Source organism: Bombyx mandarina, chromosome 13 (assembly GCF_030267445.1).
Source record: "Bombyx mandarina strain Sakado chromosome 13, ASM3026744v2".
In the NCBI taxonomy this organism is placed as follows: Eukaryota; Metazoa; Arthropoda; class Insecta; order Lepidoptera; family Bombycidae; genus Bombyx; species Bombyx mandarina.
This window is the reverse complement of record NC_143220.1, coordinates 16,631,619-16,775,797: the sequence shown is the minus strand read 5'-3', so window position 1 is coordinate 16,775,797 and position 144,179 is coordinate 16,631,619. Positions and strand designations below refer to the sequence as shown.

The window sequence follows — 144,179 nt, the reverse complement described above, 5'->3', positions numbered from 1 at the left end:
TACATTGTTTTAAAGCAAACAATATAAATCATGAAAGGGATTTAACCTGATACTTTTGGGTGTAGGTCGTTTGATGTGGCCTGTTGGAGTTGCCACGCGCCCTTTATCAATTACGACTAAACAAGAAAAATGACCGGCGGTAAGCTTACACGAGACTAATTAAAGCAAGTAGGTAAATTTTAGCCAAAGCCGCCGTCACTGTCCCCTCTGCTTCCCCTCTCGCCCCGCATTCCTCGTTCCTCCCCCTAGGATCAGGTGCTTAATTTTAGGTAATTTCACTAAGAACAGAATATTTTCTGAAAATTAATACGAATATTGCTTCAATATAGTTGACAGAAGTGCTCGTTTTACCTAGAGAATTCAAGCCATAGTTTGTCGCGTTTCTTTGCTAATTTAAATTACATTATGTAATAATTTTACTCTAAATTTCATCATTATAGCGGCATTATTTATAAAAACTATATCATTTATCGAAACGCATAGCACATCACGTATTGTTCATTGGTAGCAATGTGCCAGAAACCTTTCTTAAAGTGGTAATAACGACATACAGCACATACTTTCAATTCAATCCGATAAACGATGAGCGCATATTATAACCAACAAATTAAGATACAAAGTATGTTCTTAGTATTAAAAATAAGAATTGAAATTAACGCTTTTCATAGGAATTATTTAAATAAAAACAAATGTGCTGATATTGTTTTTACAAGTGCAAGTTTCGATGGCAATGGATTAAGGATATTTCAAAGCATCTATAAATCATTCACGCTAGATTAAATACTAGTTGACCTCTCCCTCGAGAAGTAAACACCATTTACGACTAGCTTAGGGGCGTTCGTATGAAAAATTCACGCTTGCCAAAAGCATGGTTCACGAATTTGTTATTTAACTAACCTAGTAAGGAAACTAAACTTTTGAATAAGTTAGAATTTATTCTTGATGAAGCTATCTAAATTTATCTCAAATTTCTTAGGAATTTTTTTTTAAGAATTTTGATAAACACGTGATTTTAAGCACTGTTCAAATATAGCACCGAATTTTACACTCAAAAGAAGATTTAGTAAATGATTTTGTTATTGTAACTAAATTAGCAAAATATGGCGTCTCTGTCCGTGCGTATCTGAATGGTTTTAATTTTTGCGATAAAGTTAATTTTTTCTTCAGAAATTTCCATTTAATTGTAAATTAATGTTGATGGTAGTGCACGATTTTTATGGTGCGATGCGGGAAAGGATCTTTCTATACATGTCTCACAATAAAATTACCTACTTTGCATCATAATCGAGTTTCCACAAAGTAAAACAAAATCACGTCGTCCTATTAATATTCAGCGATAGGGCTCGACGCATCGCCATCAAATTGACGTTTAACATGCAAATTGCGATCTGGAAATCTAGCAAATTGTGTGCAGCTAAATATTTTCAACATCATTAATGTAAAATAGCCTGATTTAATATATCGTTCGATTTGAACTCTAAAATACATTTAAATTTTAAGTGGATTTGTGCCACTAACGCCAAATTAGATCGCACCGCCGACTACCGGGAATTTAATCAGACAAGTGAAACTATGACGTATGCGATAGAATATACTTGTACTTTGATTGTCACACACAGTATACACTCTGTTTTACAGGCTACTCAAATATAAGTTTGGTAATAATTATTAGTTCGCAGTTAAGTATTAATTAGAAATACATTTAACATTTCGTTTGAACCCTTAAGTACTGACCTGAATATTATATATAAATATTGTATAATTATATAGTATTGGTCAATTTAAGACTAGAATTCGCGTTTAAAGTGAGACAAAACGTCTCGGCTGAGAGAGGCCGAGTGATGGATTCGCAAAATAAATCAGATCTCTGGCACTACTCTACAGTGGCCAGATGCGCTCCCTAACTAATATATTACCGAGGTCAATGTTCTTTTCTCTCCAAATAATATTATTTGCATTAATATCAACTCAAAACTGACACATCCAAGAAAGGAATTAGATTTTTTCGTAAATTAGTTTTTAAACACTAAATTCGGACTATAAAGTTTCGTTTTCGCCAATATTTCCCTTCAGGATGCAGCAGAAACATAATTAAATAAACTAAAATATTCTCACTAGTAGAATAATATGGCCCAGCGATGAAATAGCCAAGCGGATAAGTCTGCCAACTACGTATTATATCGATATTATTAGTATTAGAAACAAGACAAAATCGTGTGATCTCAACAATGAAAACTGTATAATTGATATTGTAATAAGATCTTGATAGCAAAATTAAATTCGATAAATATTGAAAACATTTATTGGTATATTTTTATTATATTTATCGATAATATTGGTTACAAAAATAATGAAATAAAATAAAAACACAAACACACTAACACACTAACACACATACACTCACTCACTCACACACACACACACACACACACACACACACACACACACACACACACACACACACACACACACACACACACACACACACACACACACACACACACACACACACACACACACGCGTACTATATTCTTACAGATCGTTCTTCCTGGTTAACTTTCTTTACCTGGTGACCTAGCACTTAACCACTGACTTTTGTAACACAGGTTTTCCTAGCATAAAAGTCAGGGAATATTGTTATTGTATACCTCATACAAAAGCCATGTATATTATTATACTAGTGTTAAGAATTTTTGTACGTGTTTGTATTTTAAGAGGCTTGAATAAATATTATTATTACAAAAAAAAAAAAAATTATGGTGATATAATCCAATAATTTAAAATAGCAGAGGAACGTGTAAGTTTAAAGCAATAATGCTACCCGCAGTTCCAGTATTGCATACGTACAAATATAAAAGGGAAATGATTCATTCGTTCCGAATTTCGACATATGCTCGAATTGAAAGGTCGGCTGCGAGTGACGTATTTTTAATTACCTTCCACCGCGTTGTCGTTTCACTTCTATATTGAATTTCTACATTGGACAATAAATAAGTGGAGAGTCACCTCGGTCTCGCGTCTCCTGATAAATATCCGACTCATGTGTGAAACGAGCTGGTAATTAAAAAGTCATCTCTCTGTGTAAGCGCCATTACGGCGCGAGTGATTAAAATCGCTCGACAAGAACTCTACGTTATTATTAATAGCAATATCATTCCAAGAACAAATACAACGAATTTCTAACTGAAATTACTTCGGGGATTTGAACTCGAATTTCAGGCTCATTCGTAGATCCAGGGTATATTGGGGTCGGTCGACAACGTGTTTAGGAAAAAAAGCTAGGCATTTTAATTACCCTAATCTTGATCGAATCTCCGTGCGAGCTTGATTGAATTTCCGGACGAGGCTATCTCTCGTATTTGCGGAGCGCTATGGGTGCCTGACGCGTTCGCTCCAGCTCAGTGGCCTGTGACGTCACACTGTCGATTACATTTTTTTATTATTTGCAACTGAAAACAGCCCCTCATAAAGCTTATTTGGCTCGCTTTTTAGAAAGACCCTTGATAAATTTATAGAATAAAATAGTTTTCTTTGACAACAGTTAGCGAGCACACGCGGATACACAATTAAATGCCTTTCAATGTAATCATAGAATCTGAGTGGCATTCAACTTAAATTTTATATTGAATATTTAGTACTTATGATATCTCTCTCTAGAGCATATAGTATGTAAGAAAAATCTTACGAAAAAATACGAAAATTCTTAAAGAGACAACGGTAAAAATAAATCTAATGGTGTAAAATGCAATACCGTTGAAGAGACTCCAATCGCTAGGTAATCTTACACTAAGGGGTACCATGATGGATGTGACGTGTAATAAGAGCCACAAGTATTGCAATTTGTTTACCCTTATCGCTCCAATATACGTAAGGTGCGCACAAAGCGAACTTTTCGTTTCGTTCGTATATTTTATACCGATCAACAATACAGACCCGAGCGGTCACCGATAATTGGAGGAAAAGTCCCCGAGGAACCAATTTTGCTGAGTCCCGAAACTAGGGGGCAGCTATAACTAGAAATTTAGCAATCCATCACCTTCAGCCGTTGACAAATATAATGTAGGAAATGTTTTTTTAAACTTTGACGATGACGACGTATTTCAAGGTATCGGAACTCACGCTTAAAGCTCGACTCAGATGTATTGAAAAAACGACGCTTCCTCCCTTCGAATCAGAGTGCCTCATTGCTTAATGGCTAAAGTAGACCGGATGACGGTAGCAACCCAAGGTGACCCATGATATGTCCTAGCAGTATTGGAGAATGAAACGCAGGAAGTGAGTAAGGAAATAAAGGTGAAAATTATTATAGATACATGTAACTAACTAACTAACTAACTGTATTTTTAGCGTGAGATTTTAATTTGATGCATATACATAATATGTATTGAGGGGTAAAAGGCTATTTGGTTTAAGCGATTTTTCCAACTTTACCGGAGAGAGAGACTTAAAGTTTAAAATTTGGAAAAAGTATCATGATAAAAATCTTCTTCAGCTATTTGAATGGGGTAAACATTATTGAAGTTCAATTAAAACATGGAATTGTTGATAGTAATGCCAAATAAAACGCACTCTTAATTACAAAGATATATGACGAAATGTCGCTTAAAGTCTTTCGCCCCTCAATATGTTGAATCTATCAGATTAGTCTCTATTAAGTTAAACAATGTCCAATAGTATCACAGTAGACAGCTTTAATGAGTATAGGTATAAAAATCATCCTATTTCTGGCTGGCTAACTGCGATCGCTCTAGCGATTTTTTTAAATTGTTTATTGAGGGGCACGTCTGTTTTCTTTAGAAAGCTAATTTTGTCATCCACATTAATGTTAATACTCATTTGAAATAATATCTTTTAATGTAAATGCTTTTTCAATCAATCAATGATTAAGTTACAGGTGTGTATGCATTATTTTAGTTAACAGTAATACTGGAAAACATAATAAAACTACAATGTTTTTCAGTAAATGCGTATTCAAACCAATATTCTGTGATCAATACATAGGCTGTCTGCCGGCTTCTCCGGGTCGGCACGTGTTCGTCATAAACCTGCTTTCACTCACCCCATCCCCTTTTGGGTAGGGACATAAGGAACACTATCCTGCAGTAAAAAGTGTCTCGCTGTTAAGAACTTTTTACATTACCAGTTTCAGCAATTGTCGAGGTTCACAGCCATAAAATAGATTGGAGTAGTGGAAATAGAATCCAGACCACTCTATAAAATTATCTTTATCTAAGAAAGTATTTCTAAAATTAATTACATCAGTGCTTTTAGTATATTTACTTCATTCTTATTACTTTGGAAAACTCTTGTACTTATTGGTTAACAAGTTTAGGTAGTATTACGTCGTAGATTTATTAGCATTTACATGATAACGCAATATTAAACGCGAACCTGAGTCACGAGATAACATTGAGGTACCAAGAATTTTCATCGGCGTCGTCTTGCAGCCGCCTCGGCAATATAAACGACACACGACAGAGATAGAAATGTTTTCCCTCACACATCCGACCTTAGCAAGAGGGAAACGACAAAATTATCAAGGGTACGTCTTTAATTTCTAAAGGTTTTATTGCATTCTCCGCAAGCTCAGACGCTTAAACTTTATTGCTGTAGGATTAAAGTAATATTTGCTGCGACAAAATGATGTCGGGGCAATTCCGCTATATTAAAAGCTGTCTATGTTCAGGATGAGGTCAATAGTTTGTTGTTCAGAGGTAGTTTGCGTGGTAAAATGTACGGGGAAGTTTCTGTCGTTCGCATTCTCGTGCGTCGACGTGCGATAACAATAAGTACGTTCCTTTTCAACTATTCACCTCAACTACGTAGTCTGTAGCTTCAGTCAGCATTTAGATGGTTTCCAACCGGAGTTCCTTAGCGTACAGCACGCTTATAAGAATGCGAATTATTTACCATTATTTGCTAAAATTCCGAACACTATCGGAACTTTATAACTATTTGTTGTCATCTTTAATACTGTTGATCGGTTGACATGGTTATTCATTCCGTAAATTCTAGTATCCTCATTTAAGAATTACAGCGCAGGGAACTCGTGATCTGCTCGTTTAAGAGTTTTAACACAGTGTGAGTGCTGACTAAGAAGCTTGTCTTTGAACGGGACAACTCTGAGGCAGAATTTTATATGAATGAGTTTAAATTATTTCAGTTCAACCGATTCCGTAATTTCTTCCCAACCAAATCTGGCGATCTGGTTAGCAATGGAAACTAAATCTCTAATGCATCTAAAACGCATCTGCCTTTTGGCAGGCCAAAGTTTTTTTTTTTTTTTATTTTTTTTTATTGCTTAAATGGGTGGACGAGCTCACAGTTCACCTGGCGTTAAGTGGTTACTGGAGCCCATACACATCTACAACGTAAATGCGCCACCCACCTTGAAATATAAGTTCAGCTGCCCCACTCTTCAAGCCGAAACACATTACTGCTTCACGGCAGAAATAGGCGGGGTGGTAGAAAGCTAATAATTATTATCTCATATTTCTTGCAATAGATGAAGATTTTAAAAGAACATTTTCTCATAGAATTACATTAACCCTGCTGCATACACAATGCTTCAGAGTGCAATATGTCATAAAGTGAGAAGGTGTTCAATAGGACTTTTCAGTTGAATGATTTGGTAAAATTTTCCTACGAAGCGTCGACAGATAGCACTGAAAGTCGACCTCCAAGCGAGACGCAGAAAAGAAATCGTAGTTTGCGCCGAATGCACTTTCTTTTGGTGTCGTATACGAATGTGATCACTCAGGGAATATTCAACTTTCAATGCAACGGGTATATATTCAGGTAGAATACATTGCCATTTTAGTATTTTCATTTTACTGGAAAGTAGTTGATAGCGAATACTAATAGACGAAGATAATGTGAAAGTATAATGTGTAAAAATAATTAGTAAAATTCATATTATTACCTATTGAGGTTCGTACACAACAATCTCCGGATTAGCTCGCATAATAATGGTTAGTACCTCCCTTATAAGCTAAAAGTCCTAAATAATCACATTAAAATACGCGATGTTGTATCAAGCGCTATATTCCCTTTCCATAATTAATCAAATCTTTTCATCTTCTTTTGATTTCGGATTCAAGAATCAGAAAAAAGACATGTATATAAATGTTTTATGTTAACACAAACTCTTTAAATTAACCCTTCAAAGTGCCACATTAAATACATACAGCTCTGTAAGTAGCTCTCGCTAACAGACATAGTTAAATTGACCAAAGCAGATGTCACTAAGGCCTTGGTCACATGTGCCTTGAATTTCTTAACCACAATGTTTCCAACCGCAAACGCTTTACTACTGCGAGCTCTGGACATGAATTTTGAAACAGCCATTGTATTGTGATGTGGTACTTATTTGCATTTATTTGTGGATGATCAATAATTAAATAAAACCCTCAATACTGCAAGTAACAAAATCTCGTTGCAAATACAATGGCTAAAATCCGCTAAGGTAAGTAAGGGCTGGCACTCAATCGATCTCCTCACACCCTTCAGATATGATTAGCAGCAAATTGAATCCCGGGGTGAGATCCACAGTTTAGTTTTCTAATTTACGGGCCTCCTTTGCTGGCCAAAGCAAAGGGTAGGGTTTAATTTTATGTACCTCGACAACCCTTTGCGAATAAATATCCAAAAAGTTGCTAAATGCGTTTTATGTTTAGTGGGAGGTCTTTGACCTTCACATCGGTGATACCACGGCAATCTATGAAATTAAATAGGAGAATCCGGTGTGTATATACATTAAGAAAAAGTAATAAAACTAGAAAGTGGATAATTAAAAAACAACTAAAAATAATTTGGAACAGAATATAGAATGTATTTTATTAAATTCGACTATTTTCGAGTATCGTAGTTAAAAAACATTGGAATTTAATTTTTTACTGTTAGATGTAACTAATTATTTAATATTGATACGAAAGTAATTATATTTGTTTATTAAATTTTCACGCCTAACCTTCCGAAATATTGTGACGATATTGGGTGTGGAAATAGTGTGAACACTATGAAATATTATAGGGTACTTTTCATTCCACTGTTTTGCAGAGGTCTCTACAAGCGCAATAAAAAGTGTAATCCACGCCTAAATTTGTGTTCCGTAGCAACGGAACACAAATTTTATATGTATCTTAAACGCCATATCAGATAATCTGTAGGCAAATTAAATTATACCTTCGTAATAAGGCGACACTCTCGCTATAAAACTTGCATGCGTACGGTCATGACTTTTGCAAGTGCGGCATTCGCAGCTGTACGCAGCAAGTAATACAAGCCGTTTTCTCAGAACCGCCGTTGAGTCCCCATGGTATATAAGGAATATAGATTTTCACAGTGACAGACTTAGAACTAATTCGTAAGTATCTGAAGAAAGCGTCAGGACGCTTCTTCAGGAAATCAGCACGGCACGATAACCCTCTTATTCCACTGTAAACTCTATGGCTGACGCAAATGACGTGACAGCGAACAATCTCCGCTGCCGCAGACATGTTTTTCGGATTCTATCGATTCAATCTCGGTGATCTTTTCAATTACAAACACTGGACCTCGTTCTCGTCGAACCCGACGAATAGTCCGACGTATAATTTATCCCACTGAGACATAGACACAATGGTTTCTCGTCGGATCTCCTCAGTGGGTCGAATCCAATAGTACAACCAGCGAAGCACTACACTTGCTACGGCAGATGCTAGCAAATTCTTTTAGATATAGCGCCGTAAGCTCGCCTGCCAGTATCGGTGAAGCCAGAACAGCCCCAGGCTACTGGGAGTTGAGGCAGTAGGCAAAAAAAAAGCTCAATGCACTTTTTGGATTTTTTAAATTAATAACCAAAAAGACTAGATCGCCTGAAAATATTGTAAATTAAAATATTTGTTGTCACACTAAAAAACAAGCTTATGTAGCTAGCCGAACTAAAAAATCATTTAATATAGAGAGTTCGTTCTATAGCGAAATAAGGCGAAGTAAGTTGACTGGTTCATTTTAATTGAAAGGTGTCAAATATGTAATTTCTAAATAAAAATTAACATTTCAACAGCACAATTATAAAAATATATTATATCTAAAATGACATAAAAGCAATGAAATTAGATTACACGATATCACTAAAAAAAATTCAAATCCACTTTAGAGAAAAATCGAATTACCATGATATTGTACTTTATTTATTCATATTTAAAAATGAAAACAATCATCCTAAGTTGTGTTGCCCTGTATTTATGAATACGCAAATATAAAAAATGATTTTTCAACGTATATTTTAGAATAATGAATCAAGATACGTACGTAAGTACGTTTTCCAGAAAAATTTTTTTTTGAAAATAAACGTTAGCAAAAATTGTGTGCAATCCAAAAGTTTTTTTTTTAGCTAAAGCCCCTTTTTATTGCTTTGCTAATCGGAGGATTTTTGCATGCAATTTGGCGATAATCACTTTCGACTTCGACTTTGTATTCAGACGGTGTGTTCTGCTCCTCCCCTGTATTACGAATTTGATAATAAAGGGTCCCACTTGTGTGCAGCAGAGATAATGTAAATAAGTATGCAAATTACATGCCAAGTTCCATCCAAATGAACCTTTGCGGCTCTTTAAAGTTTTGCTCAAAGCTAACTCTAACAGTGCGATATATCTGGCAGCCGGAGTTTCACCCTACATTTGAATATTTTGAAATAAGGAAATGATGTACAAACACCCGTGGATTCATGTCGACGAACTTTTCCGTCGAATTCTATTTATGAGTTTGCAGAAAGTCTGCCATCCCGAACATTAAGCAGTATACTGGGAGTAAATATGTGATACATGATATATACAAAGATTCACAACTTTGTATAAATATGATGGTCTACGTCGATATTTGTTATTGTTTCAATCCGACTTCTTGGCTACATCATTGATGCTATTCAATGTGTACTTATACATATGTGTACTTAGGGCTAATTGGATTCCCGAAAATTAAAATAGTTTTGGTGACTACTAAAAAAGGTATACTTAACAAGCTGTGTCCAAAAAAGATTTATCCAATTTGTTTTTCATCAAATCAAATTTATTTATTACTAGCTGAGTCCCGCGATGCTACCCGCGATTATAGGCGTACCGCGGGTGACGCAGCGGGGCGAAGCTATTCTAAAAAAATAGCCTAAGTTACTCCTTATATCATACCTATGAGTAAAAGTCTCGTCAAAATCGGTAAATCCGTTCCAGAAATTAGATTAGCCGGAACAAACAGACAGACAGATAGACAAAAAATGTTATTTTGGTATATGTACTGTGTATATGACGGCGTTAACGATATTTATGTTATATAGCACGTGCAATAGGAGTGACTCACACAAGCCAGGTGCGCCGGCCGTGTCGTTCCACTCGTAAACAACAGCTGCAACAGAAGTGACTCATAAGCCAGCTGCGCCGGCTAGTATAAAAAGGCGGAACGTGCCTTGAAATGAACACGTCACAGCCGGAGTCCCGCAAGGCTCCGCCCTCTCCCCGTTACTATTCAGTTTGTATATCAACGATATACCCCGGTCTCCGGAGACCCATCTGGCGCTCTTCGCCGATGACACCGCCATCTACTACTCGTGTAGGAAGAAGGCGTTGCTTCATCGACGACTTCAGACCGCAGCTACCACCATGGGACAGTGGTTCCGGAAGTGGCGCATCGACATCAACCCCACGAAAAGCACAGCGGTGCTCTTCAAAAGGGGTCGCCCTCCGAACACCACGCTGAGCATCCCTCTCCCGACTAGGCGCGTCAACACCCCCGCCCCCACCGTTCGCCCAATCACGATGTTCGACCAGCCCATACCGTGGGCCCCGAAGGTCAAGTACTTAGGCGTCACCCTCGACAGTAGGATGACATTCCGCCCCCACATTAAGACGGTACGCGACCGTGCCGCCTTCATTCTAGGACGTCTCTACCCGATGATATGTAGGCGAAGTAAAATGTCCCTTAGAAATAAGGTGACACTCTACAAAACTTGCATACGCCCCGTCATGACCTATGCAAGTGTAGTGTTCGCTCACGCGGCCCGCATACACTTAAAATCATTCCAAGTCATTCAATCCCGTTTTTGCAGGATAGCCGTCGGAGCCCCGTGGTTCGTCAGGAACGTCGACCTCCATGACGACCTGGACTTAGAGTCCATCAGTAAGTATCTGCAGTCGGCGTCCATGCGCCACTTCGATAAAGCGGCACGACACGAGAACCCTCTCATCGTGGCCGCCGGTAACTACATTCCCGATCCTGCGGACAGAATGGAAAGCAGTCGACGTCGCCCAAAACACGTCATCTCGGATCCGCCCGATCCACTAACGGTGCTTTTAGGTAATTCAAGCACCGGTCACCGTTCTCGTCGAACCCGTCGCTTGCGACGAAGGGCTCGACGAGTAAATTAACTCTCAGACACAGCCCACTGAGTTTCTCGCCGGATCTTCTCAGTGGGTCGCGTTTCCGATCCGGTGGTAGATTCTGCGAAGCACGGCTCTTGCTAGGGTTCGTGTTAGCAACGTCATCAGGTTTGAGCCCCGTGAGCTCACCTACTAAAGTTAGGGTTACGCTGACATAGCCTCTCAAGGCTCTCAGCTTAGGTAGGAAAAAAAAAAAAAAAAAAAAATGAAATGAACATTCGTTCGACTGCGTTTGCCCGGTGCACTTACTATATCGTTGTTACGTTGTGTGATTCAGTGACTGTTGTACGTACTGGTTAAAGTTGGACAAGTGTTAAAGTGAATTGTCAAGTTAACATATTGTTGATTAAATCAGAAACCAAAGGTGACTTCGTTTTACTTGGTGTTCAACAAGATAATATCTACCCTCAAGCTTACATCAGAAGTGAGATCAGGACTCTACTCTCACTGGCGTGACGTGTTTGAACATGTTCGAAGTACAGCAAAAAAACATGATGCAGATCAGAATACTAGTAGTGGTACGCCACAAGAGCGTGAATGCAGCATACGTAAGTCGTGTAATAACGTCTCTGTTACCTCGATGGAAGATCTGAGCCACGAAGAAATCGTCACATCTTACGTTCTGGCTCATGTTGCCCAGTTTGACTGTCAACTTCATCACATGGCATTTACTAACGGAAATACAACACGTAACAAGCTATTGCAAGAAATTAAGGCAAGTGCAAATCTCAAGTGAAACTTCGATCGCAATAATGGATCTGTCATGACGAGTGGGTAGTTCCGACACGAATCGTTTTTAAGCCAATGACTACTGCTAGAGTTACATGGCACTAGTACAGTAAACCAGGACATGAGACTGTGAATTGTCGCTGAAATTTTAGAATCTACTCGATTCAATACCAATAACACTACACGTTCGATGACTTCGGGCTCCAGCAAGCAAGCAAGCAAACAAGAAAGCAAGCAAGTTTCCGTGGGGAAGAAAAATTGACACATCTGAAGTCGTCGTGACCTGTAAGATAAGACGTCCGGTGCGTTCGTGTCTGGCGATGCGGCGGTGTTCGGGTTCCGCTGGCGGATTCAGGTTTTTCCGGTGAAGTGCGTGCTTGTGCGTGCTTGACATGTGTTCGCGGTTGGCTTCCTCAGTGTGGGAGTAACATCGTGTAAGAGAGGTGGAACCCGTAAAATTGTAGTTTGCGTGGTGGCTGGTAAGATTTGTTGCGGTAAGAAGTTTGCATGGCGTAAAATGTCTTGTGAGTCTGCACAGGTAGCCGGAGGTGAGACTTCCGCGGTCGCGGCCCACCCAGTCCGCGAGAACCGGGCAGATCGCCTCGACGGTACGGAGGCCGGCCGACGGGTCCGCCAAACGACGAGACCACGCCTCCAGCACGGACTGCCGATATTGGAGCCCCCGCGCTCCCGCTGCACTTGCGCTAGGGCGCGCCGCCTCGTAGGAGACTGTGAGGTATCATTGAATAACTCTGACTGCGATCGCGCGCTGCCGGCGTCGCAGCGCGGCGACGTTCTCGTGGGTAAGGACGTGGCACCAGACGGGTGCTCCGTATAGTGCCATCGACCGCACGGGTACCATCACCCTGCCTATTTCTGCCGTGAAGCAGTGGTGTATTTCGGTTTGAAGGGTGGGGCAGCGGTTGTAACTATACTGAGACCTTAGAACTTCTATCTCAAGGTGTGTGGTGCGTTTACGCTGTGGATGTCTATGGGTTCCAGTAACCACTTAACACAAGGTGGGCTGTGAGCTCGTCCACACATTAATACGAAGAGCATAATCAAACGAAATTAGATACGAAGTTTAAAGGGCCGTTTAAAGTAGTTGAAGTATTGGATGGTGTCGATTTAATTTTGACTCTCACACATTCGCTTAAGGCTCGAGCTGCTACTTGCCTCGCAAAAATACAGCCTGGTAAGATATCCTGGCCTACTATTAAAGAGATGCTGACAAAATTATCTAATTATGCAAGACCACTTCGACCTGGTTATTAAATTTGAAATGGAAAGCAAAAAGGGACCAGCTGAAGCCGGTATCCGGCTATGGCAACTTATAAAGAAGATTCCCGACGCTAATGTGCCAGAACAAATAGCCACCGGATTTGTTATATCAATACTGTCGCAGTGTGATGAAAGAATCCGTCGGGAATTGAACTCTGTCGTTATTACCACAAAAAATCGTCTATTTCACACATTACGTGGCTTTACCCTCAAAAGAAAAAACGAAGATCCTGATAAAGAACCAAAACGCTCTCGAAGTTTTTTTCCGTGGAAGCTGCCATTTCTGCGGAAAACCTGGGCATCGTGCCGAAGGGTGTTGCGACAGATACTGCTCTCAAACTTTTTTCGATATTCCAGCAAAACCTGAACAACCTCCTCATCCGTGGGCGCCCGACTCTCGCCTGCAAGTCAGCTGTTACGTGTGCGGTGATGCGAGTCATGTAGCTTCTGGGTGTTCCATGCGCTACAAGAAGAAAAACGACACTGCTCCAGGTGCTGTGGCAGGTGCAACCAGAGACGTCAACGTGTGTTCCAGAGCTTCAGTGTGTTACAGATAAGTGGTTTTGGCTTCCCCTTTATGTTCCATTCAGGGTCAGAATGTAGTCTTATAAAACAAAGTCATAGTAATTTATTCAATGGTAAGCGGTTTCATGAACAAGTCACTCTTTGATCTGAAAGTAACTTAGACCAATCATGATGGTAAGAGCACTTAGGGGATATTCAACTCGCCCTTAATAGTGCACGTTGTCGAGTAACAGGGTTTACTCCAATAGAATAGACGTTTGCCGTTCAGGGTAGTTCACTTGAAATATCTTAAAGTTTCAACAGAGTGATAATCCCTCTAGATTAGATCTTGATTTAGCACGGTCGAAGACCGGCGAAAACATAAAAAAAGGGCACAAACAGAAGCTTGGTTTAGTCGAGGCAAAGCTAAAGTCAACCTCTTTTCCGCTGGGGATTTTGTTTTCGTAAGTTGACCGAAAATGTAAAGGTCCCTTCAACATTACTGTAGTTTTGGAAAACGATAGGTATAAATTGAGAAATGTAAATAGTTCTAATAGAGTGTACAAATTTCCCCATGAAAACTTACGTGAAATACCTGGAGGCCCGTCAGGCCTACTAGAAATTTCTGAAAATTATAGTGACGATGACGTGACGGCGTACACAGATGGGTTAATTAATCTTGTTCATGAAACTGATCTTAATGATGACGACTCTATCACTGACAATAGAAGCGACATTTTTGTCCGCAAATAGCGATACAGCAAACATAGTCTGTGGGTAGTGATACAATGTCTGTAAGCTCAGGCACCTCAGGTGCAGGTGTTGGAAATGTAGAAAACGATGGTCGGTCTCGCACTATTTCTGAAGAAATTCCGTATAAATGTTCTGGTTTAAGAAATGTTTTAACAAACGCTACCGTACACGCAGATTAAAAAAAAAAAAAAAGAGAATTGTATGTGGCTAGAGAGATGTTAATCCGGACTAGCAAAAAAAAAAGAGAAAAAAAAAAAAAAAAAAGAAAGTGTGAAGTCATTGAGGGGTCTGTCCGGTCCAATGGCTTGGCTATAGGGATTTTCATCCAGATTAGCCACAACAATTAGCTACAGGGATTGCGATTCGGTCTAGCATTATCCGGTCCAGTTCGAAAAACTGAAGGGATAACAATTCCGGTTTAAGTTAAAAGGGACATACTTACATACCTGAAGAGTTTTAAATGAACTGGCCCAGGTATGTAAGCAGTCTGAAGGTTATTTATAGCCAGTGTAGGATTTTCTGAAGAATTATGCGAACCGAACCGTACTAGATTGTTAATATCATAGACCACGTTTTAAGTTGCATCCGTTAATGTCAGGATGAACGAACACGTTTGTTGTTCACAGACATACCATAAGAATGCGCGCACGAGGACGAGCGCACGTCAGTATGGCCGTGACGGCGTTAACGATATTTATGTTATATAGCACGTGCAATAGGAGTGACTCACACAAGCCAGGTGCGCCGGCCGTGTCGTTCCACTCGTAAACAACAGCTGCAACAGAAGTGACTCATAAGCCAGCTGCGCCGGCTAGTATAAAAAGGCGGAACGTGCCTTGAAATGAACATTCGTTCGACTGCGTTTGCCCGGTGCACTTACTATATCGTTGTTACGTTGTGTGATTCAGTGACTGTTGTACGTACTGGTTAAAGTTGGACAAGTGTTAAAGTGAATTGTCAAGTTAACATATTGTTGATTAAATCAGAAACCAAAGGTGACTTCGTTTTACTTGGTGTTCAACAAGATAATATCTACCCTCAAGCTTACATATACATTTACGCATTTAGTAAAAAGTGGTTAGTTATTTTATTATTACAAACAGACACTCCAATTTGATTTATTTGTATGTATAGATTTACCCGTAATCTATTTGCCTAAAACTACTTACATTAAACACAATGAAATTGTATTTAGAAATGAACTGACGCACAGAATCCACGGACATGACAAAGCTAGGGGAGTCGCCAGCTGTTTTCGCATTATATGCGGACTCACACGGATGCACCTTAGTAAAAAACTATTTGTACCTAGTTTAGTAAATTAATTACATTGGTCTATGTCAATTACTTTAAGATTGTTAATTATTCCCGTTTTAAGTTTTGAGAACGATTTTAATTGACCCTGACCAACTCTTTTTATTGCTTAGATAGTTGGCGAGCTCACGGCCCACCTGATGTTAAATGGTTACCGGAGACCATAGATATCCACAACATAAATACAGCTACCCAACCTGAGACATCAGTTCTAAGTCTCAATTTTATAATACAACGCCTGCCGGTGGTACCAACCCGTGCGAGCTCACTACACGCCCTACCAGCAGTAATTACGCAATTTTTTTGTGGGATTTAATTTATATTACATGATGCTATTACTTCAGCATGGAAGTCGTTTCTGAGAGCGAGAGAGAGAAAGAATATACTTTATTGCACACCAAAACACAATTAACATTACAAAACAGTCAACAAGCAGATACATTTGTACAATAGGCGGTATTATCGCTAAAAGCAGTTTCTCCCAGACAATCGCTTAATTAAGAAAAGTTCTGGAAAAGATAAAGATACAGAAGGTATTTTGCGGTGTTAATAATACATTATTAAAGAAAATACACACATACAACATATAGATATATACCGCTAAATATAACTATTTCTGACGGTATTCATGACCTTTTATTAAGTAAGTATTTCATTAGAAAAATTGATAACTGCCTGCGGGATTCGAACACCGGCACAGTCGCACCCAGTACGGACGCATCAGGCGTTTTAAGCGATCCTTTAAGTCACGATGAGCTTAAAATTGACTGGCTAACAGATGGTATATTTTTCTTTAATTTTCCACTTGAATACAGATATTGAATTATCAAATAAAGATAAAGTTATAAAATAATATTAAGTAACTTCGGACAAATGATGAGCAGATGAGTAGTTGAGAGCCAATAAGTTATTCAGAAATTGGTTATCTGTAGAATCCAAATTGAAAATAGCATATTGTTTAAAGTAAATGCCTATGACAATTTACTTAGTAATTGTTTCATTGATTTTTCTCACTGCTCCAAAATTCTTTGAAACATTTTCGCTGTTCTCGAAGTGAATGTGATGCATGACAGCGCACTGTGAGTGACGTCACGAGCTATCAATCATTTATCCGCAAGTCGCTTCCAACGATACCACAGAAAGCTCTAAAGCAACGCCACTTTTATAACGTATTACGTTTAAAACCGACTTTTAAAGGCTCCCTCCCGTCTTTATTATGAGGTGAAAAAAGCGATGCAAACAAAAGTAGATTGATACGATCTCGATAAAAGAACATTGAATTTATTTTTATTTTCGTCACAGAGAAACGAATTTATGATAAAATCTTTTCCATTGAACAAAAAATTTATTTTATTTTTGCTTGTCTCCTTCTCGCCTCTGGTTGATGATAGTACTATGTATAATTATCGCATATGATTGATGATTGTAATATAATAAATAATTTGTTACTAGCTTTTATTTAACGAACAACGTTTTGTTGGATATATTTACATATATGTATAAGATTTTTTATGTCAATTATTTCTAAAAAATTGCTCAATTGTTACATGACCGTTCCCGTTGAGATTGATATCTGATTGATATACCGTCACATATTACGAGAGGAAGAGGAAGAGGTAGACCTAAGAAGAAATGGATGGATTGTGTGAAATACGATATGGGTAGGAGGAGAGTGAGTGAAGAAATGGTATATGATAGAAGAGTATGGAAGGAGAAAACATGTTGCGCCGACCCCAGGTGACTAGGAGAAGGACAGGATAATGATGATGATACCGTCACATATTAATTACATAAGTTCATAAACCGGTCTACTCAAAAATACTAATGTCAATTTGTATGACAATTAAGATTTAAAAAAAAAGTTTAAATTTTATAAATCGACAAATGCTGTATACCTACTCGGATAACAAGACTCATGGTCGCCATAGAATTTCCCCAAAAAAAGCCCAGAAGAGGAGCATATGATAAGCCGTAATTTGGTAGCGATATTCCGGGACGAGCGCGATCCTTTCAGTTCCGAAACACCGTGAATTGGGTTATCAATCAATATTACTTTCCTATCTTCAATTTATGTGGAAATTCTTTATGTCTCCGAAGCATAAACACGCAACGTTGTTTCCGATCATTGGCGCTCAAAATGGAAGTTGCTGTTTTGTTATGATCCATACATTTATCTTTTATGTTCGGGATCATAAACCACGACGTAGACTAAAGTCCGTGTTTATGTTTTTTGCGAACACGATTACTCAGTAAAAATAATTGAATAACGTTTATTTCAGAAACTAGCTAGTTTATTTCAGAAATCAACGTGGTAACAGAAGATACAATGATAAATAGTGTACTCATTTTTATATGGTGTACTAATGGAAACTGCTAGCATTTCACTATTAATATTAACAAGTGGATTTTCGAAAACAATCGTTTAAAAAACTTTATTGTTACAATAATGAACAAGGTAGGAAAAATAAATCAGCTCAATCAATTCAACCGTTCTTAAGTGATGCTCGACCACACACGATGCATTATTTTTATTGCCCTTGTAGGCAAATGAGCGTACAGCCCACCTGATGGGGAACGGCTACTGAAGCCATGTACTATAGAATTAAAACTTAGAACTTGTGTTTGAAGGTGGGTGGCGGCATTTAAGTTGTTGTCTTTGGACTCCAGTTACCATTTAACACCATGTGGGCTATAAGCTCTTCCCCCCGTATAAGCAATTAAAAAAATGATGAGTTCATTCACTCCGCGTGTTCGGATCAACATTCTACGTATGTTAACCCATTGAGTTTCTCGCCGCATCTTCTCAGTGGGTCACGAATACGATCCGGTAATAGATTCTGCGAAGCACTGCTCTTGTTAGGTCGAGTGTTAGCATATTCTCTCATGTTGAGCCCCGTGAGCTCGTCTAACAGTTACAGCGTAGTTGTAATAGCCCCTCAAGCTACCAGTGTATTGGTAAAAAAAGTACGTGTGCAATTAGCACTACCCCATATTTTTATAGGTAGGTCAACCGTTATTAAAAAATATTTGATACTTCGAACTTTCGTTTCAAGATTGACGGTCATTACTAAATAATGTTAATGCAGCATTAGGGCATAAAGGATGAACCTTTAACTCGTCTACCTCAAATGGCATTTACCACACCTTTCACTAGATTGACATTCAAATCTTATTCAAATTTTTCTTCATTTAATAGTTGCTAGTATTTTTAATTTTTTACAAACAAACTTGTAACAAAATAGTTTTAGCACTTAAAATTATAGTAATAAAATATGCGCTGACAATGTTTTTACATTTAAAAAAAAAATTAACTGGAAAAATTCCTGTACAAAATTCGGTAGGCGACGATTACGAAATTATCCGCGTTAAATATTAATTTGAGAAATACGGCAACAAGGCTCCTTCAATACAAATCGTGTGTATCGATTAACTGTTAGTAAATGTTGCTATGGTAAAATACACTCCTCCCGGGCCTGAGCGTAATCTGTTACGCGGACGACACGTTGGTCGTGGCCCGGGGGGGGAGTTTTGCTGAGTCTGCCCGTCTTGCTACGGCTGGGGTGGCGCATGTCGTCGGCAAAATTAGGAGATTGGGCCTCGACGTGGCGCTCAGTAAATCCGAGGCCATGTGGTTCCACAGGCCCCGGAGAGTGCCACCTGTCGATGCCCATATCGTGGTTGGAGGCGTCCGTATCGGGGTCGGGGTGCAGTTGAAGTACCTCGGCCTCATTCTGGACAGTCGTTGGACCTTCCGTGCTCACTTTCAGAACCTGGTCCCTCGTTTGTTGGGAGTGGCCGGCGCGCTAAGCCGGCTTCTGCCCAACGTCGGGGGGCCTGACCGGGTGACGCGCCGTCTCTATACGGGGGTGGTGCGATCAATGGCCCTATACGGGGCGCCCGTGTGGGGCCAGTCCCTGGCCGTGGGGGTGGCGAAGCTGCTGCAACGGCCGCAACGCACCATCGCGGTCAGGGTCATCCGTGGTTATCGCACCATCTCCTTTGAGGCGGCGTGTGTACTGGCTGGGACGCCGCCTTGGGTTCTGGAAGCGGAGGCGCTCGCCGCTGACTATAAGTGGCGGGCTGAACTTCGTGCCCGGGGCGTGGTGCGTCCCAGCCCCAGTGTGGTCAGAGCGCGGAGGGCCCAATCTCGGCGGTCCGTGCTGGAGTCATGGTCCAGACGGCTGGCTGATCCTTCGGCTGGTCGTAGGACCGTCGAGGCGATTCGCCCGGTCCTTGTGGATTGGGTGAATCGTGACAGAGGACGCCTCACTTTCCGGCTCACGCAGGTGCTCACTGGGCATGGTTGTTTCGGTGAGTTCCTGCACCGGATCACAGCCGAGCCGACGGCAGAGTGCCACCATTGTGGTTGCGACTTGGACACGGCAGAGCATACGCTCGTCGCCTGCCCCGCATGGGAGGGGTGGCGCCGTGTCCTCGTCGCAAAAATAGGAACCGACTTGTCGTTGCCGAGTGTTGTGGCATCGATGCTCGGCGACGACGAGTCGTGGAAGGCGATGCTCGACTTCTGCGAGTGCACCATCTCGCAGAAGGAGGCGGCGGGGCGCGTGAGAGACGCACAATCCCGCCGCCGTCGAGCGGGGGCCAGGGAGGCGGATCTCGCCCAAGCCCTGGCCCTCTAAGTGTTTCGGGTCCCCCTCACATGTCGGTCTGGGGACCGGCGAGGGGGGCCTAAGAAGACGACGTGCAAGCTGCTCTGCACGCGTTTTACGCAAGAGCATCCGGGTGATGGAAGGCCGGCTATCCTCGACCCACGCTGGTTCTGGCCCAGCGGGGTATTCCGTAGGGTAACCCACTCTAACCGGCGCCATCTAGGCGGGCTTCGGACAGTCTGCCGACCGAGAGGGCTGGTGGTCGTGGCGCCGACGACCGCCAGTCCGGCGTCCCGAGGTGGAGGGTGATGGGAGAGATGTGCTCCGCACTAAACGCTTCACTTTCCCCCCTTTGCCTTGTCATGAGTTCTGTCTCATGCGAGGTTTGGACGTTGGTTGTTGAGCGACAGGAGGTTTTAGTCAGTTCGACTCTGACATACCCCGCCCAGTATCCCCAGAAAAGGGCGGAAGTCCGGCGATTTCCTCCTGACCAAAAAAAAAAAAAAAAAATGGTAAAATACAAGAAGTATAATTAACACTTTGTTAAATCTCGAAATATTTACGGCATATTTGTCATTTTTTTATTTCTACAAGCATTTGCCATCATTCAGCTTATAGTTTAAATACTTTACTTTAGTTATAGTAAATAATTACTGATGGTAGGACGTCTTGTGAACCCGCATGGGTAGGTATCACCACACGGCCTATTTCTGCCGTGAGGCAGTAATGCGTTTCGGTTCGAAGGGTAGGGCAGCCGTTGTACTGTAAAAACTGATACTCAGAACTCATGCCTCGGGGTGGATATCTATGGGCTCCGGTAACTACTTAATACCAAGTGGGTTGTGAGATCGTCAACCCAACTAAGCAATAAAAAGTAACTTTCATTTGTAGTATCATAGAAGAAGTACTTATGCTATTTATTAGAACATTATATGGATTATACTGTCTTCGTAAGCAATACGTAATATTCCAAACAGCCAGTGCAGCCTAGTGGTAAGTGATCATCTTCGGTCATGAAAATCAGCAAGAGCATAACAAAGGCATAGTGTATCGTTAAATACACGCTTTAAAATAATTTTGAAAAATAAACTATTATGGCACTCAGGAAATAGTGAAGGAAACTCATCACAAAGCAAGATTACCATCCGGTAGGTGGCAGAGAAGACTTATGAACACGCTTTGTGGATGATTGCATTGCTTCTACATCGTGAGGATGAACCCTGTTCCGGTTGTGTGCGTTACGATACTGTAAAGGAAAACTCGTAGTCACCCTAAGAACCCTCAAACAATTCCTCAGAGCACTCTCCGTGGGACACAACACGCACACATACAGAAAAAACCAGACCCTCTGTGTTAATAATATCTTCAATAATACACAAGATAAAGACGTATTTTATATCAGAGTAGCGACCCGCCCTCGCTTCGCTTCGGAAACTGTACTTTATCATTAGTTTCTCTACTATTTAATGGATGTTCTTATACATATAAACCGTCCTCTTCAATCACTCTATTAAAAAAGACCGCATCAAAATCCGTTCCGTAGTTTTAAAGATTTAAGCATACATAGGGACAGACAAATATAGGGACAGGGAAAGCGACTTTGTTTTATACTATGTAGTGAATACAGTATAATTGACTTTTCCTATGCAATTCGATACTTAAGGTTGAGATTAACAGTTTGTTCACAGAAAAAAATTTTAGTTTATTAATATATCCAATACAAAACCCTGTCACGAGCAAATCATCATCAAACAAACAAACTCATCGCATTCTCAAATTTCATTTCTTTTCAAATCATTTTGAAATAAAGGTGACGTAACTATAATACTCGTATAGACAAGCCGTCTGTAAAGTAGCCTTACTAAATCGCGTTTGAGAGCTCTAGACGACGGTGGGGCTACGAGTGTGGAGTGTGGAGATGGTAAGACGCTAAAATGTTCGAATTTCTTCCACCCGACTGGCGGTAAGCGTACAATCTATCGAAGCAAACGATTTGTACACAACCTTGTTGTACTTGTATGTTTATACAAACAAAAAACTGGGTAAACAAATATTTGTGCAGCTACATCGTTTCCTTTTCTCTATAATGAAATTTTTTGTTGAAAGCTACCGACTAAGCGGCTCTGATTTATACAAGCCGTATTGAGTAAAAATACTCTTGGTGGATTCCTGTAATGCTTTAGCCAGTTATTCAACTATATGTCTCCGAGTTTTGTGTTACCGTAACTATTTTTCCGTAAACGTTTCCGAGCAAACAAATTAACCGTTCCCACAGTGAATTTTTGTAGGATATTTTCCACAGAAAGAATTAGCGGAGACTCAGTTATTCTCCAGATGGTCGTAGAGAGGAAACAGGAAGGATCTTTATGAAATTATAACGAATTAAATGGCTATGCAATACTTATTATTTACGTTGTCCCACACTTAATTAATTAATATTGAAGATTCATCAACCGCCTTCTTTTATGTTTCCAAAAACGAATGCTACTTTTGTTGGTGGAAGAGGTTGACTGGTTACGCGTCTGCACTTGTAATTACTACCATCCTGATTAGATCTTCCTTGAAGGTGTCATGTTTTCTGGCTTAAGGGGCCAGTCGTTAAACAATGCAATTGTAACTTGGACCTCATGTCTCGGTGTTTGTTCTGGCACTCACGCTGTGATGTCTATAACAACCTATAGGTTCACCTACCTGGTAAATGGCTCAGTCATTCATATAGTAATAAGAAAAAACTGATTGAATAATCTAACCCAACCATTTTTCTTTAGATTTAAAATTTGCAACGTAGAATTTCAACGTAGAATTTGTGTATGATGTTGAAAATTTTATTTCTTATTATTTCTATTTTTGACAATCGTGAGTAATTGGAAGGCCAAGTATATTTTAGATTCACTTTGATTGATCAATTTTTTTATAATTTACAATACACTTCTCCGAACAGCATTGTCATTGATATTCAGCTCAAATATGAGTGTGTCGTGAGTCGATTTTTTTTTCCGAGAGAAAGTTTCAAATAATCCTGATCCATCGTTACATAAAAGTTGTAAGTTGTTCGCGTCTCGTCGGATAATCGAGTTTATACTTGGAGGGCCGCCATCAATCATTTATCCGGCCCCGTTCGCGGATCCGTACCGCGCTACGCGGAAATACTTTAAAGTGTTCCTTCCAACTTACTTGTGACGTATCGCGCACTCGCTCACTTACTTGCTTGTACGACAAGCATTACAATTGTATCATTAAAACAAGCTTTCAATAATAATTGAGCAGTATCGGGTAGACACTTTACTGGTGGTAGGACCTGTTATGAGTCCGTACGGGCAGGTACCACCACCCTGCTTATTTCTGCCGTGAAGCAGTAATGCGTTTCGGTTTGAAGGGTGGGGCAGCCGTTGTAACTATACTGAGACCTTAGAACTTATATCTCATGGTGGGTGGCACATTTACGTTGTAGATGTCTATAGGCTGCAGTAACCACTTAATACCGGGTGGGCTGTGAGCTCGTCCACACATCTAAACAATGAAAAATAAAATAAAAAAGACACATTAAAAATTGGAAAATACGTAAGTATCTGTTCATCGAAACGCATACATCCTCATTCCAATCGAAGTATAAATCGCTTTTATGATATCTCTAAAATTTTAATCTTTGCAAATTCCTTATTCTCTCAAAATGATAGTATCTTCTTTATATAAATAGATTAAGACAAAGCAGATCATAGTCCGGATTGAGTACAAAACGGTAATATATGATTTTTGTTAATCTAGGATGTTATAAAAGACATGAAATTTCATTACCTAATGCAATAGGGTTAAACAATATATTCGAACGTCAACGAAGGGAATACAAATAATATAAAGGCGCAGGGGCACGAATCCATATGGATACTTGTGTGAGTGTTTTATGAGCACTTGGATGGTTTCCGGACGAAGGATGTTTAAAACTCTTCTCCCACGAGTATCGCAGTGAATCGAGTAGATTCCACTCGAAACATGACATTGTCTGAGTTGATCGAGAAACGAACACATACGGGCGGATATTTTTCAATGCGCCTCTACTTATTATTTAAAGAATCGTCTATTTGAAAAACTATTATAAAAATATATACTTTACATACATTATTAACAATACTTTCTTATTTGATGTTTGGTTTCTGTGTTTTCTTTGTTACTGTTTGATCAGTTCTGTTCTGTTATATAATGTAGGCGAGAAACAGGTAATGCCTAAATAGCATTTATTCTCTTGAAGCGTGAAACAAAAGACCAGCTCTACGAGAAGATTTGCTTGTTAATATCATAGAAAACTTATCGTGCTATACCAGTGCATCTACAAATCCGCCTGTAACTTTGTGGACGAAAAAGAAATTCAAAGCCCCCTCTATTAGTTTAAATTATAGTTTGAATAATAACGGTATGCTGCACGAAGTACATTGGACGATTCTCTAGTTGAGTTGAACGTCTACCTACGGCTACAGTACCAATTAGTGTATGTAACATATACATACATACAACATAAAAATATACATTCAAACTCGGTTTCAAAGGAGTCCTAGACGATTGGCGGTGGATTGACTGTCCCCGGAACTGTCGACTTCCATGTGCGTTGCTAAAAAAACTTTAGAAGGAGGAAATAAAAAATATATCGCCCCTTTTGCGAGGAATACCCCTCTTTGTTCACGAAACCACGAAAGACCTTACATTCTCCCGGGATAAATAATGATTTGCCTCACACTTTGGTCCAGAAATACAGTCGATTTAAGATAAACTAGTGAACAAGTGACCCCATAGAGCGCCTTGTGGTTCAGTGCAAAGTAGAGGGCACCACGACCAGACCACGTGGAAAGTTGGCCATGCAATGGAACGTTCAACTGAAGTTATTTGAATAAATGTTCACCACAAACCGGGAGAAGTGGCGATTGCTCATGAGACGCATAGCATCTGCCCAGGGCAATGATACTGACTAACGACCACGATCGCTCTGACAAGAGTGATACGACAAAAAAGAAGAAGTGAACAACTTGCAAATTTATTATGACAAAAATATCCGATGTTGCTCGGCTCTTGCTCTGATTCATAAAATGTATTCTATGTTTCAATCCAGATTTGAGGGTAATTTCATCCAAATTAAATATTGAAACCAGTCATTTTTTTGTGACTGAGTAACAAACATTGCAACATATAAACTTTTATTAAAATTCCAAATTTGTACACTTGCAATTGTCTCCGACTATAATGTCATACATATATAAATAACGGACCGAATTAAACAATATGTACAGCCAACAGACAAAAAGTATGACCCTAAAAAGTGGCAGTCATAACTGTACGAAAACATTAAATTTAATGCACACATTCCACCGCTGCCCATAACTCAGTCATAAAAGTGTATTGTGAAACGAAATCATTCCCAGATTGTCTTTAAATGTCCGTCAAATGAAATAGAAGAGTGCCAACAAAGAATACTTATATCAATTTCACCACGATGTTAAACTGAGTAATAACATTTTTATTTCGCCATCAAGACGGCGCAATGAACATAGGAACGTATAAAACGCGATACGGACGTCTGTATATTATAATGAGATTGTTAAAATGCTTTTTATTTTATAGACACAAAAAAAATGCATGCTAGCTTCTGTGATTGAAGCTAGATCGTTCTCGCAAAGCATTGTCATGTAGACAGATGTTTAACTTTGCCCCGGGCACTTCTGATGTCCATGAGCCGCATAGACCACACCCCGTCACTATTACTCATAGATAAGACGGGCCAAATGCTATTCTCTATTATGTTTTCAACTATTAATTCATATTGCTTAAAAAAACTAGATTAATAATTTTGGTTGGTCACATTTATTTCCTAATTACGACATGAGATTAGACATCTGCAATTTCTAAAACAAACATACATACATGCAACGTTTAATTACTAAACAAGTTAAACTCTCAGATTGTCAAGACGGTTGTAAATTCCACGTTAATATTATTATAATAGCTAAAGACGGCTGTGTTTTGAGTTTTAACTGCAAACAACGCTTCACGGAAGCTCCGGCAATACGGCATCGTAAAAATTAAATTACGCTGAATCTCAGGGGGAGACTCATTTCAAGCAAGCGACCGGTGAGACGAGACAGCGAGTCCTGGTGCAATATAATATGGAATATTCGAGTAAACAACCAATTGTTTCTACCGTAAATTCACATTATATGAACTATTTTCATAAGTCAAATATTTTAATGTGCTCAAATAAATTTTAGAAGATTGCGTTTTGTCTAATACATTTTTACAATATGCCTGGCATACCATCCGGCTATGGAATGAGCTCCCCTCCACGGTGTTTCCCGAGCGCTATGACATGTTCTTCTTCAAACGAGGTTAGTGGAGAGTATTAAGCGGTAGGCAGCGGCTTGGCTCTGTCGCTGGCATTGCTGAAGTCCATGGGTGACGGTAACCACTCACCATCAGGTGGGCCGTATGCTCGTCTGCCTACAATGGCAATAAAAAAATAAAAAAATACACGGGTTAATTGATGTAACTGTGTCGGGGATTTCGAATGACTTCGATTGTGAAGACAAAGCTTCGTTTACTTCTAACTACTCGGAGTCACTGGTGATAGGACATGTCGTCAGCTCGCACGGCTCGATACCACACTAAGAACAGAGATACTTGAACCTCGTGCTCTATTCGGGGCGTAATTCAAGACGTGATGCCTACGAACTCCAATAACCATTTTATACCTGGTAGGCCATGAAAACTTCTGCTCATAAAAATTATACCACAAATGTGATTCGTTTAATTTACGACCAAAAATGTCGTAGCCGTGTAGATGGAGCAAATTAGAGGGAGTGGAATATAGTTTACTTTAAGTTAAACTTATTACGGTCCTCGAGAAACAAGCGCGGGGAGGTTCGGTCGACGTGCGGGTCAAGTGCCCAATTTGTCACCCGCGCAAACTTCCGACTACTTTGCCGGGCCCCGTTCGATTCCATTAAACTTTCAAGACCTTTTGAGGCTATTTTCTTGTTTGAATCAAGATTTGCTTAATTCATTTCCATGCCTACCTAACTTCAACTTAGCAGAATACAAAGTTCCCACGGTTGTTTAATATATGGCAAAAAGTGTTAGTTTTTCTCGAATATTTACTAGCGCCTGTAATCCAATTCGTTTCATAGATGAAATCTAAGAGAAAGTCTCTCAGGGGCGCTTACAATGCGCTATCATAAAAATTAAATTACGGTAAGAGTTTCTCTGTAAGTGCGCGCGGTTTCAACGGGCCGAGGGCACGGCGGGGAGGGGGGCGAGGGGCAGCCACATCAAAGCGACTCATCCTCTGTCAGAGTCTAGTTCAAATCAAATTTAGCAGCTTTCTTCTTTCGTTACGGCTGAAAAACGCGACCGACAATCTGACCTGTACACTGTTAAACACCTGTCTTTGTGATTTTTATCTCTTTCAACTCTTCTTTTCGAAATAAAGAATTGATACATTTGATAATAATAAAAAAAAAACTTTTGCTAAGTCATTAAGTACACAATCTCAGACGAAGTAAAAGCAAGTATCTAATTTGTCAATGTAAGGAAAGTTGGGGCCGCGTAAAACTCTTAACGTTTTCGATTAAACTTTACATGAAGTAACTACACAATTAAAGGGCTTGCTTAACTAGTATTTTACGACCGCATGTAATTTCGTTACATTAAACGGGCTAGAACGTGTGCTATTAAATTATTATTTTTATTGCTTAGATGGGTGGACGAGCTGACAGCCCACCTGGTGTTAAGTGGTTACTGGAGCCCATAGACATCTACAATGTAGACGCGCCACCCACCTTGAGATACAAGTTTTAAGATCTCAGTATAGTTACAACGGCTGCCCCACCCTTCAAGCCGAAACGCATTACTGCTTCACGGCAGAAATAGGCAGGGTGGTGGTACCTATCCGCTCGGACTCACAAGTGGTCCTACCACCAGTAACTACGCAAATTATAATTTTGCGAGTTTGATTTTTATTACACGATGTTATTCCTTCACCGTGGAAGTCAATCGTGAACATTTGTTGAGTACGTATTTCATTAGAAAAATTGGTACTCTCCTGCGGGATTCGAACACCGGTGCATCGCTTCAACACGAATGCACCGGACGTCTTATCCTTTAGGCCACGACGACATCAAAATGCGACTTCAATGTGCTATTTAAATAAATCCATAACTTTAATACATATTAGCTATTCAATTTTACAATTTACGTACCTAATACGTACCTAATACGTATTTAATTATTTTCGTATTCTAAGTACAACATTACGGGAATAAACATGTATATTTAGGTAATTATAAATAAATATTTATTTCAAAAGTATTTCGATCTAGTATTTAAAAACGAATATGTACAAGCGCACAAACGCTCGCTATAAAATTTAACCACATTTTACAGAACCCTTATCTGCAAACTTAGATTAAAAGAGAAGTTTGTTCGGGAAGTTTGTTTTCTTCCCAACAAAGGTTAAAAAATCAAGCGGTTTGCATAACAAAATCACCTTTTCTCTCCTTCAAATATTCTTGTCTCAAATAAAATTCAGCTAATAAGAAAAAAGTTATCTTAACCGTAATTAAAACCGCTTTTACGGTTTAGTCTCGCTTCTAATGTTAAATTGGCTAGTTTAATACAAAATAATTTACAGTTATCAGTTGGTGGTTATTGTGGTTGGTGGTAATTTACAGTTATCAGTTATCTATTGTGAGTCCGCACGGGTAGGTACCACCACCCTGCCTATTTCTGCCGTGAAGCAGTAATGCGTTTCGGTTTGAAGTGTGGGGCAGCCGTTGTAACTATACTGAGACCTTAGAACTTATAACTCAAGGTGGGTGGCGCATTTACGTTGTGGATGTCTATGGACTCCAGTAACCACTTAACACCAGGTCGGCTGTGAGTTCGTCCACCCATCTAAGCAAAAAAAAAAAAAAAAAACAGTTTTCGTGATCACGCACGATCTACAAAAACTGTCTACGACTGACCACAAAAACTGTAAAGTATTCAAAACGTCAGAAATAATAAAATGAAAATAATAAACGTGAAACTAAGCCGTTAATATAATTTTAATGATGTCTCCGACTCGCAAAACTTGAAGAAAATAAAGAAGAAAATACTAGAACGTAACTTTGACTGTGATAAGTATATTTTTATTACTCCAGTTATTTAGATACTTACAACGCAGTAATGAAGTGAAACGAAGTCATAAAAATACATAAAACACAACTGTGATGTTAACAATAATAGCCGTCTGCCCTTTGTCACCTTCTAATGTAAAGTCATAAAAGTTATATTCTACCGACGAATGACGAAGAAAACTCCAATATTTTTAATATTATAATGCCTTGACTACATGGCAGATTTAATCTGATTTACTAAATAAGTGTTTAGAAACTCTTGAGAAACGCGTTTATATTTTCTATATTTCTCTTGATAATTAGGTAATCCAAGAACGTGCTAAATTTAGCTTTTATGGTTAATTAACATTGGTATAACGTTCAGAGAAAAAAAAACAACATTGATGCGTGCTCAATAGCTCATGATGCATCTTAGCCTTGCACTTGTTTCTTGACCTTTGTACCGAAGTCTTAATGCCCTTTGATGCAAAGGTTAAGAAACCACCTCTTCTTACCTTCAGATAAATAAAGACGATCAGGTTCCGCATTCTGTTCGCAAGGTCGATGACGCAAAGTGACGTGCAAAGATGGCCCTCTCGGAGGAACTTCGGGAGGAGCCGGCTCAGGAGGTGACTCGCATTCACGCTCACCCTGACCCCCAGAGCTTGAGGTACCTGTATTAAATTGAACACGTAATTTAAATGTTTTACGTCCCTAGAAAATTTACTGGTGGTAGGACCTCTTGTGAGTACTCGCAGGTAGGTACCACCACCCTGCCTATTTCTGCCGTGAAGCAGTAATGCGTTTCGGTTTGAAAGGCGGGGCAGCCGTTGTAACTATACTTGAGACCCACTTATATCTCAAGGTGGGTGGCGCATTTACGTTGTAGATGTCTATGGGCTCCAGTAACCACTTAACACTAGATGGGCTATGAGTTCGTCCACCCATCTAAGCAATAAATAAAAAAAAACATAAATACTATAGTGACTTATTTTACCATTTTTAATCATCAATTCTACTTTGTTGCTTTCAATGAAGTTTGTGGTTTAAAATTATTTAAAATTAATATTTGAATTGAAAATTACTTAAGTTTGTAATAAAATGTTTCAAATTAATTTATATATTTTTAATAGTATTGAAATCTTATGATAATGCGTTCCCATATTTTAAACAAAATATGTGTGTGTATTCTATGTATAATAATTATAAAAAAAACGTCTAAAGTATACCGCTGTCGACCTTAGATTGGCTGATAAACCAAATAATCAAACCATTAGAGCTTTTCTTAGAGTTTCCGAGAAATAGAGAATGTAAAGGATATAGGTATTGAAAAAATCTCTGAAGCGTGCGAGCAATGAGCAGAACGATACAAAGTTCGTTTTATTCGAAAAAATATCTAAATATTGTGTACAAAGATCACAAACAGGGTTCATCACATTTAATATAATTCCTTCATTGTCTATGGTATTTAGGCATGTGGCAAACACGTGCGTCAGTGAAACTATGCGAAGCATCCTTATCAAAGGCATGCACCCACCTCCGTATTAAGCTTCTAACCGATGTACCTACCAACTGAATGCGGTGCTACAATAACTAAACTAGGATCCTTAGAATATGTGTAATGCCTTATTTCATACCTTACATTGCTGAACAGTACTATATTATTGATATTAGGCATTCCATCGTGCCGTGTTTAATAGCTACAATTAATTAACATTCTTCACTGCTTTAAGTGAAACCCATGCAAATTGCAGATTAGCTCTTAATCCAATTTCGTATTTTTTTATTGGAGACTTAAACATAACATTGTTTTAAAACGAACATAAATCACATTAAGCATGTTTCAGTTACGTATATTAATGCTGAGATTATAATCGCTACTATGAACTACGTTTTTTTTTATAATTTCTATCAATGTACATAGTATTTATTCCAACATCATCCGCGGTTATTGTCGTACCGCGGGTGACACCGTGGGGCAAAGCTAGTCTAAAAAAGTAGCCTAAGTTACTCCTTATATGATCAGCTACCAATCAGTGAAAGTCCCGTCAAATTCGGTTCAGCCGTTCCAGAGATTAGCCGAAACAAACAGACAGACAGGAAAAAATTGTAAAAAATGTTATTTTCGTGTAAATACCGTATATATATTCATATGCATGTAGTAAAAAGCGGTTATTTCAACATTACAAACAGACATTCCAATTTTATTTATATGTATAGATTAGTAAACTTACTTGTTCGTTAGTAATAGCTAACATTTTCTCAAATCAAATCCAACATGAAGCTACAACTACAGTGACGTACTCGACGAATACTCACTCAAATGATACATATTATTTATATAAAAATGATTTCTTAGGCTCACCATTATTGAGGCAAAGACGATTGTTCCGAATGTTATTTTCTTGAACGAAGTCATCTCCGCGTCGACGGCGAGACAGGGTGCCACCGCCAACATCCCCACTAAATATTTCCTCACCTACACAAAACAGTTTAACATTATTTGTAACCGTAGTAAAGCATTCGTGGTAGGCTAAATTTCAGAAATTATCACTTAATTAAATTAGAATATCAAATCAGTAATTTTTGGAACGGAGTTCCTTTTCGTAGCGGCTTGAGTAGCTAGACCCGATAAAAGTGTAACAATAGCGATAAAAACGACACAGACACAGTCACAGTCACAGACAGAAAACTGACGTTTTCTTGCAGTGATTTTTTAGGCATCCGAATTTTCCTATTCACCTAGGAAATTGGAACATTTTACTACTAAGTCAGCTTGCCGTCTCTATCGAAAATATTTTTATTTTATTTTATTGCCCTTGTAGGCAGACTATCATACGACCCACCTGATAGTGAGTGGTTATCGTCGCCCATCGACTTGAGCAATGCCACAGGCAGAGCCAAGTCGCTGCTTACCATGAATATTATTTATAATAAATAAATAAAAATGTGATATATTTTTCTTACTAATATTCCAGAAGTTCTCTGTATGTTTTAGTCACACATTACTTAATACAACACACAAAAAATATATACCAAAAAGAACTCGAACTCCATTCGCGTGTCCATGTCTTATGGACACCCGAATGTCTCTCTTTTTTTATTCCAGGACAATTAACGAAACGTATTCTAGCACCGAGCCCACTATTAATGATTGTGTACATCAAACAACCCAATCAAGGTCAATTTGACTTTTTTATTAGCTTGCCAACCAAAGTAGACACCACAACATCGGATGTGACTTTAAACACGAAATTGGGCTTTCAATTTTGTAACAGTGAAGGCTGTCCCAATATTTTCTTGAACTGACTGTACTTATGTAATTAAACAATGTCTAAAAGCAAATATGTTATGAATTTTTAGGCTTTCAAGTCGTAATGTAGGCCTCTACCAAATTGCTCCTAAATCTAGCAATGTACATGCATGCTGCAGATTTTGTAAGAATTGTGTTAATTGAATATGATAACATAATTTTATTCATATAACCTTTAGAGTTCCTGTTTCTTCTATAATAACGTCGATTAGTGCTCTCTAACGGGAATGGTGATGCTTGTCTTTGAGGACTGCTGACGTAGCGAGGAGGATTGTCGCCCGCTTCCGAGCCGTAGATTCGTCTTTGCTCATCTGTTAAAATCACAAAATTTTATTTCAGTAATGAAAACAAAACATGACATAACATCATAAACTAATTTGCAACTGCTATAACAGGGAGAACGGTGTTGAGATTAATTGGTGATAGATTTATTTGATGTGACGTGTTTTTTTCAGAGACGGTAATATAAGTGATATTTGTATAGAAAATAATTGAATTTGGAACGTTAACTTTTTAAATAAAAGCGGAATGGAAATTACGTAGATCTTCGAAACGATATGGAAATTCGTAAACCCTTTCTAAAATTCTTTTTTAAAAACATTCAAAATTTGAAATTCGTGAAAAGTATGAAAGTTATGACAAAGTGAATTATTCATTTTGTCTGTATTTTCATACTATTCGTTGATAAAGGTAAGGTTGGTAAAGGTAAATGCAATGTAACGTAAATTATTTTTATTTCAACGTTCTTAAAATATCTATACTATGACCAAAACCTTTTTTTCAATCCACGTTTTTACTAATATGCAATATCCATCAAGCGATGAATCAATTTATAGATTCTTATATAGATTCTAGCTTATATAGCGCAAAAAAATATATTCGCATACTGTGGTTATAAAGCCATTCACCTGGATCATCCGATAGTTTAAAATATAAAACTAGAAAACAATTAGCTAGTTTCTTATAACTCTGTCCTATTCGTGCAAAGTTTACAAAGGCACCTTGCATACTCCTCAGTGAACGAGGTAAAGAGTAATAATTTCCAAAGCTTAACACAAATAGGTCAATATAAAAGTTAAGGGCGGAAAGTTCTGAATTTATGAGGCGGTTTGTTTAGGTAGGTAATTCTAAACAATAACAAACAAAATGTTTACAGAGGCTGTAGGCCTGTGGATGCGAGGCAAGAAGCCGCGGGCGCCTTCTGCCTCGAACGTGTGTAAACGAAACTGACTCACATAAAATGTATTTATATTGTACGTTACAAACCTCATTAATGATGAAATATTGTGTTTGATTTCAGAATTTCACTCCGATAAAATTATAAACCTCTTTTCGTATAGGAATTCCGTATTGTTCGATGACAACAAAGTATTACCACAGAATAATGAGGTATGTTCAATGACAAATTTTCTAAGAAATGAATTTTACAATAACAAAATCGGAAAATCGTATAATAATCTGTAAAACATTCAACTCTATTGCACTGGCTGTGATATCACAATATAACCGTGTAATATTAATAAAACATTATAGTCTTAATATTTTAAGCACGACTGGTGGTAAGGCGCCTTGTGATCCCACACAGATAGGTACTACTACTCGTATATACTACGCGTATTTCTGTCGTGAAGCAGTACTGCATATCGGTTTGCAAAGTAGGGCAACCGTTGTACTATAACACAGAAACTTGTTTTCAAGCTGAATGGCGGTATTGGCTCCGGTAACCATTTAAAACCTAATAGGCCGTGATCTCAAAAATAATAATAATTACAAAAGCGATTAGCACGTTAAAGTGTAAGAATTATTAAAAAAACAAAACCTGGTAGAGCTTATCATCCAATTAGGTAATCAATTTATAGCAAATTGATTGATATTCTAGTGAAATACAGAGTTCGGCCACATACCTAACGGTACAAGTAAATGTTCATGTGACCACTAAGGGACTCAGTTACCAGTTTTTTTTAATATTGCATAGGTGGATGGACGGGCTCACAGCCCACCTGGTTTTAAGTGGTTACCGGAGCCCATAGACATCTACAACGTAAATGCCGCCACCCACCTTGAGCTATGAGTTCTAAGGTCTCAGTATAGTTACAACGGCTGCCCCACCCTTCAAACCGAAACGCATTACTGCTTCACGGCAGAAATAGGCATGGTGGTGGTACCTACCCGTGTGGTCTCACAAGAATTCCTACCGTCACTTGATAGCTTACCACTAGGTTAAGTTGTCTGCTTAACTATAGTACCCAAAAAAACTAATCATATTTATTATATCAGTATTTCTTTTACTAAATGAGTATAATTTATGTGACATTTTTTACGGCTTCAAGAGTATGGGCATTACCGCGCCGTACACACTCCTTGGACCGAGATATACGTACATATACGAATGTACCATGCAGTCTTGACAAGGGGTGTCATATATGAAGACTAAAATAAAAAGGTAAAAATATTGAATAAGACTAATAATTCTGATTACGATAAAAATGTCGACCGTTCCGACCGAAGGTATGGTTGAATGGCAAATGAATTATTAAAATCAGTATCGTATTGTTTAATGAAATTCAACACAAATTGAATTTCAAAGGTTGCAATTTTAATTGAGTTTGAGAATTTTCTGAACCAAAATCAGATATTTAATTTCTGAGAGCTCTTCACAGTAAATCGAACGATACAGAAATTCTACTTAATACTTTAATTGTGAGTTCGATTAAAATACAGTCCTCCTCTTAGTCGCATTCCCGAAATTACAATAATAAAGTCGATAGTGTTACTTTTAAAACATCACGTTGCTCTCAAATATTAAAATCTTCAATGGCAGTTATAGTGGCAGGTTTACTGGTGGTAGGACCTCTCTGTGAGTCCGCACGGGTAGGTACCACCATCCTGCCTGTTTATGCCGTGAAGTGGTAAAGCGTTTCGGTTTGAAGGGTGGGGCAGCCGTTGTAACTATACTGATAGCTTAGAACTCATATCTCAAGGTGGGTAGCGGCTTTTACGTTGTAGATGTCTACGGGCACCGGAAACCACTCAACATCAGGTGGGCCGTGAGCTCGTCCACCCATATAAGGGATAAAAAAATAATTTCTTTTTGTTATTTTATTAATCAGTAATCGTGATTGCATACTGTAAGCTTGTATTCTAAAAATGTTACACAAGATGGACTACTATAATGTTAAAGTTACAATTATCATGCAAAAGTAATTTAATATGGAAAAGGCGGCATTGTTTGTTCGTGTTGTTATAGGCCTTCGCCCGTCTTTTGTACGATTGAGTTGTAACTTAGTACAGTTGTTGTTGGCACTTCAAAGAAGGTTTCTGGCATTTAACATCAACATAGTCTACGTGGTGGGCGAGAATTTACAACAAATCTGTTTATTTTGCACAATATTTCGCTATATACACCCTTACTTTTGATTTCCATTCTGTCTTTCTGCACAGAATTTTATCAGCCGTAGTTAAGTAGATTATCGATAAGTTTTAATTCAGAGATACAAAATTTAATAGTTTTCAAAGAAAAACTAAACTAGAAATCTGGTAAATCCGCTCGGAACCGTAAACCTTCAGACCTATTTCAAACAAGGAGCAATAAATTCACAAATAGGATAATATTGTCTTGTTATTAGCAATTCTGGTTCGGTTTATGAAATACAATTTGCAAATGGCCACTTATTTATCCAGGTACGGGGTGCGGTTGAAGTTGGCAGACAATAAAATATGGCCGAATGAATAGCAAGCTCGATGCTTTATGAAATACGTTGTTTATTTATTCCATATTTACTTACTATTAGAACCTAGTACAAAATTTGATAATTGAATTAAAACTTGTAATTTTCATATTTAACTTTTGAAAATTACATAAGAAAGTTAATTTAAAGAAAACAAAACGAAAAAAAATGTAGGTACTAAAAATGTCCCAAAATGTAAGTGAATCTAAATCTGGACGTATAAATGATTTTGGTCGAATTTCTATCGTTGAACTAGAACTAAAAAAGTGTGCCTCGAGCTATAAAAAAAAATCTATTAACTTAGATTACATACGTATGGGAATAGATGTCTAAAACACCCTCAGCTGATATTCGACCTTAAGGTCAAAGAAATAAAGTTCAAGTAATTTGTGCAAACGTTTTCGTAGAATCAACACGACGCCTCCCCCAGTAAACAACTGAAGATTGAATATGAAAATTTAATCGACTAATTTAATCGAAGAGAGGTATCATACAGCTGTCTTCGCGTGAGATATGATAATACCTTAATAACGCTGGCGAAGTTATTAACTATGAATTTGAGTTTAGAATATATAATATTTGACCTACAACGTTTTGAAGGAATTATGGCGGGAAGACATTTCTGACTGAAATTGACTTTTTTTCTTCTTTGATTCTCGTTATCCGAAACAACATAATCAAATGTTAAAAGTCTTTACCCTATAATGAATTTAATGTATTATTTCTACCCGAGCCGAAAACATACTTCAGAGGGTGTCCGAAAAAAATCGAAGTAAAACAAAATACAATACAATTTTGTCACGATGTCTAGCACTCATTAGCAAGGCTTTAAACTTTGACAAGTTAAGTTGCATTTATATGCCATGTGGTCGCAGTTTGTCGTCGCCCTCAATGGAATTTGCATTTTTCTGTCTTTTGTCTCCAGCCTTTACAAATGCAGCTGTATTTCTGACCAAGATAAAACGAAGATTTGACTGAAACTAGATGAGCGGGAACTATTTGAAAATTTAAAAAATGATTGAGCTTGAAGATTTCACGTGAAAATAGCCCGTCTGCCTTTTAATTCGAAGATACCGATTTTCGAGCCTTACCTCAGTTTTTGCCTCCTTATCCATTATTATCAATAGTTTCACTTAATTTCCTTTAATCCTTCCTCTAATCTCTATCTTAAATATTGGTGGTGAGATTTATGACACCATACACCTAATAGGTTTAGCGCTGATATTCAAATTAATTTAGGTTTGGCCTCGAATCCGTTTTGAAATTTTGGAATTCTTGGAGTCGATATTTGAATCAGTGTCAGTATCGAATTGGAAAAGTGATAGATAAAACCATATAGGTTTCTAAAATCTTGGAAATTCTCAAACGAGTAAAGAGGTATTCCACGCCTTTTTTTTTTCGGGCCGGGGGCAGAACCTCCTACGAGGTCCCCGCGCCCAGGGGACGCGCAATGTAATAATAATAATAAATACATTTATTTACTCCACAATACATATACAAATAGCTTTTCAATTTATATGACATAAAAATTCTAATTCTAAGCAATATTACAATATACTAGAGGTCCCGCAGTAGTCGAAATTCGACTATAATTAATTGGAATTGTAAGTTTGTACACTATTATGATAGTATTTTATACTTCTATAGTCACAAATTTCGCCAAGACTACACTATAAAAAATATTAACAAAGACAACCAATATTTAATCTATTCTCAATTTGACAACAGACGTCAAGAACAAAAGTTTGACAATAAATAGTATGCATGCGTGTGTGCGTCAAATACATGGTATGTAGTGTGTGTAACGTTTTCTTTATTGATTTGATGTATCTTTTATACATTATTATAAAAAAATATTAACATTGTGCACTTATTCTCTGTATTCTCTATAAGTGTGGAAAATTTCATACTCCTCCGTCCGCGCAATTTTCGTAAAAAGGGATACAAAGTTTTTGCTTCACGTACTAATATAATATTATACTGACACAGTAGAAATACCTACCCAGTGGTCTCGCAAGACGCCATACCATCAATAATAACCTTTGCTTTACGAAGCACAGGACTTGCCTCGCCTGGATTATTGTTCCAATCTCTGGGCTGGATTTCCCAAATACTAGCTACTATGATTTGATTTTCTGGGTCTACGGAAGGAGTTTGGTTCTCTCTGTGCTTTGTGTCGTATATTCCATGAGTTCTGAGGATTTGTTTAAGATGATCCTTTTTACCGTCGCACCGCTCGCCACAGAAACAGAATCCAATCAAACTATCTGAGAGCAATGTGTTCATCCATAGTGCATTTCCAGATATTTCTTTGAATGAACTTCCTTCCATGGTTTTTTTATTTTTTTTTTTTTTTATTGCTTTGATGTGTGGACGAGCTCACAGCCCACCTGGTGTTAAGTGGTTACTGGAGCCCATAGACATCTACAACGTAAATGCGCCACCCACCTTGAGATATAAGTTGTAAGGTCTCAGTATAGTTACAACGGCTGCCCCACCCTTCAAACCGAAACGCATTACTGCTTCACGGCAGAAATAGACAGGGCGGTGGTACCTACCCGCGCGGACTCACAACAGGTCCTACCACCAGTAATTACGCAAATTATAATTTTGCGGGTTTCACTTTTATTACACGATGTTATTCCTTCACCGTGGAAGTCAATCGTGAACATTTGTTGAGTACGTATTTCATTAGAAAAATTGGTACCCGCCTGCGGGATTCGAACACTGGTGCATCGCGCTCAACGCGAATGCACCGGACGTCTTATCCGTTAGACCACGACGACTTCAAAAAGGTGGTGTTTGCCGAGAGCCATGGTAGGTACTTCTTCAAACAAGGTTTCATGAGAGTTCTTATGAGTAGGTAGAGCAGGCTCAGCTGTGTCCTTGGCATTGCTGATGTCCATGAGCAATGGTAACTCTTTATCATCCGGCTGATATCAAATATAATCAATTTTATATAATTACGCGACCGCTAGTAATAACATATACGATTTGTTGTGGTGATGGACATCATAAATTGACATAAATCATCCAATTACCAACTAAAAACAGTATGTAACGAAATTAAAAATGTATTAAAACTCCTTCACGAACGAAACAAAACAGCCTAGAATAATAAACTTTCACCTCCTGCACGTAGCAACAATGCGAATTAACAACCACTAACAGTTGTTTGCAGAAGAGGGAGTTCTGCTTTACTTAAATTATACAACTTAAACATAAAGCTGAAATAACAGAGGAATATATATCGCTCATAGCTCTTTGTAATCACAGCAATATGTATGTGTTCACAAGAAATGAATTAAACAGGAACAGGCTTTCCTTGAAAATTGTAGATTGAAAGATGTACAAAGATAATTCAAGCGGCATCTCAAACCGGTAATCTATTTACGAACACATAAACCATATGCTTAAATAAATAGCTAAAATCTTTTCCTTTTAAGTCGGATTCCCTTCGAATTCGAACGGGTCCTTAAAGCTGGTTAAAATATTTGTTGAATAATAGCCCTCTACAGGGAAAAATAATAGATTCCTTTACTGTTGCGATGAAAATGACCTGAATTAAATTTTCACATTCAATCGTCGGTTGTTTGCCCGAGAGAGCGATCGCAGCCAGTCCCTCCCCACCCGCATCCGTACCTCCTCCCGACTGTCTGCTGTTTCTCATCATACCTATATTTGTTTTCGGTTTAATATCTGTCTGCATTATTTATTATTGATGGAAGCGAATAGTTTTTCTCGTGACCCACAACTGTTTGAGTATTTTTTTTTATATCATGAAGTTTCGTTCAATTTACGTTCACCTTATCTAGAATATTGGTAATTTTGTTGTAGATTAAATATACCTTGACTTATTATGTATCTGTTTTTCTAGTTTATTGTCAATTAAGACTGCTATCAAAGCTCTTAAAAGTAAGAAATATCATCTAAGTCTGTCCACTGTCCAATGCTGAACATAGGCCTCTCCAAGTGATCTCCAGTGCGGCCGGTCCGTTGCCACCTGCATCTAAAGTGACCCAGCGGTTCTTACCAGGTCGCCGAAAATAAAAAGAAATATGCATTGTGTAATATTTTTGGTAAAGCGTACTGCATGCCGGCACAAGCAAGTACTTTCTTTTATGCTGTTTCTGCTGTGTTTGAAGCAAGGCACAGCTACCTCACTATTCAATTGAGACTTCGACCTCATACCTCAAGGCGAGTGGCGGCATTTACGTTGTTGATGTATATGGGCTCCAGTTAACACTTAACATCAAGTGGGCTGTGAGAACCTCCACCCAACTAAGCAAGAAAAAAACCTACACTTATATCGTTTGGGTACCATCAACTGTTTTCCTGTGTACTGATTATAATATTGGACATCACCTTTCCCTCATAAAATTAGCACTATTTTATAGGAACAATCTTTCCATACACGAGTTTATTGAAGAATAAAAGTTTCTTCGTATTTCCCATCCCACCGTGTCTTACAATTCCGATGGTATTTCATTCGGTTATATGGCAAGGACAAGTGCCTAATGGTAAACTAATTAAAATACGTATGGGAGATTTTAATCTGTAAATTACGCAAAGTAAACCTTAATGACCCATGTGCTCGATTTCGAGACAAACAAAAGCATAAATCTTAGAACAGCGTTAATTTACAAACTAAACATCGTCATCAAAGTCAGATAAAACGCTAGATCGCACAAAAACCACTTACAGCTATTTCCCTGGGATTTCGTGATAGCAACACTTAATTTACAAGCTCCATTTAATTTGAACTATTTGGAGGTTCAGGCTGGAATTTAAATATCTGCAGATAAGGAGCTCACGCGAATACTGCCAGCCACAGCGACGGAGCGTCGGTAAACTTACACCCTAAGAATTAATGTGGAACACGGATAATTCTTTGCTTATAACTTATTAGAGATTGGATTTGAAGGCAAGGTTTGATATCGATAATTTTCATAATAAACATTTAAATTTTTTTGTTTAAATAATCTTTATTTTACAAAAAAAATACACGAAAACAAATGCGCAGAAAATGGTTTGTGCGAGTTTAACACATACAAGAGTATTTTAAATTAATGTAAAGAGTGTGTATATACTCACATAATTACGTTGTAAAATATAATACAAATAAACTTGAAACATAAATATGCACAAATTAAATTAAATATTTGAGCAAATTACACAGTCAGAAAGAGATGCTTGATTTGCCTTCTAAATTGGTTGCAATGCAAAAAAATAAATTGGCAACAATTTTAAATAATATAACTTCTTAAAACTAAAATTAACATAAGAGCAAAATGAGGAAACGCGATTTTTGTTTTTGGTAACGATGAGATATTTGGATTTTTCCTGTTTTTAGTTTTTTTTGTGTACAGTGGGTGCTTGTCGTTTCTCATATTTTTATTGGAGCTTTCGAACAGAGCAAAGTGCTGAGATTAGACACCGGCCCCATCAATTACACGTAATCCGAGGCACGTGCGTGGCGCTCATCACAAACCTATGGGGATTATTGAAATTCTCTCTATCTACATATTTACTCTTTATTTTCACATGGGTACCGTATTGTTGTTATTTATCAGTCCTTTATATTCAGAACAACGCTCATTTATTTGTATGTACATACATAATTTAAAAAAATCTTCAGAGCTAAATAGTTAAGAAACGATAACAAACTTACAGAAATGTTTAAGAAATAACAAAATATTTTTGTAGCAGTGGTTTTATTTTTAAATGACATTGGCTCTAAAATCACCGGTTTCTATTTTATTCTAATACTTTATTTTCTTATTTATATTAGTTAGAGTATCAGGAACAGGTCAGAGAACTAATTTCAATTGATTTCAACGTGACGTCATAGCGGCGTAAAGGATACGACGCCTGGTGTTAAGCGAGGCGACTACATCGGTGTTCTTAACAGATGTTCACGAAAGACTTTCAGGATTATGAAATAAAAGCATGTTTAAAAAATTAACCACCCCCTCCTCCTCCTCCCTAATTTCTAATACATACGCATAATAACTAGTGACTGGGCGTGTTGTAAGCACACACTTGTATTTTTTTTATTGCTTAGATGCGTGGACGAGCTCACAGCCCACCTGGTGTTAAGTGGTTACTGGAGCCCATGGACATCTACAACGTAAATGCCCCACCCATCTTGAGATACAAGTTCTAAGGTCTCAGTATAGTTACAACGGCTGCCTCACCCTCAAACCGAAACGCATTACTGCTTCACGGCAAAAATAGGTAGGGTGGTGGTACCCATCCGCGCGGACTCACAAGAGGTCCTACCAGTAATTACGCAAATTATAATTTTGCGGGTTTGATTTTTATTACACAGATATATCATTTAATTAAGTGGACATAAGTCACTTTCAACGAATCATGATGAAGCTATTAGAAATTATGAAGAAACTTTGCTCTTCGTTCCAAATAAAAGAGCGCATGTCTTCTTAGATCGTGAGTGGATTTAGATCCGACATTTTTGACGCTTGTGAACATCAAGGACCCAAGCTGCCTCACGTAAATTACCGAAGATAACAGAGGGAAGTTAATTTTAAAGTTTGTTAGTACACAGAATAAATTTTCTCTGAAAATTCACTCCAAAGACATCCATCCAATAGGTGTAAAAAGGTACAATTTGTCCCATTTCGACATTCCCCTAGAAGCACACGTGGATTAGTATTTTCGGTGAAGTTATAACACTGTGATGTTAATAGTTATGTACATACGAACACCAGTGCATCGCGCAACACGAATGCACCGGACATCTTATCCGTTAGGCCATGACGACTTCAAAAATAAGTACTACTATGCCGTCTTTTTCTAGGGCACAGCAGAGATTTACTCTAGTTCGAAGGATATAGAACCGTTTATAATAAAATTGAGGATTTGACCTCATGTCTCAAAGCGATACTGGCAATCACAATGCGGATGCGGAATCTGCGGACTCTAAGCTGATGATAACTCTTTCACCTATCAAAACAATAAAGAAATGAAACTTATTTATTTATTTATTTATTTATGTACACACAGAAAACAAGACACAGTACAGAGTAATAGGAAAATTATGTACAAAGGCACTGCTTATTTCTTTGAGAAATCTCTTCCAGCAGACCTGCGAGAGGATAATGAGAATAATAATAAAAAGTGATAAGTGTGTGTAGAACAAATAACACATAACTAAAATAACAAATACAACATGAGAATTATAGCACATACACATAGCAAATATTATAAGTAACACAGTAACACTCGTATATGCGAAGAGTATAGAACCATGATCATTCGGTTGATGAGAGATAAAATTGTTTGACCTTGAAACTTCTAGGATTAGACCTTATCCGTTTTAAAAATTTGACTACACAAATATTAACTGAGTGCGACGAGGGATATGAATTTTTTTCCGAACCAAGCACTACCAAAAATTTGTGGTTGTTGTCGTATGCTTAAAATTCAAAACGGCAAAACAAAAATCATTCGTTTAATTACTAAACCTTTCAAGGAATACTTTAAAACACATACAGCGGTTCGTATATAGAAGTCATTAATAAAATGAACATCGGGTCTCTCAAATAAAACATAATTTGAACGTTAATGACCCGATAAAGTTACTTACCTGTTACTGCCACGCTTGCGGTTTCACGAAGTCAAATGCGAGCACTCTGGTAAAGAGGGTAAATGAGGTTGTCTATGGTGCCCTCCCGTGACCTCCCAATGAACAAAACGACAAAGAGAAGTACGGCAACATTTACAGAGAAAATGGCCGTAGGGCACCGGACCGACCCTCTACCCTTTGTTTTCTTATAGAACGATGCCGCACCGCTCGCACCGAACTTTGAGACCTTCTGCAAAATACATTGCGGCTTTGTCTATATTATTAATGCGAATTCCAAAACATGTTTAATAACTTTCCAGCGCTATAGAGTACGTTCAAATAATTTCCGGAAACATAACAATTAACAAGTAAATAATTTGTAGGTATTCCTCACTTTGTTTAAACAGTTTCATGGCATGCTTGCTAAATGAAATTATCTATATATTAATACGTAAAGCAAAAACTTTGTATCCCTTTTTACGAAAATCGCGCGGACGGAGGAGTATGAAATTTTCCACACTTATAGAGAATATAGAGAGGAAGTGCACAATGCTAATATTTTTTTAAAATAATGCATAAAAGACACATTAAATCAATAAAGAAAACATTACACACACTACACACCATGTATTTGACGCACACACGCATGCATACTATTTATTGTCAAACTTTTGTTCTTGACGTCTGTTGTCAAATTGAGAATAGAATATGGTTTGTCTTTGTTAATATTTTTTATAGTATAGTCTTGGCGAAATTTGTGATTATAGAAGTATAAAATACAATCATAATAGTGTACAAACTTACAATTCCAATTAATTATAGTCGAATTTCGACTACTGCGGGACCTCTAGTTAATAAAATGATTTAAACAAGATGCAGTGACGGCGGAATGATTAACAAATAATCGCCGAGCGGACGTGACGCTGTGTGCTCACCGCTGGAATTTCTAAATCTTCATAAGATAATGGATTGCTCTGCAAAAGAAAGAACCTCTCCGCCTCGGAACTTCGTTGAATTCTTGACTCGTAATTAATAAAATTACTTTTTGGAAGCTTTCCTCGACTTCAAAGAATTTTAGCATAAAAGAAAAAGTTAAGTAGATGAATTATTTTTGAATGATAAAGGGAATAATTCTGGATATTTATACACTTAGAATCTTTGTTATGTTAAAGGTATTTTTATTGAATTAATCTGACATTTTTTTAAGAAAACGTCTCCCAAATTTAGAGCATAGTAATATCGTTTCTATTGTAGTTTCCACCCGGTTCATTTCCACTAACAAAATGTACTAAAACACAAAGCTTTTAACAAAGCAAACACCTAACAATTTCTCGTCTGTTCATACGAAAAGCTACATCTAAAGTCAAAATCAATAGATTTGTAAAATTTTCTCGGTGCATTTCTAGTTGATAATGTAAGAACTTGCATTGGAGCCGATCTTAGTGATTACTGCCGATCGTGAACCAAGCTAAGCTGCTACATACCCTTGAGAACTCTTTTCAAATCTCGTTTAAAAGATCATGTCATAGCGCTCTGGATACTAAATTTAAATCCTAACTTAGGACTGTGGAACATTGCTTATACATATACTCGTACATCGCTTGTTTAAGGCATCTTTCACGTCAGCATATTCTTTGATCTCTACAATGTGAAATTAGTTTTAATTTACAATCTAACGTTATATAATCAAACCCGCAAAATTATAACTAGCGTAATTACTGGTGGTAGGACCTCTTGTGAGTCCGTGCGGGTAGGTACCACCGCCCTGCCTATTTCTGCCGTGAAGCAGTAATGCGTTTCGGTCTAAAGGGTAGGGCAGCCGTTGTAGCTAAACTGAGACCTTAGAACTTATATCTCAAGGTGGGTGGCGCATTTACGTTGTAGATGTCTATGGGCTCCAGTAACCACTTAACACCAGGTGGGCTGTGAGCTCGTCCATCCATCTAAGTAATAAAAAAAGAAATATATATATATAATAATATAATATGTGTTTTTAATGTCGTGAATTTCATTAGAGCTCTCTAAATATTGTCTAAATGTAATATTTAAAATAGAACAAATACTCATTTATTTGGATAAGTTATTCGCAGTCGCTTTGATCGAATTATCCAAACTCGTATTGAAAAGATTTATTTCTAAATGAAAAATAAGGCTTATCCTTGAAACATTTTTCGTCTAAGACATTAATAAAACAAATTACAATAGATGAAATGTAATTATCGAATACCTACTAAATTCGATTATAAACTTGGAATTGAATATTAGCTTTGTAAACTTTTGATCTACGATTGGTATGAATAACAGGACAAGTGGTAGGATATAGCTTTTCACGAATATTCTAATAAACTTGATGAGTATCTTTGAGGTAGAAGTTGGATGGTATTCATCCAGCGGCAAAGAGTTCGATAGCTTATATGAATGAGTCAATATTTACAAACTTTAATTATATTATTACTATCAAGGGACAAAAATATTATATTTTACTAGCGACCCGCCCTCGCTTCGCTTCGGAAACTGTAATTTATTATTGATTTCTCCACTATTTAATGGATGTTATTATACATACAAACCTTCCTCTTCAATCACTCTATCTATTAAAAAAAACCGCATCAAAGTCCGTTGCGTAGTTTTAAAGATTTAAGCATACACATAGGGACAGACAGATATAGGGACAGAGAAAGCGACTTTGTTTTATACTATGTAGAGATTTAAAGGGGAGCTTTATGACTTATCTTTTGAATTGCTTCCACTATGGACATCTTCTGTTTAATAAAATGTTTCGAATGTTTCAGTTTAATAATAATCAGTGCACGGAACGTGGCGTACGCGACGTTCAATAAATTTAACTATTTCCTACCTTCAGCCAAAGTCACGAGAAGCACGACCTGGATTCAATACTATCCACTAAATATGTTTTCACTGATTACTAGTCAGTAACAAATTTATTTAATTCAAATTATTATTCTGAACATTGAAATAACAGTGTATAGTAAATACAATTTTCAATAAAAGAAAATCATAATATTAAATTGTTGAGTGGAAAGTTTATTGCATTCATAGTAGTAATCCAGTAGGCACAAGGTTGACTTATCTACATTTACGGCTTCGATATCAACCCGCATGTTCGTTAGTGACAGTTTTATTGCCTATTAAGGCAAATTTACATACAAATATTTTATAAACAATGAAAACTAAAGAATAAATTATTTATAAAGTCAAATTAAATGCTGTTCATTGCATTGGCAAGTGCATCACTCTAGAACGACTGGGAACAGTTTTTGGGAGTTCTTTTAATGTACGTTTTTTGATTATCCAAATGCTTAATAAAAAATCTGAAAATTTACAAAACTATTATATAACAAATAAATTTATTTAAATATAATCAGAGCTACAGTATAACAACATCACAACATAACAACAACAAAATAGTCGTTATGGGCACGATATTTGGAAGTGTTTGAAAAAATACTATGTAGTGAAGAAGTTAGTTAATTAAACTAAGTTGTAAATTTCATATGTGAATATAGCCTAAAGGTTGTCGCTCACACAGCACCACAACTACTGGTGATTTAATTTGTGAAGCCACATGAATGACTGTTTGATGAGGGTTGGCGCTAATTATAATTAGATTTGAACACGCCTCTCGTCGGCTACAAACTATTACTTACTTGAATTTATTGGTAATAAATAATAATAATAATAAAAACATGATGACTGTGGTTTTAGTGAGTAAAAAGCACATCCGGCTTAACATTATTTCACAAAAAGGTATACAACATCTTTTTTTAGAAATGCTAATTTTTTAACTAGAATAAATGGAAAGAAAACTATAATAATATAATAGAAGCTTAAAGGTAACTCAGCTATATGTGATTAGTAAAAGTAATGAAAAAAATCTAATATAAAAACGTGATTCTCGCAAAGAAACTACTGTTATTAATGAATAGAAAAGTAAAAGCATGCAAATTACACAAATTTATCGCTGTGTATTTAACGCAAAAACTAAAAAAGCTTATCATTGTTGACTTCATTTTTTTAATATTAATATAACCTGTCAAGTTGATCCTGTCAACCCTGCCCATATTTATGGTTAACTTCCGTTGCTCAGACACGACTCACTAAAATGTCAATAATGTTAGCAAAGCGTGCCTCTCTCATATACCAACCTTTACAAAACCACCTGTCACGGTGAATACATTTATCATAATTCTATCGAATTTCGTCTCAACCAAAGTTTACAAAACATCTACGAAATTCCGCGGTCCTATTTTTCATGACACGTCGTTTTCTAGGTCTGACGCTCAGTGCTCACTAAAGCTTCACCAATTTATGTATAAGATTTAAGGAAATTAATTCATCTCTCGTCCCGCAATGACCAGACTCTAACTTAGAAAGGTTTTTTTCATGCGCGCTTACAACACAGACGTCGGCGTACTTCGCTTAATTGAATAAACCTGCTTATAATTCAGGGAAGGCAATATCAGGTGCCTCCCTTCGCTTTTGAAAACAATAACCGAGGAACACGGGGCGGAACCTTTATACAAAAGAGTCACTCAATGAAGTTGCACGCCTAAGAATTTCCATGCAATAACGGGCCGTATCCTATGAAGATTCTTATGGAACGCCACCGGAGATATTGCTTACTTACTGGGCTTGCCTCTAATAATACCAGCAATATCGTTTGTGGAAAGAAAAATACAAAATAAATGAAAGTTGCTGGCTTCGCCATAGATTCCCTCGTACTTATCTACTCCTGTTTGTTGGGTTCATTACTTTCAATGCAACGCTCTTGTAGAAGTAAGAGAACTCCATTTACGATTTAATTTGATTTATTTTATTATATAGCTAACACCCCAACCAAATATATTTTACAGTGCCTTTCTTTTGTTCACTGTCTAAGAACTTGTGTGGTTGTTTTAATTTTAAAACTATATTCTTTTTTTTACCATCTCTTAGCGCACGACAAAATATAATAATAACAGGATTTAAGCTGTGACTTTTAAGTCATCTCTTAAAATATGTGAATTGTTTCTAAATACAACGTTTGTTTCACTAGATAAAACATTTCCTTTTAAAAAGATTTCTTTGGATTCTTTCTTTGAAGGAAAGCTTTTTTTTTCCTACGTAAGCTGAGAGCCTTGAGAGGCTATATCAGCGTAGCCTTGACTAGTAGGTGAGCTCACGGGCTCAAACCTGGCGACGTTGCTAACACAAACCCTAGCAAGAGCCGTGCTTCGCAGAATCTACCACCGGATTGGAAACGCGACCCGCTGAGAAGATCCGGCGAAAAACTCAGTGGGCTGTGTCTGAGGGTTAATTTACTCGACGAGCCCTTCGTCGCAAGCGACGGGTTCGACGAGAACAATACTCAGTGCTTGAGGTACCTAAATGCACCGTTAGTGGATCGGGAGGATCCGAAATGACGTGTTTGGGGCGACGTCGACTGCTTTCCATTCTGTCCGCAGGATCGGGAATGTAGCTACCGGCGGCCACGATGAAAGGGTTCTCATGTCGTGCCGCTTTATCGAAGTGGGAAGGAAAGCATGATCGCATTTTACTACGAATACTATATTAAGAGTAAGAAGTTTTTTTCTGTCATTGATTCTGTCTAAAACAGTGTATTTAATGTATGTCTTATATCAATGGCCTGATACAGAAACATACATACGTCTAATAGCAAGCGGAGTTTCATAAATTGCACTTGGCTTCATGCCTACTTTGTGTAATGCTATAATGGTAATTCGGTTCATTTTACCACCCACATCATTTTAGTATCACAATAATATTAACAAAGATCGGTACGAAATTGATAAAACAATAAATTTTCATATGAAAATGACATATTCTAAATTGAAAGGTAATGTAATGTTATTGGTATTTTTTATTGTAACCGTATTTTTTTTTTTTTTTTTTATTGCCCTTGTAGGCAGACGAGCATACGGCCCACCTGATGGTGAGTGGTTACCGTTGCCCATGGACTTCAGCAATGCCAGGGGCAGAACCAAGCCGCTGCCTACCGCTAAATTTATGGATACACTGTGTATACAATGTACCTAAAAAGTAGGTTCCCGTCGGTAATTGAGTGTGCTTTACATATAACAACTTTTCATTGTATTTCGACCCACGAGCTCACTTGTTTGTTGTTAAGTGGTTAGCGATGCTCATAGTCTCCTTGAGAAAGTTAAAATTCCGAATATCGCAACAGTCATTATCCTGCCCTTCAAATAAGAACATACAAACGCTTCGTGCTAGAAATATGGCATCCTTCCATATAAACGTTCATGGACATCTTTTAAATCTGTTTTTACCAAGAAAAACTGACTCGGCGGTGCAGTAGTTAGTAGGGTCGTGTGTTCGAGTTTCATATCGGGTAAACATTGTGTGATGAACAGGTTTGTTTGTTCTTTGACTGTGTGCTTATTATGTCTATAATCTTAGTGCTTATTACGAAGTCGTTGTGGCCTAAAGGATCAGACGTCCGGTGCATTCGTATCCAGCGATGCAACGGTGTTCGAATCCCGCTGCAAGTACCAATTTTTCTAATGAAATACGTACTTAACAAATGTTCACGATTGATTTCCACGGTGAAGGAATAACATCGTGTAGTAAAAATCAAACCCGCAAAATTATAATATGTAATGCGTTTCGATCTGAAGGGCGGGGCAGCCGTTATATTGTAAAAGCTGAGACTTAGAACTCATGTCTCAAGCTGGGCAGTGGAACTTACGTTGTAGATGTCTATGGGCGCATATGTACATAACTATTAACATCACAGTGTTATAACTTCACCGAAAATACTCACCCACGTGTTCTTCTAGGAGAATGTCGAAATGGGACAAATTGTACCTTTTTACACCTATTGGATGTATGTCCTTGGAGTGCATTTTCAGAGAAAATTTATTCTTTGTACTAACAAACTTTAAAATTACCTTCCCTCTGCTATCTTCGGTAATTTACTCTTTTATTTGGAATGAAGAGCATAGTTTCTTCATAATTTCTAATAGCTTCATCATGACCCGTTGAAGTGACTTATGTCCACTTAATTAAATGATATATCTGTCGTACTTACACAACGAAATAATCAATAAAAAACATACCGCAAATCGCCCATTAAAATACCCCAGAATTCACATGATGAAAACATGAAAACATCTGAAATATCCGAATCGCTTCTGTGTATTGAAAATTCCAATGGATTGATGCTAAAAATACTCAACAATGTAGCTGTTATCAATAGCATTCAACATGAAACATAAACATAAAGAGAAGGGCACTTAAGCTGATTTTAATGATAATTATAGGTATATTTTACTTTATCATTCACAGTTGACACATGGCATGTCCCGATTTTTTACGACTTTAACGTTAATAAATAACTAAGATATCGTTAGAGGAAACTAAAAACAAGATAACGATACAAAGTAGTTCATCCAAAGTATACTTTAGAAATAATATCTCAAACAATAACTTGACTATGGAGTTTCGGCTTTAGAATACATTCCATTATTTTGGGAAGTGAAATATATTCAAAATTCTATCTCTTTCATACTCGTCTCTCTCGTAATATTCGTACTAAAAAGATATTACATGAATATAGTGATTAAAGACCCTTGTCCGAGTTAATGTCTTTGTTACAGAAATATTACCTACAGGATTTGAGTGTTCTTCTTTCGTATGTCTACACAAATAAAGGCATTAAGATAAGATGCCACTTCTCCAATCAGACTGTCTATTAACATTTCCAATATCCTTTTAGAAAAATTAATAAACGTTTGAAAGTGAATGAAAAAGATCCCTCAACAAAACAAACAAAAGCCTACGTAAGAGACAGAAATAAAAGGATGAACTGAACAAGGGGCCGTGGTCGGAGGATAAAACGGATGCGTCTAATAGAGCTACTTAGAAACGGTTCACAGGACGAAAGATAACGCTATTGTTGTTATAATATGGAGTGAGGCAAAGAAAACTAAGCGAGCAATATCTGTGGCGCAATAACACGAGCCTTTATGATAATATTGCCTCGTTGAATGCTAGATATACTTTGTGCATGCCGAGAAAATACAAAACTCTACTCGAATGTAAGTGGAATGCATTTAATGAAAATCATTTGTTTGCTTAATCACACATCCTACGACTGTGTATGTATGGATTTGCTGTTTGAACAAATTCGTGTTTACGCAAAAAAAAATGTGACATGTGATTTTTCAGATAAATTTTGGCACATTTTCAATTTATCCTTAACGAGACACATTAACGTATATTTTGGAAAACAAATTTCATTTATTACTACAAATCTTCATGTAAAATTTTCCCAAATTTATAGTGAAAGTAAATGTTTAATAAAATATTTTCCTAATGCATATTTATGGGGTTAACGAAAAGCAATCCTGAATCCCGTGAAATTATGCATTCTCTATGAGTTCATCAAGGCACAGACGGCCAAAGCTACGTAGGGATTGCGTGTAAAGTTTGCCTCACCGCAGGGTGCTCCCCCATCAATTGGTCCCCCCTCCCCTTACATACCCCTCCTCAGAGTGCCACTAATGATGCCACTTGTTAAGACACAATGTGGACCTTCGACCATGTCACTCGGCAAATAACTTTGTCGCCAATACCGCTACGCCGTAGAGCGTAGAGCTACATCTACGACAAATCGTTTTAAAGGCGAAGGTTTATTTCTGTTAATACTTGCATTTTCATATTGAACTTTTCTTTCTATAACTACAGTATGCTAATTGTTTTCAATAATCATGTGCTTATAAAATGAAATACATTTTGTGATCATACGATTTTATAAGCGCTTTTAAAACTAAAGCATTTGAATAATACGACCAAACGGTAATTCAAGATTTATAGTTAATACACGATTGAAATTAGTACTAGATTTGCTTAAACCTAATGCTTTTTTTTATTACTTAGATGGGTGGACGAGCTCACACCCCACCTGGTGTTAAGTGGTTACTGAAGCCCATAGACATCTACAATATACTACATACGCAGAGATAGACGTGTTTTATTTATTTATTTTTTATCGCCCTTGTAGGCAGACGAGCATACGGCCCACCTGATGGTGAGTGGTTACCATCGCCCATGGACTACAGCAATGCCAGGGGCAGAGCCAAGCCGCTGCCTACAAAATGTAAAAAGGCCTAAAGATTTTTTTTTGTAATGTTGTTTCTATATAGACTATTTACCGTCAAACTGTTGCGTGGCCTGTGCTAAAAGCGAAGCGAAGACTCTGTCTGCGAGCGGCGGCGGCTGCGGCGGGCGGTCCTCGTCACTACTGCTGTAGCGGTCACCGCCCCACTCGAGCGACCGCTGGCGCCGCACGCCGCACGAGCTTGGCACTCCGCCCGATAAACCGCTCAGTGAGCCAGTCTTCGTGCGTCGCCCTGGCCGCTCCATTGTTGTGCTCATGCCATTATGTTAGCACATCTGTAACAAACAGATCACAATTTTGTTGTAACATCGGATTTTTGGAAGTCGTCGTGGCCTAAAGGATAGGACGTCCGGCGCATTCGTATATAGCGATGCAACGGTGTTCGAATCCCGCAGGCGGGTACCAATTTTTCTAATTAAATACGTACTTAACAAATGTTCACGATTGACTTCCACGGTGAAGGAATAACATCGTGTAATAAAAATCAAACCCGCAAAATTATAATTTGCGTAATTACTGGTGGTAGGACCTCTTGTGAGTCCGCGCGGATGGGTACCACCACCCTACCTATTTCTGCCGTGAAGCAGTAATGCGTTTCGGTTTGTAGGGTGGGGCAGCCGTTGTAACTATACTTGAGACCTTAGAACTTATATCTCAAAGTGGGTGGCGCATTTACGTTGTGGATGTCTATGGGCTCCAGTAACCACTTAACCAGGTGGGCTGTGAGCTCGTCTACCCATCTAAGCAATAAAAAATAAAAACATATTTTGAAATATTTTCTATGATCACTACACACAATTTTCCGTTATAAAACCTAAATATAATTTTTCTCAAGTACTATTTTCCGAATTGTAAAATTTTCCATAAACTTTATAACCTTTATTCTCATATTTCCTGTTTCGTATTATAAAAACAATTTTCATGCCACGTCTAACAAAATGTATCACAAACAAACGCTATTTGTTGACGGTATTGCCGATAACAAATACAATGAACCGATCGCCGGTAACAAGCTCGTGAGCTGAAAAGAACAACTGTAATAAAGAGCCTACAAGTCGTTTGTTAAGCGAACCGACATAAATAGGAAGTTGGCAGGAGCAAACGGCGTGCGTGTTACGGTACTAATCCATAGGATTGTGCCGCGACGCCGCTCGCTCTGCGTTCCCGCCTCAAACTTTGTACTCAATCTTTATACTATTTACTAGAAGCTTAATATGCTCTATTGCCTTATGCCACTATCTCCCATCTGCGCTACAGTAGCTACTATTTTTAATACACTTTTATTAGCTTCAGACGTATGTATGTTTGTAACGGAATCTTTGAACATGATTTTGACCCCCTTCAAAACGTCGGATTAACTCGAAATCTGGTATACTTATTAAGAACCGATGAAATCCAAAATTTAAAAAAATGTAAAAAAAAATAACGGAAAAATTAAAATTCGACTAAAAAATAAATAATAGATTAAAGAAACTAACAAAATGCGCTTTTATAGAAATCAAAAATTCAAATTTATCAAATTCAATAATTCAACATCAAATTTATTTAAAAAAAAATCTATTTTTTAGTTGGATTTCTATAAAAGCGTATTTTGTTAGTTTTTTTAAACTATTATTTATTTTTGATAATATTAAGGGCATTTTCAGTGCAAAAGTTCTGTTCTATACTTAAATTAACTTATTTATAGACTATTGAATTGTATGAGTTTCGTATTTTGGAGAATATTTGTATCTGCTTTAAATTTACTTAATGAATTATTCAGGAAGCGAAAAACATATTTTATGGAATACATTATATTCTCGTGATTCCTGGACATTCGTTAATTATTTAATCAGAAATTAATTAATAATTTTAATTACATGAAACATGAGACCCCGAGTGCGGTACGAGCAATTGTTAAGGTTTACTGCACTCATTTCTCATTTCGTATCGGCAGAATAAACAGAGGCGGTTTCATTAGAGATTCGCCGACATTCCATAGACATAGAAACAATTTAGACAACAGAAATTTAATAAAAAAATATGTTTGAACAAACTTTTGGACAGGAATACTTTCTGCTGTGTTCACAGCTTATGAATATTACAAATTTTGTTCAAAGTTAGCTTGTTACGTTTCTTTTTCGTACGAATTTATTATTTGTCCGTGTCACTGAGCATATTATTAACGACTTTTCACCTATTTTATTACTGACACCTCGGAATCTTAAGAAGTTTGCACAGATTTTAATTTAATGAAATCAATGAAACTTGGAAATTTAAATAAGTACATTTTCCATTAAAAAGTTCATAAAATCATTACAATGCAGGTTTTATTTAATCACACTTGTTTTTCTTCATCGTGGAAGTCAAAAATCAATACGCGCTAAGTACCTACCTACTTTATTCCTTATAAAAAGTTGGGTTTTTTTCTTTTCTTAGAACACAGATGAGCATACGGCCCATCTAAGTCAAATCAAATCAAATCAAATCAAATCAAAAAAGTTTTATTCAACATAAATGAAAGTACATACTTGTTGAACGTCAAAAGAATTACCGCCAATTCACAAGAATTAGCCTCCGTCCTGAGAAGAATTGGCAAGAAACTCAGCGGGCATGTTTTTTTTTTTTTTTTTTAAATATTAGATTTTTATTTTAAATATTTTTTTTTTTAAATATTCATATTACAATAAGTAATTATAACATAACAATTTTACAATATTGAAATTCCCGGAGCGAGCAACTCATTCCCACTTTGTGCAATCTTCTAGATAATCATTGACTTTATAGTAAGCTTTATTGCACAGATGTTCTTTAATAGTTTTCTTAAACCTATGTATATGTAGGTTCTGAACATCTTGTGGGATTTTGTTGTACAGGCGCACAGACAAACACCCGAATGAATTTCGTATCTTATGTAACCTACTCATCGGCACAACAAGCTTGTGTTTGTTCCTAGTATTTCTATTATGTATGTCCGACATCTTAGGAAACTCCTCAATATGTTTACGAACATACATCAAATTTTCAAAGATGTACTGGGATGGCATAGTGAGAACTTTAATTTCTTTAAATTTTTCCCTCAGGGATTCCCTTGAGTGCATGTTATAAATAGCACGTATAGCTCTTTTCTGCAGAATAAATATCATTTCTACATCGGCCGCATTGCCCCATAGCAAAATGCCATAGTACATGACACTGTGGAAGTAACTAAAGTAAACTAAACGAGCCGTGTCCGCATTTGTTAACATTCTAATTTTTTTTACTGCGTATGCTGCAGAGCTAAGCTTACTCGCCAATTTATGAATATGAGGTCCCCACTGCAGTTTGGAGTCCACTGTTATACCAAGAAATACGGTTGACTCAACAAGCTCCAATGATTCCTCAGAAACAATTACATTACTATCTACTTGTCTCACATTTAAAGATGATCTAATACATTTTAAAGTAAATTTAATACATTTCGTTTTCTTACTATTCAATAATAGGTTATTGATACGGAACCAATGAACCACACACGAAATCGCATCATTCACTTCGTCATAGACTTGTAATTGTCGTTTAATTTTAAATAATAAAGATGTATCATCTGCGAATAATACGACCTCGTGTCGGGACTCAATAAAACTAGGATAAGCAACCATTAGCATAAGCAACCATTAGCAAAGCCAGGGGAATGGCCAAGCCGCTGCTTATAAATAGATAGCTTTCCTTAAAACTCCTTTGAAAAAATGCATTATAGCTCTCAGGAAATGCTATAGAGAGGAGTTCATTACGCACATGGTAAAATAATTTTTGAAAACAAGCTGTCTATAAATTCAATAGTTGCAAGTACTAGGGATGATATCTGCTCTGGTACTACAGAAGTACTCCAATTAAGGTATAAGTTTTGATCGTCATTCTTGAAATATGCTTCGTGCCATTATAACAAATGTCAACGCTTTAAACGAATGCAGTAGGTGTTTTAGCAAAACTTATACATATCCCAATCACTTTTCACATTAATGTAATTTTCAAGTATTACAAAACGCAAAATCAACCTAAAGAATACAAAAATAAAACACAAATCTTCTTTAATTTATTTGATAAACTAAATAGAGTAATCACTGCCCTGTCTACGATATAAGTTTTAACGAGATCTGTATGTCGACGCAGGCTAATAGCGCATCTGATGGACCGCTCGGTTTAATATAAAGTAGATTCCCTGTTTACCCGGCTGTGTCGCAGCGTTAATAAATACGCCGCTTCCTTTACAGACGCCCGTCTGTTTCAGTTTTTACTCGTTATTTACCCTCATTATATGAAGCATTAACAACATTGTTTACTTGAGATCTCTCTTAAGGACGCTTCGTTAATAAAAGTTGAAACTGAAAATGTATAAGAATACTTTTTTAAAGACAATATGTTTCGTCTTTTAAATCTGATCTCTGGTAAAATATCAAGGTACTACTGATGGTAGGACCTCTTGTGAGTCCGCACGGGTAGGTACCACCACCCTGCCTATTTCTGCCGTGAAGCAGTAATTCGTTTCGGTTTGAAGGGTAGGGTAGCCGTTGTAATTATACTGAGACCTTAGAACTTATATCTCAAGGTGGGTGGCGCATTTACGTTGTGGATGTCTATGGGCTCCAGTAACCACTTAACAGCAGGTGGGCTGTGAGCTCGTCCATCCATCTATGCAATAAAAAAAAGGAACTGCAGAAACGGTAAACCAATTTATTAATTCCAGTAACTTATGTGTGTCTTCGTATGTTTTAATCATATGTAAAAGATTTTCTTTATTAACTTAGATAAAGGCTAAAAGCCTAATTGGGTTACAGAATCCATAGATGCAGTGTTGTGAACATTTCTGGGAATATTATCACGTTGTAATAATTACTATATTAGGCAGACAATCAGCAGGCTAGTGTCACCAACTCGTATGGAGAACAGAACTTAGAACACTTTTTACGACTTAGGGGGATGAATTAATATAATCTAGGTAAGTACAAGATATTATAATTACGGATGAATTAAGGAACTATAATAATAAATTAAGCTCACCTTGATTTCATATATTCTTTTCTCATTATCTATATCTTATTTTAATTACCGAACATACCATAATTCTGTAAGATTCCCTGGCCCTTAAGCTGAATGTGTTCTATCTGATGTTCAAACTGTATCGTTTACCGTTAAGGTGAGATATTGTACCCTTTGTTTGATGTGATACACGTTAAAGCCAACGGAAACTCGAAGTTCCGATTACACTATTCAAAAATATTTAAAGGCTTTCTCAGAAGTCGGTAATTTAGTTACACTAAACAACAATACTAATTGCTTGTCGAAATTTCGTTGAGTAAACTTGTAGGAAAGACAGACAGCGTAACATTAACATATTATTATGTTAAATACCTCGATCGATTTTGTAAACGAATAAAAGTTATTGACTATTCGAGTATCTATATCAGAAGATTTCGAAACACAATCCATTCGCAACGTGATCGAATTTTCAACGCTTAACCGCGATTTAGTTCGGCATCAGACAATCTCGTCACGTGTGGCATGGGTTCGTAGCCTGATGCTGCAACCCTGTTTGCAGAATACGCTGCACTTTGTGTAACTTTATACAAATTTGTGTGACCTTTATGTGACCAAGTTTGGACGACCGAACGTCGATCGATTATGGTCTATCCCACCACCATAGTCCCATGATGGGCCCGACATATACTTTATAGCCGCTAATTGAATTAGCCACTAAAATTTTGGTAGTGGTAGGGCGTATTATGTACCTACAATTCTACCTGTATAGATTCTACTTCAAAGTAGTCAAGCGTTCTTGTCTGAATAGAAAAAATAGACGGAGTTATATATATGTAGGAACGTTCATGAGTAAAAGCGGGATGAATATAGCGAAATTCTTTATTTTACTTCACAATCACTTCGTACACGTTTTTCTAAAACTTTTTCCTTTTTTCATACCCTCTCTAACCTTAAACTGCTATCTCTTTCTGAACCTAATAACTAGTCAGGTCATAAGTATTGTCACACAGTAAAAACTTTTCTTTTAGAATGCTGGCCACAAAAAAGTTTATTGAATTCGAATTTCGAATTGTTCATGAAAATAAAAATGTATACTTTAAGAATTTTACTCATTTTTAAATATGGAGTGGACGCTTAAAGAAGACCGTGTTACAGTTATTGCGTTGCATCGTTGCGGTTACGCGCCAATTCAAATTTTTAACATACTGAAAATTTTTAATCTATCCAAAAGATTCGTTTATCGTACCATCAAACGATACAATGAAGACTCTAGTGTAGATGACAGGTCAAGAAGTGGTCGCCCTCGGTCTGTTAGGACTCCAGCAGTGATAAAAGCTGTGAAGGCGCGAATTCAAAGAAATCCCAAACGTAAGCAGAAACTGTTGGCCCTTCTGATGGAGTTAAGCAGAACCACGGTGAAAAGGGTGTTAAATGAAGACTTAGGGCTTCGGGCATATCGAAGAAAAACAGGACATCGTTTGAATGCTCGTCTAATGGACCTGAGACTGAAGAGATGCCGCGCTTTGTTGAAGCGGTACGCGGGAAAAAAATATCGCGAAATTCTTTTTTCGGATGAAAAAATGTTTACCGTAGAAGAGAGCTACAACAAACAAAATGATAAGGTGTACGCACACAGTAGTGAAGAAGCGAGCAACCGTATTCCGCGTGTCCAACGAGGTCATTTTCCATCCTCGCTCATGGTATGGTTGGGAGTTTCTTATTGGGGCTTAACAGAGGTACATTTTTGTGAGAAAGGTGTAAAAACGAATGCAGTTGTGTATCAAAATACAGTCCTGACGAACCTTGTGGAACCTGTTTCTCATACCATGTTCAATAACAGGCACTGGGTATTCCAACAAGATTCGGCGCCAGCTCATAGAGCGAAGAGCACACAAGACTGGCTGGCGGCGCGCGAAATCGACTTCATCCAGCACGAAGACTGGCCCTCCTCCAGTCCAGATTTGAATCCGTTAGATTACAAGATATGGCAACACTTGGAGGAAAAGGCGTGCCCAAAGCCTCCTCCCAATTTGGAGTCACTCAAGACATCCTTGATTAAGGCAGCCGCCGATATTGACATGGACCTCGTTCGTGCTGCGATAGACGACTAGCCGCGCAGGTTGAAGGCCTGTATTCAAAATCGCGGAGGTCATTTTGAATATACTTTAGTGTCATAAGAATCTATGTTTTGTTAAGTTCATTTTGGTATATGAATGGTTACATAATGAATAAACTTGTTTCAATTATTTTACATTAAACATGTGAAAGAATTTATGACCTGACTAGGTAGAATGTTGCCACTGCAACAGGCTCAAACAAAATAAATATTCAAAAACACAAACTGAAAAAAACGTAATAAAAATAACACTCCCCACATATAAACCTATTTTATAATAACTTAACAAAAATTGTTAGTTATTATACGTTTACCTTAAATTGTTTTGATCATTATTATCTCTCGCTTGGCAATTTCATAACCGATATGCTAGAATAATGGTCTTAGCTTTATGCTTTATCTTATCACAATAAAGTTTTCTTTCTAACCATCATTTCACTAAATGGATTTAACATAAAACGCATGCATGCTTTAGCTTTTATTAAAAAATAAGGGAAGTTATTGTTTACCGTGGACGGAAAATTAATTAATTTTAATATAGTTGCACAGATCATGTACTGAGAAGTATAGTCTAGAGAGTCAGACAGATAGATCATTATCATGTAATTTTCTCTTATATTTTAATTTAATATTCTAGCAAGACATTACTAAAAACAGGAACAAAGATAATTACACGTATTGCAGACTGTCTTGTGTTCTACCTTTTTTTATTGCTTACATGGGTGGACGAGCTCACAGCCCACATAGTTGTTAAGTGGTTACTGGAGCCCATATACATTTACAAATACAATCTAAATTCTAAGGTCTCAGTATACCTAGTCAGGTCATAAATTCTGTCACATGTTTAATGTAAAATAATTGAAACAAGTTTATTCATTATGTAACCATTCATACACCAAAATGAACTTAACAAAACATAGATTCTTATGACACTAAAGTTTATTCAAAATAACCTCCGTGATTTTGAATACAGGCCTTCAATCTGCGCGGCCAGTCTTCTATCGCAGCACGAACGAGGTCCATGTCAATATCGGCGGCTGCCTTAATCAAGGATGTCTTGAGTGACTCCAAATTGGGATGAGGCTTTGAGGACGCCTTTTCCTCCAAGTGTTGCCATATCTTGTAATCTAACGGATTCAAATCTGGTCTGGAGGAGGGCCAGTCTTCGTGCCGGATGAAGTCGATTTCACGCGCCGCCAGCCAGTCTTGTGTGCTCTTCGCTCTATGAGCTGGCGCCGAATCTTGTTGGAATACCCAGTGCCTGTTATTGAACATGGTATGAGAAACAGGTTCCACAAGGTTCGTCAGGACTGTATTTTGATACACAACTGCATTCGTTTTTACACCTTTCTCACAAAAATGTACCTCTGTTAAGCCCCAATAAGAAACTCCCAACCATACCATGAGCGAGGATGGAAAATGACCTCGTTGGACACGCGAAATACGGTTGCTCGCTTCTTCACTACTGTGTGCGTACACCTTATCATTTTGTTTGTTGTAGCTCTCTTCTACGGTAAAAATTTTTTCATCCGAAAAAAGAATTTCCCGATATTTTTTTCCCGCGGACCGCTTCAAAAAAGCGCGGCATTTCTTCAGTCTCAGGTCCATTAGACGAGCATTCAAACGATGACCTGTTTTTTTTCGATATGTCCGAAGCCCTAAGTCTTCATTTAACACCCTTTTCACCGTGGTTCTGCTTAACCCCATCTGAAGGGCCAACAGTTTCTGCTTACGTTTGGGATTTCTTTGAATTCGCGCCTTCACAGCTTTTATCACTGCTGGAGTCCTAACAGACCGAGGGCGACCACTTCTTGACCTGTCATCTACACTAGAGTCTTCATTGTATCGTTTGATGGTACGATAAACGAATCTTTTGGTTATATTAAAATTTTTCAGTATGTTAAAAATTTGAATTGGCGCGTAACCGCAACGATGCAACGCAATAACTGCAACACGATCTTCTTTAAGCGTCCACTCCATATTTAAAAATGAGTAAAAATTCTAAAAGTATACATTTTTATTTTCATGAACAATTCGAAATTCGAATTCAATAAACTTTTTTGTGGCCAGCATTCTAAAAGAAAAGTTTTTACTGTGTGACAATACTTATGACCTGACTAGGTAGTTACAACGGCTGCCCCACCCTTCGAAACGAAACGCATTACTGCTTCACGGCAGAAATAGGCAGGGTGGTGGTACCTACCCGGGCGGACTCACAAGAGGCCCTACCACCTCCACCTACCTACCTCCTATCACCAGTACCTATTATTATCTACTGCACATCGAACCTCATTCTTGCTAATTAGGTACTTATTAACTAATAACAGAAACATATTAGAGCGTATCGGAAATTGCCTTGTTATGTATTAAATTCCATCAAAAATAAACGTGCACTCTCATAATATTATAACGTTTTTTTTTTCATAACAAATACCATTGGATCGGCTTATGTATCGATTGCAAAACGCAAACATTTTAATTGATTAAAGCTTTTATTGCGATTAGCTGCGTATAGAGCACAACGTAATCCACAACTAGCGCTATCGATTCTGAAGCCGGTAAACATTTAAACAATTGCTGTGAGTGTCTATATTGTGTTTGTATTCACCTAATAGACGTGCCCCGCAGTTTCGTCTGCGTTAAATTTGTTAATCAGAAAGAATTTGAGTGAATAAAGTGAATGCATGAAATGAACGAATGAAACGCATTTCATTTTCCGTAGATAAAGACATGCTTGTGTCACTTCCAGTCCTATACATATATAGGAACGGTTACCCCATGGTAACCATGCCATCAGCATTTGTTATGTATCATAGATAATACACTTATGTTAACCTGATCCGTTACTATTACGTATGCGAATGTAGATTAAAAATTCACTTTGAATAGTATTCATGTAAAACGCGTTCTTAGTAAGCGCCTAAATGGCAAAGTTTTTGTGCTAAATTTAAATTCTATGAAACGGATAGCTTCGAAGATCTCGTGATGAATGAATGATAATTCGCGTTTCGTAGAGTAGATAACACTTTCTTTTTTCTATAGACAATATATTTTACAGGCGACTGTGGCGTTAGCGTAGCGTAGGAACTACATTTTATACCATTAGTTGCTGATTTGGACGAAGCAGGCAATTTCCTCTAGCTTATTTCAATAAATCATTGAAAATTTATATTCGAATAAGTTCAAAGAGCATTTATTTACTATTGAATTTCATAACTAGCGTTCCACCAGGAACTTCGACTACGCGGACTACACTTTATGTGGCGTGGAGAGCCGTGCTCGGCAGTGAAATGAAAGGTAGTATACATATTATATTTTTCTAGAGTTCGAACCGTTACCATATTGAATTTCGTCAAAATAGTTAAATAGTTTGGGCGAAACGTAACAGAGGGAATTAATTTCGTATTACTAACATTATTTGCAATCTAACTTCGGACTTCTGACGTAACAGTATTTTTTTAATGCTTAGATTCGTGAACGAGTTCACGGCCCACCAGATTAAGTGGCTACCGGAGCCCATCGTGGAAGTCATCCGTGAACATCTGTTAAGTAACATCTTTTTATTATAAAAATTGGCACCTGCCTACGGGATTTAAGCACCAGCGTATTCGGATCGCTTGATACGAAGGCACCGGACGTCTTATCCTTTAGACCATGACGACTTCAAAACCTGGCTATTTGTGAAAACTACATTAAAATCAGTTCAGTAGTTCCAGACATTACCTGTCCTGGTGAAACTAGAAAGGCGTCAGGTCTCCAGTAATCCTACAATCCTAAAAAAAAAGATGTATGCGAATAAACAAACGGTCAGATGCAAAATGATCCTAAAAATAACTTATTCACCTGATCATTTTTTTTAGTTACTCCATTTTTATTTTCATTATTTTCCTCCAATGCATAAATACCCCAGTTTGGGTACCTATAGAAAAACATGTAAGTGTATGATCACATATTCATAGGAATCAATAGGAAAATTGTTAGATTTTCTGTCCAAGAAGGGGATATTAATCGAAATCCGAGTTCGTGATGTGAATTGCAATTCAATTCAATTGTTATTAATATACCTATTTTCTAAGTATGTAAATCAAGACATAATGGAACATTCGAGGGAATGCGCAAATTGACAGACAACAGTGCGTCCGTGACGCTTATTGTATCAACCGAGACAGATGGACGCTATCCAGAATTTGGAATTAATTAATTTATGACAATTCTATATTGCGATATTCGATAGCAGTTTAAATAGTAAGCGACAGCGGTTAATTCGTTTCCGTAAAACGCGGTTTTCAATTATCATTCAGTAATTAATTGACTCGTTACTAATTCGAAGCGCTCCAATGTGAAAACCGCTTTTTTTTTTATTTCTACCTATTCTAGTAACCTCAAGGGGTTATTCTAGATTCGCCGAGCTTGTAGGTGAGCTCACGGGGCTCAAACCTGACGACATTGTTAACACGAACCCTAGCAAGAGCCGTGCTTCGCAGAATCTACCACCTGATCGGAAACGCGACCCACTAAAATAATCCGGTGAGAAACTCAATGGGCTGTATCTGTGGGTTAATTTACTCGTCGAGTCCTTCGTCGCAAGCGACGGGTTCGACGAGAACGATGACCGGATAAAACCGCTCTGATAAGCGAGCGCAAAACAAAATGTTCTACTAAAGACGTCACGGAATGGACTTCATCAAGCGGTACTTTTCACAGAAATTCGGGATGTGCTAGCTCGAACGGATTTCCGTGGCAGCAGTACATACATTACAAATCATTCCACGTAGATTATTCAATTAAGACCTCAAGTTTGTCGCCTGAGTGCAAGTTTTATTGGTATCACCAGTAGAGACGAGAGCTCGTCAATTGGTTAAAAATTTAAAAAAAAAACTGTTCGATTATTCTTTCTCACTAGCAACTCAGCTTTGGTAAGTCATTCGCAATACATTTTCGCAACAATTCCACAAATTTGAAGAGCAGTATAATCTTAATTCTAGTGCCATCAAATGACTTTACATATAAGTAATAGATAGGTTCGAAGTCTTGTCTCAAAAGTATCCTGCCTGGAAATTCCTATGAACGTCCAACACCTTCAACCTTTAAACAAAATCACTTTGTACCCATGCAACCAAGTAAACAAAAAAATCGATAATCTTAAATTGATTTTTATGTAATTTTGTATTAGTATATACCATTACCGGTATTACGTTCATAATATCAGCATGACATTATATATAGTATGTATATGTCATTGCGATAACTAGACAGTCCGTGATGTTAATACGTTGACAGATCTAATCTGCATAGCTATTGAACGGCGCAGTCATATAATTGGATGCATATTAGCTAATATATAACATAGTATGACGTCCACTAATGTAATCCAGTGGCGGGGAGTTAATCTGATATCGAGTCGAGGCAGGCACGGACTCCCGTGCTTCGTTTAATTGGGTTGCGTTTAATCCTCGCAATGCAACTTAAACTCATTTCCCCTGTCTAATAAAGTTTCCCAACGTTAGCTTAGTGACTCTTTGAATTTCTTTTTGCCGTTTAATCTCCTAATGAAATCTTTAAACACAATACGATAAATAATAATTAATGATGTCAGTACAATAAATAGTGATGTTTTTTTTTTTATGAAAAAAGAATTATTCGTGGCCCGGCGGTCCTTATAGCTTAACCAGGACAGGTGGGCGAGTACGGGTTCAGCCAGGAGTGGTAGGATTTACCAACAGCTGACTTAACAGCTCAAGAGCAGCTACTTCGCGAATGCACTATTACCGGATCGGAATGGCGACCCGCTGAAAAGATCCGGCGAGACATTCAGCGTTAGGTTAGACGTCGAACACTTTGCCAAGTTGGATAAGTACGGCTACCAGAGTCCCTAAGCCTGCTTCTAGTACTAGAGCTGCAGGCTATAATAGTGTTTGTGGATGGGATGGAGTTAGGCTATTTTAGAAGACGCGGATATTTTGTACTTTTTTTTTATTTTGATCCCTATCGTTATTATTTGAACATTCAAAATAAATAATTCGATCACATCCGAAACATCCGAAAAACATCCGAATTTAAAATTCAAACAAAATATTAGATTCACGCACACGAGCAAAAGTTTTCGGTTTTTTTTGTATTTATCAATGTAACGCTTAATAAATGCAGTAATGTACACCACAGATTATTCTATTTCTACGTAAATACATGGCCCGTTAGCGAATTTCCTTTGAGAGATGGAGCGTTAGGCAACGCGACGCGAGCCGGCACGTCTCTTAGAACTTTGGAATTCCAATTTTGAAAAGTTTCTCAACAAGGGCCCGATATTGACAGCCAGTGTCAGAGGGCCACTCGGCAGAATGCCATACTTGTCCCCTAAAACAACTTTTGAAGCATAACACCAAATGTATCGCATATAAATTAGAAATTATAATAGTTCATCTTCAAACGAATGGGTCAGGAACCGACTTTTCTTTTTAACAATATAAATAAACATTTGTTAAATTTAATACAAAATGTACCTAAGTAGTGCTTTAAAATAAATGCATTAAAATGCATTTAAAATAACATCTGCATTGAATTTTTGATACATCACGCGATTGTCATTATGCCTTTCAAGTTGTAGTATTATAATACTATCCGTATTTTATCCGTTGATAAAAATATAAATTGACTTACTTATAATCTAAAAAAAACACTTGCATAATATATCTAACTGATTTCTTTGAGATTGTAAAGTAAAAGAAAGAAAATAAAAGGCCAACGTCAAAAATCATGATAATTTACATTTTTGTCATATTTATCAACGTAAATACAAAATATTATGTAGGTACCAAAAAATATTTGAAGACTCGTACAAGGTACGTTTAATTCAAAATAGCGGCATCTGTCGTTATTTTTGATAACTACGTAACACGCTGGCTCGCTTCTAGCGCCATCTCTTCGTTCTAGTGAGAACTAACACGATCCCTCGTTCATTTTTGAACCAAGGGTTTATAATTCGTCGTAACGAACTCTTGATATTTAAACACTTATTAACCTAATAATATCAATCTTACAAACAACAGGTACTCGATGTCGCGTTATGTATGTCTTTTTTTGTTATACTAATCTTTTTATAAACAATTTAATTTATGATAGATTAATACTAAGTGTGAGTGAAGGAACAACATCGTGTAAAAAAATCAAATCCTAAAAATTATAATTCGCGTAATTACTGGTGGTAGGACCTCGTTGGAGTCCGCACGAGTAGGTACCACCACCCTGCCTATTTCTGCCGTGAAGCAGTAATGCCTTTCGGTTTGAAAAGTGGGGCAGCCTTTGTACTGAAAAATTGAGACTTTAGAACTCATATCTCAAGGTGGGCGGCGGAATTTACGTTGTTAACGTTGTTAATGGCTCCGGTAACCACTTAACCCCAGATGGGCCGTGCGCTCATCCACCCATATAAGCAACAAAACAAAAAAATTCTAACATGCTTACTTCAAATTAATTTTACCTAAAGATCTCAAGTTGAGCGACGACTGCCTTTAGACTGCAGCAAGCATTTAACTTAAGATTAGGGATGAGCTCGTTTACCCACCAATTACCACCCACCACATTAAAATAAAACACCTAAAGATCCTTCGATAATATCAATCTATAGTCTACGTTTTTTTTATTGCTTAGATGGGTGGACGAGCTCACAGCCCACCTGGTGTTAAGTGTTTAATGGAGCTCGTAGACATCTACAACGTTATGCCGCCATCCACTTTGAAATATGAGTTCTAAGGTCTCAGTAAGGTTACGGCTGCCCCACCTTTCAAACCGAAACGCATTACTGCTCCACGGCTGCAATAGGCAGGGTGGTGGTACCTACCCGCGCGGACTCCGAAGAGGTCCTACCACTAGTAATACCTAGGTATGTATTGAATAACGGACGCTTAGCATCTTAGCCATTACCGGTGGTAAGGCCGTATGACCATCACGTATCACCATCCTGCCTATCTACGCAACGAAGCAATCATTAGCTCTGATTAATTTTAAGTTGACAAAGCTGTTATATAACTAATCTTAAGCTTTTTAATCTTTTTAAACCAAAATATTGATATTTGTTCACATAAAGATGACACGGTAATATGTGGTAACTTTTGCGAAATCGTCTTAACATTATGAGATATGATACCGCAAATTAATCATTCGCTCTGACTTGAAAGACGGAAAAGCCGTTATAAGAATCCGTAAACATATATCTCTTTCTAAAGAAAAAACATATTTTCAAATCGATAACGTAATAATACGCGAGACTCAAAAATATCATAATACCTATAATAGTTATACACGTATAGTTATTTTTCTTTTCAATAATTAATTAAGGCCCGCCATTCAAAGGGTACAAAAATAAACGGTCACATAGAATCACTCGAGCAGATGTTTCGATTCGAGTGATTTCCAAAAGCTGCTAAACCAAGCGTGAAGGTTGTAATAAAGACTGTGGCCGAGGCTCAAGATTAATTAAGATAGAGGCCCGTAGAGCTTCAAGAACATTTCCACTGACCACGCCTCGTACTTAGTTCCCCAACATATTGCGGGATTCCGTGTCTAATTAAGTGAAAATGAATTGTTAAATGTATTTGCGGGATTATAACTGTTTATATAAGGTTACGAGTTATTGTTATATTTAAAAAAAACATTTTTTTTCTCTCTCTCTCTCTCTACTTCAATCTCATTTCGAGATATGTAAATGATTTTTTATTTATTGCGTTGATGAGTGGACGAGCTCACAGCCCACCCGGTGTTAAGAGGTTACCGGAGCCCATATACATCTACAACGTAAATGCCGCCACTCACCTTGAGATATAAGTTCTAAGGTCTCAGTATAGTAAATCGGTGCACGAGGTCATGATCTACCTGGTATTAAGTGGTTATCGGAGCTCATAGATATCGCAGCATGAATGCCCGTCGTCCACCTTATGGTATAAGAACAGTCTCAATTGTATTGTCTAATGGCTGACCCACAGTTCAAAGCGGAATTCATGACTGTTTCAAGGCAGAATTATAGAGGACAGTGGTATCTATTAGTAACAGTTTACAACACGCCCTAAAACCAGTAAATTTCAGTTTTTGATCGCAGTGTGTGTAGTATATAATAAGTAAAAAATAAAATAAATAACCGGCAACAAGTCACGCACGGTCATCCCGCCCCAAATTAGGATTCCTATGCTATGGGAATCAGAGACTGATTGATATACATAATACTGAGGGAACGCTGTTGTCGATTCTACGTTGAATTCGCTCTCGCGGAAAGAGACGGGGTGGTGTTATTCTGGGCCTAAATCGTATTAGAATGAACCAAAGATAAGTATAGACTTTAGTAGGATTTAGAGAAACCTAAAACTGAGACTGTAAAACTTCCCTAGTAGTATTCGTAACTTAATAAAATGAAGAGCTTTATATGTGTTGTTCACGAAAAAAATTCAACTACTTTCCTTCTTAGATCAGTACTATTGTTGACTTGTATGCTTACTGTTACAGTTGATTACATTATTATTAATACAGGAAAAAACACGCGCATAAATGGACCCTTCATTATGTTCAACTGGGCGTGGATGATGGGGAATAAGCAGTTTAACTTTTTCTGCACTGCGAACTATATCGTATCTAGTATATGACCAAAGATACCAAACCAAAGATATCTTAAAATGTCTGTAGAAAAGTCAATTCATATACGTTTCCCACATTTATACTGGTAGTAGGACCTCTTGTGAGTCCGCCGGGTAGGTACCACCACCCTGCCTATTTCTGCCGTGAAGCAGTAATGCGTTTCGGTTTGAAGGGTGGGGCAGCCGCTGTAACTATATTGAGACTCATATCTCAAGGCGGGTGGCGGCATTTACGTTGTGGATGTCTATGGGCTCCGGTAACTTACTTAACAGTAGGTGGGCTGTGAGCTCGTCCACCGACCTATGCAATAAAAAAAAATCGTTCCATTATTTCATTCGATTCTGAGAAGAAAAAAGTTGTTACCGAGAATGAAAAATGTAGCAGTTAACCCAATTGTTCACCTAATTTTCGTATGTTACATAGCAAATCATGGGTGAAATTTATTCAAACACACATTTCTATAAGGAATAAAATATTATATTTTACGAATTCGTATTTGACTTTGACAAATGTAAATGTCTGGTAGCGTAGTGAATAATACATCATGTTAGCATGTGAGCCTAGGTCTATGACCTTCCATCGGTCTCGACTAGGCATATTTTCATTTCTTCTTTTCACCAAATCCTAAGTTAAGCCTCGTGTTACAATTCTGCTATATTCGGTATATTTTCAGATAAATGAGAATGGTTGGTTTTAATACATTATATGTAGGTAGTATGAAACATAAAAAAGTCTATTATTTAAAAAAAATCTCAATTTGGTTTCCTAAAGAATTTTGATTTCCTTTGAAGTCGTCGTGGCCTAAAGGATAAGACGTCCGGTGCGTTCGTATGTAGCGATGCATCAGTGTTCGAATCCCGCCGGCAGGAACCAATTTTTCCAATGACATACGTACTTAACAAATGTTCACGATTGACTTCCGCGGTGAAGGAATAACATCGTATAGTAAAAATCAAACCCGCAAAATTATAATATGTAATGCGATTCGGTCTGAAGGGCTGTTCAGCCGTTATACTGTAAAAGCTGAGACTTAGAACTCATGTCTCAAAGTGGGTGATGGCATTTACGTTGTAGATGTCTATGGGCTTCGGTAACCACTTAACACCAGGTGGCCCGTGAGCTCGTCCAGCCATAAAAGCAATAAAAAAAAATAAAAAAAAAACGAAGTATAAGATTTCATATTAAACCAAAATTAGATTTTACTCTATCATCACAAAACATAATTTTTCAAAGCTACTAACCACGAACACAATAAGCCTTTCCCAGATTGTGACCGAATGTGAATGTGAATGTGACGAAATCGTTACTTAAAAAAGTTTTATTTTCATAATTTCAGCCTTGATATGGAACGAATAAAGCTCTGCCCGTTAGTTCTTCGTCTGGTATCTCTTAATGCCTTTTAAACATATATGCATGCAAGCCACGGCAAAGAGCCCAGTGAATTATTATCAGATAACAGTGGCCTAATCTCGTTTAACAAAACCCAACTTCGAACTATGTATATTTAACACCGACCCCTTTAAATTCCAATTCCACGGCTTCACTTCGATAGGATTTACAAGTCAACACAAAATATCTCTTGAGAGGTCTGTTATTTTTTTTATTTTATTGCTTAGATGGTTGGACGAGCTCACAGCCCACCTGGTGGTTACTGGAGCCCTTAGACATCTACAACGTAAATGCGCCACCCACCTTGAGATATAAGTTGTAAGGTCTCAGTATAGCTACAACGGCTGCCCCACACTTCAAACCGAAACGCATTACTGCTTCACGGCAGAAATAGGCAGGGCGGTGGTACCTACCCGCGCGGACTCACAACAGGTCCTTTAGGTATTTAGAATGAAACTAGTACATCATTAATTTTTCTACCACCACAGCATATAACCTTGACGGATAGATACGACAATCCTGTTAATATTTGACGCGAAGCAGTACATACGTATCGGTTCAAAAAGGTGAAATATCCATTATACAATTGAGACTTTAACCTATCTATCTATTGGTGGTGGATCTGATGTTCTAATGGATTTGGTGGTGATCACAACTCTGATAACCGGTTAACACCAGGTGCAGTTATTCTTCTTGAGATTGTTAAGACTTGCCTAATATTCCATAATATCTATCCGTTGTGATAATCGTCGTTCGGAAATACACAACTTACTGAATAACGGATCTTTTTTAAATGTCTTGCAAGCAAACAAGTCTTTGAAATAGTTGATGTATATTTTCACAGACATAAACTTTTTTTGACCATTTATGACACATTAGGGCTGCCCACATTACGACAAGAAGGCCAATGTTTTATTCTGAAAACTTATCTTAAATCGATTCATCACAGCTGGCATTTAAAACAGTATTATAGTACTCTATCTCCATGTGTCCCGGAAAAGATTTAGGCAAAAGAAGCTTATTTTTGGTAGGGCTGACAGTGCGATAGTGTAAGGCCCATTAGGGGCAAATTATGGGCGCCATTATTGTCCGTGTGTCCCGCGCGCTCACCGTTCTGAGCTACACCCGCTCTGGGTCAATGAGTTTTATATAAGGAATCTTTCTGACGCTATCCGATGTCCCGGCTTAAGGCAAAACAAACTAAATGTGTATTGTGAAAGCGCTAAGATCTTAGTTACTCCGGAGACCTGCTTTTTTTATCGCCTACTAAGTTTTAGTGGTTAAATATATTTTATTACTCGATGAAACTTCAAGTATTAATGTCACTTTCGTGAACATTCCTATCGGTATGCAGTTTCATGGTTAAGTAATGCCTTCCTTTCTATTTTTACCGTATTAATGATGTCATGATACCTATACAGCAAGCTCGACTCTATTATAACGTTTGCTAATCTTATTTCCATGCGATAGTGTTTGCTTTAACTCCTATTGAAGAAGTTCTTTAATTTGAAATAGAAGAAATCATTTAATTATAACAATTAAATCTCTTGAAAAAGACATAAATTTAATAAAAAGACATAAATTTACTGGGATTAAGACCTCTTGTGAGTCCGTACGGGTAGGTACCACCACCCTGCCTATTTCTGTCGTGCGTTTCGAGTTGAAGGGTGGAGCAGCCGTTGTAACGATACTGAGAACTTAGAACTCATATCTCAAGGTGGGTGCCAGCATTTACATTGTAAATGTCTATGGGCACCGGTAACCACTTAACAGCAGGTGGGACGTGAGCTCTTCCACCCAATATGCAATAAAAAAAATTTAGAAATCAAAAAAATCCTATTAAATACAGAAAAATTCACTCAACAACATCAAACAGGTCGATTGTGTCAGAGAAAATTCAATTTTGCGAATCTAGTTTCGAGATATAATAACACGTATTGTTAATTAACACCTACGTATTCACGAACCCTTTCTATCTGCAATCTTGCGGACATCACGTACATAATCTAGTTAAATAAATTATGAGAAAACACCCGGAGCGTACGCCGTGGCGAGTTAACAGGGGGTCCCTGTGCGCCCCGAGCCTAGTCTGACGAAGTTAAACCATTAACAAGATCACTAAATCATTCGCGTCACTATAACTTTGCTTGCTTGTATCTTCAAATTGTTTTAATTACGAAACTCGGCCTAATTGAGTGTAATCCATCAGTCAGGTATCAAATCTATTAAGATATGTCTGTAAATATTTGGTAGTTTTCGCGTGATGCGCAATGTAAAGCTGGCTTCAAATCGGTGTCCCAAGGCGCGTACAAAGCGGCATGCAGCCGATTACGGCCAAATTATTACGATCATTATAGCCGAGAGTCGGGAGTCCGGAGTTCGGTACGATACGGAGTAATCACGCGCCACGATTGTCGCATTCTGATTTCCATTTTCTATTTTCACCTGAATTTTGTAATACGTACTTTTCCGATAGATTATAATAATATAATGCATAATAGTTTGTTCAATACCATATAAATCTCATAACTTTGCATACATTATACTATCAAAAGTCTTTTAACATACATTATACTATAAATTTTTATTAATTTGTAATGCGCGTATTTAAAACTACTGCTGAAGGTTTGGAATTTGTTTTTATAAGTTTATTATTAAGTAAAGATACATGAGATAACACAATAAATAAGGAGCTCGGGAAGTCTGTCGATGTGAGATATTAGGTTAGTTTGAAACCTCGACCGGTCAGCGAAAGAAAATTACCGCTCGTTTAGGTAACGAGGTGGCCTGATTGACGCTCTCCACACTCGTCTTGATTAGTCTGATCAGTTTTTGCCCCTTATGAAAAGAACTCTATCAACTTGACTATCCCCTGAAAATGAGTTTAGGCATAAAAATTTTGTCGGGATGAAATTACAAGGCGACGTGCACGAGTGAGTTTCAAACGTTTTACGCGATTCTGTTAAGAAAAAAGATGTAAAACTTTCTCTTGCCGCGCCATCAAAGTTTATACGTCGTTAAAAAAATGAGAAGCGAATTCGTTTGTTATTATTCCTAGAAAAAAAAGTTTGTATCTGGTTCGAAATTATTCTAACGCAGACGTATGAGATTAATCCAACTTCACACTTTTGCAGAAGCTTGATGTAGCACATTTATTAGTCGCGCCAAAGTAAATTGTCTCAAATTCGTGAAGCCACTTAGAGTCATGAAAAGACAGAGACAATTTTACGCATAAGCATAGTTTTTTTTTGCTTACAAACGACGAAACTGTCATTTTTTTCATTGGATTTCCTCACTATACCTGTCTAGTGCCTGATGACGTAAAAAAGAATATTTGTGGCTCTGTTGGTGTGCTCAATGCTTTCGCATGTCTTTGACTCGATCCAGTTGAAATTTTGTTCATTTAGTTAAACCTAAATACGCTTTGGTGTACTACGTTTTAAGCTTTCGAGTATGAGGTAAAGCAAACACTTCCATATTGGCCAAAAACTAATTAAAATAATATTAAAAAATTCAATGAGATGGAATTAACAAAGTGTGTAAACATAATACGAGAACAAATACAGAAAGAGGTACTATTACATTTTACGTTTGTTAAATAAGAAATGTAACCTCTGTTACATTTGTACAGACCAAAGATATAAGTATTATGAAATATGATCCGAAATACACCTCATTATTAAACTACTTACTTACTTATCTGTCGGTTGCTTACGGTAATACTGTGTCAAAAGCCTTCCTTGAATTTTCAATTTTCGAAAATGGTAAAAAATAATAGGTACGCTATGATCAAAATTACTAAAGGTGTTTGAATTGAATTAAATTTGTCACACAATCGTGAATTGAAAACAATATGTTGTTAAATCTACAATGTGCCGACTAACAGAATAGGGTTCGATCCTTTTAATGTAATTGGAACTGTCAACAGCAAGCAAGCAACTAGGTAATTACAGGTTTGCGAGGAGGTAGCGAAAATAACAGAGCGCAGGATACACCGTGCCTTTGCTTTCGTCTTTGTATCACATAATTTGAGTGTCAGTTACAGTCGAAGCGTTATATAATACCGTACAATATTGTTTAGAAGATTTGAATTGAATAATAATTTTAGATAACGCATACATTAAGTAAGTAATGTAATTGAAAAAACAAACTTAAATACGACTAAACGGTCTAATTGTAATAAAATAGTCTAAAATTCCGAACGCTTTTTACTATGTAAATATTCAAAAAAATGTACCTTGAGTAATTTTGTGGAAATTGGAATAAAGTACTTTCTTCGGTTTTCGCGAATTGAGACGTAATAAAAACTAACTACCTTTACGGTTTAATCTCACGTTTTTTTAATGTCATCATTTTATTATTTCCGACGTTTCACGATACTTTTATACAGTTTACACACAGCTCAGTTAATTTTACAGTTTTCGTGGTCACACTCTAATTACTGGGTCCCTGAAAATTATCTAATGACAATTTAAAACGCGAGATTAAACCGTAAAAGTAGTTTTAATTATGAATTAGAATAGTTTATCTAATCTCGCCCCTTCAGACCGGAACACACAATTTTTATATTTTGTGGCAATAGCTAAACAGTAAAATTGGAACTTCGTTTAAATAGTGGTCCTACCACTAGTGTGGCGGTGTGGCAAAATCGCATAGCAGTTATGCATTCCAGTTATAAGGATGGAACAGCAGTTATACGATGCAATCGAGACTTCAACTGTATATCACAGTTTCAATAGCGGCATGCACATTATGATGCTCTGATAAGCTGATAACCTTACTGCTACTTTTATTGAGTCCCTATACCAGTAAGAGCGCAATAATAAAATTAGGCTGAGGAAAGGACGCAGTGATATGTACACCGGTTAGAGTTAAGGAATTTATTATGGATAGCAAGAACAATCCGGTGAACAAGTCACAACAAAGTTTGTCGGAATAATCGGGAAAGCGGTGTCAATGGCTGCGTATATGTTCCATAGGGAGTGCTTTGATGAATTTTCGGTATGATCCCATTATCTCGTATTTATGATCGTATCGCCCGTCACCGGAGCATAGTACCTACATCCGTACTACCTAGAACCACTGCGTTTATCCACAATGCGTATCCAGAGATCTTTAATTCTGCCTCGCACCCTCCGGATTTGGAATGAACTTGCCTCCAAGTGTTTTCGGAGTGCTATGACACGCCGACAAGCCATTACTCAAATGAGGTTTTCGGAGAGTACTCAGTGGTATGCAGTGATTTTGCTCTGCTCTTGTTTTACTGACACCATTAGCGACGGTATCCACTCACTATCCTGGGGGCCGTATATCCGTCTGCATATAAGGACAATAAAAATAATTATAAAAATATTATGTATTTCCTGAAGAAATCCAGTTTATTCAATACATGGTTCAATTCAGTTTTTCTTATTGCTCTTCTATAATGAAGAAGTCATATAAACGGTCATTCTTGTGGGAGTCGCTGAGGCGTTTATAATTTCAATTTAACAATCTCTACCGTTTTTAACATTTCAGTTTTCGTGACCATACACGAAGCCCTGAGTGAAATATAGTTCCCCACCTTATGACGTAGGTTCTATCAGTGTGTCAGTCATGTAACTAGAATTACTTATACGGAACCTATTACAGTACTTAAAATTCGACATTACATTTACCACGCATAAACCACTGAATAATGTGACCACGAAAGCTGAAACTTCTGAAAAACATAACGTGAACAAGAAGCGAGATTAAACTTTAAAATCCCAACTTTTAATTATTAACCAAATTTTAATAAACACAGTACAATTTAGAAATATTCTGTGTTTAGAGCATTCATTTGAATTTTGAAGATGAAACTTTTAATGACTTCGCTGTTAATTTCTGTTACGGACATGCTTTATTTATGGTAAATTTTATTCGTAAACTTAGGGAAATTTCCAGAAATAATTAGCCGGTTTAGTACAATAATGAAATCATCATTATTGCATGGAAAGATAAAACTCCAAAACGATATCTAAAATATGGAAAACTCTATGGAATGCTTCAATTACTGTGTTCTAATAACGATTAAGGTGACTTCTGCTTACCCCAATAAATCAAATTCTGCAAGTATCAGTATACTGTACTAGTTTATGTACAACATTAATTCCGAAATTCGCATAGTAGCCAAATTTCGTCACGCTCTGTGAAAATCGGTCAAATTGTTGTACAGGGCGAAATTATTAAATCTTTGAGGCTCATTATATGTGCTATATCTTGAACAGCTGATGGCGACAGGAAAGGTAGACGGCAAACGTCCCAGAGGACGCAGTCCCACGAGATGGTCGGACCAAATACGATCTTCTCTGAGCATCAATTTCCACAATGCCCTTTATGAAGCAAAGGATCGCGGCAGATGGAGGGAAGTCGTACGGGAGAAACTGATGCAGCGGGGGAGTCTCGACCCTCAGTAATGAGGAAAACGACGCGAGGAGGAGGATATGTGCTATCTTACTAAATTTTAGAGTTCATACTGTGAATGATCTATGGTATCTTATTCAGAGTTGATTATTGACAGCATCTAGAGCTATGCCCGAAACGGAATAAATCACGTAACAAACACAAAGAGCCAAGTGTTTACCATAACATCGCACGCGTCCCTAAATCATAACACAATAAAATTTATAGCGAACGGAAGGTCCGGCCTCAAGTGCTGATAAATCAAACACATTTTCTTCGTGCGACTGAAACGGGAAATCTTTCCGGCAAATATAGCGGCACGACGACGTTGTTTATCCTCCTTTACGGGCAAACGTGTACTGGGCCGTGAGCCGTGACACACTTTTTGTTGTGATTCCGGTTAAATTAATACCAAACGAACAATGGAGTTTCGAGATACGAAAAAGTTTTCTCTTGCGAAATTTAATTAATGCCTTCCGTTTTAGTATTCGCCGCCGTCAATCAGGTGACAAGCACGGAAACAAAACTGAAAACATTACTGAGTACTACTTTGTTATTTCAAGAATCGATAAAGCAGTCGATGTTGCCATATTAACACTTAATTGAATCAATAAAAGGCTAAGTTTATTTAGAGAGCATTAGCTCCTACAAACAAAGACTTGTTGGAGATGCAATCACTGGACATATATATATAAACTACAACATTTAAAACTAACATAAATTCATATAAATAACTAGCTTTTGCCCGCGACTTCATTTACGTAGAAAGTGCAAATATTTTTGAATAATAGAACGTTAAGGAGCTATTTAAAGTACCACAATCACGCTTTTTAACCGACTTCAAAAGAGGAGGCTATCGATTCGACCACCATTTTTTATCTATATATGTCCATCGATTTCTCGACAATGCTTGAACCGATTCTGATAATTCTCTTTTCTGTTTTTTGTAGGGTAGACTTCCCGAATTGTCCTGTAATCATCAAGACCTGATGATGGGATCCTGGAGAAATTCACAAAAATCCACAATTTTCAAGGCCTATCTTGAAGTGATTTGTGTGTTTCTTGTTATTGTTCTTATTCTGTGCCGCCGCGCACCGGCCGACCGGTGCCTTGTACATCAATATTACGCGCTTGATAGTAATTTTGCTGCGATGTTATTTTAAAACTGCGATATCTTCTCATACTCATTAAAATACTCATAACGAGATACTCATTAAAATCAAGTGTGGGTAAATATCCTTTAAAATTAAATACTTTTTTTTTATTGCTTAGATGAGTGAACGAGCTCACAGCTAACCTGGTGTTAAATGGTTACTGGAGCCCATAGACATCTACAACGTAAATGGGCCACCCACCTTGAGATATAAGTTCTAAGGTCTCATGTTTTAGTTACAACTTGTAATAAATAACGTATTTATTTGGATAGGGATTAATAGCATCGTCATAAAAACACCTTCATAAATAATGCTTTACATTAGAACAAATTTGGTTAACAAAAAAGTTATAGTTTTTTTTATTCCTTAAAGGGGAACAATTCTGTCATACATTACTTTAGCGAAACTTTAACCGTTTCCGCAGTGCACGCAGCGGAAGCTCTCAAAAAATCCGATTTTGAAACAATATTTATTGGTGCTACGCTTGTATTGGTCTTAGCGCGTAATTTTATATAGCCTTTCTCAATAAATGGGCTATCTAACACTGAAAGAATTTTTCAAATCGTACCAGTAGTTCTTGAGATTAGCGCGTTCTAACAAACAAACAAACTCTTCAGCTTTATGATATTAGTATAGATTAGTAATTTTAGATTAGTAGCAAACGATTCCTTTTACCTGAAATTATCTTAATGTTAAGGCAAACTCCTATCCGTAAAACAACGTAAAAAGGAAACCATAACGATTAAAATATTTTATCGAACCATGAAAACTTTGACCGCGTAATGAATTCCAGCCATTATACAACCCGTCGTTAAAACTTGTTCGGAAATAATAAATGAAATTAAAAAAAAAAAACTGGATAAGAAACACCGTCGCGCGCCGTACGAAATAAATAATTTATTAAGGACAAGTTAACAAGGGTCTCATAAAGAAGGCAAAAGGTCGGCTATTTGTTTTCAGCCATCCGCTCACCCCACTTTGTTATTTAGAGTTTGCAAGAGTTGCAAGACGCCCGACGGCTCGGAACGCAATTCGCAGCCAGCAAAACAACGATAAACACTGCACAATTCTAAAGTGATTATCGCAGATTTAAACCGATTCTAACAAACCAGAAATATGGATTCGTCAATCAAAACAATACGACCGGTTTTAATCTTGTTTTGCTCGTGAAGTACCTGATTGAAGTATCTACATATTAATACGTGAAGCAAAAACTTTGTATCCGTTTTTACGAAAATTGCGCGGACGGAGGACTATGAAATTTTCCACGCTTATAGAGAACTAGCGACCCGCCCTCGCTTCGCTTCGGAAACATTAAAACACACATGAAACCAAAAAATAAAATTAAAAAAAAATTAAAAAAAGTAGCCTATGTTCATCAGGGACAATGTCAGCTTCTAATGGAAAAAGAATTTTTCAAATCGGTCCAGTAGTTTCGGAGCCTATTCGAAACAAACAAACAAACAAATCTTTCCTCTTTATAATATTAGTATAGATATAGAAAAGAAGTGCACAATGCTATTTTTTTTTAAATAATGCATAAAAGATACAACAAATCATTAAAGAAAACATTACACTCACTACCATGTATTTGACGCACACACGCATGCATACTATTTATTTATTGTCAAAGTTTTGTTCTTGACGTCTGTGGTCAAATTGAGAATAGATTAAATATTGTTTGTCTTTATTAATACTTTTCTGTAGTGTAGTCTTAGCGAAATTTGTGATTATAGAAGTGTAATAGTCTTTGAAAATAGAATCATAATAGTGTACAAACTTATAATTTCAATTAATTATAGTCGAATTTCGACTACCGGGCGACCACTATGTAGTAGTTTTTATTTCATAAAAAGACCAAAGTAATATTTATTTTCTAATAGTTAATAGTAATAGTAATAATAATAGTAATAATTAACGAACTCGTTTACGGAAACCAAGGGTATCGTTAACAAAAACCTCTGAAATCCCCTGAATCGTAAGCTATATGACGTCAAAAGCGTGGCTTTCTTATGAAATTAAAATATTTGTTGCGAAAGAAATTCTTTATAGCTAATTTGGGAAATTCCTACGGAGGGGCGCTCGATGTTTATTCAGATGAGATACTAACAGCTGAGTGTGTTTTTGAAAGTTAATACTTTAGTAAGTGCTGTAGTGAAATGCAAAAAGTAATTATATATCTAATAAAAAATTACTCGTGTCTAGTTGAAAACTATTTGGTTGATGAGTTACTTCTACTAGTTTTTTTCAAACAAAGAAAACGTTGCTCACCAACTTTAACATGAATTTAGTTGTATTCGAGCTATTGAGAGAAACTCCTGAACTGATTGATGGTTCCTAACTGACAAAAGGAGTAACTAATCAATAAACTTTCATAGTAAGAAGAAACATGAACAAACTTATACATTGTAATATAAATCAATATTTGATATTATTTACATTGCCTAATCTAAATATCAATTATGTAGGCATGTACCTCAAATACTCAAGCTTCGCTATGGCAACCACGATCGCTGAATTATGATGGAAACGGTACAACTTCCGTTGAAACCCTGATACACGAACCACCTCATGCAGCAGACGCTTACCGTGTTTCGGAACGATTCCATTAAGCTTTCAATCGATTCGGATGCGATTAAATATTGACACTTGCGCAATAATTACGGATTATCTCTTCGTTTATAAAGCATTATCAAATACGAGTAAACATTTCATTTAAGCTTTGCTTGTTATGTTCCCAAATTTATTATTTATTTATTACACTTTATGTAAAATTTACATTGGCGGACTTAATGCCTAAGACATTCTCTACCAGTCAACCAAAGGTAGTGCAGAGTAAATAGTGGTAGGTGCAATGAAATTTATATTAAGTTACGAATACATACACAAAAAAGTATATATATACATATATACATATATACACAGATACATACATACATATAAGAGTTTATATAGTATTAAAAGGAATATATTAATAAATTTCCGTAACAAATTTCTTCATACATTTTACGTGTTTTCATTTAAAAAAAGAGCCCCTTTTGGGTTTGCTTATGAATTATTTGTGTTAAATGAGTTCCTAATAATATTTTAGACATATAATACATAATAAATGTATGTATCATGTCTAGCCTCACATGTCTAGCGTTGACGGGTTAATGAGTTAATGACTAACCCGGTGTTAAGTAGTTACTAGAGCCAACAGGCTTCACTACGTGACCACCTACCAAACTGCCTTAAAATATGAGGTCTAAGCTTCAATTTCGTGATATAATATTTGACCCATTGCTGCATTGCTGCTATCGCGGCAGAAATAGTTAGGTGCGCGTTCATATTGCCTCAAAAATGTAAATAAGCTATACTGAAATACTTCTAAAATGTGAGTAATTTATGCAATAAAATTCAGACTTTTTACATGAAGTTTGTGACATAATGTAATCTATTACGTAGGTATAGGGATCCCATCATTAACGTTGTTTAACGCAGAGTGCTATGAAATAAAAAGCATATTTTGATACGTTCAATTAATTAACATTTAAAATGTTTGGAGTTTCCCGACAGGTAGTATTTTAGCCACTTAAATACTAAATTACAAATGCCGTTGGCACTTCTAAAACCTTGCTCGATATCGCTCCGTAATTAAAAGTAATCAAATGAAACACATTAAGCTCCGGTTATTGAAAAACCAATTCGAGACAAATTAAGAGGCTTGTTTCGTCCGAGCCGTTTCCGTCGCCGGATGCAAATGACTCCAATAGTGATTTCCGAAATTGATGTCGGAATTCATGAAATGCTCGCCGTTTGTCCCGTGTAATCCTAACTAGCGAATAAGCAAGTCTGTTTACGTTTACCGATAGAAATGACTACGATCAAAACTCATCGATTTCGATGTTGCTTTTATCTATTTATCTCAATATACGTATAATTGTTTACATTATTAAATTAATAGGGACATACAGAGGTAAGTGCATAGAAGTGTCGTTTTAATAAAGTTAGATCAAATCATTCAATCATAATGCAGGGTTCGTATTTTTTTAGAAATATTATCACTCTATGAACAGTTTTTAAATTCAGTATTTGAGCATGGAAACCTCAAAAACATATTCCGAAGCGCTGTTAATAAGCGCGCAATAAAGGCTGTCCTTCCCTTCAAACCGAAACATATGACTACTGCAACTAAAATAGGCAGGATAGTGGTGCCTACCCGCGCGTAATAATATATGTCAAACCGTCCATAAAATAGGAGTATATAAAAAACTTTCTATAGATATAATAGATAAGAGTAGATATAATTAAAACTATTTTAACGGTTAAATCTTGAGTTTTTATTGTCATTTTATTATTCTCGACGTTTTTAATTCGTAAAAGTATCTATAAATTTTTGTATAATAGTGTATGCAAATTTATGTTAAAATTGTCGTTAGTGCAAATCAATGTAATTGCCGGATTTCTTGAAATCTATAATAGCTACTGGATCGATATAACTCCCCACCGATACCGAAAGTCGTGACACTCAATTTAGCGCTGTATTATACTAGAATTAGACTACTGGAAATCAATTGTGATCAAGTTCTGTGAAAATATGAAATATGAGCCCGTGCTCGCCCACCCGTTCTGGTGAAACTGGAAAAGTCTCAGGACTACCAGTAATCCTTCATTCATTAAAAAAAAGTTCTGTGCAAAGTCCACGAATATCAGAACTACCACACTACTAGTGGTAGGATTTCTTGTGAGTCCTCACAGGTAGGTACCATCACCCTGCCCATTTCTGCCATGAAGCAGTAATGCGTTTCGCTTTGAAAGGTGGGGCAGCCGTTGTAAGTATACTGAGACGTTAGAACTCATATATCAGGGTTGGTGGCGGCATTTACGTTGTATAAGTCTATGGGCTCCGGTAACCTGGTGGGCCGTGAGATTGTCCACCCATCAACGCAAAAAAAATATATAAAAAAACACTGGAGCTCTACGTATGTGACAATGCAGCAATAAGCTCTAGCGGCGTGATGACGCAGTGAGGTTACGTAGTACAGGACCACAGAGCGCGATGAGTCGACTGTGATAAATCTGTTATGGCTACGATACTGGGTTGTTTAAATCTGCTTATGCTGTGGGAAGACAGCAGCTACTATAGTGGAAGTTGAGGACGCTTTAGTATGAAGATTGCAATCGTATCATCGCTGATAACTAGTTTCTAGTAACAATTTACTAAGAGAAGCACTTTCACTAAGCTAATTTATTACTCGGTAGAACAAAGGTCCAGATATAATTAAATAAAACTTGTATTTATTATGTAAGGTTATCATATAATCGAATCTCTGGATAGATGCATTACTTTTTTTTTATTGCCCTTGCATTACACGGTTAAAATACAACCGCATCTTATTAAGTGTGTGCTTAAATGATGTAAAGCAATTGCTAGTTTGACATGTAGATAGTGGCTTCGTTGTCACATTTAATACCAGGTCGGCTGTAAGAAGACTCAGTTAGGCACAGTTCGATCCAGAATTTTATATGCCATTCTAACTAATAAATAAAACTGTCATTCACATAAAAAAATACTTGTCTGACTTTTAGTACATTTTTATAGTCATATGCGTTACGTTTCATTATTCGTAGTAACATCCGTATTCGCGAAAAAATGATAGTCATAATCTTGACAACCGAAAAAAGTAATGGCACCTTTTACGAAAAATATTGTATGTACCTACAGACGTTCGACTTGTCAAGGACTATTTATCTCGCAAACTTCGCAGCCGGCGGCGTGTTCTGTAAACGTAATTCGTATGTTGAATAGAAGCAAACATCTGAAATTAACCGAAGAACACGCGAGAGACGCGAAGCACGTCCGACTAGTTTGCGTTCCGGGAACACCGCATTCATAGACCTGCAGCTGGAATGATACACACGTCAGACGTCACCCACACTATACATTCAATATTCATGCCTCGAATATTAAATAGAATCAAGTATTTCCCACGAATGCAACTATGAATTCTACGCGCAACTCAATCATCAAGTCGCAACTCAAATCCAAATAAAACCGTCGAAGAAATTTATATGTGCAAAAATGTTTACCCATTTATATTTCTCGGTTACCTACGTTTTTATAAGATTTATTACTTCATAAAGCACCGAACGTAATAAATCGAATAAAATTCGATTACGATTCCTAGTTGACCGTATGTCAATAATTGGTTAAATCGCGAGTAAGGGCAGTGATAAACGTCATACGTACCGACCGACGGCGCGTGGCCACTAAATAATTCAGTCGCTCACCGACAAGCGCGCCCACTTTGAAAAGGGTAAGAACGCAACCCAACCCAACTAATGACTGAGACGTTACGTACCTTCACCTTTCCAGAATTGGACTGTTGTTTAATGTCTAAACTAACTCTCGAGTACTATTAATTTTATTTTCAAATATTTACCTAGATTTGTGGAGTCATCGAGTTTCAGTCGCACCCGAAATAAAGGTGACAGAAGGACGATAGATCCGTTTGCTCTAAGCATTGTAATTGCAGACTTCAGTCATATACATGATCAAGATAAAGATCAGTATATGATTTAAAAATTCACCCAAGCTTAAACAATTTTTGGGTTCTTTACATATTTTTTTTATTGCTTTTATGTGTGGACGAGCTCACAGCCCACTTGGTGTTAAGTGGTTACTGGAGCCCATAGACATCTACAACGTAAATGCGCCACACACCTTGAGATATAGTTCTAAGGTCTCAGTATAATCACAACGGCTGCCCCATCCTTCAAACCGAAACGCATTACTGCTTCACGGCAGAAATAGGCGGGGTGGTGGTACCTACCCGTGCGGACTCACAAGAGGTCCTACCACCAGTAAAAACATGAAAATAAATATACTTTTCCGCATAATAACAAAGGAAACACCAGACAGTACAACCTCGCAAATTACTTACCATTGATCGAATCACGACTCTCGACTAATATAACAAAGATATCTACCAAATTAATTCTAAGAATGTATGATTTAGAAGACATTTCTAACAAGATTTCTCTATACCTGTAACCATTATTCAACGAGCCAACAAAATGAATGGCAACATAAACGTACTAATATTGATACACGACCTTAGTTCATAAGACCCGAATTCGTAATACATTTATAGGTCCATAAATATCACCGCGATGTAAGTATTTCACTCACCATGTGTGTAATATATTACATGGAAACGTTTGCGCCCGTGACGTACACATTACATGATGTATTTATTGCTTACTCAACGTAAGGGCGGAGTCACAATATTCTCGAAGGTGGCCTTAATTCACTTACAATTAAATTAGCGTCACCCGATCCTCTTGACGTTAAATAAATTAGGCCAGAGCCATTAAGCCGCAGGGAATTTATTTCCTAATCTACTATTAGTTCGGTACGTACCTTTCATAAGGTGTGGGTACGCATACACATTAGGTGACGCCGATTCTGAATGTAACTACTAAAAGCATTAAGTCCTCATTTAGAGTCATTAATTCTAATATAGAGATGACAGTTCCCATACGCCACAATTGTATGCTATTTGATTGAAACATGACCTGTTACTGTCCATATTGTATTTATATTGAATGTGCAAAATGTCTCTGAATTTATTGGATTTGTTACCTTAATTCAATGAAACATTGTACACATTGTTTTTCTACCATGCAATTTTGTTAAAAAAATACTTTTGAAACATAATTAGATACGCCAAAAATTGTAATATATTTCAATTAAAAAACAGTGGAAAACAGAAAAGTAATGCCTCTTAACTATAAAGTTTAACTGAACCTTAAAATTATATTAATAAAGATAAAATTGAGTAAAATCATTAATTTTGTCTATACTACACGGATTAATTTAAGGATATTCCCACTTTTTTTTTATACAGAGCATTTACAATACAAACCAACTTATCAGGTGTAAACTAATTAAAATGGTAATTAGAATGTTTGGGATATTACTACAATTCTAGTAGTTAAACAGTTAATCGCAAAAATGACCATTCCAAATCAATTGCATCTTCTTTCTAATCGTTCGCTCATATCAAAGTTGTCATAATAAAGTGGAACCATAAGTGTATGGTACGCACCCTGATATCCATTTATGGCGTACATATATCCTGGGTTTCCATGTTGGAGTTATTGTTCGCAATTGTTAAGTCACATTTAGTACCTACCACATATCTCAAATTCAAGATACATATTATAGTGTTGATCATAATTAAAATTAAAGATTTCTTATTTCAGTTCAAAAAAAATTACATCGACGCGTCGAGAGCCAAGCTGTCGCATATAGTAGTTGATTCTTGAATCCCCAGGAATTTATTGAACAGGAATTTATGATGGGTGTTGGAGCTTCAGGAAACGCCGAAATATATAGACTGTAGTGTTTACTTTTCACTATCTTAATTATACAGACGGATAAAAAACTTATATAATCAGATATTGAAATCATAATTAGAAATTTAGAAGCAATGGGTTTGTGTATGACCATGCAACTGTTGTCAGGAAACGGTTGTCAGGTGTTACCCGCTCTTATCTAAATTACCGCTTAGTCTAATTCAAAACGACGAAAAGTTTTCAAAATAACACAATAATTTACCAACGATTTTAAATAATAACAAAATAAATTATAACTCACAAAATTAACTGATTTTCATCATTATTTAAAAATGTCAAACGCCTTTATGTTAAATATGTGAGCAAAACACATAAATTCCATTTGTCTGTTATTTGAAGTAAGCAATAATTTTGACAATACGGGTGAATCCACGTCGTTAATATAAAACGATTTTACGTTGTACTTTCCCGGATTTCTAATATTTACTTTTCGATCTTCAGTATTCAGCGCACTCGTAATAATGAAAACGAAGGATTGTTCGAAACGTCGAGAAATGTAACATTAACTGCGAGATAGAATCGTACTTTTTAATTGAACTTGAAGTGCCCGTAACCTTTTATTACATTTCAAAAGTAAAGATCAGATTATTTACTTTTTATAATTGACTTTTCATTCGATTACGTCTTAGAAGAAAAGTAAGGAAATCTAAAAACGACATACTACAAAATTTTCAATGTTTTTCCATGAAGATAACTAAAATTTATTCACAGATTCATACATGTTTATATACAAAAGTTAGTCACGAGAGAAACTAACATTTGTAACATTCACAATGATGTACAGTCGTATTAAAGGTAAAAATGTATTCGCAGGAATATTGTGCTGTTGACTGATAATTCAATAACAGATGTTTGCGACTTCTATTTTTTTATTTATTGCCGACGGTGTCAGACACGATTACGGCCTGCCTGCTGAACGTAGACATTGCTATGGGTACAACCATTTTGCTAGCAACCAAGACTATTCACTTTTCATTTACTTGCCTTAACAAGATATATTATTGCTTTATGAGTGAAGCTTTCGGCTTGCTCAAACTAATATTGTTTTAGTCATAAAATGGTTTTCTCATACTCACTCATCTCTCTAAAATGGTTTTGTCTATAATTAATACGTATGTATGTTTGCAACGGAATCGTTGAACATGATTTTGACCCCCTTCAAATCGTCGGATTAACTCGAAATTTGGTATACTTATTAAGGACCGATGACATTCAATATTTAAAAAATATATTGAAAAAAAATATTGAAATTATTGAAATTCTACTAAAAAATGAAAAATAAATAATAGTTTAAAAAAACTAACGAAATACGCTTTTATAGAAAGCAACTAAAAAATAGAAAATAAATCTTAATAAATTTGAATTAAAAATAGTGTAGGAAAAAATGATTTTATTGTAAAAAAAGCGTAAGGTGCATGGTATCAGTAGTTATAATTGGCTACGGTTTACCGGCGCAGGACACAGTCGGGGACGGACACCCGGCCTGTCGGCTGTCGGTCGTTGGAGGCGTGCTGCGCGTCATTTGGCGTACGCTAAATGGAGGGAGCGGTTGCTGGAGGAACTTAATCAAAACTCAGTCACCCGCCGGCGCACCCTCGAGGCCCTGGTGCCCTTGCTGGAAACATGGTCAGATCGGCGACACGGCGTGCTCTCCTTCCGCCTTACACAGGTCCTCTCGGGGCATGGCTGCTTCGGGAGGTACCTGTGGTAGGTCTGCAGGAGAGAGCCATATCCGGGTTGTCACCAGTGAGGGCATCCGGATGATGACGCTCAGCACGCACTCGAAGCGTGCCCGCGTTGGGAGCACCAGCGGCGAGATCTCATCGCGGGGCCTCGGAGGGACCTCTCTTTGCGGGCTGTTATTGCCCGCATGCTAGAGGACGAGAGTTCGTGGGAGGCCATGGCCAGATTTTGCGACCTGGTCATGGCGTTCCGCGAGGCTGAGGAGCGCGAAAGGGAGTGGGATCCCTCTTCGGCTCCTCATCGAAGAAGGCGGGGTGGGTGACGCGGGCACGATGCTTCCGTTAATCTCCCGTAGGGACTGCTGGGTACCGGGTGCGGGGGCGCCCGGTGCTCTGCTGTCGGTTCCGTGGTGAAGCGGCGCAAGGTAGCTCCTATGCGCCACTCACGGTGTGTCTCCCGAGACGACGTCCTACGGGATCTTTCCGGGGATGGGATCCCGTCCTATTGTCAGGACGGGTACCGGTGATGGCGAGCCTTCGGCGCGCACTGTGCGGTACTGTAGGTTTCGTGGAGTCGGAGTGGTGGAGCTCGATGGGGTTTAGTCGGTAGTCGGTTTTGCGGGGCGGGTCCTGCGTGGTAGACGCCGCGCAACGCCTCGCGCGCCTTTCTCAAGGCGTAGTCTCCCGGTAGGAATTGGAAGAAGAGGAAGACTTTGGTCTCCCTCTTCTTCTCTGGAGGCACCGGAGTCCGACATAACCCGGTCTATTACCCCCTCTCGATCGGGTATACGTAAATGGATTCCCCAGCGTTAAAAAAAAAAACGTATCAGTAGTTATAATATAAATATTTTATGAAGAGATATGAATAGCAGGGTTATTTTGATAATGTCCTGAAAAGCACTATTATTTATTAATTATATATTTTACATAGAAGTTAAAAAAATATAATATCATTATGCAATAGGAAAACTTAGTGAATACCTACGTTTTCATGGACTAATGCGACAATGATATGACATTCGTGACGTAATGGTGTTTTCCTTGTCTTTGATGCAAAAAGTCCCAGATGCGATAATAGGTATAGAACAGTAGCAGTGTATTTTCATATATTTGTATATTGTGATAATAACCGTTGTGTAACGTAGAAATTGTATCAAACACGAAAGAATGTCAGATAGGTTTAGCTACACAAATACTTCGTTTATTAACAAGACCGTGCGTAGTTGAACATCCTTATATTCCACTAATTAGTAATAATAAAATTTACATTTATTTTAATATATTTTATACTAGCGACCCGCCCTCGCTTCGCTTCGGAAACATTAAAACACACATGAAACCAAAAAAAAAAATAAAAAAAAAAAAAAAAAAAGTAGCCTATGTTCATCAGGGACAATGTCGGCTTCTAATGGAAAAAGAATTTTTCAAATCGGTCCAGTAGTTTTGGAGCCTATTCGAAACAAACAAACAAACAAATCTTTCCTCTTTATAATATTAGTATAGATATAGATATAGATTTATTTATTTCAATAATCTTTTAAAATGCTATCTCGCATTCATAAAATTCCTCATACAGTTATTCTGTTCCGAATATTCCAGTCATTACATCAAAAAGTGTTTTAATCATGTGTATGACTAGTGAAATGCGTCGAAAATACAACACTTACACGAATCGAACTATAAATAATTGATGGATAGCTACAACTTTATGTAAGGCACGTTTGAATTCGAATAATACAACGTAAGTGTGGCTCTGTCTTGCGAAGTGTGCGTAAGATCGCTAACGTTACTGAAAAACTATCTGATATAAATCACAAACTTATACTCAGTATAGCACCTTGTGCTGTATAAACTAAACTAATTAACTAAATTAGCAGAATTAATTTCAAAACAGAATTCTAAGTTTGAGTACACATTATTATTATTTTTGCCTAAGGTACTGTTCCAGCGGACGAGGCTCATAGTATTTGTCTTCATTAGCAGAACTTTATATTATTTGAGTTAATGAGCATCGAATATCACTTCCCTACACTAATATAAGGTAACGATATAATGGCAAGAAAACTAAAGATCTGTTTAACGTATCTATAAAATATTGCGTAGTATCGAATTACTACACTATGTTGAAGAATAAGGAAAATAAAAGTTTTGGTTTCTTGCGCCGTTTTATATTAATTCCAATACCTGCCGTTAAAAAGTTTTCCTATGTTTACACTCGAACAATCTTGAGAAATCGTTTTCTGATATTAATGAGCAAATATCGAATGTACTCAGCTAAAATGCGATTTATCTTCAATATTTCATGTAATAATATCTCGGTTGACAGATTTGAACATACTAAATTCTTTTTAATCCTTACCCAATTTTGAACGTCGTTGATAATCAGAATCTATGAACAAAATAACGTGGACATGCACGTGGACTGAACGTTGTAAAAATAATGTTTTTCTCTTTTTTATAAAAAAAAATTATCGGAATATAACGCTTTCAATCTTTAATTCGCTTATTGTTTTTTACACGAATGCCCAAAAAAGTAGTGTAATGTTTTCGGGGTTCAAGTATGACTTTATTTTTTATTCCACCATAACTTTTTAATTCCCGAACAGAGTTCGTATGTGACATCGTTAGAATCTTTACATCGTCACAAAGGTCAATGGCTATATGTATGTTTTTTTTCGCAGAGCTGTCATTTAGAAATATATTATTTATATTGATATTTTTCTCAAAAAATATTCATTAACAAGCAAAAATGAAGTCTCAATTGTATTGATTGCTGTCCTACAGAAAACCCAGGATGATGGTACGAGGATCAAGCCGTGGGAACTTGCAATATTCCCTATCATTGCCACTTAGATATGAACGGGGGGATTAAGAATTATAATCAGTTATATTTACTACTACGGATAGATGATACGGACGAAATAGCTCGGGATGTATACCTGTGTCTTCTGACACGCCGATAAGGTAATAACCGGATTGTTTAAAATCACATGGGCACTATGACGTTTACTTCTTCAAACGAGTTTTTTGAGTTGAGTCTTCAGCGGTAGGCAGTGACTTCGGAATGCATCTGGAATTATTAACGTCCAAGGTGGACCATGTCGGACCAGACGCTTCGTCTATCTATCAAAGTAATAAAAATATTTTAAGATCATTCTCGCCTTCAATAAACAAGCAAAATCCCTTTCAATAGTTCTCATTACCTAGAAACTTTTATCTCTTGTTTTAGTATAACGTTATGGTTTGGAAAGCTGGTCACTATGTACTGCCATATTGGTGATTAGTTCGTTTATTTTTAAAAAACTCTTATTTATAATAAAAAAGACTAAGATCACTCGAGAGCCAATGCGATTGTGTGGTATAGAAGTTATTAACTAATTAAAAAATAGACTATTTTTCTATCTAACAGATCCGGCATATTGTGAGTCTACAAGGGTAATCATTATATTCGTTCTCATATCTTAAGACGAGTGATAGCTTTCATGTTTTTGATGTCTCGTCTACCAGCCTAAAGCAAATAAAAAGGCTTAATTTAAATAAATTGTGGTGTTTGACGTATCCAACAACTCCTTTATTTAATCAACTTCATGTGAATGAAACCTTTGAAACGGTCATCGTAAACTTTAGCTGTAAAAAAACACCGCAGCAAATTTGAAGAAAAACATTTTTTTTCAGCTCACGTTTCCGAAAGAAGCCCTGCTTTGAAATTCTTAACTTTACGTTCACAGAAAAATATTATCAGAGAACCTTGCTTGAGATTCTATTGAAATGTTAATACCACACAAGACTACAGCTTTTAAATTAGATTTTAAACTATGTTGTTCATTATTTTTGATGAACTGTGAAAACATTCAATTTCACTTTGCATCAGGTCAGCATTTATCTATCTTTATAGAAGTAGATTATTATATATGAGTCACATTTCATGAGCTAAGACCATGAAAAGCTGAGATTAGCCGGAAAGTTACACTAACCGGTAATAATTCAAGGCACGTACATCGGAGCCGAGTTAACTGGCCACCGCCACGGGAAGGCTGCCAACTCTCATCATATTAAGGCGAGATGATAATGAACTCTGCACTGCTGCCATTTTTCACGGCAACCGCTACTCAGTATTAACTAAACTCGATGTTACGATATATTAGGAGCCATAAACTATTTCTTAGCCAAATGAGTATGCATTGCGTTTTTTTTTTAAATATATGTATTAAGCAGCTGCTCTGAAAAAAAGTAGCTTTGATATGTCTTAAAGAATAATAATATTCAATAAAGGACGAAAAAGAACAGGAACTGTTTAAAAAAAAAACTTATAATTGTAAATTATAGATTAATAGAAATGTTTATTAGTGTTTTTCTATATAATCGCACCGTCTTCAAGAAGAGAAGCCATATGGTATTGTTGACGGATTCATCTTTGAAAGCATGATGGGTGTTGGTGGATAGGGGTGATCACATGAGCATTATACCTTGTGGCTACTTCTGCTCCAAATAACTTCGGTAGCGGTATTTAGCAAAGCACTCGGTGTCATGGGTAACTACGGACTCTTGTCTTACTCATCGATTACGACGAAGAGTTCGACAAGCGAACTAACCGATAAACACAGCCCACTGTGTTTCTTGCCGGATCTTCACAGTAGGTCGCGACTGCGATCTGGTGGTAGATTCCGTGAAGCACTGCTCTTGCTAGGGCTAGTGTTAGAAAATTCTGTCAGGTTGAGCCCGTGAGCTCACGTACCCGTTCGGGCATAGCTATAATAGCCTCTAAGACTACCAGGGGAAATGACGCCTTCAGCTCTAACACTAGGAGCAGGCTTAGGGACCCCGGTAACCGTACTCGTCGAACTCGACAGAGTTCGCCGTGCAACCTAACCCATGAATCAGCTCGCTGAGTTTCTCGCCGGATCTTCTCAGCGGATCGCGATTCCGATCCGGTAGTAGATTCATTCGCGAAGCAGCTGCTCTTGAGCTGTTAGGTCTCCTTCGGAGGCGCTCGGGTAGCTGTTAGCAAATCCCACCCCTCCTGGCTGAGCCTTTGCTCGCCCACTTGTCCTGGTGAAACTCCAAGGAAAGGCCTCCGGGCCACCAGTAATTCTACAATCATAAAAAAAAAAAAAAACAGGGGAAAAAACTTGTATATTTGGCTGTACTTCAGCGATCAGTGCTCGACTAATACGGATTTTATAAAAAAAAAGACTTTTAAATCGGTTCAAGTCCATTGCACACTCTACTTTATTTAAGTTCCATTAGAACGTGTAACTGATCGTTCGACTAAGCGGAAAACAATGACTCTCTGTGTCTCTCGAACTCTGCATTTGAAATTAGGTCGATGAATATTCTGACTCTACTTACCATCTGCTCATTTAGACTTGAACGATAAAATGAACAACACATCCTTCTTGTGTGATTTTAAACGTCTCAAACTTGTTAATTTCAGCTATTAACTGCACTCAATACTGAAATTTTTTAGTGAGTAACAATTCGATTCAATATATGAAAAAATAAATAGACAAAACTATACGGTAACTTTTGATATGCTATTAAAATGCAAAAGAATAATGCTTACATTTTATATTAGGGTTTTCAATAATAATTACAATTTCATTTAAAAAAAAACTAATATCATACAAACATAGTTAATTTCATATTAGCATTAGTGAGAACTTGCAGTAATTTGCACTCTTAACCATAAAAAAACCCAACATGGTTTGATTATAATGTGTAAAATTGTAGCCCGAGATCTAAAAGAGAACTTATTAGTATCATTAAATTATATTAATGAAGTATTTTCTTCAGATTTCACGAATCGTAGATATAATTATTGAAACCTCTTTTAAATAGTATCTTCAAGAATATAAACGTGGCGTCTAGACATATTTTTTATACAAACAGAATCAAAAGCTATTTTTTGGAATCATTATATCGGCGGAGAATGCGGTCGGTTATATGTTTATGTGGTTAAGCTTAGCATAAATCATGTCTGCAATTCTCTCATATAGCTATCAAATAAAAATAAAAACGTTAATCTTCAGTGGCAGTTATTGTAACGTCACCTTATTTTGTTAAGAAAATCTTAGCTTCTGTCAAGACTCCTCGGTCGTGTTGTGAAACCGCGCCGTATTGCAAGCTACCGTATCCATTTCTGTCATGAAGCATGAAATGATTGTTTGATAGAGATTGCCATTATTCCAATGCCACTGAGGCTTCAAACTCATATTTCAAGGGAGGATTGGGAAAAGGCATATAATGCACGCGTGAATGCATTCAGTTTATCGTCAACGCTAAAAATTGTCATAAACACACTTAACTTAAAATAAACTAAAACTAACAAGAAATATAATTTAGTTTTTATCTCTTAATGATCGCGACGCTTTCACAAAACAGAACGGAAAGTAAGCAGTTATTGAAAATGTTCGATAAACGTTATTATCCACGCAAAAACATTGAGACTAAAGACAATTTCGATATCCCGAAATCCCAGCAAACCCCTGGCTGACTGAACGACTCTCTGAAAGCTGTAAAGCTCGCACTATCGCAACCAACTAAATTAAAAAACGGAATAGACATTACCACTCTGTTCGCAGAATTTTAAAATAGGAATTATGTTACGAAAAACAGTACACAGTTTGTTGTAACTGAAAATTATTAATACTTTGTAAATTTCCAACGAAATAACATGGAATTTAATTTATCTAGAAGACAAATAAATGGACAATTAAAATACAAAATGAAAAGCTTAGCGATGAAACCGCTAGACTTTACGAAACAAACAATCACTACACTAATTTTAAAATCGATCAATAAGCTAAACATTTACAACCGTTAAAACACAATGTAGTTACTTTTAATTGCTTTCCAAACTGACAAACTTCATTATTAAAAATGTCCCTGGAATCGAACAATTGTCACTGGTTTTAAAAGTTAAATTAGTTGGGTTAGCCGTTTCTCCGACTGCCGTTTGAATAAAACATAAGACTTCTGGTTGCCCTAATGAGTCTGAAGTTCTTTGTGTGTCCTGGTGACTGCATAAGATGTGAATGAAAGTGGGATCAGCGGAGAACGCGGGTGTTGGATCAAATCGCACTTCATTTGTCCACGTCAGGAGACCGCCCCCGAGTGATGGATGGCAGCAGGCTGCCGCGGCCGTTACGCGCTCTTCTTTTAATTGATATCGTCATTTTTGCATTGACCACTTCCTCCCATATAAATGTTACTGATTTTTCACTTAAGGCATTGAGATTTTAGAATAACAAATTGACATTAAAATAATATATTAATTTCGGATCTCGTATCAAATAGCGTAATTCAAAGATGACAACTACGTCGAGATCTGCTTAATTACGATTGATAAACGTTTCCGGGGAAATTTAGCTGTTGAGGAGTGTAAGAGACATTTGTTGGGATCACGACCCTATCTCGAACCGTGAATTCTCGAGCTCTCATTTGCGTAATGTGATTACAAAAGCACATCTTTCGAGATAAAAGCGTAGGCTTTCTACGTAAGTAATGAATTTCGCAGTCTCATCTGAGAAATCCGAAAGCCTCATAATTGTAAAGGAAACGCACGGCGACCCACGACCATGTAAACGCTTCTGAAAACTTAACATAAACTCTTCAAAGAAAAAAACAAAATACGTTAAACAAAGAACCTTTGGAACAAAACACTAAAAGTAATAACCAAGCGTACACAAAAATAAGGGACGGGATACATATTATTATTATTTACTAAGCATTCATTATCTTTGTGAAGTCGAGCTCCTTATAATATTTGCGTTTGTCAATATTATTTTCGTTTTATTTAAGATATTTTAGAGTAGAATAATACCAATACTTTCATATCAATATCAACAGTGCAGGTCAAAGGTCGGATATACAGTATTTCAATTTATCAAAATGAACATTTTTTTTATTGGTTTTAGCGTATTATATGATTTTTATTATCATAAGATTGTCGAGATTCCGAGTAAAAGACAGAAAATTACAAATTAAATATCCTGAAAGTGATTATTGCAAAAAGGATTTCATCCTTACGCTTTTGTGATCGATTTTATTTAATTTTACTCACTTAATTATTGTCAAATGTTTCAATTAACTTTCTAATCAAATCTTTGGCTGCAAACAAAACAACTGCTTTACTAAATTTAAATTTGAGTACCACCGAGCCGACGGCATCAAGGAAATGTTGAGATAAAATTTCAGGTGTCGAGCTGTAGGTGCGTTGTCTACAAATTTATTCGCACTCCATTAATACACGTCGGCAGACATCCGGCCGTGATAGATTGGTACACGGTACAGCGATGGATCCCTAAAAAGTAGCTGGATATGGAAATCATAGTTAACGTCTACATTTTTCGTTACTCTTTTTGAAACTAATTCCTTTTGGGATTTGTTTCATTCTAATATTGATCTTTTCGCTTGACTATATTTTAACATTATGGTATCTGAGCAGGGAAATCGCCCATATTGTGCACACCTTCATCTTTCTTGGCACCATGATCAGGGGTAGACTAAAGCCTGCGGAGAAGATATTAGTTTATTAAATTAAAATTATTAAAATATTAGTAAGACCTCATGAATTAGAATTGTTTTTTATGTTAAATATTTGGTCCATTTGAGGAGTCGATCTCATATCCGAACTATGTATGAAGGTAACCCAGAGGTAATAAATGATTATCGAGGCCCGTAGACACGGCAAAGTGAAAATAGCCCCCCGCTCTCTGGCAGGCAGTGGTTTGTCTTTGTCCCTAGCTTTTCTGATGTCAATGAGCGACAGTAATCCCCCACTATGAGGTGGGCCATATTCTGATCTACCTACAATGACAATAAAAAAAAAAAGACGTGTGGCACTCGGAGACTGTCGCGAAAAAGCTATTGCATAGCATTTTTTATCAACTTATGCAATTATAAATCGACAATAATAATTTAATATTAAAACAACAAAAAAATAAGATCCGGCGAGTAACTCAGTGGGCTAACTTTCAATCGGTGTTTAGACTTTTTACTTTAAGCACTACACAAGCGCAACGTGTGAATGTGTTGAACGCGAGCTAGATAATAGGCGTAGTGAGGGGTGGAAGGTTTTTTTCGTTACGGAATTTAATGATTCCGCTCTCTAGCCGCATTCAAGGTCCGCGATAAAATCTATGCAATAGCTTAAAAACTTTAAAAAACCTGAGACATAAACTTGAAAATCTTGAAATCTCAAATATACCATAACAAACTGTCTACCCAGTCTACCCCACTCTTTAAACAGAAAATCATGACTATATTTCCCGATGAAAGTAAGCATAACGCTGGTACCTAGAAGTGCGCATCCGATATTTGTATGTATTTGCCGAACTCTTTTTACATAAAAAACAATGACAAAATCAAATATGAAAAACCGCCCTGTCATTCAAACATACTCTCTCATATTTATTTCGACAAAGTCGGATTGCATTTCCTATAAATTTGGGAAGATACGTCCTGTCTTAATGGGGATGATAAAATATTGCAGACAAGTCGATTATTACTATTCGCCATACAAAGGAAATGACCAAGTATACTTTAGACAAGTATACTTTAGTAAACTCTAATATCGAAATGAAGATCATGATAGTTAATGCTATGTCTATATTCATCGCGAAATAGTCATAATTTTCTGTTTAAAAGGTGCAACGGACAACGTTCTACCGTGCAATTGTTACTTCGACCACATATTTCAAAATCGGTGCCATTCGCGTTGTTCTATCATATCTAATAGGCTCTTAATACCAGGTCGACCGTGAGAGCATCGATCCAGTTTAACCATAAAAAATCGGGTTGAAATGATCAAAATGCCAACGTTGTAGCAATCGGCTAGAACTCGTAAAGTTTGCCAGACTTTTTACACCAACTCCTCTATAAATTGTGAAGAGAAACAGCTGTGAGATGTAAAAAGTTCGCACAATAAAATATATTTCGTGAACCTTTCTGTCTGTGAACAATTAAAACAAACAATGTAACAGGTAATTTAGAATTAAGTGTTTCGAGGAAAGAGTATCAAATTATTTTTCATAATAAAGATAAATATTCAATTAAGCGAGCATAATTTGTTTTATGAGTTAAGGAGAGAAAGTAATGAATTATAGCTAGGGTTATTTTATGTTTTTTTAAACAATTTAAATATTTATTATGTTTGTTTGAAAAATTAAATATTCTATTATAATTATATTATATGCGTAGTCGCTTTTGCTAATTTTTACATTAAGTTATTCTTCTGCCACCAATGCTGTTTTTTTCTAAGTAATAATACGGCTACTTCCCCGGAAGACTGACGGGCTTAAACATTTTCTGCTGGCCGATCTAGCATTCAGTAGCTGCCGAAGTTTATACCACTTTTTTGTTGGTTGCAGGCAGACGAACATACAACCCACCGGATGGTCACCGTCACTCATACACATTACCAACGTCAGATACAATCCGTATGTAAGGTAGGTAAGGTATTGAGTTGTATTCATTGCTGTCAAATCGGAAGGCTTTACGTCTCGCGGGTAATATTCGACCTTTTTTTATTATTGAAAGAATACTGGTGGCCCGGAGGCCTTTCCAGTTTCACCAGGACAGGTGGGCGAGCAAAGGCTCCGCCAAGAGGGGTGGGATTTGCTAACCGCTGCCCGAGCGCCTCCGAAAGAGACCTAACAGCTCAAGAGCAGCTTATTAGCCCGTATTAGCACGAATACCTACTGTCATTTATACATTACTAATCCCATCAAAAATTAAATAAATGAGAGCAGTTATCAAAAGTAATTTAACTGCAATATTCGGCGCGAGGCCAGACCAGAGCAGTGTTAGGTTATTCCGCTAAACTATTCAGCTCGAGAAAACCACCGTACTTCAGTCGTTTACAGCACCAAGTTTAACTTTCAGACGATAAAATTACTACTAACAGCTATACTTATTGTTACTATTTCCATACGTGTTGATAGGAATGGTGACTTTTATATTTACGTGTCGGTTTTATTTATTGGTCCAGAGTATTCTGAGTGTGCGCCGATTCGGTTTCTTTATTTTTTATTCAAGTTGAAATCGCCATAATTCCGTCTAGACTATGGTAGTTTGTCGCTTAACATCCCGTGTCCGAGTCTCAGATGAGATAGAACTCAAATTAACCAGACGGGGCAAGGTTTTAGCGCGGATCGATCCCTATTCTCGACCCAACGGTGATGGTACTACGACCCAATCACCGGAATAGCTATCACCAATCTCTTCATAGATATTACAATACAATTCCTAGAGACCTAGGAAATACCCTTTAACAACCTTGAGTCTGGAGCGCGTTTATTTAGTACTGGAAAAAAATAGTAAATGTAATATTTACACACGTACACATACATACATACATACATATGTACACGTTTTGTCAACGATTTCAAAACAAACCATGAAGTACGAACACATGTACAAGGAACAATTCTTTTATTCTCATGTGAAATAACAAAGTGAAATGTACCTATTCCCTACGAGAATTTCTACACACACGACATATCCCCGTCCACTGCTTTATGACCGACCTTACACGAGACATAATTTATTTTTAATCTTATTACTCACGTTTCAGCTCACGTAAAACTGCCGACATAAAAGTTCACCGCGTCCAAATTGGAAACTGTTCATGTCGGTTTTTCTATAATTCGTTTTCTTAGTTTCTATACTCTGTACATTTGACCTTTGTACATTTAGAAATGTCATTACAAATAGCTTCTTTTTTTTTCATTTCGCGTCACGTCACGTCACATTTTTTCCATTTATATTTGTATTCGTATTATTTGTGATTGTGATAGATTGAAGCAAACAATAAAGAAATGAGCAATGGATGCTTGTGATATTTTGAATATTTTGATATGAATTTTGTTTTTTTTTGTGATTTTTTGATATTGTGTAAGCTGGTGATAAATTCCCTAAAATATTGACCGTATGTGCTGGCTATACTGTTTTTAAATTAACGGATGCGTAACACTTTATCTTAATGTATTCCTAATCTGTATAAAAAGTTCCTGAACTTTCCGTCGAAGACCAATCTCCTAAAGCGGCTGACGGTGAGTGCCACTCCTACAATGGTAAAACTTACATGGCCGAGATTCGATGCAAACGAGCCACTTGGCCTCCTAATAAGAACCGATCAGTCGGTGAAGACCAAAGCATGATACTGAAGGTATTGGGGATGTCGAGCGAAGTGGCTTCCTCAGAGCGAGCTGTAATACTAATTGACATAATTCTGAGTACAAACATAATAATATCGAATATGTATTAACAAGCGACTTCCACGTTAAAGGAACGTCCATCCTAACTTCTACTATGAAGCAGTTGTACTACGTCCTGATTTGCAAGGAAAGGCAACCGTTTATACAAGATTACCATTCAAGTTTCGATCTCATGTCTCAAAGTGATGTGGACTATATATATTGGCTGTGTTATGTATAACACGAGATTCGTGAATCCGTCTACATTATCATTCAGATGATTGTAATGAAACCTAAATCCTGAATCCTGTACCATCTAACCGATTGTAATGAAACTTGATACAGCTGTCATTGATAATTCAGGGAAGGAGTCTGTCGTCGTACTATAACAACCACGACTTATGGGGTGCAAATGGTTTCAAGAAATCGTTATTTTTCACACAATTAGTGATTGTCACAATGGAGCATGACAGGATTTCACTAGTTCGAAATAAATAATATAAAATCATTAACTTATTTACTTTTGTTTGTCATTCATTTTTTTTTTGTTTTGTCTATTCTATTCCAGGCCGGTAATTAGCTTTCTTTTTTCGAATCTGAATGTTATGTAAATAATTATGCTGTAAGGCTATTTATTAACTTAATAAAAATAAAGAAACATTTAATTAGAAAATACAGTAGTAATCAAAGTCAAAGTTTATGTCTTTTCTACTACGAGCAGTTACAGCTGTCATGTGTACCAAGTTGTAGAGTAGGATTGTGTAAATACAACAGAGACTTCGAAATCAGGTTATGTCCATGGATTTCGGCAACCATTTCAAAATTACCAGTTAGGCCATTTAAACGAATTACTACAGCCATCGCCTTCTTCCAATCTTGATAGGCGAAAACAATAATTCGTTTAAAATTATTGTTTTAACCTTAATTTATTGGAAAACGGTTTTATTGTTACAAATAAAACGACGCTAAAATTGCACGAACTTTCGTTTCGCATTGTTTTTCACGAATCCTTCTAAAAACGTTTCCGAAACCACGAAAATATTTTTACACAATAAAGTTGTTTTTGTTTATAGGTAACTTTACAAAGCTGAAATGGAGGTTTCGCTGTTTGCCGTGATCAAAGTACTTTTGCCCGACTTGGCTAACTTCGGAAAAGTTGGCATTGAGTTATAGATTCCCAACTGCCTTCCTAATACTTATTTGTTTTGTTCACTGTGACCGTAAACAAAGATATCCTTTTAGCTATGTGCATATTATGTGAAAGATAATAAAGACACTTCATTTGTTTATCTTTTTTCGCGGCAGTCTGTGCGATGTGACTTATGTTTCGACCCACTTTGCCAAGAATATTTCTAAATTTTTCTTTAATGTCGTAATAAAATTAAATAAATTTGTGTAATCTAAATCTCAAAGATATGCTAAACGTTAAACTATCGCTATCAAAGTAACATAAACTATGAAAAATATAATATAAAGCCATGTTTAATATAAACTATTTTAGTGGTGGTTGTATGGTGGGCGTCTTGTGATTCCGCACGGGTAGGTACCAAAACCGTGTCCATTTCTGCCGTGAATCATTAAAACGTCTCGATTTTATGTGTGGGGCAGCCGTTGTACTGTAAACCTTAGACTTAGAACTCATTTCTCGAGGTGCGTAGCGCCATTTACGTTATAGATTTCTGTGGATACGGTAGTCACTTAGCACCAGGTCAGCCGTGTGTCATCCACAACTCGTCCACCCATCTAAGAAAAAAATGTGATACGGCTAACTCAAAAGTTCTAGTATTCCAATTCCTCAACAATCCTGAGTAGCTTAGTCGACTTCGTCTTAAATTTTTTAAATACATCCTCAATTTATTGTTTTACTTTCAATGTTACTGGGAATGAGTTGCTCGCTCCGGGCATTTCAATATTGCAATAATTGTTACGTTATAATACTCATTGTAAAAATGTATATTTAAAAAAAATCTAATATTAAAAAAAAACTAATATTAAAAAAAAAAGACATGACCGCTGAGTTTCTTGCCAGGTCTTCTCAAGACGGAGGCTAGTTTTTGTGAATTGGCGGTATTTCTTTTTGACGTTCAACAAGTATGTAATTTCATTTATGTTGAATCAATTTTTTTTGATTTTATTTTATTTTATTTGACTACTCAATAAATGAAACGCCAAAACTAGTTTTCTACGACATCGCCTCTTGGTAACTAACATATTTAAACAGCACACTTTTCACTTCCAGTTCTTCAGCACTTCAAGTCGATAAACTAGGTCAAGTTGTTATGTTGGAGACCATTCATGCGTGCGTGATCCACTATCTAAGGTCTCGAGTAGATGAGAGGGACGATAGCGTCCTATCATAAAAAAACGCTTGGATGTAGGACGCGGGCAACTCGGCGCCCGAACCAGTTACCTTCCGTCCTAGTTTATAGACGTGTCCCCCAAACCATAATTTATGAGCTCGATGTCTCTGACCTGTCTCTTAAATTAATTGCTATACTCGGTTAAATTTCCCCGTAAACATATTTATAGGTTGAATTCCCAATTGGTTGGTGTGTGGCTACGAAAGAAACAATATGGGATAACGTAATATCTGTTTATGAATTATGGTTAAGTAAGTTATTCCCGGGTTTTTTTTTTTTTGTGAAAAGCCGGTTGCTCTAATTTTGTTTTTAAAGTAGTCATGTCGTTTGATACCGAGGAATATTTTTAATATATACATATTTTGAAATGGGAAAATAAGAATTCAGATGTCGAATAAACGAATTTTTCCTAGTTCTTTTGGATTTGAGGTTTGAAGTGCTGACAGGAAGTGAAATTATACACCGGCCGCTGGCTGTGTTAATTACAAAAACTGTTTAGTAATTACGTCACGTTTACGAAAGTTTAAGTAAGGATTTTAAGGTTTCTAAATTAAATGTAATCATCGTATCCACGGTAAGAAGAAAACTTTAAATATGAGTGCGGCTTTCTGCTGGTAGTGGTATTCCTATTCAGTGGGTGGGACAGACTTCATACAATACAAATTCTACTTCGATCCTGTAGTTTAATTTCTGTATATAAATGATTTTAACGTAAAATCACTGTGAAAGGAGATATCGTAAAAAACAACTTTTAGTCGCCATTTAGCCAATATGGCGACGTCCGAGATACGGGGGACAAAGTGGAAATTCGAAAAAAAAAACACATAAAAAAGTACAATAATTTTCATTCCTCAAAACTCTCGAAAAACTTTCTAGGTAACCCTTTTTTTTTCAAACAAATCACTGTACAAATATATTTCAAGATGGGCATCATGTTGTCTATTGCCTACGTCTCACTACTACCAAGGTAACTCTTGTGTAGCAGGGATCCGCAGCAACGTTCACAGGAAAATACTCTAAATGAGCTACAGACTAATCGATAAAACCCTAATTTATCTTGGATCCCTAAACGAATTTAATCAGAGGACGATATGAGAAGAAGAAATGTATCTATTATTCTATCCCCAAAAGGCGATCTTGGCTGAATATGTTAATAATTAAAATAAAGAAATGTCCTTTGAAAATAAACAATTTCGTAACTATATAAATCAGCCCGGTACAGTGACTTGTAATAGATATGAAAAATGTTTGAAAGCCCGTCAAAGAATCTCCGGCCTTGGGTAGACGTTTTTTCGTCCAGTGGGACCGATCCTTTTTCCCAAGATAAAAGCACGCGACCAAAAAATACATGCAAATTTTACTGCCCAAGACAGAGAGATGTAATCCTACTTTAAGGCTTGTATTTTCTTTGACAATGGAAAAAATATATATGTACAACATTTATGGATCTAATCATAGAAATTTTAAACAAATAAAATTATTGTTTAATGTGTGATTTTGAGAGTAAAAATTGAATATGTTTTAAAGATATGAATGATATGAATGAACAAATAGGTAATTCTTCTTTACTGAGCGGACGTTGTCAGAATACTTTAAATTAAAGTTTAACAAGCTGTATGTCATAAATAAATGTAGACAATACAGTCAAAATCGGCCGAAAACGGATAACTAATTTTTACACAAAGGATACAAGTGTATTCTTATGCCTTTTTCTTGTTATCTCAATCTTTGAGGAATAATTATTTGCATCAAAAAGTGGACAGAATTAATGTTTTTCTTACAGGTCACATATACATCAATAATACAGTAGAAGCTATTCAGTTTTAATGATTAACTTGGATAGTTCAAAAAACGCATTTTTTTTTTTTTTTTGTTAAAGCTAATAGATACTTTTATTAAATTTCGACGCTATTGACTACTTCGAAATTTAACAAGATGCATAGGTATTTAAATATTAGAATATAATTATTATGAGAGGTAAAATAATTTAAGGGGGGTTTTGAGTAGACAGTATATAAATATAATATATAACTTTATATGTCAATGAACGAAACTAAGATGTCATGTAAATTTGTAAGTGGTTAATATAATGTTTTGTAAAAGTGTAAATAGAAATGTAAAACACAGTGCATTAAATTATATTTAAGTGTTATTAAATTTTTTGAGGCTATAAATAATTTCATTTAAATGTATCATAAATTTATTCAATGTTTCCTCTTTTTTTGTAATTTCATTGCAATCTTTAAAGTCTATGTTATTTATTCGACATATAGTCTCAAATTCATACCTTGTATTAAAATATTTTGGACAATGATATAATAAATGTTCCATCGTTTGTATGGTGTTTGAATCGCAGGGACAAAAAGGGTCTTGTGTTATACGAAATCTGTGTAAGTATGCTTTATGGTAACCATGTCCTGAGAGAAATTGTGTTAGAGCGAAATTTGGTGGAACTTTATCTATAAATTTCTTTAAGGATGTATAATCTGGAAATATCTGCTTGGTGTATTTACAATTATCTACTTCATTAAACAGATTAGTAATTTCTTTAGTAAGTGACTTTTGATTTATTTCTTTTACAAAGCTTATTGGGAATTTGGCATAATTAGTATTTGTTGGTGATCCTGCAGCCTCTTTTGCTGTTATATCCGCCAGCTCATTACCAGGTATGTCATTGTGAGCTTTTACCCATACGAATTTAATTTGTTGTCCATTCCTTTCTATTTCGTGGATGCATTTTAGAGTCATGACTGCATGTGGATTAAATGTGTTGCTATTGCATAAGCCTTGTAATGTGGAAAGTGAGTCAGTGACAACGAATGCACTTACTCGTTGATCTCTTACCCACTTGCAAGCTGTAGCTATTGCCAATTGCTCAGCTTGGTAGACTGAGCATGAGCTGTGCAGTTTAATTAATTTTTTATGAATTATATTTTGCGAATCCTGTATCACAACAGCAGCACCGACATTATCATCAGACTTGCTGCCATCTGTATACAGGTAGTATATAATTTCTGTATGTCGTAAGAATACTTCTTCAAGTTCGTTTTGGTCATTAGCTATGTAGTGTTTAACAGGCTTTCGGTTAACAGGGTGTAATCTCATTCTAGGATGTGCAGGGGTTTCTAAGGTTATATCATCTGGTAGATACGGAGAAGATTCATTTAGTTTAGTTTTTTCATTGTTTGCTATGGTTTTAATTTGCATGGGAAGTGGTGGAAGCTGGGATAAGACTATTGAAAGTGGTGTATTAATGGTACGAAAACTGCGAATAATTTTAATACAAAACCTTCTCTGATGTGATAAGAGTTGTTTTTGTATGTATTTGTTTTTTAAAGCTGGTTCCCAGATGGACGCTCCATATGACAAGATCGGTACAATGATCTGTTGGTAAATGGTTCTAACATTTTCAGGATGAATTCCCCAGGTGGGACGAACATATATCTTTAGTTTATTAAAAAGCTTTTTGGTTTTGTCAATTATGTATTTTACATGATTAGTAAAGGTTAATTTTGAATCTATATTTATGCCAAGATATTTAATATTATTTACATGCTTGAGATATTTGTCATTCAATTGGATCTGTATATTTTTTGCTTTATTTGTAAACGCAATCAGTTGTGTTTTTTCGGGACTAAAGGTTAACTTATTGACATTTCCCCATTTCAGAATTTTATTGATAGTTCTATTGATATTATCCTCTAGGGATTGAATATTTTTATGAGCTGAGATTAGAAGCACATCATCAGCATATGCTTGTAAATATGTCTCGTCTGGTAAGGGGATTGATAACAAATCATCCATTATGAGATTCCACATAGGTGGGCCACAGACAGATCCTTGAATGCAGCCTCGTGACATTGCTCTTGTGGATTCAACGTCTGATAACCTGACCACTACTTCGCGCTCTTCTGTGTAACTTAGGAGAATACCATATATATTTCTGGGACATTTGATTCGTTTCAACTGACAAAATATTGATGGCCACCAAGCATTGTCGAATGCGCCTCTTATGTCGAGTGACACTATTGCCACTTGTTGTCCAGCATCCTTGGCCTCTCTTACAATCTTGATGGCTTTATTTACAGCCATAACTGTCGATTTCTGAAGCTTAAAACCGTACTGTTTTTCGTTATCAATCTGGTTAGTATACATGTGATGGTTTAATCTATTTATCAACAGTTTTTCGTAAAGCTTGCCGAAAACTGGTATCAGACCGATCGGTCGGAAAGATGTTAAAGTATCATAAGTTTCTTTTCCTGGTTTGGGAATGATTTTGGCTATTGCCCTTTTCCAAGGTTTTGGGAAATATTCAAGAATAAGTGCCTGATTTAAGATATTTGTTACTATTTCTGGATATGATTCGGTAGCAACCAGACATATGTCCGCTGTGAGGCCGTCATATCCTGGCGCTTTCTTTGAATTGAAAGTTTTAAGAGTTTCAATAATCTCTGTTGTGTTGAAAAGTGGTTCATTTTGCGTATTCGGGGGCAAGTACATTCTAGCGCGTATACTTCGTTGAATTTCATTGTCCTCTGTGTCAGTGGGGAAAAGTCCATTTACAAAGTATTGCGCTGCTTCATCCACATCACGCGTGTACTCACCATTCGATTTTTTGAGTGTAGAAGGAGGCTGCGCAACTGGCTTCGTTCGTATAATACGATTCGTAACCGACCAAACATTCTCTTTCTCTTGCATATTGCAGAATTCTTTAAAGCTCTTTGTTGAAGCTTCTTGTATTGCTTTAGCATAATGTTCTTTTATTTCTAATTTTTCTTTTATAAGCTCTTCTATAGGATTTCCGCGACGTGCCGCTTTCGATAATTTGTGATGATTCTGTATGACCTTCTTTTTCAAAATTTCCAACTCGTCAGTCCACCAGTGTGGTTTCGATGGCCGACCAGAAGACCGCGGTAAGGTCTTTTGACATGTGTTGTTAATACTTTTTATAAATTCATTTATATAATTATCTAATTGTGTTTTGTTCATGCATAATATGTTATTTATTTCATTCCGACTTATATATCTATTTAATTCTAATTTAAACTCTTGCCTCTTATCAGCTGTCCAAAGGTTGGGTTTGCTAGTATTATATCTCCATGTGGAGTTTTTAAGATTTTTAGTGAGTTGTCTATTTTTGTCCAGATTTATAGTGAAAGTTATTGATTTGTGGTCGGATAGTGTGGTGATATCGTGATTGATTTTCCAGTCGGTGATTCTGATGTGTCTGTGGTCGCTTATCATCGTCAGATCTATATGCGAAGATCTAATAGCATTATTGGCCACAGTAGAATATGTACATTCATCGCCAGTATTAACTAAAATTAAATCATAATCAATAATTATATTGACAATATCATCACCGCGGCGACTACAATGCCTAGAACCCCACATTGTGTTCCATGCATTGAAATCCCCTGTGACTATATGTATTGCGTTTGGGTTAAGACTTAAAAATCCTTTTAATTTATTTAAAGTGTTATCTACATCTATCTTGGGTTCTATATAAACCGAATATAAGTATATATTCATGCCAGAGAGATCTCTGGCTTGTATGACCGTGAGGTTGTCAGTAGTAGTAGGATTAATTAGAGTGGCGCTGAATTTGTTAGATTTGATCGCAATAGCGGTCTTGCATTTGGATTTTTTATCTTTTTTATTTACATTTTGATATAGGGTATAACCTTGTATAGTCTTCGCATATAAATATTTGCCCGTATAAGGCTCAGTTATAAAGATAATATCTATCTCTTTTAATTTATCATGACCAATAACTTCATTTAATACTTTATGATTTCGATTGAAGTTTAGCTGCAAACAGTTTATTGTGTTAATTCTTCTATTAGTTCTACTTGGTTCCATAATCTGTGTTATTGATGGTTCTAGCCGCAATGGCTTGTTTTATGGGGCATTGGTTGGACGTAGCTGAGTGATTTATGGGGTTACTTTTGTTGAATTTAGTATTGTTTTTGATGCAGCTGAAGCATTTAACGACTGACTTAACACTTTTGTGGGGGCAATTTTCATATGAATGCAGACTTGAAGCACAATGAGAGCAATTGTGCTGCTCACTAGTGCATTTATTTTTGGTGTGTCCATACTGGAGGCACTTAAAGCAATGAAGAATTGCCACGTGCTCTCCAGCATGGACACGGGAATGATCGACGTTAATTCGTCCAGCTTCTAATACCTTTTGCCAGATTTCCGGACTGGCTCGGAAAACAGCATTATATAAATTATTATTCAAAAAACGCATTACCGCTTTTTCCTCTAAAGTAAACATTTTACACGAAAAATTCACACTAACTGTTTTGTTAAGTAATTCCAAATATAGCCCACTGAGTTTCTCGCCGGATCTTCTCAGTGGGTCGCGTTTCCGATCCGGTGGTAGATTCTGCGAAGCACGGCTCTTGCTAGGGTTCGTGTTAGCAACGTCGTCAGGTTTGAGCCCCGTGAGCTCACCTACTAGTTAAGGTTACGCTGGAATAGCCTCTCAAGGCTACCAGCTTAGGTAGGAAAAAAAAAAAAAAAAAAAAAACAAATATATTTTCACTAACTTTATTTGACACATAAAATTATTGCAGTGAAATGGGAAATAGCTTAAGTTGTTAAGCCCAAATCATCAGATGTTAGACCATCATTAAGTCTGAGAAGAGAACTTTGCAATTGCGAACAATTTAAGCACCAATTAAATGAGCAATTTAATGTAGATATATCTTGAAACATTTCTGTAAACAAGCTCATTTCTTATTTGACAAAAGGTAATTATTAAAGGACAAAAAATATACAAGTATATAATCACTATCCCGCTGAGTTTGTTTCACCGGTTCGTCGCAGGACTGTGGCTCTTTTTGAAACCGACGATAGAGCTTATTTTAATATTGGATAAGTTTATTAATGAAATCAAATTTGAAAGAATTAATTTAAACTTCAAGTCAAACCATATTAGGTTTTTGTCTTCTTAGATGGGTGGACGAGCTCACAGCCCACCTGATGTTAAGTGGTTACTGGAGCCCATAAACATCTACAACGTAAATGCGCCACCCGCCTCGAGATATAAGTTCTAAGGTCTCTGTATAGTTACAACGGCTGCCCCACCCTTCAAACCGAAACGTATTACTGCTTCTCGGCAGAAATAGGCAGGGCGGTGGTAACTACCCGTGCGGACTCTCAAGAGATCCTACCACAAGTAATTACGCAAATTATAATTTTGCGGGTTCGATTTTTATTACACGATGTTATTCCTTCACCGTGGAAGTCAATTGTGAGTACGTAAGTACGTATTTCATTAGAAAAATCGGTACCCGCGGGATTCCACGTATCGTATCGATGCAACGGTACTTTAGGCCACGACGACTTCAGAAGACCACAGTTTAATAAATATTTCTTACATAAACAATACCTACTTAAACATGAGTGGGTTCAAGTAGCTATTTTTGAATACATACGACAGATCCCTGATAATTGGATTCATTTATACGCTTGTACAGGTGATATAAATGTTGAAATTGAAAAATATATATATACATATATATATTCAACTCAGTTGTAATGGAACATAATAGCTAAGCAATCATCATTTATTCTGTGCAGGTAGTGACTTACTAATTCCGCATCTCCGGCGAGAGACTTTGAAAGCGCTCCAGGTCAGTTGGCCACGACACCGAGGGAGGCAGCACGTAGCCTATACCAAATTATCTGCCCCGAGAGAAGGCACCTCGGGCGACCCAAGAAAACATAAAACGAAAATAAGTTACGCCTGAGCCGAGTCCTGAAGTTTTACACAGGACAGCTGTAAATAAAACATAATTTTAAACAAATTTATTGTCCTTTATATTTGTCTTCTATTGAATTCTCTGTACAAAATTGAATCGTAGTTTGTAAGATTAGCTTGTTTTATAATTTTGTCACTTCAACTTTTAGCTCTAATGGCTTTGAAGTGGATTGCCGTCATAACTCATCGGTTTTTATTAGAATTTCTCGAACACTACGGTCATGCCTACAAAAAAAAACAAATTCCATGCGTGAGAAAAGAAGCACAAGCCTCATTATAAAATAAGTATTGTTTCCTCAAGGTCCGTAACTTAATCCTTTTCAATAAAGAATGCATATCCTATATGCTTGATTAAATGTGAGCTGATCGTATTTTTCATTATTCACGAATAACCTATCCATAACTTCCAACACCTTCTCTTTAAATATCTCACAAATCTTAACGGTTTGCGATGCAATTTTAAAACGACTACCTAGTGATTATTATCATCTACAATGTGCTCATAAATTACTAGTGACTTTAATATTATACGTTCGTTTAAATATACATACATTGACACTAACAAACAGGAAACACTAGTGATTTTATGCTGTTCATTCAGAAATAAATAATAAAGGCTTACTTCCACAAAGGCATTAGCAGTAAAAACATGTGCCCGATATACGTCGGGCAACCGCAAACTGAACGATATTAAAACTATAAAGTGTCGCGAGCGAACGATTTGCCGACCCCTAACGATTCACGAGTGCTTCCGAGCCGAGCACGTATTGTTTTTCACTATTTCATTGCAATAAATAACATTCAAAAAAAAAAAAAACAGATAAAACAATATTAATTTGATGGAAAGAACAAACAAAATATGAACCAATATGAAGGAAAATGTATTCAAATGGAAGATGGAAAAGGTTATGCGTCTTTATGACACTCCTCGGGGACGCACACGTTGAAGTTCACAGAGCAAGTAGGTACATTGCGCAAGAACCGGGTGTACATAAAATGACTAAGTTATCGCTCTCAGAAGACGCGTGCTGTCGTAAAATATGAAACGAAAACTCCTCATATGAAAGTAATCAAGTTAAAATCGATGCTCACTGAATTCCCTGAGCCTACACGACAATTCGACATTTACTTTTATTTGCAAAACAAGTACAGAGAAAGTTAGTTTACCTCAATGCCAATAATTATAAACAAGAAGAGTCATTAGAACTTGTTACTAGGGCTATGTTCGAAATGACCACAAAGAAACATTACTGTTTATTACGTAGTGTTTCACGTGCAATCACATTTGTTACAATATATTTACAATTACATTTATATTTTTATAATTACAATATATTGGCTACACACTTTTACTAAAGGAAGTTTTGTCATCTGTTGTAAGCGTTAAATTATAAAATTTAAATGATTATAATCTTCAATTCATTATACTCTGCTTCAGTTACCAGCGTCTAAGGTTTCCATAATAACACGCCATGTGTATTGACATTTTCAGTTTTATATCAATGACCCTGCAATTATACTAATACCATGATTTTAATATCATTCAGTATGCAATTTAAACTTTGATCTGTTTATAAAATCTAATCAGCTTCGAATGTAACTGGATGGAAGAAATCAGATTTAATTATTTTTGGAGTCGTCGTGGCCTAGAGGATTATACGACCGACGTACGGATATCAAGCAATATGACCATGACGGTGTTGAAATCTCGTATGCTCGTACCTATTTTTCTAAGAAAATCCGTGCTTTCTAACACGTCGACGCACCACAAAATGAATTGAAAATGAATTTCAGGTTATTAAATGAGTTAGATTAAATGAGACATCGGTTGTCGATTCAGATAATATTAATTTTAAATGAAGAACCCGATTTAAAACCAATCGGACTCGAAGTATTCGTTATTTATACACTAAATCCGTATTGAAGTGTCGTGCTCTCGCACCCGCTCTTTATGTTTCTCTTCGAATGAAAAACATTTCGCCTACGAACAGCCATGTTATCGTTCGGCTTCTTTTCATGTCAACTGGCAATGGTGTGGAATTGAATGTCGTTGACCGGCTACACAAACAACGCCAAGCGGTGATACCCCCTACCCCACTGAACGCCCGAACCTCTGTACAGTAACGAAACTAAGTGTAGCAATGTGTATTTTTGTTTAAAAATAAAAACCGATAAATTACGTCTAAAATAAAATAGACATTAAAAAAATAGTTAAAGAATAAAGACTGACATGACTTTTATTTTATGACTAGCGACCCGCCCTCGCTTCGCTTCGGAAACTGTAATTTATTATATTTCTCCACTAGATTTCTCCACTATTTAATGGATGTTATTATACTTTTATAAACCTTCCTCTTCAATCGCTCTATTTATTAAAAAAAACCGCATCAAAATCCGTTGCGTAGTTTTAAAGATTTAACCATACATAGGGATATAAGGACAGAGAAAGCGACTTTGTTTTATACTATGTAGAGATAAGCTATGTAAGACCTCGCTTCCACCAACGTTCTTTCTCGAAAATTTCCCTTTGTAAACTTGTTGAATTTTTATGTCTCAATCTTAAATATTTCTAGGATAATAGCAGCCAAAATAACATACAGAGAAATTGTATACCTAAAATTCTTGACTAAATCGGTCCAACTGTGAAACTTGAAATTGGGACTTCGAGTTCATATCACAAGGAGGATTTTACGTTGAAACTCAAACGTATTCTTCTAATAATTTGGTGAAAAATCACTATCGACATGATTAGAAATATGCAAGATCTCCTTGGCCAAGACACTGGCTGACTACGGATATGGAACGCAATAGACTTATTTTGGTCAAATATCATATTCCTTCTAATTTTGGAAATTGAATGAAGATACTATTACATTTCTTTTAAAAATGTATTCAAAATTACCAAAAGTAATTTCTGAGTGCAGCTCTGTTCCAATTCAAACTTATTTACTTACAAAGTTTTCGTTCTCCGCCACTACCTGCTCTAGAAAGTTAGCAATATGCCGTGACTTTCGAATGCTACAGTAACAGAACTTCAACCGCTTCACTGAACTTCCATTCAGATAAAAGTTTAACAATCGTCAAATATAATCATCTGAGATCTTGAACATTTTAATATTTTACGTTATATATTATATACTTAGTGCCAGCCATAAGTTCTGTTACAAATGAAAACGGATTTTTTTTAAATGAAGTAATATTATTAAAATTTATACCTATACATTTGTTAAAGTCTCAGCAAAAAAAAAAAAGATTATATTCGAAATGGCCAACTTTGGCTTTTTATACAGGCCTTTAATCTGTTTGGCTACGAATCTATCTATGAATTTACGCACCATTTCCAAGAGAACGCCACTGCTTGCTCCAAAGATCTGTTAAGAGACTCAATGTCGCCGTGTCGTGTGTCGTCGAGAGAGAGTCGTCGTGTCCCCTAAAACTGACCATAATTTGAAGTATAAAGGGTTGAGGTCTGGGCTAGATGAGGACCAGTCTTCAGCTCTTACAAAGTCCGCAACGTCAGTTTCAAGCCAGGCTTGGGTAGTTCGTGCCTTGTGACCAGGTGTAGAGTTCTAGCGCGAATCTTCATTTCTTACGATAATATTTTTCGCTTCCTAATGGGGTTTCGAAGAATTCTGGCATTAATGGCCTTTGTAGTTCTAACAGCACGCGGCTGCCCTGATCTCTTTTGGTCTTCGACAGACGAAGGGTTTTTTTTTGTATCTGTTCATAGTATGTAGCTTGTAGCGTGATAGTTTATAGCTTTTAAAGTGTCTGAAATATGAACGAAGGCTCCATACCCACTGTGTGCAAGGCGATCACTGCAATCCCATTTTTTAACATCCCATTCCATATTGTAGTTTGATAATAAACAAAAAAATATGTAAAATGACGCAAAATCGAAAGAAGTGTTTAAAATAATATACATGTTCCAAATTCAAAACAATTAAAAAGTAGAAAAAAAAGAAAAGTTTTTATGTAACAGTATTTATGGCCAGACTAGTTAGGTATATGTGCAGTTTTATGGTCGTATACTTTTTTTAAACATAACGAAACTGAGCTTCAAAATACAAATATGTATTGAATTTTCGGTTGATTTGGTTTTTTAGTTTGGTTAGAGCAAATATTTCAACAACAATATTCGGTCAGAACAAATATTTTAATTTTTAAAGTGTCAGTTAAACGGTAAATAGCGAGTTTCATTGCATGGAAACAGCTGATCAACCTGGATGTTATATTCGACGTAATGATGACTAGTACATAGTAAATGGATAAAATGAAGTGAATCAACGCAAACACTCGATTATACTCATGTATATTATCTTGACACGTCTTTCTGATTCTAATCTTTTAACTAAATCTTCATTTAGGTACTTTGCTATAATAAAAACGAATTAGAGGAGAATGAAAGGAATATAACTTATCTAAAATAGATTATGGGATGTATTTAACTGAGATGAAATGAAAAAAAAAACGAGATCGATGGAATTTTAGTGAACTTTTTGAAAGAACCCGGCAAGCTACGATCAAATATTCTGTTTTATTTTCCCACATTTATGCCATTTTCACAGATGCTAAACGGTTAATAATCCGCTAATATTACAGATTTGCACTTGAAAAACATTACATTAAAAAATTTAAATATTTCGCATTACTTCTTCGCGCTCCCGCCAAAAATCTGATCTTGAAATGTCACTATTGTAACGAAATATATTTTTACCTCTCGTTGAAGATTCTTCAGAGATTGATTATTTAGAACTTAACTATAGATCTACGTACCTTGCATTCTGTATTTTTTGCAATCTTACGCAACATGAGCAAACACGTCAGAGATCGCAATAAAACTGAAATGAGAAATTCATAAGGAGTTCATTTTAGTCTATTCAATAGGAAAAATCATGATTTTTGCTGATTTTCGCAAAAAAGTAATTTCAAAGAGCCGTGACCCTATACAATCTTACCTATGTATTATATATAAATAGATAGTATTTATGTTAAATTTGTTAATAGATTTATTTGAGAATTTGATAATTCAGATCTTGCAAAGCAAGAAGAGATCGTTTTATCCACAACAATGTAACAAAAGGTCCCGACAGGTAACCAACTAACTAATAATTAAATGAGGCAGGATTGAACGCTTATAAACATCACGTAACCTCCTGAAATCCTTCCATTAGACGTTGTTTACTAAGTCTGCGCGCAAATCTTGAGCGGTAGACTCACGAAAATGCTCCATGAATATGCGATGACACAAACCGTACACAGTTTTTCCATTTAGATACCATAATGAAATCTTACGCACGCTCTTATTTATTTTTCAATCAGACGTAAATTCAAATTTTGAGTAAATAAAGATTCTCGATTTGCCGAAGATACGTGTACTCGAATGAGTTACGCGATCAGGATTTGTAATTTTGCAATACAAATATTAACAGACTCCTTCAAAAATTCCATTACTTGTTTGTTTGTTTGAATTTTTATAGAGATTGCGATTAATTCTTTATCATAACGCTTTTTTAGTATAATAATATAATAAACAATAGAAACAAAAAGCCAATTAAGTTCCTCACCAATATAAACAAATTAAAACTCTAAAAAACACTAGAGAACTGCTTTGCTTTACGCCTTTCGGTTTTTTAGTTTAGAGTAACTAAAATGAAGATAAATTTCTCATGTGCCTGGTTATCAACTAAAGTATTACGAATAAGTAACTAGTCGACAGTAGCTTAAGATAAAATTAAATATTTATTTTTGTAGGCATATAAGGAATTCGGCAGATACCTAAATCGTGCTAACGCTGTCGACAAAATAAGCTTGCACATAAACTAATTCCAAACGACAAGAACAAGAATGAACCGTTAGTCTACCGAGCAATATTAGCTGTCCGACGGAAGATTATTCCGACGCCATTACCCTAAATCTTCATTCGAAAAATCGCATATTTTTATAATTTTTTTCACACATAAAAAATATTAGTTTGGTTGAACAATAACTGTAATTGTAAATTGAAGGATGATCACTTTTTTTTACATCAATATATCATTATTAAAAATATTCTAATTTGAAGTATTTAAATTGTAAAGAAAGAACGATATTGAAATATGCAGATAGCGTTTGTATAATTTTTAATAAAAAAAAAGAGACGTACTCGTAAATTTAGAATATTCAATCAAAACTAGTTTAACTTATCACGTTTGCTAAAAAATTATCGTAAAGATTATTGTCACAGAACTATACGAAAATCCAATCTGTATTGTACATGCAAAACTTTATTCAAAGAAAAGAACGTAATCGTACTTTGCTGTAAATAAATGATGTCTTTGTGAAGTCAGGCCACAAATAAGATTGTAGAAATCGGCTGAAATGCGCAAAGGCTTTAAAAATTAACGCAGCTTTGAAAAATGTAGACTCACCACTGACTGCATTGCTTAGTGCGTGAAGTAAAAAAGGTTTTCTTGAAATCTGATTAAGGTCAGTTACTCATAAAGCATTTTATATTTAAGTATTGTGTTTCAATGTATCAAACATACAATACTTTCACTTTATAACTGACTGATTTTATAATTTAACAGATAATTCCTCCTACTCTAACCATCTTAAAAGGTTAAATATGTCACTAGGATTTCAATGAGGTGTTGAGTAAGTTTTATGCCAATGATCTATGTTTTTCTTTTCACCCTTAAAAAAATTCCATTTGTTAGTATCGGCACAACAGAGTTTGTTTTATTTTAGTTTTACGATAAACGCGAGCAGGATACATTTTATAAGCTTTTATAAAAATGACTTTAAGACACTAGATACAAATGTTGATAAAATGTAATAGTAATAATTCAAAGGGACCTCTGTCACATACCATGAAAAAAAGATAAATAAAATTATTTTTACCAAAACACAGTGACTATTGTATTTTTTGTAGTACAGTTTGACATACGGGATGGAGAACAATTGGTCGATAAATCTGTATGTAATACAAATTAAGGCAGTGGATCAAAAGAGTAGCGCAAACAATGGCATTTTCCCGGTAGCCAGATGCAAGGCGCCTTTCAACAAGGCAATCAAACCAACAAATGCGTTGAGCACCATCTAAGTAAGTTTTCACTTTCATTAATGTTTATTAGGCTACATATTATATTACGATTACATTATATTACATATAATTTCTTTTATACATATATAAATGAAAATCCTCATCATAAAATTTCAATACGTGTTTCGCGAAAATTATATCACCGAGACTTTAATACAATTTCTTTGAACGAGCACTGAAGCACCAAAAACTTTTGAAAAACGTTCAATTTTTAAACCTGTCCAATATCAAGAAAAAGTCTCATAAAGTTACCCGAGTTGTCCTTTGACGAGAAGTAAATACTTCTTCCGAAAACAGGGAATTTTTAATACCGACCATTTATAAGTTTTCTACGTGCAGTAAAATATTCCATAGACATTAATAACAGTCATTTTTCCTCGTCCGAAATATCGTTGGGAAACCTTTTAAGGAACATAATCACGTTTCGCTGACTTCTTTTTAGATTTTCTGTTATTTACAAGCGAGAAAAGACAAACTAATGAAGCGGACACTTCATTATTTTTGTTTCAAGAAAATTTTTACTTCATTCGTTTACTTTTATCTGACATATCCTATTTGGATTTGAGCGTGCCAACTTTACTCGAAAAGGCCCGAATAAAAAGCAGGTATTTTAAACCGCCTCGCATCCCATCCACACGAGCCATTGTAGGTGGCTGAATGCCAAATGAGTTTTGTGATGGAGTCCCCTTGTGAAAAGGCAGATAGTGAACCACGTCTCCTAGACCAAACAGCAATGTGTTTTAAGGTTTAGCACCTTGGGCCAATAAGTTTTCATGGCATTAACGAAAAATAACTATTTTTTACAACAACTTTCTTGTGAAGTCGTCGTGGCCTAAAGGATAAGTAACACGTCTGGTTTATTCGTGTTGAGCGATGCACCGGTATTCCAATCCCGCAGGCAGGTACTAATTTTTCTAATGCAGTACGTACTTAACAAATGTCCACGATTGACTTCCGCCGTAAAGGAATAGCATCGTGTAATAAAACTCAAACCCGCAAACTTATAATTTGCGTAATTACTGGTGGTAGAACCTCTTGTGAGTCAGCGCGGGTAGGTACCACCACCCTGCCTATTTCTGCCGTGAAGCAGTAATGCGTTTCGGTTTGTAGGGTGGGGCAGCCGTTGTAACTATACTGAAACATCAGAACTGATATCTCAAGGTGGCGCATTTACGTCGTAGACGTCTATGGGTTCCAGTAAACACTTAACACCAGGTGGGCTGTAAGCTCATCCACCCATCTAAGCAATAAAAAAATAAAATAAAATAAAATAAAAAATACAAGGTCATGCACAAAAATAAACAGATCATAGATTTTTTTAAGTAGTCTGACCAGCTATTCACGATTCTTGTACCACTGTCTTCTCATATTTTGCCTTAGTAATAGCAGCAGCAATCTTATTTTTCATGATCACTTTCTCTGCTCTGGCCTCTGATTCCAATCTGAAGTACTAGTGGTAAGGGGAAACTGTGAGCACGCTCAAATTTGTCATCGTCCTCCCTATTCCTTAAATAATGGAGTAAAATTCAATATTTTTCTTTGTTGTCATACATCTTAATGGGAAATATGAATTGCAAGTTTATTCATATTTATTTTTGTTACAAGTACAATAATTATCCACTTGGACTGGTAGGTACCCACTTGACATCAATGAATATAATCTGAAATTTATTTTGCAACAATTAATTATACAAGAATGAAAATATGTTTTTAAACAGTGCACTTACTATAAAATTATAGTTTTATTTTTTATATGCTAATCTATTATATTGCCAGCATTTCAATATTACAATATTGCTTTCAGCATTTATCGAATTATATACTTTTACGGTAATAAAATTTGTATCTTACCTTCTAAACCTTTTAAAGCAATAAAGCACAGATACACTCACTCAGAAGTTATTATGGCATAGTGAATTTTACTAAACAACAACTAAAACAAGAAAAGATAGTTTTGTATTAAACACTAAATAGTATAAGTTTTTTTTTATAGTCTAAACTCAATTACATTGGGGTCCAAAGTATTCTGATTAGCCGGCTGCAGTCACGCAAATGTCAAGTTTTTTACCATACACATTATTACACCGAGCACCCCATTTCTGAAACAATTTAATAATATTGTCATTTAATTAATATTGTCATTTTTGCCACGTACCATCCGGCTATGGAATGTGCTCCCCTCCACGGTATTTCCCGAGCGCTATGACATGTCCTTCTTCAAACGAGGCTTGTGGATAGTATTAAGCAGAAGGCAGCGGCTTGGCTCTGCCCCTGGCATTGCTGAAGTCCATGGGCGACGATAACCACTCACCATCAGGTGGGCCGTACGCTCGTCTGCCTACAAGGGCAATAAAAAAAAATATAGTAATAATTTTTCGAACTTAAACAGCTAAATGCCGAATGAATCATAAAATTCCATTTAAATTGATAAACCTTGAACTATCCTTCCATGTCGGCTAAACTAATGCTTATTGAATTACTATTACACAAAATTAAGTTTCTATAACCTTGGAACCTTAAATAATTGTACATAGTAATTAATGTTTAGGAATATAGATGTGTTAAATCAGCAACGCGCTCAGTTCAGTAATCGAATGCTATCAATGTCATATTTCTGAACATAAAAATTAATTTTACGAGGATTTAATAATAAACGATTTGGATGACACAGTTGCCTAAGTTCAGTGGCATTAAAAATTTATATATTTTTTAGATTCAGCCAAATTTAGCGGATATTTTGTGTTAATGTCAATATTACCAAGTCCACAAAGTATGTAAGGTTTTGATTTATTTAAAAATATTTTTTCCGACCATCCTAAGTCGCATGCGCGTTGCAAATCATATTATTATGCACCCGAGTCCCTTACAGCCAATCACACATCGTCTTCATCCTGGCATCGCTGTCTTGTTCATTCCATCAGCATATAAAAGTTATGGCGTCAGAGTTAGTAAAAAAGAGGAAAAAACAGCAAATTTTCAAATTCAAATTCAAATTCAAAATCAGCAATAAGAAGACAAAAGAAAGCGGGTAAATTTTGGAGTAATTAGATTTTTGGAAGCAAGGTTATGCTTGGCGTCTGCGAAGTCGTAGTGTTCAAAAGAGCTGGACTACTTTGTTTACGAAAACTAATAAATTTAAAATAATAAGTACTAACCGAGGAAATTTAAAAAACAATTCTTTTTTATGTTAATCTTACGTTTGCACAATTTCTGTTTTACTCGTACAAGCAATTTGTATTCAAATCTTGAAATAGGAGATGAAATCGTAAAAGCAATTTGTATTTTGTATATGTACGTATATGAAAACTAAAAAATAAATATTATACTGTCATTAATCACGAAGAAAAAAATTAAGTTTGAATTTAGAAACGAACTCTTAGTTATCTATTTTTAAAACAGAGGAAGCAAAAAAGGGACATTGTGTTCGAAACTTCTTGGAGCACATTACTCGTAACGAATGATCTAGTCCAGGTCTGGTATGATTTAAAATAGACTGTATAAAGTTTTATTAATTTGTATAATTTTAATAGAGTTGCGAAAAAATAGCTTAAAACCTATAATTCAACATGAACATGAGTAAACACATACAAAAACAGAACATTGCCTCGCAGAACATATGACGTTATCAGAGTGGTAACAGAGTTAGTTCTAAGTTATTCTATTACAGAGTAACGAGACAAACTTAATGTACAATAATCTGGCGCGCCAACACAAGCTGTCGGAGTCCACAGCATTTCCATTATTTACCGTGCCGGTTTGCGCTCGCTTCCAGACAAATGAATCGTACAATAAACGGCAACCATCCGTCAACTTTCCTTGTGAAACTTTTTGATGATAAACCCAATAAGAGACCCAGAAAAGGCTTTTTGTTTCTTGTTACTTGTTCTATTGCTTATTTTTTTGAAATAACGAAATTAGGGAGGTACATCCACTCTCCAAACAAATGATTCGTGTGGAATGGCCTAAAGTTTACAGTAGTAAAAAAAAACTTCTTTTTCATAAGAAATTTAGTACAAAGTTCAGAATTTTTCAAGCAGCATTTTGGTGTTAGTTCTGGTAAAGAACCGGGGCGATGATAGAATTTAACCGTCGGCTGAGCCGATTTGGCGTCATCATTGAAATACTTCATTATCATTTTTTTTTAATTGCTTATATGGATGGACGAGCTCACAGCTCACCTGGTGTTAAGTGGTTACTGGAGCCCATAGACATCTACAACGTAAATGCGCCACCCACCTCGAGATATAAGTTCTAAGGTCTCAGTATAGTTACAACGTCTACCCCACCCTTCGAACCGAAACGCATTACCGCTTCACGGCGGAAATAGGCGGGTTGGTGATACCTATCGTGCGGACTCCCAAGAGGTCCTTCCGCCAGTGATTACGCAAATTATAATTTTTGCGGGTTTGGTTTTTATTACACGATGTTATTCCTTCATCGTGAAAGTCAATCGTGAACATTTGTTGAGTACGTATTTTATTAGAAAAATTGGTACCCGCCTGCGGGATTCGAACATCGGTACATCGCTACATACGAATGCACCGGACGTCTTATCATTTAGGCCACGACGACTTCAAATTCCCGATTCATTTCATTCAATTCATTCCCGATATTCGATCTTTTTTTTTTTTTTTTTATGATTGAAGGATTACTGGTGGCCCGGAGGCCTTTCCAGTTTCACCAGGACAGGTGGGCGAGCAAAGACTCAGCCAGGAGGGGTGGGATTTGCTAACAGCTGCCCGAGCGCCTCCGAAGGAGACCTAACAACTCAAGAGTAGCTGCTTCGCGAATGAATCTACTACCGGATCGGAATCGCGACCCGCTGAGAAGATCCGGCGAGAAACTCAGCGAGCTGATTCATGGGTTAGGTTGCACGGCGCACTCTTTGTCGAGTTCGACGAGTACGGTTACCGAGGTCCCTAAGCCTGCTCCTAGAGCTGAAGGCGTCTAGTGCAAAGGTTATTGGATCTGATGGATCCGTAAGGACGTGTCTAGGGCGTCGACGGTGACTGGCTCCTGCATGATCAGGATTCGGGGAGTAGTCAGCGGCGGCTACGATAAGGCGATTATCATGACGCATAGCCTTATCGAAGTATCGTTCCGACGCTGACTTCATGTATTTCCGAATTGATTCGAGGCCCAGGTCGTCGTGTAGGTCAACGTTCCTCACGAACCACGGAGCCCCGACAGCTAACCTGCAAAAGCGGGATTGTAGGGATTGGAGGGTGTCTATGTGTGTGCGGGCCGCGTGAGCGAACACCACACTCGCGTAAGTCATGACGGGCCTTATGCAAGTTTTGTAAAGTGTCACCTTGTTCCGAAGGGACATTTTACTCCGCTTACAGATCATGGGGTAGAGTCTACCGAGAATAAACGCGGCACGGTCACGGACTGATTTTATATGCGGGCGGAATGTCATCGATGCATCCAGGGTAACGCCCAGGTACTTGACCTTCCTGGCCCAGGGTATGGATTGACTAAAGAGAGTAATCGGGGGTGTGAGATTCCTCCTCCTAATACGGGAGGAAATCCGTGTGGAGCTTCCCCTCTGAAATAGCACCGCAGTACTTTTCGCTGGGTTGATGTCTATGCGCCATTTTCGGAACCACTGTCCTAGGGCTAGGGCTGCGCTCTGAAGCTTCTTCGCGATTAGGGACTTGTTTCTACTGGAATAGTAAACAGTCGTGTCGTCGGCGAATAAAGCTAAATGGGTCGGCGGCGACCGGGGAATATCGTTAACGAATAAGCTAAATAGGAGGGGTGAAAGGACAGAGCCTTGCGGGACTCCAGCTGTGAGAGGTCGTGGGGAGGAGCGGGTTCCCTCGACTCGATATCGAAAAGAGCGGTTGGACAAGAAGTCCCGTATGATGAGCACGAGACTATCCGGCACACCCATGTTGAATAGCTTGAAAATCAAACCGTTGTGCCAGACTTTGTCGAACGCTTTTGCGACGTCGAAGAAGAGAGCTCCCGTGTATAACGGTTTTGGTCGATTAAGCCCCACAAGAATGTGCTCCGTGAGGCGGTGCACCTGTTGAACGCATGAGTGATTTGTACGGAATCCGAATTGTTCATCGATGAGAATGCCCTTGGATGAGACGAAGTCTCTGAGGCGTTTGTAGAGCAGACGCTCATACAGTTTGCCTAGAGACATGAGGAGGCTAATCGGGCGGTAGCTCGTCGGATGATTTTTTGGTTTACCGGGTTTATGTATGCCGATAACGTCCGCTTCTTTCCACACCGCGGGAAAGATACAGTTCGCCATAGCGGCATTGAAAATAGATGCCAACATCACGATGAGTTGGACGGGTAGAAGTTTAATAACGCGGTTGGATATACCGTCGGAACCGGGAGCCTTGCGAGGACGTAGTTCTTTGATCAAGTCTTTAACTTCCATCGGGGTGACGGGTGGTAACGCATCCGAGGGTGGCAAGGAGACTCTGCGTTCTACCTCACTGTCTACTAATTCTACATGAACAGGGTCCACGGATTGAGTGCTGGGCGTGCACTGGGTTTGCAATGTATCGGCCAGCAACTCTGCTTTTTCGTCATCATCAAACGCCGCGAGTCGGCCTGAGGGGTCTACGAGGGGGGGCATAGTTACTACCGTATCCGATTTGAGTGTACGAGCTAAGCGGTAGTAAGACCTTTGGGAGGGCGCGAGTCCTTCTAAGAAATCAGACCATCTGGCATCTCGGACTTCGGCGATGCGAGTCTTTACGTCGCGTTGTAGGGCACGCATCCGAATTCGATTTTCCGCGGTAGGATACCTGTCGTAGGCGCGTATCGAGGCGTTCTTAGCTCTAAGGAGTTCCCTAATATCATCGGACAATTTGAAGCGGTGAAGGAAGTCCTCCGCTACAACTTGTTTCGATGATCTATCTAATGTTGAGGTGATGTGTGACGTTAAGATGTCTATGGCTTCAGCGGTATCCTGAGGAGACGGGATAGAGTCCGGGTTAAACGGGAGCGATGGTGGATCAGATTCAGCCAGGCTGATGCCCAGCGTGTGCCAATCCACCACAGTCCTCGTGACGGGAACGGAGTCGGGAGCGCGACCGAGCTTCATAACGACGGGACGGTGGTCTGAATCTAACTCTGAAACTACTTCGATCGAGTGTAAGCTCAGAGTTACGTTTTTTAATAACGCTATGTCGAGTATATCCGGGCGATGCGCGATATTTAGCGGGTAGTGAGTCGGTGTTAGCGGAGCAACGATATCGAAGGCGAGATCATCGACTAACGCGTCAAGCCGCCTGCCATTCGGGGTTGTGGTGTGTGAGTTCCACCTGATGTGTTTACAATTTAGGTCGCCCGCCAGAATGACAGAGCTCCCCATGCCGAGCAGCGCCTCGATATCACTGCTTAGAACGATCTTATCCGGTGGAAGATAAACGGACGCGATAACGATCGGCGCGTGTCCCGTCAGTGAGATTCGGCACACTGATACTTCGATATTAGCGAGCGCGGGAGGATCGAGCGGGACGCAATGCAGGGCTCTTCTATAGTAAATGACGGTACCACCACCACGAGCACAGAGCCTGTCGTTCCTGACCATGTTATAGTTCGCGATTTTAGGGTCACGGCGCGCGGGCTTAAGTAGGGTCTCCTGCACTAAAAAGATATCAATTTGATGGTCACGCAAAAAGTCAGAAACCTGGTCACGTTGATTTGCGAGACCGTAAGCGTTAAAAAATCCTATCGTTACGGATAGGGGCTTTATTCTACTTATATACGCCATTGATTACCGGCGGAGTGAGGGGAGGACGTACGTATTTAATGACGCGTATACGTCGGCGTATTCTTGCACAACGGCGATAAAGTGTTGTGCAGTGGAGGCAGCGCGAATGGCGTCGCCCAAAGCGTTAACGCGCTCAAAGTTGATCGACTGAAAGAAGTCGATCGCTAAAGCGAGATTGTCGGACGCGGTCGGAGGGCAAGTCGCGGGAGAGGGACGAGTTGCGGGGGCGGGACGAATCGCGGAGGAGGGAGTTGTAACCGTGTTCGTGTACGGCAGCGGTTTCGCCCAAGCCGTGACACTGGGCACCGGCGCCGGAACGAACGCTGGCTTAGCCTGCGACACAGAGGGTGCCGAGGCTTTGATGTCTGGGCCGGAAGCTCGGAGGCGGTTTTGGCGGGCGACGCGGCGATTTATTTTCGGGGCTCGGGGGCATCCGCGGTAATTTGCGGGGTGACCCTGTGTACGACACAGGACGCAGCTAGGCGGTTCCGTCGCGGTTTTTTGATCGCGAGTGCAGAGGGCCGTGGCGTGATCTCCTAAGCACTTGACGCATCGGGGGCGCGCGTGACAGTTACGGGAAGAATGCCCGTATAATTGGCAGTTATGGCACTGGCTAGGTGTGCCTTTCTTGTGTGGGGTTTCGACGGCGATTCCGGAAAGGCTACAGACCGTTCGGATGTTGAAAATTTGCTTACCCTCGGGGGTAGGCTGGAGGGCGACGAGAACCATGTTATATGGCTCCCTTCCGCGACCTGTGTGCATGCGGTGTACGGAGTTAACCGGTAGGCCTTGTTCGAGAAGGTCGGCCTTGACTAGTTCGGCATCCAACTCTTTAGGGATGCCACGTATGACGGCACGGAGTTCGCGCTCCTCCTGGAGAGTATACGTGTGGAAACTTATACGCTCCTTACGGAGGTAAGAAGAGAGGGCCCTATGGTCGTCGGGTGTTCGAACCTTAATTTGAATGCCGTTCGCGAGGTTACGGGCATTCGTGAAGTTGATATTTTTGGCCTTAAGGGCCAGGGAAACTCGATCCCAAGCTGCCTTCTCTTGGAGGATTACCGGGGGAGCGGTCTGGGTTTTATTTTGTGCCACCGGACGCGGCGACGGAGTGGCACGGGCTGGAGGCGCAACGGGAGTCTGAGGGCGGGGGCGCGACGCGTTCGCGGCTTTGCTAATTTTAGCGGCCGCGGGAGCTCGAGACTCCGCGGCACGCTTCTTACCCTTTTGTACCAGGGTGAATCCATCCGTCGATGAGGCGGGAGCGAGGTCGACCTCCATCTCCGAGTCAGAGTCGGAGGACGAGGAGGCGGGCGCAGGTGACCTACGAGCAGGTGTTTTGGAGGGCACGACGGAGGCTGCGGATGATCGCGCTGCTGGAACGGTGGCCACGGCGGACGACGCAGCAGTTTTACTCGCCAGTATAGGCGACGCGGGAACGGCAGGCACGACAGAGGCTGCGGTACTCGATGCAGAAGCTTTGCACGCAGGTACAGGCGACGCAGGAGCAGCGAGCTCGGCGGAGTCCACGAGAGGGCTCGCGGTGTGATCGGTCTTGAAGGCCAGAAACTCTGAGGCGAGCTGTGGGTGGCGAAGTCGGAGGAATTCCGCGAATACAGCGTCCATGATCGCTGAGTGCCCAGGTGGGGCGGCCCCGGGTCTTGAAAACACTCGCCTTGCGGCGAGGCCCCAACTTCTCGGACCTGAGCGGTTCTATTGAACACAGGTGGCGATGCGGCACGATTACTACAGGACAAAGAAAAAACACAACAAAACGGAAATAACAAAACGAAACAGAACAATTAAACACTTCCAGGAAAACAGTTTGTCGGCAGATGTACCACGAACACAGAAACAACAAAAGGAAACAAAACAAATAAAAACTTCCAGAAAGAGCACTTAGTCGGCAGATGTACCACGAACAGAGGCCGCGCGAACAATGGCCGGTCTAACAAAAGCCGGGCGAACAAAGACCGGGCGATCGAGTGGTCGATGAGCACGTCCGCACGTGACGGGTGCCTCTATCGGAATATATTCGATCTAATAACTTAAGCAGCGGTATCTATGCATGTAAGTAATTCAGGCCTATTAGCTTAAAGCGTCTATAGAGTACATCGAGACGTTGATAATAAATAATAAATATTTTGTATGATAGTAAAAAATCGGAAAAAATATTATGCTTATAAGAAGTGATTTCATGGCAATAATGTTATATATATTTATATAAATAATTATTAACGTTCATATTCTATACTAAGCACTTCACGTCATATTATTTTAACAGTGTTTGTGAAAACCAATAGCCAAATAATTATAAAATATAGTTGGTTTAAAATAGATGAAAGTCAATAAAGATCTTTCGAATTGACGAATTAGCCAAAAGATATTCTACGAAACATAAACATATTGATAGTATGAATAAATTGGACAACAAAATACATACCTCTACTCTACCTATTAGTTGAAACGCAAGGAAAAACAATATTAAATGTTAATACCTTTTGAGATATTTTTTTAAAGCAAGTTATTATTGCAATTTAATTTTTGGATGATAGAATAATACTTTCAGTATTAGAATTTATCGTTGAAATTCAAAACGGTTACATTGTTTTATTGTTGTCGCCATATTATATAATAGGACATTTCATCTCTTTTCCAACAGCTAAAATTGAATTTAGGAGCTATTTAATGATCACAATACTTATTTTACATGAAAATCAAATTTACACCGGGGCACAACGTTAAAATCGGCATTAGCATTACAAAAGAATAAATGAAATGTTACACTAAAAAAACGTGTTCAGCTATTCCCGATTTATTTTAGTAATACATTTATGCTTCGTATTGGGTGTAGCAGAAATTGATTGATATGGGTAGCACGTCGTTGCCAAAATGATATCTAAGAAATCCTAGACACATCTGTTCACACCGAATATTATTTATTATATAACTCTTGAAGAACTATGCTTGTGAAATGGGCACCCTTACTTTTAGTTTCGTTTCCTAAAATAAACCCGTTCCCCGAAAAGACTCGCTCAGTTTATCGTACGTACTAAAACAAAAGCTGCACAAACATAATTGACACGCGAACGCACAGAAAACAAATAAAAAAACGAAATAAACCAACAAATAGTCATTAATTTTTCAAACACAAACAAAACCTCCAGTAATTTAATTTAAGTTTCAATATTTTTAAACTTTAACGAGATAAATTAAAATGCAACTAAGAAATTCTAATTATAATCACACGTGTACTGAACGGAAATTCTAAAGAAAAGTTTGTTCATTCTATAATATCAATCTAGTGGCACTAAGTGTTTACTGTAATAATAATTATCGAGCAACAAAAAGTTCATTTAACCTTTTTTACATTATACCTCAAAACTCGGAGGGGAAGGAACAGAGAAAATCAAAGGTAATGATGATGTAAATTTTGAAGATATGCAAAGACACCTTTTCATTTATTTGCTTAAATATTTTGTTTCACCCCTCATAAGTTGTGTCACAAAGCATGTACAAATTCTTAATTAGAGTTTTATTGTGGTAGTTCTTCATTGTGTATTTCATACTTAGCATCAATCATTCAAATTTCATTCTGTTTTCACTTTATTTTGAACTAAAAGTGGAAAAATCTTCCTAAGCTTCTATAACCTTAGCTTGCAACTTAAAAACAAACAAAGAGATAATTCTGTTAAAAGTCTCGAAACAAGCGAAAGACACTATGTTATGCAAAAGTTTTGACAATTTTAACATCTAGCACTTTTCTTGAGAAAATACGAAGTAGGTAAACCTTAGCACTAGCTTTATTTTTTTTCTTTTCACTGAATAAAATTTATGACGTTATAACAATTAAATAATACCTACTTTTTAGTGTTTTACTATATCAGTGCAATTTCTTTAAGAAAACATATTTACATTATTCCGTATTTTATATATATTTTGTGTTTGGAACAAATGACTGTTACATATCATGATAATTACAGTCGTGATATGATATCGCAAACCGGCAGAAAAGGTAGTACCGGCGGTTAGAATAAAACAAGAATAAAACTTTTGATATGAATATTTAAAAAAATGTAGCATTTCCAGTCTATCAATGTGCTTATAGATTTTTTTCTTTTTTCCACAGGAGAAAATCCGCTATGTGGGAGTCGAACCTCACTAAAAACTCCTGCCGCTCACAGCCGGCGCCCTACCCTGGACCGGGCGGGAACCCAATCAGAGCTATTGAGACGGTGGGACCGGGCTTACGCAGAGCATATTATATCCATCCCGCCGTCCCCCAGACGCCGGGCCGGCGGCAGCCATCGACACGACCGCCGGTTCCCTCGGTCGACGAGCCAAGAGCCCGCATTGATGTCGCCACGCTCCACCTTCAAAGCTCGCCACTGAACCTGATCTTCAGTTCTACGTATCCGATTATTGCCAGCTGCCTTACGCAGGTCGTCGCTCAATCTAGCAGGAGGGCGTCCTACACTACGTTTGCCGGTTCGTGGTCTCCACTCCAGAACACGTCTACCCCAACGGTTATCGGTTCTGCAGCATATGTGACCAGCCCACTGACACGTCAGCTTACTAACTCTGCGAGCTATATCGATCACATTGGTTTTTACCCGAATGACTTCATTGCGTATTCGGTCTCGCAATGACAAACCAAGCATAGCTCGCTCCATAGCTCGCTGAGTAACTTTTAGTCGGTGGACTAGTCGCACGGTCAGCGTCCACGTTTCGGCTCCGTAGGTAAGCACGGGTAGAATGCACTGGTTATAGACCTTTGTCTTCAGACATTGTGGTATGGGCGACGAAAAGACCTGACGAAGCTTCCCAAATCCCAAATAAAGTTAATTTAACTAAAATAAAGTTAAATTTCCTATATCTATCAAAAAAATATTTTTATAATAATAGTAAATGCATAGAAATTTATATATTTTTACAATAACAACAATACATATTATTATCACGTTCGGATATTTTTAGAGACAGGAATAACAAAGCTGTTAGTGTTGGTCTAAAATAGCACTCAATCTCTTCCTGTGGGCGTCGTATAAGGCGACTAAAGGATTCACGGAAGAATGGGCACCAGCGTTTTGAGTATCACACTAGCATACTGCCGACTCCAACCGGTAGTCACTAGTGGTAGGACGTATTGTAAAGACTGACGCGGCGGTGCAGTAATTAGCGCCCCTAACTGATGCGCCGAGGGTCATATGTTCGACTCCCACATCGGATAAACATTCGTGTGATGAAATGGTTTGTTTGGGTTTTTGTCTGGGTGCTTATTATCTATATATGTATATATTTAAACATATACAAGTATGTGTGTTAATATCTGGTACCCCTAACACAGCGAAACCGAATTTGGGACCGGATTATCACGCGCGATTTATTCCCAGTTAGTTATATATTTATTATTGTAACCCGCTCGGGTATCCGCATCTTGTTTATATTAGAACCAGAGTGCGTAGTACGAGTTTTTTAACTTTCTCGATAGCGTAAAAGTTAACCCAATTTTGTATGCAGTTGGAACAGCGCCCCTAGCGGCAAACGTAGGTAAACGATCCCATTCCATACAAATATGAGCTAACTTTTACGCTATCGAGAACGTTAAAAAACTCGCACTAAGCACACAGAACCAGTCACGCGTTATGGTTGTAATTCAATTTAGACTTCCACCAAATGTCATAGGGTACGTGACGGCATTTACATTGTGATATCTATGGGCTCCAGTCACACATAGGCAAAAAAAACTAGCTTCGTATAGGAGGAAATACACCACTCGTAAACATCGACTAAATATAATCCGAATAATACTAACAAGACTATCAACTATTTTGTTAAGGAAAAAACTAGGCAAGCCATTAGGAATGGATCTCTAGCTTAAGTCCAATTTAATTAGAGCTTTACGAAGTCATCTATAAGGTATCTTTGATAAAATGAAGTATGAAATATAAGTGGAACAAACTAATGACTTAGGAAACGAAAACAGAACGTTTCTTTCGTGAAATAAGGGCTCGTGCAATTTGCCGCTAATTAATTAATAGCACCATTTCACCGACTCCGTTACAACTGAACATAATGGCTCACTCTATGTAACGTTGGCTACACGGGTCGCATTTCCTAAATAACTTTTAAATAGACAATCGCAAAGAAATACAAGGAAAAATTAATTCAACGGAAAACAGAATTCGGATTATTTTACTTGTATACGCACAAAAATGATTGATGTCTGGGCATTGTTAATTGTGCCTGTATTACACAGGAATATCGGTAAATGTGATACATTTGTCAGGCATGACGCTTCTAACAAATCGAATTTGTATATTATGTGGCACCGATTGATTACTGTCATTATTTGGCTATAGAAAGTGACAGCATAGACAGAATGACATAATCCGAAAGCGCTTCCCGAACCATTAATTAATAAATATATTTTTTTGTATGGAAATTCAATTATTATAAATATTGTTGAGTTATATTCAACATTATAAGCCATAATTATGTGTCATACGAACCTCTGTATCTCAGTCGAGACCACTCGCTTTATTTCCGATTCCCGTCACTGTCAGATAAAATAAATACCAGATTCGCAGTGTAACTTTAACACAAGAGTAAAGTTTCATCAAAATTTATTCGAAACAAACAGACGGGACTAAAAGAAGAATCATAAATGGTTTATTTTTTTTTGGTTTATAAATGGAAACGGTAATATAAAATTCTACTATTAATATTTCTCTACCGACTTTACCATCCTACACAATATTTCAAAATAAAACTTTACAAAAGTTTTGTGCATATTATACGGGGCCGCTCAAACCAAAGCGACAGATACTAACTAGTAGATTTAAAAAGAAACCGAGCGCTCTTTCAAATATTCTTGCAACAAATATACACTACAAAAGTATTACTTGTATTTAAGTATAATAAATTTAAATGTTTCTAAAAAATTACATAAGTAGTTTTAGCTTGACGTATAATTGCTTAAGGTATCATTTCATTCATACGACCCGAATTGAGAACCTTCTCCTTCCTTTTAATTTGAATTCATGTAGTATATTAACGATATCTGAATATGCTCACTCTCTCTCTCTCTCTCACTATTTTTCATGCTTACGCACTACAATTTCAATCCTCACTCTGTTACACTCTCGAGTGACGACTAGATCGCTTTAGAAGCTTAACAAATACTGAACTTACAGTAGAAGAATTAAAAAATAAGATTTAATAAACCACCGCCCATACTGGGTCTGCCTTGGATTTGAATTTTGGTCATTCAGTCTTCGAAAATCTAGTCTATCGTACTTTGCCATAGGGACTTTGAATTCCACTGTGTGGAACCACCACTTCCCCGGGGGAAAATAATGTAGATGATGGAGACGGTCATGTCAGCGCACCGACGCAATCTTTTTGCTTTTATGTGCCTTGAGCCACCTATCAACCATGCATGCGTTTTTAGGGATAATCTCTTCTTCGTATCTTAAAGCTATCGATTTTTATAGAGTCTGCGATAGAAAAAATCATAATAAAAGCACTGTACCTGAGACAATTGCCGTTTCAGTTAAACAGAATGGATTCAAATAACTCTTTGTATTACGTTAAGAGCACGAAAGATAAAGAAAATCTCTTTCGCACTCTAGACGATTATCAAACTTTAGCAGACAGAAAGATGTTGCATATACATCACATGCACTGAATTACACGTTAATGATTCTAGCATACGACCAGACTGCGAGTCCCATACGACTTACGGCAAACAGGATAAGCAATGAGAACGATCACCCGAATCAGGGCCATCCCGAGGGACCTAACACTATGTTCTTTTTGTTTACAAAAGTGGCTCTTAAAGTCTTAGACACTAGTGGACATCGATGCATCTCTGCCAGTGCCGTGGTCATTATTCAAAAATCTATGAGAGATATTTATGAAGCAACACCCAAAGCTGTGGCCTTCTGTTGGAGGTACTCGAAAAGTTGAGCTATAGTTGAACAATTGAGTAGATATTTCCCAACCAAAATTACTTATAGTTCGAGCGATACTCAGATTACGTGACAACAAAGGCTGTGACGCTGTAACGTAATTAGCTTAAACTTATTGGATATTTGGTTACGGTATTTTTTATTATTCTGAAAGTGATTTCATTGCTTTTCATTTGTCCGCTTTTTTATATGGAGAATATTTTTTTACCTTTGCCTACATACTCTGAATATAAAAATTTGATATTAGCAGGCATTTTTTTCCGCATTTGGGAAAATGATAAAGCTATTCAATTGAACGCGTGCGGTGATTTCGCGCTTTATAGACAAGGATACGCCTCACTGCCGGCAGCCGGCAAGTACTCTAGCAACGGTAGAAAAAGGCATCGGCTCCCGGATTTTATTTTAAATAAAAGAAAGAAAATAAGTGAAGTTAGTGATAGTTTAACTATATTATTATGTTCTTATTATTGGACAGTTTGCCCCGTTCAGGTCTGTGTTGCTTCTTTTATTGTTTGCTCCAAGAAAACTCATTAATATGTTATTCTCGCCTTTCTCTACAATTTTTATTGTAATTTTATATAATACTAGCGGCCAGCTCCGGCTCCGCTCGGATCTTTAACAAAAATTTCAACGACATCGTTTTATTTTTTTAAATAAAAGAACACTTATTGCGGCATAACTATAATAGTTAGACATATGCTGTCGCGACACTTTTTGTAAATAATAATGTGTTCTGCAAAGTCGTAGTACATTATTTTATTCTATCATCAATAGTTTTCGCAGGGGACGCGATGTAAAGAATATTTTAGGTAATTATTTTACACCTTGGGTTACATTATTGGAGTTTTAGTAAGGATCCCTAATATTTTTCAAAAAATATTATAGCCTATGTCACTCGGGAATAGTGTAGCTTCGAAAGAGTGAAAAAGTTTTTCAAATCGGTTTAGTAGTTTTGGAGCCTATTCAATACAAACAAACAAACAAATCTTTCCTCTTTATAATATTAGTATAGACAATACTCATATTTTAGTAATTTCTATGCACCATAAAGAATAAAGAAAACAAACTTTAGATTTGGGCCTTAGTTTTGTGTTCTCAGAAATACAGTTTAGTTTGTATACGTCAAAATTTCATCGTGTAATTAGTTTTTGGATGACTTACTAATTAATTTATGTACGTTGGGTGAAAATGACGATGACGATTCCGATGACGCGGAAAAGTACTAGATACAGTCGCCGTGGCCTAAAGGATAAGACGTCCGGTGCATTCGTGTTGAAGCGATGCACCGGTGTTCGAATCCCGCAGGCGGGTACCAATTTTTCTAATGAAATACGTACTCAACAAATGTTCACGATTGACTTCAACGGTGAAGGAATAACATCGTGTAATAAAAATCAAACCCGCAAAATTATAATTTGCGTAATTACTGGTGGTAGGACCTCTTGTGAGTCCGCGCGGGTGGGTACCACCACCCTGCCTATTTCTGCCGTGAAGCAGTAATGCGTTTCGGTTTGAAGGGTGGGGCAGCCGTTGTAACTATAATTGAGACCTTAGAACTTATATCTCAAGGTGGGTGGCGCATTTACGTTCTAGATGTATATGGGCTCCAGTAACCACTTAACACCAGGTGGGCTGTGAGCTCGTCCACCCATCTAAGCAATAAAAAAAAAACAAAAAAAAAAAAAACACTACTATTACTAGTAAAGTATTAGATAAAGGGTGATTTTGCGTCAGATTTTTTTTCATTAGCTATAGAGATTTTATTAGAAAATATATTAAAATAGATAGATTCTGTACTGTCAAACCAAAATTACACCACTGCATGTCTTTCGTTAGGTGTCATATGAGTAAAGGAGACTTCTCCGAAAAAAACAGGTCCCTCTTTCAAGTGAAATAAGATCACATGATCTTTGTGGACCTCAAAACGAAGATATTTTGAATAATAACTATACCTTTTTTTATAAGTGCTTAACAACAAACGACAACATAGCGCTACTACGATCGCACAAACAACTCGGGGCATTCAACGTGATATTTGAAACAGATTACAAGGAACAACACAGCATAATACACGAATAATTATATGTATTAAAAGGCATGAAGCTATGATGATATGTACGAGTATATTATGATAAATAAAACTGCACACAACCCCATATTAACGTGATATTTGCAAAAACTAAACAATAGAATAAAATTTATAAGTCTAGGCATACGCACCAACATCCATAACAGTTTCGATGTGATATTAAAGCCTCTAAGTTTACATTACATTATACCCAATATATGCTGAACTTAAACATAGCTTTGACTAATCTGCGCTTAAGCCAAGCATCGTTACTGCAAAAACAAAAACCCTTTTGTCGGAGCATACGTTTATTTTGTGACCAATAAAACGTGAAAAGCGAATTCTTTATGAGAAAAAGGGCGGTTATGATAACCTAATAACCTCAAAAGGTTCAGAGTAAGCCCGTTTCATGACAAGACGCAATTTCCATGAACAAAAGTCAAACGAGAAAGCGTAACCAATCTTAATGCCTTTTCTGCATGCACAAATATTAGATTGTTGCAAATACGTTTATACATCAGTACTGTGTGGATCTTCTGTAAATGCATTTTTTAAATGTGAAATGGCCAAAATATAGAACGTTTCTTCTATAAGTGCCTAAAACAAATACATTTTGAGTAGGCGTCACGTCATTTGAGTCCAAAATAAAAGATCGTACCCGATACAAACATATATTATACCATGTATTGTGATTGTTGTTAAGGGCTAATACTAATACTGGAGTTAACAGATTTCGTTTCACATCTTAGTGTTGTACATTCTATAGAACGAAATTAAAAACTTTTCAGGAAATTTATTTATTTTATTTATTTCAGGAAAATTAGGAGTTTATTGAAGATCGTTTTAATTTTATTAAGTACAATTTTAACTTTTAGTTTTTTTTAATTTGGATTTTCAATTGATTTTGACTATTTAAAATGTACGAAAAACATCTGTAAAAATACGTAAAAATACTATCGAAACATATTTCAGTTCTCCGTAGCGGGAATGAAGTTAGAAGGCACGGCCTACTTATTAATCAAGATGTCATATCTGTTTCAGATTTAATCAATCCGGTAAACGATTTTCTCTTCTCAAATGTAACTTGTTTGTTTACTCAAACGAAAATCTTGACCATTTCATATCAAGACTTAAACACAACATAACATAAATTAATCTCTCTATGCCTTATAAAAAGTACTCCGTGAAAATGATTGTGTAAGCTACCTCTTTTTTATATTTTGAATACTTAATATTTATTTGTTACAAAAAATACAATTTAAGTTGTCCATTGGAATTTTTTTATTTGTATTCTATTACAAAGGCCTAACTAGCACAATATAACGCATAGCTTTTAAAAGACGATACAATAAATTAGATCTTTACTTACGAAATTGCCGTTTAATATAGAGAAAGTTTTTTTTTTTTTAATTTAAAACTTATTTCTATCAATGGTATCGATGCATCTCTGCCAGTGCCGTGGTCATTATTCAAAAATCCTTCTTGAAAAAGCAAACAAACTCTTCAAAGGCCTTTTGTATTCCTCTCCCTTATATTCCTAGCCTCTCGGGTATTGAGTTCCCTGCCAAAAAGTTGTCCAAATTTTGGAAAAAGAAGAAATCCTTCTTCTTCTTCTCGATTCATCAGAATCTCAGAGTCGAAGTCTGGTGAGTACGGTGGATAACGTAAAAACTTCCAGCCCCAGCCTTCGTAGCTTAGAGACTGTCTGTTATGCCGTATGATGGCCAGGGTTCTTATGTAGAAGCACCGGGACCGCCTATTAACCAAGGCTAGCCGAAGATTCACGAACTTCTTCATCATTTTGTCCAGTCCTTTACAGTACACATCCGTGGTAATTCTGGCAGCATTAAGTAAGAAGCTGTGATAAATTATACTGGCACTAGACCACCAAACAGTGACCTTGACTTTTTAGGGGTAAGTTTTCGTTTGAAGTTCATTCGTTTTAGTTTCATTACCTATCAAAAAGAATCCGTTTTTCATCGCAAGTGACAATGTGGCGCAAAATGCCTTCGTTTCTGTGTCTCTTAAGTAACGAAAAGCATACCTTAACGCGTTCGTCGCGCTGGGGATCGTTCAGTTCCTGCGGCACCCACTTATCTAGTTTCTTACCTTGCCAATTTAACGCAAACGAACCCATATTGTTGCTAACGTTGAAATATGCTGCTGACTCAGCTCTACATTGAGTATCGACAGCATCCACTATCGCTTTTAATTCATTGCTGTTCTGTAACACATTAATAATAGATGCACAATGTTAAAGCGACCCGTGAATTGGCGTGCACTACATTGTAGTGGTTCTAGCGGCCCGCGCTTGTGTATGCACTGCATCGTAACATCTTTTGTCCCCACTTGTATAAAAACGCGTGCTACCGCTGCATCCAGTCGCCCACTGAGTTTCTCGCCGGATCTTCTCAGTGGGTCGCGTTTCCGATCCGGTGGTAGATTCTGCGAAGCACGGCTCTTGCTAGGGTTCGTGTTAGCAACGTCATCAGGTTTGAGCCCCGTGAGCTCACCTACTAAAGTTAGGGTTACGCTGAAATAGCCTCTCAAGGCTCTCAGCTTAGGTAGGAAGAAAAAAAAAAAGAAAAAAGAAAAAAAAAAGCATCCAGTCATTCAGAAGCCGCGCTAAACAGTTGGAGGAAAGGTCAGGTCTGTACTCTTTAATAATTAACTAGATACGAATGGTAACCATTCAAGTTAGTTATTAGTGCCCGATTTGTGATATCGCTAAGTCTTTAATTGTTCACGTGTTCAAGCTTTAGTGTTTCTTGTAACTTACTATGAATAATTAATGCATTATAGGGTTCTAATAGTCCCGTCAATCGCGACTTTATATATTAATTGGAATACGCTCTGTGGAACGTCCCGGAATCAGAATCTGAACCTAATACTTCTCAACTGATGCCAAGGAGCTGGAGTATCTTCGATAGAACCCCAGGATCCTAGACTTCTGAATCACCATATTTTAAAAGATACGTATCACTCCTTAATTGTAATATTTCGCCACAACCATCATACGACTTACCCTCAATAATTTGTAATTATAATATAAATTTGTATTAATTTAGTTAAGTTAAATAAGTGTTTTTTTTATATAGTAATTTTCTTTTTTGTATATGTGTGCTTTAGTTTAATATATATGCTGTTTTGGCTGCACTTCATTTTTATTATTTTATGGCGCCCTGAGAATTGTTTAAGAACTTGTACTCTCCACTGTGGCTACCGGATGCTGTAACGCTTACCGTTACAGTTGCTTTAGGTTTGGGGCGACCATGGGTTTTTTTTATCCAACTTTCCATGCCAGAAACTTTTAAGCCAATAATATGCATTGCTAACATGAAGGAACTCTTGTCCCATAATTAATATTTTTATCGTACCCATATTGATGGTAATATACAAAGGTTGTGAAAACACTAACACTAATCATTAAACAAATATATGAATTTGGAAATGAAATCCCATACTTTTAAATTAAAATTTCATTTGAATTTAGACTTTATTGCCAGCCATTTATAAATTACGTTTCCAGTGGCCAGTATGGTAAAACGACAAATTCATAGGTAAACGCTTAAAATAAGAATACATTGTGCCAAAACCGAATTTTGATTCATCCATTAGGACGCCCACCACTATTTTTGAATTACCAGAAAAGTACAAGCTACTCTCGTCATTGAACAAATCCCTATTTGAAAAAAGAATAAAGGAACAATACTCAAACACAATCCACAGTCGCCGGTTCATTCGATAATCGTGCGGCAAACTGATACAGATCCACACCCACGGTTTTAAGCAGGATTTACAGAAACATTTCAAATCAACATTCCTTTCATTTAAGCTTTTCTAATTACACAATTCAAATTGTTCTTAGGTCCAATATAGATTATAAATAATTATTATTAACAAAAAGTAATGGTTTTAAAAAAAAATTAAAATAAAGTATAAATAAAAAAATAATAATAAGACAAGTATTTTACATATCTATGTAACTATTTGAAGGATAATATATTTTTTTACGATTGTACAAAAATCAAAAGATAAAAAGCTTCAGAGACTATGATCATTTCAAACACTAGTTTTTTTTAAAAAGTGATCTAAAAATTGTATTTCGTAGTTGAGACAACGAAAAAAAAATAAAAAATCATTTTTGTAAAAAAGTGCATTCGTTTTTCTACCGTTGAAATGTTCTCCTGTATGGCTCGTTCGTTTTAACACGCCAATCTCCACAATCTGTCGACCAATTTGAATGTGGTTTTCTTTCTCTTCTCTCTCTCTCTCTCTCTCTCTCTCTCTCTCTCACTCTCTCTTGAACTTGTACTAAGAATGTTTGGTTTATATAAACAGTTTTCATGGTTCTAAGTAATTGGACATGTTACGTCCCACATGTGAAATAGTTACTGAAACATAGAGTTGTAGACTGACATGTCCTGACTGCCACCTCTTTTGAGACATGAGCCAAAGTTAAAGTTGAAAACAACTAATCATTATAATTAATCTAATAAACACAATATTGTATTATAGAGAAAAAACAATTATTAGGTCTTCGTAGATTATTCGATGTCTTTGAAATCTGAGATTCTTTATTTGGTGGTAGCTGTCGACGTTCCGAACCTGTTATACTCTGTAATTAAATTATCAAAAATAATCTGGAATAAATAAACTCCAATTTTACAACGCTTGTTTCTGTCTGTCTTTTCATCTTCTTTTTCTCCACCTTATCCCACTATGTGGGGTCGACACAGCTAATTTTTCTCTTCCATTCTTTCTATCAGCCGTCATCTCAACACTCACTCCTCTTTCTCTTATTTCGTCATTCACACACTCCATCCGTGTCTTCTTCGGTCGACCTTTTCCCCCTCTACCTTGCACTACCATTTCCATACATCTCCTAGTTACATGCATCTAGTCTGTCCTTTCATAACCACGAAATTAATTTTATACTTATACCAGATCATAAAACAATCTTCTCTCTTCTCGAATTTACGTTTAATTACGAAAGTGTTCGTCTTAAATTAATCTGGCACTTATTAAAATTGCTTGTGCCGACTAATATTAAAACAAGCTGCTTTAATGGCGTCTGAAATCTTCGATAACATTTACGATTAAATATTGTACAGAAAAAAAAAATACGCATTCGTATTTTTATTAAAAATTAATTCCTATTTAATTCCTAGGCTATATATTTTAGTAACATAGATATGCAGACGACCTCACGGTCTATCCAGTGTGAATATCGCCTTTCAGCCTGGGACACAAAGTTAAACTTATAAATGTAATGGAAGCTCTCAGAAATACTCTAAATACTTAAAGCTACACATCATAGCTCACGATCCATGTTTAATGAACCCATCATAGCAGGTGATGGTAAATGCAATTAATAGATAATGGTATCAAAACCGACGCAGACTTAAAATCCGCCCGACCACCAATACTCTAGAAATCAAGATCAAAATTCGGAGAATCAGGTAAAAATATAAAGCTATTTACTCCTATCGGATGTAGATAAGCCTTAGGCCCTCCTGATTGTAAGTGGACTCTTTTGTCCGGGACATGAAATAAGACAGAGTCTATCTTACCTACTTCTCTTACCTAAGATACATAGATAATATCTATATATTACATCTATATACATATATCATAAATGTTCACGATTGACTTCCACGGTGAAGGAACAACATCGTGTAATAAAAATCAAACCCGCAAAATTATAATTTGCGTAATCACTGGTGGTAGGACCTCTTGTGAGTCCGTACGGGTAGGTACCACCACCCCGCCTATTTCTGCCGTGAAGCAGTAATGCGTTTCGGTTCGAAGGGTGGGGCAGCCGTTGTAACTATACTGAGACCTTAGAACTTATATCTCAAGATGGGTGGCGCATTTACATTATAGATGTCTATGGGCTCCAGTTACCACTTATCACCAGGTGGACTATGAGCTCGTCCACACAACTAAACAATAAAAAAAAATGGACTTCATTTACTAACTGAAGTTCAGCGTGACCGTATACACATCTGCTGATTTATGAATGGATAAATTAATATAATCTAAGACCCTTTAGCTTCAACTTAAAATTCCAACGTTTAATGAAAGAACAATCGTGTGAGTGCAATCTCGTTTAATAAAGTCTCATATTTCGTTAGATACAAAAATATATCACTGAAGATTGACACAGATTATGCATAAAAGAAGAGCTATGATAGTAATTATGAAAATAGAAAACAAAAAAATTGGAAAAGCCACAAAAACACAAATCATGTACTATTTTGCTATTGTAAAAGTAAAAAAATTACAGAAGTTGCATTATTATGCTGTAACACGTATGTATGTACATATGTAGAAATGTTTTATTGTAAAAGTTTACGTTCAACGATATTGAAGTCGACCCAATGTATTGTTCTCAAAAATCATTCACGTGTAGAAAGCGTTTCCAAAAATTTTCAAACTACAACTAACAACAACTTTGAAAAGTGGCTATATCTAAAATTTCGCATACCGTTTTCGTGGTCGCGCTAATTATTCAGCCAGTGTTATTTCTGGTTACACGTAACTGATGTGGCGGGAACCACGTGAGCTCAGTTTATGTGACACTTAATTATATTAACGGGCGATTCGACAGTGGCGGGTACGGCAGACACGTATATCGCCCGCAACGTTCGCTCACGGCGGCGTAGCGACCGATACTGCCGAACCCCCGCGCGTCCCTCACTTATCATCCCTTAAGTTCATTGCTCAGGATCCTTCGCATTCGCACCTATAAAATACAATTTACTATTGTTACTGCTGTCAGACTAATTATTCAAAATAGAAATACAATATCCGTATTACATTCAGCTGATCAAGGATCACGATTCCGCTTCGTGGTTTTTGACAGCACTAGAATAAATTTACTGTGTATTTATTAATACTAGTATGCTTATATAATCACAGGCTTCGCCAAGACTACACTATAGAGATAATATTATAGATTAAACAAATTTAATCTATTCCCAATTTGACCACAGACTTTAAACAATATCAAAAGTTTGACAATAAACAAAGAGTATATAAATAATATGTATATATGTGTTGTGTCCAATGCATGGTAGTGTATATAATGTTTTTCTTATTGATTTAATGTATTTTTTATGCATGATTAAATAAATAAATTTTCGTAAAAACGGGTACAAAGTTTTTGCTTCACGTAATATACCTAATATATAGATATTGTATCTAATAAGAAAATGGAACACTATTTATAAAAATTCCTCGTAGAATTAGCTACGACGTAGCACTGTTCGTAGTCATTCAATATTTACCCTGGAAACGATTAGATGGCAAAGTGAAAAACTACCATTCAATTAATTTGTTTGAACGAACGGACAGTCTCTATTTTTTCGTAAATGATCACGATAGTGAACGGCGGTATTCTATCAACGGTTCAAAGACTTTGCTCTGAGATTTCTTGCACGCACAGGTCTAAATTGTTATTTTTTGCTAATTTATGCCAATTGTTTTTGAGGGACGGTAAATGAAACGAGATAAAAATTTCAAGGATCAAAACAAATGAATATTTTTTGACATCTTTTTTTAAACGGCTTTAAATGGACCAGACCATTTTATGACCTACTAATTCTGTACTATTAGTTGAATTAGTGCTCATAGATATCAATCACAATACAAATACCGTCAACCAT

At 37.1% G+C, this 144,179-nt stretch overlaps 1 protein-coding gene and 1 long non-coding RNA gene across 3 annotated transcripts; one reads left to right on the top strand and one right to left on the bottom strand.

Moving 5' to 3' along the window:
• Positions 1-11,351: 11,351 nt before the first annotated feature.
• On the top strand, positions 11,352-14,947 carry LOC149501699 (uncharacterized). The gene is made up of 2 exons (XR_016324054.1): positions 11,352-12,510; positions 12,680-14,947. It is a non-coding gene; the product is annotated as an uncharacterized LOC149501699 (long non-coding RNA).
• A 15,246-nt stretch (positions 14,948-30,193) lies between these two features.
• Positions 30,194-143,389, bottom strand: LOC114245269 (uncharacterized). 2 transcript variants are annotated; one of them, XM_089732434.1, is made up of 6 exons: positions 143,000-143,388; positions 120,579-120,826; positions 53,561-53,801; positions 33,224-33,361; positions 32,103-32,216; positions 30,194-30,411 (listed from the first exon to the last, which is right to left on the bottom strand). In XM_089732434.1, the coding sequence occupies exons 3-6, from the start codon at positions 53,781-53,783 to the stop codon at positions 30,209-30,211; spliced, it is 678 nt and encodes a 225-aa protein (XP_089588560.1). In that variant the 5' UTR covers positions 53,784-53,801; positions 120,579-120,826; positions 143,000-143,388; the 3' UTR covers positions 30,194-30,208. The 2 variants fall into 2 exon arrangements, with proteins under 2 accessions (XP_089588560.1, XP_028033175.2); XM_028177374.2 differs by lacking the exon at positions 120,579-120,826 and having other exon boundaries at positions 143,000-143,389.
• Positions 143,390-144,179: the final 790 nt, after the last annotated feature.

Coding starts and splice junctions, on each gene's coding strand:
- LOC114245269 (XM_028177374.2), bottom strand. CDS start 53,783: ATGAGCACAACAATGGAGCGGCCAGGGCGACGCACGAAGACTGGCTCA. Junction 32,217..33,223: donor AAGAAACAGGAACTCTAAAG/GTTATATGAATA, acceptor TGTTTTGTGTAG/GTGAGGAAATATTTAGTGGG. Junction 30,412..32,102: donor TCGTCTTTGCCTCAATAATG/GTGAGCCTAAGA, acceptor AATTTAATACAG/GTACCTCAAGCTCTGGGGGT.